General features: G+C 37.1%; 14 protein-coding genes across 27 annotated transcripts in view; 6 read left to right on the top strand and 8 right to left on the bottom strand.

Moving 5' to 3' along the window:
• The window catches only part of LOC135795791 (extracellular sulfatase SULF-1 homolog), a 13804-nt gene extending 2889 nt beyond the window's left edge, over positions 1 to 10915 (bottom strand). Inside the window, exons 1-6 of one of the 2 annotated variants that reach the window (XM_065307575.1) lie at positions 10420 to 10915; positions 4678 to 4829; positions 2345 to 2514; positions 1256 to 1505; positions 413 to 1180; positions 1 to 345 (exon numbers count right to left, since the gene is read on the bottom strand). The exon at positions 1 to 345 is cut by the window's left edge and continues 982 nt beyond it. In XM_065307575.1, the coding sequence (XP_065163647.1) occupies positions 1 to 345; positions 413 to 1180; positions 1256 to 1505; positions 2345 to 2514; positions 4678 to 4829; positions 10420 to 10864 (2130 nt within the window). In that variant the 5' untranslated portion in view covers positions 10865 to 10915. The remainder of the gene's footprint in view (positions 346 to 412; positions 1181 to 1255; positions 1506 to 2344; positions 2515 to 4677; positions 4830 to 10419) is intronic. The other variant, XM_065307576.1, reaches the window with a different exon arrangement.
• Positions 10916 to 17910: 6995 nt separating this feature from the next.
• Positions 17911 to 21017, bottom strand: SP555 (SPRY domain-containing SOCS box protein SP555). Its single transcript, XM_065308656.1, has 2 exons — positions 20876 to 21017; positions 17911 to 19682 (listed from the first exon to the last, which is right to left on the bottom strand). The coding sequence occupies exon 2, from the start codon at positions 19586 to 19588 to the stop codon at positions 18872 to 18874; it is 717 nt and encodes a 238-aa protein (XP_065164728.1). The 5' UTR covers positions 19589 to 19682; positions 20876 to 21017; the 3' UTR covers positions 17911 to 18871.
• LOC135796574 (uncharacterized) lies at positions 19994 to 22726 on the top strand. 3 transcript variants are annotated; one of them, XM_065308654.1, is made up of 2 exons: positions 19994 to 20274; positions 21702 to 22726. In XM_065308654.1, the coding sequence occupies exon 2, from the start codon at positions 21726 to 21728 to the stop codon at positions 22668 to 22670; it is 945 nt and encodes a 314-aa protein (XP_065164726.1). In that variant the 5' UTR covers positions 19994 to 20274; positions 21702 to 21725; the 3' UTR covers positions 22671 to 22726. The 3 variants fall into 3 exon arrangements, with proteins under 3 accessions (XP_065164726.1, XP_065164727.1, XP_065164725.1); XM_065308655.1 differs by lacking the exon at positions 19994 to 20274 and adding an exon at positions 20962 to 21056; XM_065308653.1 differs by lacking the exon at positions 19994 to 20274 and adding an exon at positions 21440 to 21457.
• A 1-nt stretch (position 22727) lies between these two features.
• On the bottom strand, positions 22728 to 24281 carry LOC135796573 (uncharacterized). Its single transcript, XM_065308652.1, has 2 exons — positions 23988 to 24281; positions 22728 to 23910 (listed from the first exon to the last, which is right to left on the bottom strand). The coding sequence occupies exons 1-2, from the start codon at positions 24144 to 24146 to the stop codon at positions 22900 to 22902; spliced, it is 1170 nt and encodes a 389-aa protein (XP_065164724.1). The 5' UTR covers positions 24147 to 24281; the 3' UTR covers positions 22728 to 22899.
• A 1648-nt stretch (positions 24282 to 25929) lies between these two features.
• LOC135796577 (uncharacterized) lies at positions 25930 to 27161 on the top strand. The gene is made up of 3 exons (XM_065308657.1): positions 25930 to 26119; positions 26183 to 26343; positions 26597 to 27161. Exons 1-3 carry the CDS (start codon positions 25987 to 25989, stop codon positions 26957 to 26959), a joined length of 657 nt encoding a protein of 218 aa, XP_065164729.1. The 5' UTR covers positions 25930 to 25986; the 3' UTR covers positions 26960 to 27161.
• Positions 27162 to 28579: 1418 nt separating this feature from the next.
• On the bottom strand, positions 28580 to 29307 carry LOC135796578 (peptidyl-prolyl cis-trans isomerase NIMA-interacting 4). Its single transcript, XM_065308658.1, has 2 exons — positions 29145 to 29307; positions 28580 to 29031 (listed from the first exon to the last, which is right to left on the bottom strand). Exons 1-2 carry the CDS (start codon positions 29209 to 29211, stop codon positions 28718 to 28720), a joined length of 381 nt encoding a protein of 126 aa, XP_065164730.1. The 5' UTR covers positions 29212 to 29307; the 3' UTR covers positions 28580 to 28717.
• Positions 29308 to 29551: 244 nt separating this feature from the next.
• On the top strand, positions 29552 to 36152 carry Rok (Rho kinase). 5 transcript variants are annotated; one of them, XM_065308650.1, is made up of 9 exons: positions 29552 to 29701; positions 30172 to 30442; positions 30502 to 31296; positions 31360 to 32493; positions 32566 to 32589; positions 32660 to 34028; positions 34094 to 34386; positions 34439 to 34658; positions 34916 to 36152. In XM_065308650.1, exons 2-9 carry the CDS (start codon positions 30232 to 30234, stop codon positions 34941 to 34943), a joined length of 4074 nt encoding a protein of 1357 aa, XP_065164722.1. In that variant the 5' UTR covers positions 29552 to 29701; positions 30172 to 30231; the 3' UTR covers positions 34944 to 36152. The 5 variants fall into 5 exon arrangements, with proteins under 5 accessions (XP_065164722.1, XP_065164716.1, XP_065164721.1 ...); XM_065308644.1 differs by having other exon boundaries at positions 29553 to 29701; positions 35084 to 36152; XM_065308647.1 differs by lacking the exon at positions 29552 to 29701 and adding an exon at positions 29947 to 30082 and having other exon boundaries at positions 35084 to 36152.
• Positions 35694 to 48414, bottom strand: qua (villin like protein quail). The gene is given in 9 exon segments (XM_065308651.1): positions 35694 to 36803; positions 36870 to 37397; positions 37474 to 37654; positions 37719 to 37907; positions 37909 to 38193; positions 38259 to 38534; positions 42567 to 42983; positions 43062 to 43280; positions 48285 to 48414. Coding segments are annotated over 9 exon segments (2526 nt in total). The 5' UTR covers positions 48312 to 48414; the 3' UTR covers positions 35694 to 36399.
• Positions 48415 to 50909: 2495 nt separating this feature from the next.
• On the top strand, positions 50910 to 52587 carry LOC135796669 (rhodopsin-like). The gene is made up of 5 exons (XM_065308787.1): positions 50910 to 51387; positions 51445 to 51658; positions 51717 to 51864; positions 51923 to 52200; positions 52258 to 52587. Exons 1-5 carry the CDS (start codon positions 51018 to 51020, stop codon positions 52388 to 52390), a joined length of 1143 nt encoding a protein of 380 aa, XP_065164859.1. The 5' UTR covers positions 50910 to 51017; the 3' UTR covers positions 52391 to 52587.
• A 79-nt stretch (positions 52588 to 52666) lies between these two features.
• LOC135796670 (uncharacterized) lies at positions 52667 to 68485 on the bottom strand. Its single transcript, XM_065308788.1, has 3 exons — positions 68239 to 68485; positions 63310 to 63718; positions 52667 to 54436 (listed from the first exon to the last, which is right to left on the bottom strand). Exons 2-3 carry the CDS (start codon positions 63551 to 63553, stop codon positions 53139 to 53141), a joined length of 1542 nt encoding a protein of 513 aa, XP_065164860.1. The 5' UTR covers positions 63554 to 63718; positions 68239 to 68485; the 3' UTR covers positions 52667 to 53138.
• A 25696-nt stretch (positions 68486 to 94181) lies between these two features.
• Positions 94182 to 95146, bottom strand: RpL35A (ribosomal protein L35A). Of its 2 annotated transcripts, none has more exons than XM_065307986.1 (3): positions 95076 to 95146; positions 94443 to 94864; positions 94182 to 94260 (listed from the first exon to the last, which is right to left on the bottom strand). In XM_065307986.1, exons 2-3 carry the CDS (start codon positions 94860 to 94862, stop codon positions 94237 to 94239), a joined length of 444 nt encoding a protein of 147 aa, XP_065164058.1. In that variant the 5' UTR covers positions 94863 to 94864; positions 95076 to 95146; the 3' UTR covers positions 94182 to 94236. The 2 variants fall into 2 exon arrangements, with proteins under 2 accessions (XP_065164058.1, XP_065164059.1); XM_065307987.1 differs by having other exon boundaries at positions 95072 to 95141.
• Positions 95147 to 95395: 249 nt separating this feature from the next.
• Positions 95396 to 100338, top strand: LOC135795737 (uncharacterized). 3 transcript variants are annotated; one of them, XM_065307512.1, is made up of 6 exons: positions 95396 to 95551; positions 95779 to 95949; positions 96011 to 96454; positions 96500 to 96912; positions 96986 to 97045; positions 99823 to 100338. In XM_065307512.1, exons 2-6 carry the CDS (start codon positions 95783 to 95785, stop codon positions 99825 to 99827), a joined length of 1089 nt encoding a protein of 362 aa, XP_065163584.1. In that variant the 5' UTR covers positions 95396 to 95551; positions 95779 to 95782; the 3' UTR covers positions 99828 to 100338. The 3 variants fall into 3 exon arrangements, with proteins under 3 accessions (XP_065163584.1, XP_065163583.1, XP_065163582.1); XM_065307511.1 differs by lacking the exon at positions 99823 to 100338 and adding an exon at positions 97633 to 98118; XM_065307510.1 differs by lacking the exon at positions 99823 to 100338 and having other exon boundaries at positions 96986 to 98118.
• Positions 100339 to 101393: 1055 nt separating this feature from the next.
• On the top strand, positions 101394 to 135120 carry LOC135795732 (extracellular sulfatase SULF-1 homolog). 3 transcript variants are annotated; one of them, XM_065307503.1, is made up of 10 exons: positions 101394 to 101616; positions 121270 to 121771; positions 127356 to 127507; positions 129678 to 129847; positions 130688 to 130937; positions 131013 to 131780; positions 131848 to 133195; positions 133268 to 133465; positions 133661 to 133733; positions 133867 to 135120. In XM_065307503.1, exons 2-10 carry the CDS (start codon positions 121327 to 121329, stop codon positions 133958 to 133960), a joined length of 3498 nt encoding a protein of 1165 aa, XP_065163575.1. In that variant the 5' UTR covers positions 101394 to 101616; positions 121270 to 121326; the 3' UTR covers positions 133961 to 135120. The 3 variants fall into 3 exon arrangements, with proteins under 3 accessions (XP_065163575.1, XP_065163577.1, XP_065163576.1); XM_065307504.1 differs by lacking the exon at positions 101394 to 101616 and adding an exon at positions 114728 to 114746; XM_065307505.1 differs by lacking the exon at positions 133661 to 133733.
• A 3802-nt stretch (positions 135121 to 138922) lies between these two features.
• On the bottom strand, positions 138923 to 141983 carry LOC135795570 (xaa-Pro dipeptidase-like). Of its 2 annotated transcripts, none has more exons than XR_010549091.1 (3): positions 141949 to 141983; positions 139240 to 139391; positions 138923 to 139175 (listed from the first exon to the last, which is right to left on the bottom strand). XR_010549091.1 is itself a non-coding variant. In XM_065307285.1 (3 exons), exons 1-3 carry the CDS (start codon positions 141965 to 141967, stop codon positions 139124 to 139126), a joined length of 237 nt encoding a protein of 78 aa, XP_065163357.1. In that variant the 5' UTR covers positions 141968 to 141983; the 3' UTR covers positions 138923 to 139123. The 2 variants fall into 2 exon arrangements, 1 of the variants encoding a protein (XP_065163357.1); XM_065307285.1 differs by having other exon boundaries at positions 141935 to 141983.
• Between the last annotated feature and the right edge of the window lie 1089 nt (positions 141984 to 143072).

The following is a 143072-nucleotide window of genomic DNA, read 5'->3' as shown; positions in this document are numbered from 1 at the left end:
CTTGCGATCGTGGAAGATCACCGTCGAGCAATTCATGTGCCCGTCCGGCATAAGCTCGCATCCGGGGATAGTTTCGGAGATCTTGTTAGTGTCCAAGTTGATTTTTATCGATTGCTCCTCAGGCAGGGAGGCATTGACGGCCTCCAGGCCACTGAGCTTCGACTGGATGTTCTCCATCACGTTTTCCACGTGACTGAGCGTATCTCGTTTGTCACGGTGCGTCAGCCGATGAATCTTGAACTCGTCGAGCATACCGAATAAGATTTCCTCTAGCTCAGGTGCCTCTACATCACGCTTGTTCCGCATTCGTAGAGCACCACTTCGCTTTCCTTGCGTACCAAAACTCTGCGAAAATAAAAACCAAAAAAGATGTCAAATAGATTTGATTGATGATTTAATTCTTATAACTCACCGGCATTGTTCTGTAGACAATCCCCATTTTAGTAAGACACGCGCATTTCTTCGAAACACCCGATTGCAATTTGCATTTGTGTTTCCGCCACCGGCCATGCTCCAATTGACAATACCACTTCTGCCCCATCTTGCATGGCTGCTGCCAATTCTGCTGGATGCATTCTATTTCCAAACGCTGCGACTTTGGCATCGACGGAAGCCTGGGGACAGGCAGCAGTTGATTGTCCAATTGCTGCGCCTCCTCCTGCTCGCTCCCATCCTCATTTGCATCCAGCGCATCGTCGTCATCTTCGTTATCCAGCTCCGCATCGCTTTCGCCCGAAGTGCGATCCGCGTCGGGATCGTAAATATCCTTCGGCGTCGTGGCTGCGTTCGCCGTGCTGGAACTGGCACTCATTGCGGGAGAATAACCGCCCGGAGTTTCCGTCGTAAAAAGCTCAGTGCCGCGCGGCACGCTCGTGGACGCATTCATCATATTCGCCGCGAACGAATACTTGTGCGCCGAGTCGTGGACTTCGCGCCGGCCCGAGCTTTCAATGAGGAACGTGTCGGCCCATTTGACTCGTTTGCGCTTCGTGTTCAGGAAAAGCGGAAGCACCGAGCGTCCGTCCATGTGCGCCGGCTGTTCAACGCCGGCAATGTCCAAAAACGTCGGCGCTAGATCTATGTTCAGCACAATGTCGTCGACAACAGAGCCAGCTTCCACACCGGGACCCCGTACCAGGAACGGCACACGGACGTCGAATTCAAAAGGAAAACTTTTCCCCTATAAAAAGTCACATTCCAGCAAAGTTTTTGCCAACCGCATAAATTTTGATACAGTAAAATGTAGTTTACTCACTTTAATCAGACCGAATTGCCCTAGATGGTATCCATGGTCCGACGTGTAAACGATGTAAGTGTTGCGCAATTCCCCGAGCACATCCAGCTCCTGAACGACGCGCTGGACGGCCGCATCGACAGATTGCAGCGTTTGCAGTCGCTTGGTCATTAGCAAATCGGTGAACTCCCTGTGTATCGGCTTCATCTTGTTCGTCACCTGAAGTATCCATTGTTTATCCAGATTTGGCGCATAGTCGTATGACGGCGTGCTGGAGCAGGGAACAAATAACCGCCATTAGCGACACGCAACAATGCCAACAATAAGAATCATCAAAGTCCGCACCGAAACACAATCGTTGATTGTTGTTGCGAATCCGCAGGAATGCCACAGTTTACGATGTGACACTTAACATAATTTAAACGAGTACGATTGTGGCATACAATTTATTTGTATGGGGTTGACTGAATTCGGCTTAATTCCAGCTAAATTTGTATTTCATTAGGGACTTTACGAGGCGAGGCGTGAGTAAAATACAGCGCGCGATCGAACACGGATGCGAAAAGTTTGCAAAAAAGCAAAGTTTATATAATGTGTCTAACGAAAAACATTTGCAGCCTTCTTTTGCTCGCGTTTTTTCGGCCGCTGATGCGCGACTTTTTGCGTGGGGAAGCAAAGTCCGTGGTATTTTATTTTAAAAGCTTTTTCCGATAATAGACTCCAGCGGGGTGAGGAAAAATCGAAAAACTCGTGTGAAAGCCTTTCAGGAAGTAAATACAACGTACAAGGGTTGAATATTTAACAAATATGCTTTTCGGAATTTCAATAGAGTTAAAATATCAACAAAATTTCAAAACTGGCGCCTCCACCAAAAATTTTATGTAATCTGTAATAGGAAGGTCGTTTACCGACAAAGTATAGCTATTAAAAGAAAATAACTGCGTCTAGACACGACTTAAATTCCTATAGATTGCGTTTTTATCATCATCGTATACTTGTTATTGTTGTCAAATTCATTTGAGATAAAAACCAACAGGAAGCATTGTAATCGACAAACAAAAAACGTAAAAAACAGAAGGAAAGAAAAGTTACTGCAATCTTTCAACTTACTGATGCGTGGTGACGTTAAAGAAGAGATGCGAATATTGTGGCGCTGAATCTTCCGGTCCGTGTGGCGCTGGGAAAGACATTGTCAACATGACTGGTTTGTTCACATTGTTTTTTTTCGATTGTCGAAGAAAGGCGATCGAGTCGTTCGCAATAAGATCCGTATAGTAATCCTGCAAACAAAAACGATTTTTATTTTAAAATCAAATATTCGCCGGCGGAAATAAGCGAGAATATTTAATATCCTGAAATTGAATTAATCTAAATATAGCACGAAGAAAATCGAAATCAATCCGGCGTACAAAGTTAAAATAGTCGCGCTTATCATTAAATTAGATCTTCGATGTGCCACATCTCAAACTGTGTGTAAATCGAAAGGGTTGAAGAGGAGGAAAAGGTGCGAGCGCAACCTGCGAAATTTTATTTCAATTAGCGTGCGCCGCCGTCATTCAAGCGAATGTGCAAGCAAAGAGCGATAATGCGCGGATCCGCAGAGTACCAAGCACCGACTTCCGACGCTCGAATAGTTCCAATGTTAATTAACTTCTATTTTAAGGATTCATTAACCATTAGAGCTCAAAGCGCGCACACAATGCATAAAATGCTATAATTACAAGCGGGCCTCTCTATCATCTACTAGTAGATTCGAGCGCAGCATCGCGTACTCTTAGATTTTTGCAGGTTGGTGCACTTAAACGTGGTTTTGCTGGAGGTTGTGGGATAAAGGAAAGGCAAGAAAATGAAAATTTCAAACCGCAGCCCCGACGGGCCGGTATCGTTAAGTTTTTACGATCGTTCGCTCGCAATTACGCGAGCGTACACATTACCCGTCTCTTATAGCTGATAATTATATTATGTTTTTAATTATGCAATACGACCTACGGGTTTTATTTACGAATCGCGCTGGCCTCGCAATTTCGCGCTAAATAATAAACGATTGCGAGTTTATTGAAATTCCTCGACGTCAAAGAAGATGCGCTCTGCACGGTTACTTCTTGCAATTGCAGGGAATTGCAACTAAATGAAATAGTCTTCTGGTTTCGACGAAATAAGAAATTAGTCACTGCCACTCATGACAGATGCTTAGAAATTGCAGTTCACACTACGAGGTGTTTAGTAAACTAAATAAACTTTTTTTTTCACATCTATTAATCAAGCAAATTCCTCGTAATTCTATTAAAATGACAGTTAAAGTGTTGCAAGACATTAAAGTGGACATTAAACTGAGTGAAGTTTAACGCTTAATTGTGTACGCGATTTCGTCATTTGCACAAATTGATAATACGCATTAAACTTTATTAAAACGAATGTGCATCGCATCGCTAGTGGTTAACCAATGAAAATGGATGTCGAGTGAACTTAAACGTGGACAATTAAACGAAACGGCCAGCCACATGCGCCCGGACGTCGAAAGTTTAATCGCCGCCATCAACCCCGGTTTGAGATATGACCATGACGCGCCAGGGGGCGCTCGCGAATGCAAAACAATTAGTTTTGACGCAACACGCAATTTTCCACCTTCCTTCCGCTGAAATTCCCGACTCGAAATAGTTGAAGATGAAGGAAGTTTCGTGTCCAGCAGCAATTAACGCCGCGACACTTCTCAGGTGCGCACAGATACCAATACGAAACGACATCCGGTTGTCTCAACCCCGTGATATAAGGTGGTCACTTATCAACGTAACTAGTGACAATATGAGACGACTAACGACGCGCAGCAATGCGAGGCAAGACGTCTCGCTTAAAAATCAATGGTTAATGTCATGCATACCAAGAAGACACACGTTCCCAGGAAGAAAATAATGAAACCGTGAGGTCATCCTTCAAACCGAGGAGTGGAGTGTTAAGGTGATAAAAATCCTGTCGTGACTTACCAACTCTATCTATATTTCATTGCTAAATCTCAATCGCGTGAACAGAAAACATTAAACATTTTTCTATTTTCGTTAATTTAACATGACAAAACATTCGAGGAAAATTAATCTTCATTTTTAAGGTATTTCAGACATTTCGCGATGCAGATTTATATATTTTGAGAATAAACGCTGATGATACACTCCTTTAAACCTTTGGCAAAAGTTAAAGGTGAGCCTCTTCAGCTATAAATTCAACGTACGTAATAAATGTAATAATCTCGTAATGGACGAAGAACATGCATGGCAATATATTTATATACCGAGTCATTGCCATTATTGCCATTAGAGTGTAATAATTTTGATGATGATAATGACTAGAATATAACATGGGTAGCTATCAAGCAGGAAGAAGTTAAAATTAACAAACGCATTAAAAAAGTGTGTGTATTGGGTTGCATAAGGTTAATAAACGTTGCCTACCTTGCTGTACTCGGCGCCGTGTTTGATCTTCTTGCCGTTCATGTTGATCGAATAATTGTAGTACTTCGAGTTCATGATCAGCCCGCCCCATTCTCGCCAACCAGGCGGGATGTACGAACCGTTGTATTTGTTCAAGTATTTACCAAAAAAGCCTGCAACAAAACAATCACTTTAAATTTACAACCACAAAAAATATACTATGTGTGTTAATAAAGTTGCCTATAGATTAAATGGACTTTCTTTTATTTTATACTTATTGTAAATAATTAGTTGTCGAATCGGATAAAATCGCCGAAAGTATGTTCTCACGAGTGAATATCAAAGTCCGTTACAGTTCTCACACTCGGGACCGAGAAGGACGTCGCCGGCCGGACTCGTTTTGCATCTTTTTATAATACATTGTTGCTATACGAGTTGCGTGCGCATTTGTTGTTCGTTTTGTTCGGCGCGTTTGCGGTCCGCTTTTGATTACAGAAAAAAAGTCGCGCATATATCAGATGTTATTCGGAGAGTATGTTCGCATTATGTGCACATGCTCTTCGAGTGGAGGAATGTTAAATGGATTATGCTCCAATGATCTGCGCGACGACGCACATAATTCGCGATCGTTGGTCCTCGACTGCGAGAGGGCCATGAACAGCATCATGATCGGTCGTATATTACATAGTTATGATTAGTGCGATCGTTATAAATAAATACGCGTCTCTTCACTCGGGGATTGCAAATTGTTGAGAGGTTTTCAATTTGTTAAATGGGCGCAAAATGCACAATGCGCATGCGCAAGAAATGACAAGTGCATAATAATCATAATACACTTAAAACAGAGTGTTGAACTGTTGGAAATGATTCAGAGCGTATTACTTGGTATTTTAATGATGTAACATTAATTTTCACACTTAAGAAATGTTAGGGAGGCTTTTGCAGTATCAATAAATACAAATTAAACAAAATGTTCTTGTGGAGCAGGCAATTAGGCAAATGCTCACATCATCTTTCGCCTGCGCCTGCCAGTTACATGGCGATTTACATGCGCGTAGGTGTCGCACGAGACAACCGACGACGATTTCCTCTGTGGCCCACGTTCGCTTCTTTTTGACTTTCATTAAATTACACAAACGAACGCGATCTATTAGCGCGAGCCGACGCGATGTCTAGCGGCGCGCAGACGCTATTCAACATAATTTGAATAATGACGCGCCGAGCCATGCGTGGCGAGAGCATTTTATTGGCTTTTTATTGTTAATAATTAGAGAAAAAAGCAGATAACAATGGGAGTTATTGTTACACATGTGATGGATATGGGTATGGCCAGTGCGGACAACACTACCAACGCAAACAAAACGAAAACACTGTGGTATTATTTCATACCTATGATAAATTATGCTAAACGATGTTTGCCAGGAAATGAATTGCAATGTGAGCTTGATTACTCAACAAGAAGAGCCATTAAAGACTAAACTGCAAATACACATTCGGAATTTCATCACGTACATCGAAAAACAAACAAAAAATAACCAAAATTGGGAATTTACGCTGGTTGGTATTTGTTTACTCTTTGTTAATTATTCTTGTAAAAATGCCGGTAAATATTGCTTGAAGTCTAAATATGAATTCCGCGTCGCTCAGTTGTATTCACTTGTGTTATGTTTAAATGATTTTGTTGTAACGCAACGTGCACCCCAACAAATTAGCTGAAAAATCGTGCTTAAGTTATAGAAATTTGCATTGCAATTTGTAGAGATGTTGGGATCATAATTACAACAATATTTCAAATGTTAACATCAATGTCATGTCTTTGAAAAAATATTCTAGCTCATAATTGCTTGAAATGAAAATATTTTCCGTTGTTACCCAAAGGAAATTGATGTAAATCAACAAAATGATAGAAATTTCGCCGTTATATGAAGTTTTATAATGTTAAAACAGATATCTTCTTATTTTGCTTTTATTTCTTTGAATTATTCGCGACGCAAAACACGAAAATATTATGCTTCGAGAAATAACAGTAGTGCATGATTTCATAACAAAACCGCCTTCAACACGCGCGTATAATTTGCCGCTGCTACTAGAGAGTTTTTTCCATGCATTATTATTGCCAGAGTCCAAGCATCTCGGAATCTGTGCGTTCATTTATTTATGTTTCTTGCTCGCGAGGAGATTACCCACGCGATGGCCACTCGCCGCCAGTAACTCATCTACTCTTATTATATATTTTTTAATGCCCAAATCAAAATAACTATCTGTTGATGTGATGCGATTCTTTTTCGAGTATGATTATTATTCTAACATTACCAGCGTATGACTATGTATGGCTGCGGATTGTCGTTTGTGCGCAAATTGCAGATGCGAATGAGTCAGCCGAGACATACAAGAATCCGAAATGTTATTATATCGTGAGGATAATGGGTTAATTGCAATTCAGCCGCGAGGCGTTTCTTGCCGCAAAAAGCACTACTTGAACTTGAAAAACGCGGACACGTGATGAAAAAATTATCGTATTAAGGCTGGAAACAAAAGCAAACAAATGGTTTGATTTCTAAGAAACTAAGACTATATTAATATTAGTATTATGACAACAATTAACGATGTGATCACAGTTTTTTTGTCAGGAACCCGGACATTTAAAATATGTGACCTACTTGAATTTTTGTTTTAGTGCACATGTTCAGGGACATAATTGTTTATAATTATTTTGCCATGATTGGAATAAAACAGCCTTTATAACAGACGAAAGTTCAACATGTCTTATGTTCAAATAACGCATAATAAATGAGAAATACGCTTTCGTACCTCTCAAAAATTCAACGGAGAAATCAACGTATGTAAGCGCAACGCAATGTTTAATGTTAATGCAAATGCGAGTTCAAAAGGACAATAACTGCACGTATCGAGCAGAACAATATAATTTACGAAAACGTGCATACTTGTTACTGAATACTGTAAAGTTGCCGTTGCATATTGTACAACTAACTAAACGTGATTTTGAAATAGAAAAATTGCAAAAGTTTGTTAGCGTTTTTGAGCAGTTCTAAGCCCTTAAGAGGAATGAAAATATATTATAAGGAAGCACAACTTCTCCTTAACATGTTACTAAAATGATTCTAAAGATTGGACAGCTTAAACAAAAGATACAGGGTGTTTTCTGCAGTATGTTAAGGAAATTTTCTTAAAAAATATTTAAATATTAAAAACTTTGGTTACATTTTTGAGACTGTTCTGAGTTATTAATTAAAGTGTATTGCACAGCAAATGAAAGAACAACTCTTCTCCTATAAGATGTTGAAGAGATAGTTAAGAAGAGACGCTTCAATCTCAAGATACAGAGTGTTCTTTACCGCGTGTTTTGGTGAAATACTTAAAGTGAGAGGCATAGAAAACAAGTAGAAAACTATAAAATTTTGAATACTAAGTTAAAATTTAGACTTCCAGACGGGATATACAGGATGTTTCCAAATAATTTGTCACTAGAATTATGTGAAAATATGAAATCTAATACTGTTTCCTTATCGCGAAAGTAACATAAGTGCTTTTCTGTATAAATAATTGAAATTCGAGTGCATTGAAAAGATTTATTATTTGCGTGATTGACAGCTTAATAAAATTCCGATCGCCGTCCACACACAGCGTCCACACTTTAATTTCATTTTCCAAGAACAACTTGACGTTTCTTTTATTACCATCCTCATTTGCGTTCTCAGCCGCACTGCCGCTGCCATTCTCGGTACATTTGAGTTTTAATTAAAACTTTTCAAGGAAAAAGTATCAACTTACAGGTATAGGCCTCAACCACGTGCGCGGCACTCGTGCCATACTTCAACTACTACACAATGAAAATAAGTTAAAACATGTAAAATAGAATTTAATAACATGCGATGCTTCTTGTTGCATCCGCCGCGCTGCCTACAACAAAAAGAAGAGAGCGGTAGGTTGAGTAGGTTGAGAACGAGGATGCACACGACGACGACGACGACGACGTTGTCGTGATTATTTATGCCGATTTTCATTGCGCCATAAACGCGACGTTTATAAATGTTTAATAACGTCGCGCTTTGTTGCATAACGACGCATAAATCTATGCTAACTATTCGAGAGGTTTTAAGGTGAATCGTAAAGTTTTCTCGTAGTGAACGCAAGGTAGCAGCAAGTCTGCTAACAAAAGGTTGGGATGTTCGGAAGTAGGTGTATGAGCAATGGTGAATTATAGTCAAATCTACGAGTATGTGTACAAAGGAGGCGTACTTGAAAATGAATTTAGGCGATGCACCTGCTTGCTACACATGAAGAGAAACAAAAACGTTATTTATTACAATGCATTTCCTTTCTAGAAAAATACAATGTAATAAAATAATCATAATAATTTAGTTTTAGTTAATTTTCTGAAAAAATCTCCTCCCAGTGACTAAAACCCGTGATTAATGTACTTTAGTCACGTCTATGTGTAAAGTACCACTTTTTATGTCTCAAAACCATGAAAAAACTAGCGATTTGATGATAAAAGTAGGAAAAAATATTTTTTTAAACCAAAATACTAAATTTAGTTTAAAATTAAAAATATTACCATCGTAAAACTATGCAATTGAGTAAAGTGCAGGTGAAAATTTCGACTAAAAGTGCCCTGAACGTCGCTGAGTGTATCATTATGGATTTGAAGATACGCACGAAACACGGGAAACCTTTCTGAGCCGCAGCCGGAAAACTGGGTTGAATTGAGCACCACTAGGCGACGTCCTAAATAAGCCAACTATCTGCCCACTCGCGACACAAAGAAAACAAGCATAACAAGCATAATTCAAACGAGCAACGAGCATACTCGTAAAAATGAATTTTAATTCTCTCGCATTCATTGCGTAAACAAATTTGGGCACCGTGATAATCCCGAGACCAAGTATGGTCTTGGTCATATACCATATTCGTAATTAAGCGAGAACCATTAAAGGAAATCCAACTAAATTACTAGTCAATTAAAACTCTTAAAACTCCACTAAGCAGTTCACTCCTAAAATGTGTCAGTTCAATCAGTGTTGGCGTATAGAAATACTCATAGAAATCTCCGCTGTTGTTGTTGTTGATTTTAATTATCCAGGTACCGTTGGCAACACCAACTCTAGCTAATGAATGAATCGAGTTTTCGGCTTAAACTGTCGTCTCTGGCTCGAGTTTCACTCATTCATTTGTCCACTCAAGCGTACGTTCATTCATCTATTTGTTTCTCCATTCAACACGCGTCGACATTAATATGAAGCATGATAATGATAGCGTAGGTGGGCGAGTGAAGAACACAAGCAAAAAGATGAAGAAGATGAATGCGGCCATGTGGGCTGTGTGTGATTCCACGGTTTTTACGATTGTGGGCTTCACACTCCCGAAGTGCTCCAGCATCATCTTCACATCAAAAAACATCAAACCACGCAGAACGCACGCAAATAAACACACAAGACGCCGGAGTTAAAAAGTTACGATTCTATTCCAGTGCCAGTGAAGAAAACATCGAGATCGTCGCTTGATTAAGGCAAGAACTAAAGGTGCAGGAATTTCGGATGCGTGTAAAAGTCTCGGGAGGTGTTTGTTACGTCGAAAACGTTCAATTACAGATGGTACTTTACGCGCTTTTTCCCTTCAGCGAGTTAACGAGGTTTTAATCGACATAGGCGCGTAGAGAAATTCACTTTGAAGTGAATCTATTTGTTTTTATAGACGTGTTTAAAAATACTAGTTTAGGGTTATGTTTTACTTGCTACTCACCAGTTCTATATCCAGCGTTGGATAAATACGTAGCAAAGGAACGTGTTTCGTGGGTTGCCTGCCAGTTGGTACTCGAGCAGTTGTCATTGTTGGTGAAAACCTGATGATTATGCACGTACATCCCGGTTAGAAGAGAAGACCTCGACGGGCAACACATCGGTGTTGTAACATACGCATGTCGAAATTCAGCGCCATGCGCCCTAATCGACTTCAAAGTCTTAGGCATGAAATTCAACGATCCCAACTCAACATCTTGATCATCAGTTAAAATCAAAACAATGTTGGGTTTGTTGCGTGATTGATACTGTTGGTTGGGTTGCAGCTTCGGTCGACTGCGCGTCCTCTGGTGAGCACTGCTGGCACTATCATTCCAACAGTTTATGTTTATCACGCAAAACGTTAACAACGCCAATGCGTACAGCAACTTTACACAATTTTGATACATTGTTTATTAAAATATTTAAAGTATGCTTAGTTTAAAAGTGGAATCATCCTGTTGAAAACCTGTAACAATAAAATATATTGTTAGAATAAACGTAGGTAATTCATTAAATTTTATTAGACTTAATAAAAGCACAAATAGGTGCGCATATGTAACAATATTAGTAACAAATAGAATAAATAATAAGCGAGTTGAATATTTATCGCGATCATTTCGATGTAAAGCGGGCTGTTTGGTCCAGAATTGCACAATACGCGCGTGTAAATTTAATAAACACTATTTGCAGGGACGCTGTGCGCCGGGGTTGAGAATGCGCCGTCAACTTTACGGCCGCGTGTCGCATTAAATTGGATTTGCTATAAATAGCGATCGAAATAAAAATAGAAATAAATACGCATATTTCGCACACCGCGCGCTCAAAATGCAAATTGTTGTTGTACGTTTGCACTCATGTCGCGCGCTTTTCGTTAGTTTTCAAAACATTCAATCAGAACCGCACTTAATATCACACATTAAAAAAATTTAATAAAATTTTAAATATTTTTTTCTATTTCTACTTTGAAATCGCCGGTTTTGAAGCCCAAAAATGCAACTTTAAATACGGCCTGCCAAGGCCGTGACTAAAGTACTTTATTCACTTGATATTATTAAATCCGTCCCTGTATAAATTATTTATTCCACCCATTAACTACGTAATATGTTTATGAAAAAAACTAGATGAAAATTTATACGAAATTGAAATTAAATGCATAAATTAGCGCAATGTCATTATTGATAACGCTCCTTGGCTTCGCCTGCAATTAGACGCCGAGTGGTAATTATTATCGGCTGCAGAAATGTTATTACGATGTTAATGATGCGTTGTGCAGTGCACTTTCGCACTTAACTCGCACTCGTGATTCTAATATTGTAATTATCAGATTCGTAAAAGATTAGATCGCGAGCAAATCGAAGTTTTCTTTATCTCACAAAATGACAACAAAAAACTGATTGGTGTCCAACGAAATATATTTATTATAAGTCAGGCAAATGACTATAATCTCCGTGAACGGCTGTATTTAAATATATTCCTAATTTGAATAAATTAGCACGTTTATTGCGTTTATAATGAAACCATTCGACTTCCTCATTGATGTCATTATCATCTCCTGAGCAAATATTTTCGTTAGGTATTTTTAATTATTTGATAATATATATGCAACCAATATAACAAATCTAAAATTAAATGACATCCTGGTTGCCTACATTAAATATTTTTTATTTCCAGGTTCTTTAACGTAGTAATAATCAATTAAAACAATTAGCGTCGATGATATCAATAAAGAAGACACGCGGAATGCGAAGTTAAATGGTAAATACTCGCGCGATAAAAGCGATAAGCGCATGGAATGACAATCACGTAAATTTCCGTGCGCACAATCACAGCAATTGCATATGTATCGCGAAGAATTGCTTTTCGCTGGCAGCGATTTCAATTGCACGCCGATCGCATTATTTAAAACGAGATTAAATTACCGAGCTCATTATGCACGCTCGGCTTGACGACTCTTGCCGTGCATTTCAACGATTGAAATGAGACGATAATGCGCACTAATACCAACTAATGCATGCACATAAACTCTAATCTCGCCTAGTGTGTTAAATATCAAATTGTAAACTCTACAAATGTCGAATCCATTTCAAAATATACAAAATGATAGCTGGAAGTTTAAAAATAACAACGATTGCTAATGAGTTTGGAATGTCTATGATTAATATTGCTATTTTTAATGAATTTATAATTTATGCTAATGTATATCAACACAGATCATAAAATATGAATCGTTTCGTTATTTGAAATTAATTTCGAACTGACTGTAGAAATAAATAGCCAGTGTATGCAACACGTGCATGCACTTTGCATGATCCAACATTATTATACATCCCTACTAATATAATAAATGCGAAAGTCCTGATGTTTGTTACACCTCTCATGCAAGAACTACTTAACCGATCATCATGAAAATTTGTACACATACTCTTAGTGGTTCCCTGGTTATAGGCTACTTTATTTAATAAAAAATTATTTTTAAAATAAAATAAAGAAATTGTTTAGCCAATAATACCTCTGCATCTGGCTATTTGACTACTTTTTTAACGCTAATCTAGCATTCCTGCAATGAAGCTCAAACCTAAGTACTATAGTGTACCATCATTACACCAGCTTATCACACTGTATTACTGACAGCTACGTCAACATCAACCAAATTGACTACACTCATGGAGATCAGCTGCAATACAGGAGCCGCTGCCAACGTCCCTTCTTCCATCATGCCTATCATTGCATCCTTCCATCCCCCATTACTCGCGGCAATTCTCGCACTCCGGACGCGACTACAATTCGCTCCCTCAACCAAGTGGCAAGTTTACCAGCACGTTAGGCACACGTATAAATGATGGCCATAAAGGAGTGCACCTCAAGGTGGGAGGCCAACGTACCCATTTCTGTATATTCGCTAACCACTGATATATTTGCAGTGCAAACGTGCTGCGCATTAATTAACCACAACTTAAACAATTTAGACTGATTTCCAAAAGAAGAAAAAACAAAAATGTACTTTTTTTACTATTTTAAAACAGAAAAAGTGAGTAAAGTACTTTAGTCACGGGTTTTAGTCATGGGGTGACTAAAGTGACGCTTGCTACGCTCGCACTTAATCAATCTCGTGACAAAAGCCAACTTTTAGTTACTTGATGCTTAAAATACAATTTGACCTTTTTTGCAACAAGTTACAGATAAAATAATTTACGACTCTTTGTGATTAATAACACTTAGAATATTATTATCTTGTCAAACAACCCATAAATCTTCCGCAATGCAATTTGTCACACAAATTGTAATTTAAAATGGCGATTTATTGAACGATAAAACACGCGTCGGTCTGGCTGGCGCTCAAAATCGACCAATTGATGTAAACATTAAACTTTACGCCGATAGGAAAGTTCAAGGTCATCTAATGTAATGTCACTGCGTATGACTTCCATCTAATAATAGCGGCACTGCTTGAATTTATAGAAACACACAGATCTATGAAATCGCCAATAGTATTCTATTTAAGTAGAGCAAAACAACTGTAGCCGAAACTGTAGCCAAAATATTATTGCGGAAACCGTCCGAAACTGCAATGTGTTGTTGATTATGCTGGAAGTGATTAAATCTGTTTACGTTTCGTGTATTTTCGCACAAGTTACGAAATATTTCGCTAGTTTGCGATGAAATTCTTAAACCGCGAGTTGATTTTTTACGTGTTCCAAAAATGTCACACAGTTTACAACAATAATCAATCAAAAATGTGTTTTAATTGCGAAACTTTTGGTTGCAATGAAGAAAAAAAACGTGGTGAAAACAAGCATTATGTAACTGTAAAACAGACAGGAAACGTATGATTAGTTAATCGATTGATTAATTCATTAATTAATTGAATAACGCCGAGATAACGCCAAACGCCATGCGCGCTAATTGGACGCCGTCGACGGCGAGCTCTCCGTGCCCGATGACAACGGCGAAGGCGCGAAACCGAACGAAAATAACTTAATTGACATTTCGACACGTTAGCAACCGACTTGTTTTTCCAACAAAATTCTAAACAAACTAAAAGTCCGCGCGCTGACGTGCAAAAAGTTTAAAAAGTCAAACTTCTAATCTGTATTTGATGCGAAAAGTTTGCGAACTTTTCGGTTTAAGAATCATCGATTAAAGAATACTAAACATTCGCGCGCACCTCGTAAAATCCCTACTAATATTATAAATGCGAAAGTCCTGATGTTTGTTACACTTTCACGCAAAAACTACTTAACCGATCATCATGAATATTTGTACACATATTCTTAGTGGTTCCCGAATGGTTATAGACTACTTTTTATTTAATAAAAAAAATTATTTTTAAAATAAAATAAAGAAATTGTTTAGCCAATAATACCTCTGCATCTGGCTATTTGACTACTTTAACGCCATCTAGCATTCCAGCAATGAAGCTCAAACCTAAGTACTATAGTACCATCACACTGTATTATCACACTGTATTACCGACAGCTACGTCAACATCAAATCCAATTGACTACACTATGGAGACTGTACACTATACTTCCATAGACTATACTTTCAGCCATTTTAAACTTCCCGCCATTCTACTTCATTGTTACTTCTTCTGTGACTACAGACACGTACGGAAGCCGTGGGTTAAAGCTAGTACGTAAAATATGCCGAAATGATGTACTACTCATACATAATTATGTTTAGTGATTGCATCAGGCCGTCAGACGGCTGATGAGAACGAAAACGCATTAATATTATTTTCCCACATTTTCAAAGATTTATCATGTTTAAATAGCGTGAAAAGTTGTGCGTGAGTGACAAGTGACAGATCTATTCAGAGACGAGTGCCAAGCCGACAAAACCCACCGGCGTGCATTTCACTTTTGAGACACCGACCGCAGCCGCCCCGCCGACCGACAACACAACAAAATTACGTGCGGACGAAAATGCGTATTAACTGAACACAACAAGAACACGACCGGCGACACGAGAAGTGGACACGCTACTCGCGTGCACTCGACTCTCGGACATGTTACATCCGCAAAAAACAAAAGCGCGCCCGAGAAGAACGTCAAAGGAATCCGGCTAACCAGCAAACAAACTTGCTTTTTCTTTGCAAGAGTTTGGCGCAACTTTTTGGCGAGGAGCTTTTTCGTAAAGTAAATGTGGGGACATAAAATAGGTGGACAAGTCGTAATTACATTCACTTCAGAATTCAAAATATTCAAATGTCACTCCTTGGAATCAAGATGAATGAAAATGAATAAACGTCTGGAATGTGACGGGTGAAAAGGTACATTGATCCCTGTACTTAAGGGTGAACATTTTCTAAAGATTTATGCTATATTAAGCCTCAAGTGGCTAAAGGGGAGTTTTAGTCACGAGATTGATTAATAGTGAGCATAGTCACGTAGTCATGCAGTCACCCCATGACTAAAATCCATGACTAAAGTACTTTAGTCACAAATACGCAGGCGCAAGCAACACGCCGTGACTAAAACACGTGATTAAAGTACTTTAGTCACAATTTTTGCATTCCATGTGTAAAGCACCACTTTTTCTGCCACAAAACCGTAGAAAAACTAACATCTTAAAAGTGGAAGTAGAAAAATTAAATGATTAAATAATCCTAGTAGTACAATTTTTTTAATATATACATGCCTGCGATTGAAAACAGGAACGTTTGCAAGAAGTGGATTGAAAAACCGATCACCAATGCACACCATCAACAACGTCATACGCAATAAACAGAAATAAAACAAATTAAAATGTAACAAAATACTAAAGAATAAGTAAATGATAAATGTAACGCTAGAAAATAAAAAATAAGAGTGCGTTATCAGCAGTGCCGAATGGGTGTTGGAATGTTAAAATCAAAACAAAACATGGCGTCTCTTTGCCTTAGCAGTGCTGCACAATTGGCACTCTACTGCCGCGAAGTAACCGATTGAAACATGTGAAAGCAAACAAACAGCTGACAACTTCGCCGCATATACCTCGCGGAGGTGAAACTGCGGTCACCCATACCTCATCGATTGCACAATAAAATTACGTCCAGATAATTTCCCAGTGGGCGCATTGCAAGTACATGATTTGATTTATGATGATGCAAGCTTGGTGGTTACAGAACGTAGAAACGACGTTTGAATAGCGGCCATAATACAAAGAAGACGCGTCTAACGCCGTATAAAACAATGCAGCGATGCAAATGTACGAATTACAGATTTAATAAAAAGGCGCAAATGAAAATAATGCAAAACTTTACTTATGAGTGCCTCGAGGAATATTTTTCACATGGTGGAACGCTTTTTTACTGATTTAATAAATTGTGGCAATATTGTGGCAGGTGTAACTGCAGAATATTGACGCGCGCACTGAATGATGATGCTGAGCGTGCGTTGCGCGTTAACTTGTTCCGCTGCGCCGCTTCCTGCGCCGGACTTTGCGCACAAAAGTTCGGCGTTGAGGTGATGTTGATAAACCCGAAACAAAACATGCAAATAACGCACGAGATTCTATATTACTTTAAGATCGCATATTGCATGACATGATTGCATTCGAAGATCACTTGGAATGTTAAGGAGTAGTGTGAGTTGTTATTTTTATTCTGCTGCGCCCAGAAACAGGCAAAAGAAATGAAATTGAATGTTTATTTTGATTTACTTGAAAAATATTAAACGTAAACGTATCAAGTATGTTACTTTAATTGTAGTATTAAATAATTATTTAATTTATATAGCATTCTTAGAAATTATTATCGCAACTATCCTAAAATGGCTAAAGTTTGAAAATAAAATATTGACACTCAGAACTTTGTGTGGTGTACTCAGCAATTCTTTGCAAGAACAACACTAAACATTTTAGTTATATCCACGTATACTGAATTAAATATAATAGGAAATAAAAAACATTCGCAATACCATTTACACACGGACACAGGTGCTCATCACTCACACAAACAAACAAAAATTTAATGCAAATAACAGCACTATAAGCGCCATCAGTATTTATTTACGAAACATATTATGCAGCGCCTCATAAAGCTATTTACTCACAACCATTAATTTGTTTGGGTGTGGTAGAAAGAAGTTACACCTGTGGCAGTGCGGTTACCTGCACTTAAACCGTGTTCGTGTGAAGCGCGCACAATTCACACGTGCACGGAATAAATCACAAAATACAAATGCAACACCCGTATGGAATAAATGGCCGATTTTGTTTAATAACTCAACAATTCACTGCTGGAGGACGCCAGGATGAATTTATAGGAATTAATTCTCTGATTAAAATAAATTGTTATTGAACTAAATACAAAACTATTACTGCTTAAAGTTGCTACCGACGTTTTGTAAATATGAAAACATTAATTAATTATAAAAATGCGCCAAAGTATTCAAATTAGCAATTAATTGCAAGAAAAAAGAAACACCTGTAGTTATTTAACAAAGATTTTGTTAAATGAGAACCACCAGCATTTATAAAATAAACCATTTATTACAGCACAGAAAGTTACATTAATTATGACTAAAATCAAACTCCATTGTGATTCGAAATAAACTTCCACATACAAATCCTGGTATGCGAAACTCTATTTCATCCAATTTCATTATCATCTCATATTGCACAAAATGGCCAATTGAAAAACGCTAGAAAACAAATCTAATAAATAATGCCTTACGTTATACAATAGAATAATAAATAAGAATCACAAAACAGTTATTTCGCTAGTATATAATCCTTAATTTATAAATGAATTACGCTAGTTTAGTTTTATTTACATATTTGGTAACTACCACCGTGTCGCATCGTTCGCGCAATAAAATTGTACTAGAAACGCTGCTAAGACAATAAATAATTCATCGCTTGTGAAACGATTGTCGAAATTATTGTTTATACAAATATGGCACCTGGATTAAATCCACGGTCGATTAATTACTTACAAGAATCAATACAATTTATACCTAGAAATTATATTTACACGTTTGGTTTATGTTTTATTTACATTGAAATCCATTCTACCTGACAATGTAGAATGAAATGACTTAGATTATGACTAGACGCTTAAAATTTAATTCGACTATTCGTTCCTCGGCCTTCCATTACGAAATTTTCTTTGTAACATTTAATGTTTAAACCCACACGCGTTTGAGCTTAAATTACAATATATATTTGTTTGGGCACAGGTGCTTTTCGTTTTGTTCAACAACATGCCTTACATGTAGTATGTAGAGCGGTAAAGAATAAAATCGCCTCGTTTCGCAAAACGTAGAAAAGTATAAAATGACTAGACGTTATCAACTTACGTACGTAAATGTATAGGTAATCAGTCGGATTGAATAAATTCCAGTTCACGCTTGCAAACGAGCAACAAATAAAACATGACGCAGAGTGCTTAACATTCAATCAATCAAATCGCCACCATCACAACTGTGTGCTCACAAATTGAAATTATGATTGAACTCCTTGAACGGGAAAGATGCTTCGCCCAGATACGCTTTGATCCGCGTGGGGACCAGCAGTTTATCTAAGTCCCTCTTAGATGCAACCCGTTTTACAATCACTGCACGACACCTGTCTTGTAGGTTGACAAAGTCACGCTTCATGGTGTCCAGCGTCATTTCCGTTTTCGCCGCTGTCGAGCATACAATCGGGTAGAGATTCTCTTTAATGTCATTGAGACCTCTGAATGCTACACCTAGACTTTTACCATCTTTGTAATACGTGAGCGTGCCGGCAATGCCGTCGTACAAGATGCCTATAGTCGTAGCCTCATTCTCCCGAAAGGGTTTTGTATAATGGTACCACCGGCCGCCATGCCACAGCAGGCCTTTATGCGACAAACCCCAGCCGTTGTTATCCTCACCAAGCAAATTGGTAAAAGCATCGGCGTGTAAACGTGCCTTTTTGGTACCAATACCAAACATCATGCTCGTGCCGAAAATGCGCTGGCTTAACTGCAATTCCCAGAAATAGCGGCCATTGTTAAGCACGCGTGTCCCACGAACGCCGGCGGTACCACTGCTCCAGTTCGGATGAAAATGCGCGACGTTGGAGGTCTTGCCGAAGATTTTCACCTCGGGGCTGCGTTCGTACCGTGACCATGCCCACATATCATCACAGCCATGGCGGAACGGCCGTGGGTCCACCTCCATTTCTGAGAATTGCTGTTCCGACTGCTATGCCTGCGATGGCTCCTGCCATGTTTCTTCTGAGTTTGCTTCAGAAGATGAAGAAGATTCGACATTCCTAAAAAAATAATCAAAGGTTAAATTTTTGCTGTGATTCTTGTTGTATTATACTGTGTGTATCGATTTTTGCATTGTCTCATTCTCAAGTTTCCTGGATACAATTACGCAACGCGTAGACAATGGGAGCGTGTAAATTTTTTAACATGTCTGCAAGTCGTTTCTGTGGGTGACCAGAATACGAAACACCCCTATCCGGATATTGCATTCGCCCGGCGAGCAAGCATGAGTCAGTCGGTCGGCGTGCTCGCAGCAGAAAACCACCGACGATCGATAAGAATTTTCGGCGCTGAGCGGTGTCGCGTTTGACCAAGCCGACACACATTACTTCCTACAAGCCTGGCAACTTCCTCTACACGTATAGCAATATGGCGGTGTGTTAATGAATCAATTGAAAAGCGCTGTTTGTTTACAAGGACTGAATTAATTGCTTGTTTATCGATCGCCGGGCACCAAAAATAGAATCCCACTCAATATTTTATTAATTTAAACAACATTCTACTTTATTTTTCACCCCGTGAAAATGATGCATAACTCTTCTCCCTTTGAAATCGGGAACGACTTGTTTATACATCTATGACGCTGAATATGACGTGAGTTTGATGTCTTGAACGCACCCCATTGTATCCATCCCTGCGAGAACGCAAGAAGGGTCGCTTTTTTGTTGCCGCGTTCTTGTAGTGTACACACACACACACACACCCTCCTCCCTTTTAAAAATCCCGGCCCCGCAGCGAGTATCCCTTTAATTACGCACGATAAATGCGAGTGTCTACTTAGCGTGCGGTGCCACACGCACACAACTTGCGAGTTCCCTAACATAAAACAATATGACTCAATGTTTGAGACTTTCGGGGCCCTTGCGCAGCTAAAAATCGAAATCCTCACGGGAGTCTGCAGCAGCCGATGAGTATACTACAGTTTTACCTTTTTTTTTTAAACATAGAATTAAAAATCGTGTTGTACGAGTAGTTTAATTCCAGGTAGAGAGATTTAGATAAGGTGTGTAAATATCAGATTGTTGAAGTATTGATTACTCAAGATAACAGCACGGTACTAACAGGTTCATTTCATAACACTTGAATGTATGTATGATATTTTATCCAGTTGATTATTAATGAATCAAATATGTTGCGATTTTTGATTTTTATGCGTAATACCCTATAATGTCTATTATCTAAGTGTTGTACTCACCTTGCTATGTGAAACTCTCCAGAAACACTTTTATTCGTAGCGGAGGATGCCTCGACGGTAGTCATTTTGGTCTTCGGTGTGTTGTCTTCGCGTGAGGTGCGTTTTTTTGTCGTGTAAATTGGCTCGCGGCGAGCAGAAAGTTGAAGGTATTGAAGAGAGATACGGCGCGTGGGTGAATTGGGTGAGTGCACTATCGTGACTGACGTCGCGGCGGCCGCGGCGGAGCGCCATGCGCGCGCCGGGCATCCAGCGTGCGCCGATAAGTGACGTAAATATCATGTGGAATTATCCCTTGCGCATTGCTCCGCTGATAGCGCGCATCGCGGCCGAGGGTTGCCAAGCGCCGCGCCTGCCCGTGGGGTGGAAAAACTTCCCTTACGATACGCACATGTGCGCCGGGGCCGTGCCGAGGTCGATGAACTGCTCTGCGTGCAAGGGGTTTTCCCTTTTCCCTCTGTGGACACACTCACACCGACACTGCATGTCTTATCATTATCATCTATGAAGAAATTTACATTTTAATAAAAATTTTTGCGTTTGATATTGGAGTTTAATAAAAAGCAATTCGAATTTTAAAAAATGGTAAAAAAATGGTGGACACTTACAAAAATTGATTGTTTTCAGTAAATTTCTTTAAAAAAACTACAAAACAAGTCGTTAACCATTCATATTAATAAAAGAAATTTGTTTTCTTAATTATTATATAAACTTATTCCGATTATTAAATATTGAGACATAAATTTTGAATTTTTGAAATTTTTTTTAAGTGGCGCCTCCACCAAACATTACCATAACCTCACATCTACATTCAATTGTATTTCTTAAGTGTTCTAGGTCTTTTTTCCCAATAATGACTGCAAATACCACTGAAGAACCAGACACATCTCATCACATTCAACAAAATCTCTGCACAAACCGCCCACTTTATCGCCAAGGCAAAAAACTAACAGCTGTAAAAGTCTACACTGTAACATCAGAATCGCAACACTTGTACATCTATGGTGTACCAAAAATAAACCTTCGAAATGAATTGAAATCTCTCTGCACAAAATATGGACAACTAAATACAATCCATGTTGTGGAAAATGTGGAAACAGAAGCATTTACTGAATGTTACCATGTTTCATACCAAAGAATCCAGTCAGCAAGAATAGCAAAGAAGTTATTGGATAACAAATCATTCTATGGTGGAGTATTGCATGTTTGTTACACACCTGAACATGAAACCATCCAAGAATTAAAATATAAATTAGAGCAGAGGAATTATGATGTACTTAAAAGACTGCATGGAGAACACATTCCAAGACCTAGCTTTAAAGAAGTCACACAAAGTTTAAGTGGAACTGGATCTTCTAAAGAAGTTAATAGGAAAAGAAAAAGACCAGCTGTGGAAATCACTGAAGAAAGAATGGCTGGTGTGGATCCAATGGTTGCATGGATGAATGTTCCAAAAGAACTGGATCCAAGGATAAAAACAGTTGAGTCTAACAATGCACAGCCAAATAAACATTATAAACTTGACACAGAGAGTACAAATGAGAGTGATGTTAAAAAAGTAAGAATAGCCATCAAAACAAGACAAGTTTATGGACCTCAATTACCAACAGATATAATATTAAACCAGGGAGATGATTTTGATGATACAACTGAGAAAAATGAAAGTTGTAAAACATTCACAGATGGTAATAGAGTGTTAGTACCCACACAAGTTGTATTATCAAAGGAATTTATTCATCAGGATAAGAAAATGAAGAAACAAAATAGAATTGTGTTTCGAAAGACATTCAAAGATTGAACGTAGGCAACCCACAATACACAAAATAATAACCAATTATTTTTACATGACACAAAGTTTAAATTAAATGTCTTCCAAGAACATTTCCTTGTCATTAAAATTTATTACAGAATTATTAACAAATATTCTAGTCAAGTCCCGCGTATTAAGCACTAAACAATAAATTACAATTAACTAGTAATATTAGAAGGAAAAAACGCACACAAAACATGTGAAAGTCAATATAAATTTAAATAATTAGAGTATTATCGCTATCCCATTGAGCGCGTCGTGTTTTACGCGCATCAAGCATATTCCGCGGCGGAGTATTTTCACACTCTGCTTTATTCTTACTACTAAAAACGGGGATTTTACTTACTGCATAATCCGCGCGACGCGGTTTATCACTAACGCGAAGTTTCGGCTTGTTTTTGGCAAATACCTTGGCGTCATTTGTTGCGTTGTTACCGTTTCTGGTACCTAGAGGTGTTCGGTTGGAAGCCGTCTTTGCCTGTAATGCAGCATGTTTATTGACAGGAGGTGTACTTATGATGTGTTCCTCTTCAGTGTAAATCAGATGATTGACTTTCTTTTCAAATTCTTGTACTGTTGCAGTGATAGGTTCAGATTCCACTTCAATTTGTATCTTTTTAGGTGTTGCATTGATTATTTCAGGTGCTGCTGCTTCCTGAACTGTGGAAATTGTATCTTTTTGTGTAATTAATCCATCATCATCCACAATATCGGTTTTTATTGTGTCTAGAACGTTGTCATCATCTGATTTATCATTCTGTACTGGTGTAGATGTAATTGGTTCAATTTCTGGTTCAACACTCTCCAGAAATTTCGCTTTAAGTTCAGCTTTACTGGGAGAAACACTTTTGATTTGATTTTGACTTGGAGATGATTTACTCATAATAACAGCATCTAAATCAGTCTCTACATAGTCCAGGTTGGTCTCAAGCAATCCAACAAATGATTTTCGCCTGTTTTCATCGGGTTTTCTGTGAATTGGGCTACTTTCAAGTAGTTTTGGTGGAATTTGACTTGGCATATCACTGATGACTTTTTTGATGTTTTGCAAGTTTCTTATTTGTACTCTTTTAAGCAAGTCTATTGTATCATCTACAGCAGTGATGGGTGTTCTTGTGAAAGCACATGTTGGAGATCTTGGATCCTCTAGGTTTTTGATTAACACTGGAGAATTTATGTTGAATGTGTCACATGTGTTTGCTTCTGGTGTAAGTGGACTTGCAGAAGTCTACATATACAATATTAAATGTAAATTAAATCTATATAATGCATAATAATATTAATATAGGATAAGAATACACTTACAATTGGTGTACGAAGGATGCTGCAGCTCGGTGACCGCGGATCAACAAGTTCCTCAACGGTTTTTTTGACTTTCGGGGTTAAAATCGGCGTTGTGGGCACACTACCAGCCGTTACATCTTCTTTATCCTCTTGAGCCACTTTACTTCCGGTGATACCCATCGTAGAATTAGTGTTTCACGTTTATTAATGCCAACGAAGTGTTTCATGGACAGCTGAAACGATGTGTGTTGATAAATGCGCGCAGCTGAATCTGTTTGAGAAAATAACCGTCGTTTTTGGTTCTTCTCTTCAATACAAGAAAATTGTAGAGGGCGCTACTTAAATTTCACGGCAAGCTGCAACCATATTTGAAATCAACAAAGAAAGCGACTAAAATTGAATTTTAAGTTTATAAACCTGTATTAATAGTCTCCAAAGGGTGTTTTGAAACAATAGCTAATGTTATTACAAAGAGTAATAACTGTTTATGGTAATTTAGTACTAAAAACAAACAATAGAAAGTTCGGCGGGCGCAAAATGACAAAACATGACATTTTGGAAAATAACCGCGAAGAAAACCAACCAGAAAATGTTAATTAAAATTTCATGGCTGTGGTCACACACACAAAAGAAAATCAATTATTTGCGTGAGTATAACATTGTCTTCAACCAACATATTAATAATTTAAATTGTAGGTTGGAGTTTAAACATTTTAAACATAATTATTCACAACAACCTAGTAATTACTTTTTTACACTGTAATAATCTACAAATTTGGAATAAAACACGTGTTAACAAGAAGTTATTGACGAGGAGGCGTAACAAATCTCGTCAAATGCGTCATAAACACTTGAAACAAAAGCAAAGCATGGATACCAATGACGTCAATTCAGTCAAGACGTACAACTCATTAAAGTTACTCTACAATCGCACCACGTAATTATAATTAAGCCGCGTGCGAAGCGTTTAATCAGGAACAGGTTGCAAATGTCGTAACCAGTGATGTCATGTGATTGAAGCTAGGATTCACGCCGACAGAAGCGGAACTGAAAACGTCTCTTCGCAACTCTTGAATGAATAAATATTGACTTTGAATTTGCAAACAACGTTTGTGGCACACACGTCGATGACAGTAAAAATTATCACTCTTGTGGCATAATTGTTACACAACTCTCTCTTTTCCATCAGTATTTACTCAATTCATACTTTTTAGCAGGTGCCTTTACTTGAAAATGTTGTCTAAACCAAAATGGCGGCAAAAATGCGAAATTATTTTACATTCGAAGAGATTTCACCGAATCAGGTAGCCGAGACACGCAAATCTATTGTAAAAGTAGTCTTCGATGTACGATATTTGCCTTTATGTATTGATTCAGGTACCGTTGGGTCACTTTGACCGTAAATGGATTTTGTAATGAAGGTACCCGTGGGCCACGTACGCCAGGCCGCACCACGAAGACGCGACAAGGTCAAAGAAAGTGGTTTTGTTTACAATAACACACAATACTCACTTTACAACTCTGTCTCCGGCATTCAGCCGACGTAGTAAAAAAGCGCACTCGTGATATGGTAAACTAAATTCATTCCATTGAGAGAAAGTGACACAGAAATTCGCGATGGGCGCGCGGTTTTTTTCCGATGACAAATTTCGGGTGTACCTGCAACAACTCTGGTAATGGTGTTAATTTATGCTCGTTAACAATCGATCAAATTTGGCGATCGGTTTTCGCCGAAATACTAATCGTTGGAATAGATGTGTATTGTCGTGCAGTTTATGCTTTTTTAATTATCCACAAACAGCTTTCACTCATTCGGGCGGGTGTGCGCCAGCCGTGCGCCGACCGAGAATCATTAGAGTTCAAGGTGAGATTACCCATACCTATCCCCCGATGTGCGTGCCGTAATTGCCGGCGAAGACGCACACGGGCCCCACCTTCGTATAAATACCTGATGGTCCTCTTCGGGTAGTCCATAGTCGCTGCGACCTCTCGAGCGAGCACCACACAATCGACTTCAGCAATGAAAAGCTTCCTCTTCGTTGTTGCCGCCCTCGTTGGCATTGCCTCAGCGCAGTTCCCCGGAGGTAGGATTCTGGAACCGCCGGTACCTGCTCTGTGTGCTCAGAGGCAGATTCACGAACGCACCCCTGATGGTAAGTCTTCATAAAAATCAAAACATAAATAAAAATTAATCAAAAATATTTTTTATTAAAAAGGCAAAGGATATCTCTTCAGCTGGAGAGAACCAGCCCTCAAGGGTGTGGAAGAAGATTGGTTAGGTGGTCGTAACTACTGCCGTCAGCGTTGCATGGACCTCGTCTCCCTGGAGACTTCCCCCGAGAACGAATGGATAAAGCAGAGGATTGTCAACGAAAATGTAAGTTGAAAATACAACTAGGCACGTCTATTGTGTGCGTGCGCATCGCGATGCACTTAACATTTACCACGTTCCAAGCTAGCTACGTGATAAATTGTCGATACCAAGAAACCGAAGAAAGTTCAAACCTTTAAAGAGCGCGTGTTACCTACATTCAAAACTTTCGCAACCGCGTACAACTTTTGCACGTATATATCACCATACGCCATCTTGTTTTCACTTCTTATCCAAAACATTCATGTTATTGTTACAGGTGAAATACATTTGGACTTCGGGCCGTCTCTGTGACTTCAAGGGTTGTGACCGTCCGGATCTCCAGCCGCTGGCTGTCAACGGATGGTTCTGGACTGCTGTTTTGCAGAAACTGGCACCGACTACCAACCGCCAACAGAATGACTGGTCCGAAAATGGCGGCATTGGTAAACCACAGCCGGATAACCGTGAAGCCCAACAAGGTGGAGCCACTGAAAACTGCCTGGCTGTATTGAATCAATTCTACAAGGATGGTGTTAACTGGCATGACGTTGCCTGCCATCATCGCAAGCCCTTCGTCTGCGAAGAGAATGAAGATCTGTTGAAATACGTCCGCTATACTAACCCCGAGCTGCGTGTTTAAAAGCATTTGAATTTTTATTTTTCTACCAAATTTAGACGACAAACGAGACGACTTCTTCTAAAAACTGCAATGTAATTCCTAGAACCAAAACCGATAAGTCGACTGATATACTCGTACACGTAAAATATTATTTATTGTAGTTTTACATGCGTTGAATGAAAGCAGCTAATATCTTGTACAAATAAATAACAATTAATGAAGATCTCGTTGGTATTTTGTTTCGCAATGTAATTTGTATGCATGATTGAAGTTATCCGAAGAATCCACTAATGAACACGATGATTGTTTGCGCTTTGTTTGCAATATTCATGTTTTTCAAACATTGTATGTGTCGTGAAGAGGAGACGCTTTTCCATGTCAAGGTTAATCAAATGTTGCGTAAATTCGAATTGAAGATTATCATAGATTAATCGGTCAGCAAAGCAAAGATCAGTGCAGAAAAAGCCATGGCAAATTGTCGGATGTTTAATGGAGATTTTATTTAAATTGCTAATGACTGAGATTATAACGGAATAAACACACTGAAAAAACACATCAAATTGCCGCGACAAATTTGTTTAACGAGCTAGACAATTAAAAATGACCTTTCCAGGATAAATATCACTTAGATTTACACCGAAAACAAAAATTAAAGAAAGTAGATTTGATTTATTCATAATATTAATGAATAACTCACAAAAACTTGAAAATTAACGAAAAAGTTGAAGTAATTTGAATGAGTTATGTGTGTTTTAACATTAATTGATGAGAAAAAAGTGGACGATGCGATGTCTCGACCGGAAACTCAAAATCTGAATTAATTAACCATTCACAAGACATGCCGGTCAGATCGGGCAGATATCGCCGGATAAAATGCAAAGCACACATCATCCCACAACTTTTACAAGTCCTAAATGTGAGCGTATCTGCTTACCAGATCTTAAGCCTCATTAAGCCGCTGCGGAATTAATAATTTATTTTAAGTTAACAAGCTGATGTTTTGTGGGTGGATGCGTTATATAAAATAAAAATTAAAACCGACATGAAATCTTTTTTCTTTCGGCTTGTGTGTCTTATATTAACACATATTCATCATCAAATGCACCTCTGGGCTATTAAGTTTAGTTGTTTGAGTTTACTACGTTGAAGAATTGTTTAATTCGTCTGTTTTGACAGGTTTTGTTATGCGTTTTTGTTTTCTACGCTGTCGGCGGCTTTGTAACTGTAACAATCTGTAATTGGAAATATTTCTTAATCACTTAATGGTTTTTTGAAGTAAAAAGTTTAAAATATAAGAATACAAACCACTTTTGGTTAATTTATGCGCTCTGTAGAGTGCTGTATATGTGATTAATTTGTTTTTGAGTTAGTCGTGCACGATGAGTGCAAAAACTTGAAAACAATAAAAAGAGTGTCGTGTAGAAGCGCAACGCGTAAGTTGCTTGGCATTTTCCGCGTTAATGCTCTGTAATGAAACCGCTTCGGCACGCCGAACAACTTAATTAAGATTTTCAAGTTAATTAGGACAACAATACCGGCGCGATAAAAATGATCATTTTCGGCTTTCACTTTAGTGAAAATCCGCACGCATATACATCGTAACACGTTTTAGTTGTAAAACAACAAAAAATACGCAAGAAATTGAATTTATCAGTAAGCTATTGAGGATATTTGCATGTTTTATTAAAAAAGACCAAAAATAGTCTTTTAATAAAAATATCTCTGAAAAAAAATTTCCAAATGTCGACAATTGGTGTATGAGTGGTTGCCTATAGTTGTTCACTTCTTCCCTTCAACCATAATAATGTGATATCCAAACTTAGTTTTAACAGGTGGGTCAGTATAAACAGGATTTCCTAATGAAGAAATTGGCAGCGCAAAAGCAGCATCTTGAAATGGCCCGACCATAGAGCCCCTGATCATCCAACCCAGATCACCACCTGATCTAGCTTTGTCTTCACTATATGTGGCAGCAACTTCATTGAACTTCTGGCCAGCTTTGAGTTTTTCAAGTGCTTCCAAACATTTGCTCTGCTTCTCACACAAGATATGCCGTACTTTTACTGAGTTACCGCCTTTTTTCTCTTTGCCACCTGAGGAGATCATAACAATAAAATCATCCTGATTGAGATGTAATGGTTGTAATTATTGTCTTAATTGTTATTGAAAGTTGATTAGGAAAGTTGACCTTATATGACAAGATTACCTTTGTCGCCATCCTCGTTTTTGCCGCCTTTCGCTGCTGGCTTTGCTGCGCCCTTTTTCGGTGGCATTATTATAATTTAAATTATTATTTAGAAAATGTTTAGAAATCTTATATGCTTTGGAGGTTATTCGGCGGTGTTTTTATTCAAATCTGTGGTGTTGGTGGCCTACATCCAGAGCAAAATTTGAACTTTTTAATATAATATATAAAATGTTGTTGTTTCAAACAAAAATTAAACTATATCATAATATATTTAAATTATAATTATTATAATACAATAATATATTAGATTATATTATTATTTGCTGGTGTTTGATAGTTTAAAACAATTTATAAATTTACGTCGAGTGTGTAGCAGCTTTTCGACGCGTGCGCACTCCAGTGTACTCGCACAGTAACTTCTTTCATGAGTCAAGTAAAATGGCTGCTGCTGCTATAAGTAAATAATTTTTTTCATCAATTTTCGGCGTGTTCTAATGCAAAATGGAGCCAATTTAATGTTCGGTTGTTATATGATTTACACATCTTTTGTTCTATGTTAAACGTGGCATGTAGGGGTAAGTATTACACACGCAATTCGCGTCGCAAACAAGTTCTTTATACTCGAAAAGTTCACTTACCTGTGTGTTATCATTTGACAGATACTCGCTTTTCCAACGAGTTAATTCAATTTCCACTGATTATACACAATAGCCGCAATTTGCGATAGTTGCACACTATCAGCCACCATACAATTCACAAATTAAACTTTGTATTATGATTTACCAAGATTTTTTTGCGGATATTTATTGATAATAGATGATAAATAATAATCACTGATTTCAAGTGTGGATTTTTGCTTGCTTTCGTTTTATAGCTGTATTAATAACACTTGCAGTGTAATTTTAGGCTCTGGTGTGGAAGGATGTTGTGATTCATCCAAGTTATTGAGTGATTTTGTAAATATTTACATAGGTTACATTCATTTGCATAAATTACTTCATGCGTTGTAAACTGGAGAGTGCTGATTAGTGTATTTTGTTTCCAGGAATATCTACCACACACTCTGATTTAGTTATAATTAGGCAAGAATTTATTTGTCTACCCAATGTACAACAATCATTCTAAGTCTGATAAGATGGAGAAGATAATGGATGAGGATAGGAGGCGAAGGCTCAGAGCACTCGAGGAAAAAATACAGGATCCAAGGAGTATTGGGAATATAGACTCATTGCTGGATACTGTGCAGGCTCTCTACACAGATTGTGATCATCCCAGTATAAGGAAACTTAAAAATATTGATGTTTACACTAATAGATGTAAGTTTTTCACACAAAAATCTTATTTTATGCTTCTATAATAAATCCTATCATTGCAGATGATAAATTTGCATCGGATATAATAAATTTACGCATGAAAACCGATGACTACGAGCATATCAAAGTAATCGGCCGCGGTGCTTTCGGTAAAGTGCAGCTTGTGCGTCACAAAAGTACACGAAAAGTGTATGCGATGAAGCGTCTAAGCAAAGCAGATTTAATCAAACGCTCAGACTCTGCATTCTTTTGGGAGGAGCGTCATATCATGGCACACGCACGCTCCGAGTGGATTGTCCAGCTGCACTTCGCTTTCCAGGACGCCAAGAACCTCTACATGGTGATGGATTACATGCCGGGCGGTGATATCGTTAATTTAATGTCCAACTATGAAATTCCCGAAAAGTGGGCCAAGTTTTATACCATGGAGGTGGTGCTGGCGTTGGATATCATCCACACGATGGGTTTCGTTCATCGTGATGTCAAACCGGATAATATGCTGCTGGATAAATACGGGCATTTGAAGTTGGCTGATTTTGGTACGTGTATGCGTATGGATGATGATGGTTTGGTGCGGTCGACGAATGTCGTCGGCACGCCGGATTATATCTCGCCCGAAGTGCTGCAAAGTCACGGCAAGGGGATTTATGGCAGGGAATGCGACTGGTGGTCGGTTGGCATTTTTGTTTATGAAATGCTTGTTGGCGAAACGCCATTCTACGCCGATAGTTTACTGGGGACTTACAATAAAATTATGTATCACGAAAACAACTTAACGTTTCCGCCCGAGGTGGAGATATCCAAGGATGCGAAGTCGTTGATTCAGGGACTGCTCTGCGCCAGCACGAAACGTTTAGGTAACGTGCGTCATCGCATTCGCTTTATTTATGTAATGTAATTTTTTCTTGGATGTTTTCCAGGTCGAAATAATGTGGACGAAATCAAAAATCATCCATTTTTCATCAACGATCAGTGGACATTTGAAAATCTTCGAGATTCTGTGCCGCCTGTCGTGCCTGAGTTGACCGGGGATGATGATACGAGTAATTTTGATGATTATGAAAAGGATGAATCGCCTGAGGAGATTTTTACGATTCCCAATACGTTTATTGGTAATCATCTTCCGTTTATCGGGTTTACTTACGCTTCCGATTATCAACTTTTATCGGCAACGATTGCGAAGACAGATAGTGTCGATAGCAATCATGTTACAAATGATACAAACGCTCAAGTGCAGAAACTAGAGGCACAATTAGAAGAAGAACGCCAAAATATTCAATTCCTTGAAGAGAAGCACCATATACTTATTGCTCAAATAGACAATCTGGCACAGCGAGAGTCGGAAATTCGCGAGAGCGAAGCAGCGCGTTATGAAAAAGAGCTCAAAATGCTTGAGCACGCCCGAAAAGAAATGATGCGCAAGGCTGAAAACGAAGGCGAGTTAAGGAAAAAGACCGAGAAATTACTCTCGGATTTTAAAAAGCGTTTTGAAGACGAGCAAAATAAAAGACTGCGCGAAATGAACAACAGTCAGGCACACAACGATAAGATGAACACACTAGAGAAACAAATCACAGAGTTTCAGGATAAGTTGAAAGCAGAGACGGAGAATTGTCAGCGATTGAGGAAGCAGGCGTCCGAGTTGACAATGGCGAAGAGTACTTCCGAGCAACTAGCGAGCGAGTATCAAACGATGATGCAGAATATGCAAGTGCAACGCGATAACATGAAGACAGAGCTTGTGATGCTGCAGGGGCAGCTCACACAAGAGAAAAACAATCGGTCTATGGCCAGTAATCAGCAGGCAGTGTTGGAGAACAAGGTGCAGAGCTTAAATGCGGAAATTGAGAGGATTCGATCACGGGAGAATGGCGTCACTGTTGATAACATGCAACTTAATGAGAAGATTTCGTTCATGGAGAAAGAATGTGCCACACTCAAGCTGGAGCTGAAATCTTTACAAAATAGATATCAGCATGAAGTCAAGGCTCATGAGGAGACTACGAAGAGTAAGATGATGAACAAGGAGGAGGCGAATCTTGAAGTTGTCAAAGGTTTGTATAATTTTCTACAAAATTTATTAAAATGCTTGAATTTATGTTGAAATGATTGATTTTCATGCATAGTACTCGTGGAAAAAATCAATCTGGGTAAAATAATCATATATTTAATGTTTTTTTTGCTTAAATATTTGATTAAACTGTATCTTTTTATATTTAGCGCTGCAAACAAAGTTGAACGAAGAAAAATGCGCCCGCCAGCAAGCCGATTTGAATTCTCAGGAAAAAGAACGTCAAATCTCAATGTTATCAGTGGATTACAGGCAGATTCAGCAACGCCTGCAGAAATTGGAAGGCGAATATCGCCAGGAAGTCGAAAAGGTGAAAGCTCTCCACAGTCTAGTCGAGCAGGAACAAACGAAGAAGTCAACCATGCAAGCTGAACTCGGCTCAGCTTTATCCGGCATCGCTGAATTGAAAACGAAAGAGTCTCAGGTGCTGAAAGAAAACGCGCATCTTCAAGAGACCAAGAAGGCTGTTGAAGAAGAACTCTACAAAGTAAAACGTGAATGGTCCATTGAACAATTCCAAATTAAAGAATTGCAGGATAATTTGGAAACGGAACAATATTTCTCCACCTTGTACAAGACCCAAACGAATGAGCTTAAAGAAGAATTGGAAGAAAAGATACGTCAAGGTAAAGAGTATGAAGAAGAGCGCGCTTCGTTAAAGATGCAATGTCAACTTGCGATTGCACGTGCTGATTCCGAAACATTGGCGCGTTCCATTGCTGAAGAGACCGTGGCTGATTTGGAGAAGGAAAAGACGATGAAGGAATTAGAACAGAAAGATCTTCAAGCGAAGCATCGCAGTGATATGAATGCCAAGGAAGTTTTGATCAATACAACGAAAGATCGCGAGCAGGAACTGAAGAAAATCAACGAACAAATTCTCAAGGATAAGGAGGATCTCTCTAGGAGAGTTGTGGCATTACAGGAAGAGATGAAATTGATGGATCACAGCGAGGAGATGGAGAAATTAAAGGCGAAGTTGAACACGGAGCATATTCTTAAACAACAGGCTGTTAATAAATTGCATGAGATCATGAACAGGAAAGACTTTAGTAATAAGGATACCAAGACCAAGACAAAGGTGTCCAGTGCAGATCTCCGACGCAAAGAGAAAGACCTCAAGAAACTGCAGCAGGAAATGGCACAGGAGAAGGATAAATTCAATTCGCAGTACACGTTATTGACCAAACAAATTCAAGAGGTGACGCTGAGTCTTTCCGAGGAGACAGCGGCCCGGTTAAGGCTGCAGATGGAAGTTGACAGTAAGGATTCGGAGATTGAGATTCTCCAGTTGAAGCTGCAGACGTTCAACAGCGAGACAGCGTCGCTAAGCTCAGCGGATGAAGATCTCAATGTGGATTCCATGTTTGAAGGATGGCTCTCAATACCAAATAAGCAGAATATTCGACGACATGGCTGGAAGAAGCAATTTGTGGTTGTCTCTAGCAAGAAAGTGATATTCTACAACTCGGAAAATGACAAACAGAATACAGATCCTGTTATTGTTCTGGATTTATGGTATTTTTTCCCTTTTTTATCAATATTTTAAAAAAATTAATAATTTTTTTTGTTATTTTCAATAGCAAAGTGTTTCACGTACGATCCGTGACACAAGGCGATGTGATTCGTGCGGATTTGAAGGACATACCACGAATATTCCAGCTGCTGTACGCTGGCGAAGGAGAAGCGCGCAAAACCGACGAGCAGGGCAACTCGCTGGACATCAGTTCAATCAAAGGCGATGATAAACCCGGCACCATTGTGCACAAAGGTCACGAATTCTTGCACATTTCTTATCATATGCCTACGACGTGTGAGGTGTGTCCGAAACCCATGTGGCATATGTTCAGGCCGCCACCAGCTTTAGAATGCAGACGTAAGTTATAAAATTCAACTCAATACAATTTATTTTTGTGAGTATTTCATAGGATGCCGAGTGAAAATTCATAAAGATCACATCGATCGCAAGGAAGACGTTGCACCGTGCAAACTGCACTACGATCCTAGTTACGCCAAAGAACTATTACTGTTAGCGCCGTCGGTGGACGAGCAGAAGCACTGGGTGAATCGACTGAGTAAGAAGATCCAGAAATGCGGATACAAAGCCAATAATTCCAATGCCATAGATTCAGCGAAAGTCTCTCCAAGGTAAGACAGCCGCATCTTCCAAAAACCGTATGCTTTTTGTGTGTGTATTATTTTTGATTCTGACGTTGTTGATATCGTGTTTTACAATTTGATTCACTTGGTGTTTATTTTTGCGCTTGAAATATTATTGCATGCTTGTTAATACTTAATTAGATTGGCTTTTGTACTGTTTATTTTGTGTGTGTGTATATTTATGCTTTCCATTATTAAATTATTTGATTATCTAGCTATTATGTACACGGATTTCCTTATTCTAGCTCTAGAAGTACTTCTCTATTGAACTGACGCCAGTATCTTTAGCTTTAGTCACATTTGTCTATGGCATGGGTTTGCTTATTCTTAGTTTTTGATTTTCTGACACTTGCACCAAACGTGAGCGCTTGAATGAATTTCGTAAAGCCGATGGTTGTTTTTGCCGCAAACAGGGAATCAACAAGATTACTAAAGCCATACTTGAACGTTCAGCAACGATCGGCCACATTGCCAGCGAACTCGTCGATGAACAATAAGTGAGGCGACCGGCTTATATATTATATACATGAATTACTTACGGACGGGAGTAATGCTTAAATCTAATTAGGTGATACTTACTTTTCTACTTGAGCTGTGACAAAATTAGAGTTATCACATCATTACACTATGTTTTTTTTGTTTAAATGTGAGGTGAGTGACGATCTGCTCAATTATGCCTTAACTACGGATACTTAACGAATTTGCCTACAAATCAAACGGGGCCTAACGAAAAAATGTTGCTACATGTTTTAATCATAACTTAAGCTAAGTCGGAATTGTTGGTTTATATATCTTCTGGCACCATGTACATAAATGCAATCATTTTTCTATTGAAATCGACTAAAACGCAAGCCAATTCGTCCAGGAACAAGACAGGAATTTACGCTAGACTACAGTATTTCACAATGACGCAGTTCAAATGCATTGTACCTCAAGTAATTGCGAACGATTTATGTTATTCAATTCGATTTTAAGAACGATACATTCCGTTGATAAGATGCGTTTCGAAATTGATTGAACCAATTTGTTGTTAAACGTGTTTATTGTGTACAAATAATATATGTATTTAGAATATCCCGAATTCTAGACGAAAAACGAAAATCAAAATGTTACAAATGCAAGGGAAAGACGACAACAATATCATTATTATACGCCTGCAGCAGTGATCGTGCTGTGTACATTTTATAAACTCGTGCCTTAAGTGATATGATTATTGCGACGTGCGCTGCACATGCGCATGCTCATAATTGTATGTTATTTAATTATTTTTTAAATCTTTTTTTTTTTTGTTGTTAATGATATTTACAAGAAACATGATTGGTCAAATAATGCGCTAATATAAAATTCGCTCTAATTTGTAAACTACTAAAGTATTTATGCAGGTATAAAGTTAATTACGGTTATGATGTACATATTACATACGCTACTACACTACTACACTTCAACAATATGTTAGACGAGTAAATATTTTGTGAATCATCATGTGACACGTGTGTTTTTATACGTCTTAATTCCAACACCTCTTTAGGACATTATGGATATGAAGCTGTATGTTAAGACTTAATTTATGGCTTATGACAATCTAAATGTTGTAGAAACCTTCAAAGAGATGAAAGAGAGGGGGAATAACCCGCAAAAAGTGGTGGGGGTTACAATTTCCTCTCTCTCCTATCTCTTTGGGTCGATTTGGTTCAAAAGAAATCCCTATAATGTAAATTTAATATTTTCCTTAGAATAATCCAACCTTTTTCTTCAATTCCTGCTGTTTCCACCTAGGCAACACTTCGAATTCTTTGTATTGCATCTTAAAAACATACACGAAGTCATCATGAGTCAGGTGAAGTTCTTTTACAAGCGGATCGACTTTAGCTGGGAGTTTATCCGAAGGTCCTTTGAGGACACTAACTGGGTACTTATCGTATTTATCAAAGACACTGTCGCTTGGTGGAGTCATAGTGGTATTTTTAGCACGCCGTGGAGTTCCTCCTTGTATCGTGTGACGAATCTCCTCGAAGGGTTTGTAATCCTTCCAGAATTTATGGTTCCAGTTGGAGAAGAAGCCGGTAAAGGTAGGTAACTCATGGTGTTGTCGAAGAATCACTATTGCTGTGTTTTCATCTTTTCCAGAAGGATCTAAAGGCAAATATTTAGTTAAAAATCAACCATTTTAGTTGTATGTTAATTGAGGTTATGTAATACCTGTTTTTATGTACTCCAAAGCAATATTTTCACAATTCTGCACACTGGTCTTCCCACTCAGTTTACCAATCCATATAAAAATCGTCTCATGCGCGTCCAGAAGCATTATATCTTCAGGTATCAAATCAGATTGCGAGAAATTGAAGATTTCCTCCGCTTTGAATACACCTGTCTTATTGGAACAATGGAATAACCTCACAGGTTTCCTGTATGCATAATCAGTAATAAATTTTGAAGTAGCATACGATGTTTTTCCACCTAATATATCCCAAAACTCTTTGGTTTCTTTTCCTTCCAAGATGATTTCAAAATCTTTACCGGTAAAGTGTTTTGCCATTTCACGCTGGTCACCGGTGGAAACGTTACCGCACCAAATATGATAATGTCTGCCTTTCTTCAGTACGAAACAATAGTTTGAATTTAACGAGCTTGTTTTGTACGGCACCTGCATTGCTTTACTGCTAAACGAGGAAGATCCTTCTACTTGCAAGAGGTAATTTGCTGGATGCTTCATGTTTCTACCACTTTCTAAAAGTATAGTATAGTATTGATGTAGTAAATAAACTTAACGAGATGAGATGCAATGCAATTGTAAACTGCTTACCGTCATAATCCGTACCGCAGCCTTTGTAGATGATCAATTTGCCTTTGAAGAGTTGCAAGAACTGCGCTGGTTCCTTTCCCTGGCGTACGCGAATCTGCACGCCGGTACCCTCGAGCTGCTCGTCCATTTCAATCACCTTCGCCTCGACGCTTTCAATTTCAGCGGCGCTGGCATTCATACCCTGTGAACAAAAAGCACCAATGCCGTTAACAAGACACGTCGTGCCATTGTGTGGATATAATTACGATCCAATAGAAGACGATATTCCTGTTGATGGCGCTTTCGTAGTTGTACCACACGATGTAACAGTCACCGGCGAAGAACTGGCCGTGCTTCTCGCGTGCGATTTCGACCACTTCGTCGTTCATAATGCGCCAGATTCGCATCTGCCCGCTGCCATCGTCGACAAGCTGCGTTTCCGCTGCCAACGAGGGGACGTTCCTCCATAGTCAACGCATCAAACTTGCTTATTGCACGCTTACCGACTGCCACGGTGTTGGTTTTCGGGTTGGAGTCATCCTTCCAGTAATTAAACAGCATCTTGAATTCGAGGCATTCGGAGCCGTCGATTACGCGTGTTACGTTTGTGTTGTTAGGGTATTTCTTCTTTTTGACAAACCCACGGGCATTGCGCATTGCTTCAACGCGTTCTTTGTCACTGGCGCGTCTTCCTACCCATACCCAGATACCATTGGTGCCGTTATCAATAATAAACACATCCTGTGAACGCAGGAAGTCAATAAATTAGGTTAGGTTTTAGGTAGGTAAATTGAGGTTATACTCACATCACAATCTAAATCAGCTTGTACCAAAGGACCTGCTTTGATTTCAGTCACCCTGTACTTCCCATTGTTATCCGAACATCGATATAACTTCAAATGCCCTTTGTGGGACTTGTCGTCATCATTCCCGTCGAAATCCAAAGGCATCACGTGGCGTTTATCCAATGGGAGATATTTTTGCAGTTCACATTTATCCTCATCAGCTAGGGTTTGCTCGTAGCCATCTTCGATGAACGCAATTTTACCAATACCAGTTTCTGTTTTAAGCGTCGTGGCAATCTATTTTAAAAATTTTAAAAGAAATAGTTTAATCCCTACTAATATTATAAAGTAGTGATGTTAGTTACACTTTCACGCAAAAACTACTTAACCGATCATCATGAAAATTTGTACACATATTCTTAGTGGTCCCCGAATGGTTATAGGCTACTTTTTATTTAATAAAAAAAAATATTTTTTAAATAAAATAAAGAAATAGTTTAGCCAATAGCTGCATCTGGCTATTTGACTACTTTAACGCCATCTAGCATTCCAGCAATGAAGCTCAAACCTAAGTACTATAGTACCATCACACTGTATTATCACACTGTATTACCGACAGCTACGTCAACATCAAATCCAATTGACTACACCATGGGAGACTGTACACTACCTCCATAGACTATACTTTCAGCCATTTTAAACCTCCTCGCCATTCTACTCTTCATTGTTACTCTCCAGCAGACGCCATGGAAACAACTTCATTATTTTAGATATTCGCGAGTGAAGCCGCGGTTAAAGCATTATAAAAAATAAATGGAAGTCACCTTAGCACTGTAGCTTCTTACAGATGTCGCCGCACGTCCCAACCAAAATCGTAGTCCGGTTTGAATGCCAAAAAACGTCACCGTTATTAAAATGGCTCCAGGAAATCGACGGAAAGGTTGGGGAATCGGTATCCTGCTGCCTTTAACTTTGGTAATATTTTGTTTTCACACAATTTTTCCCTAGCGAACTCGTAATTGATACGAAAGCGCACACGCTCACTGCGTCACATCGAGCCGTGCTGCGTCGCTTAAATAGAGCTATTCACGTGTCAAATTAATGGCCGGTTTATTATTTAATGTCGCACTATTGACACACGAGGGCGTTGCGCGCACACACGCCGTATCCGCCAGTGCTGCCAACACAACTATGTCATGTTACCATGTCATGATGTCATGTTTACATATTACTAGTATTTAATAGATGTCTCTCAACAATTATGTTAATAATTCAAGACATTAATATAAATCTGTGTATTTATTACGCTTAATCAAATCGGAAATCAAAATAATTCGTTTATATTTTTTGTTTGTTCTTCACTCACTGATATCCGAAAATATATTTTGGTAAGACGTTTCTTTGCGGGTTAGGATTGTTCGCATGGCGGACAAAAAGTCCATTGTTTCCTTGTCAGCGACAGAAGTGCGCTTCCTCGACGGGAGAAAAAAGCAACACGTCTCGCGCGCGCAAACGAAATAGAAAACGGCGAAAAAATAATAGCCCGCCAACGTCATCGTCATCGGCTCGGGATCTATACCTAAAGGTCTGCGGAACGTGGCACGAACGTGCGGGATCGTTTGTCAATGTTCGAGTATTTGTCGCACGTTTTTCACCTTCTTTTTTACGACGCACCTACGATATGGACGCGATGGATGCGCGCGCGATGCGATGTGACGCTCTTTTTGTTCGCGACGATGAAAAAATACCTTTTCCATCAAAAGAAACCGATCAAAGTATAAAAATATAACTTACCGTTTCTTTTGCGTCTTTTTTATTTTTCTGTGGTGGTGGGAATAAATATACAGTGTGTTTTTTTTTAATAAATGTGAAAATTTTAAAGTGCGTGGGTTTCGGTCGGATTCGAGGGGTTTTCTAGACCGGATGTGAGTCGAAAGGGCAACTCGACGCACGCGGTCGTGGCGCTGATTACTTCCTACCGCAGGACCGCGCGCGACATTCGAACCGAAACACGCGCACCCCAAGGATGGAGACAACGAACCACGTCGACCCAAAATTCTATTGTCGCCTGAATTTATGATGCTAATGCTGCAATTTGCCGAAGAACCAAAATCCAACCTTTTGAATATAAAATTTTAAAATATATTTTGATTATCTTCCCAAAACTATTACGAAAACTTTGTCTACTTTGATTAACCTTTGATCCTTTCATCTAATATCAGTTTGTTTAGTTCCAGGTTTACTGGCCACTTTCAACACTCCGAAACCACAAAATTCTATTCCGCATCCATTGATTCTTGTATATGTACTTAGGACTTTAGTCCTTTCCAGCACATGTTGTGTAAACTAGGATTGTACCCGAGAGAGCAACACTTTTTGCGCACGTTTCGATGTTCCGATCGTAATTTCAATAAATAACAAAATGTCCAATGCATTATTTATGTAGAAATTTACCAGAACACTTGACTACAAACTTGACTATGCGAATGTAATACTTTTATCCGACTGTTGCCAGGTAGATAACTTGGAGCCGTGCAAAATTTAAACTTTCTCATCTTTTACTCAGATGCGGAGATACAGCAAGCACCAGGTCTAGGAGAATAATTCCCGACACTTACACACCTTTATTCAGAGCGAAATAATGAAAGAACGAGAGCACTCGAAAGGGCTCAAACCTTCGCAAGGAGAAAATAAAATAAAAACGATCTCGCGCTTCACTCGAGCGGATAGATAAATGAATGAAAAATTTCGCGAAAACTTTTCTAATTATAAAAGACAAAAGGCGCCCGCTTTCGTCCAGACTGCCGCCGGCGTCATATTTCAATCCAGTTCTTCTGTAACCGACTTTTAAGCTGAAATTAACGCTGCGTAACGAGCAATTAAAACACAATTTCCTTGGCTAAATCCTCAACAGATAAATTCAACATCTCTAGAAAATAAAAAAAAAATGTTTAAATAAAAAATATCTAAAAATATTCCAGAATAAAATTTTTTTTTACCAAAATGCAATTAAGTTAAGTTTGTTCAGTATTACTGAATGCATGGTGAATTATGATGAAATATTCTCGTTAGTCGAGTGTCGCCCAAAACCTCGCCCCGGATATGAAAACGTCTAGGCGAGAGAAACCCTTTCTCATGCTAAAGTAGTATCCGTAACCGGAGGGCAAGCAAAAATTCCTGCGTTAATATTATAACCTTTCCTTCAGCGCCTCGCGATCATAAAGCGCCTCCGGCGTGTTCAGCACGCCGTAGTTCATGACTTTATGATCCTCCCACTCGAGTGCAATCCTTCGTTACTCTATGATCCGGGCGCCTACCGTCGAGAGCCGGCGATCAACCAGCCGAAGATGCGAGCAGCGTCAAGATGTGGTAATTAACTTTGATAATCGCGTAATAATGTGCTCGTAAACACTGACATTTTACTTTCGCCTGTAATGGAAAATAAATTTATATATGAAGCACTTTTTATCGCAAAACTTATTTAAATTTGATTTGTTTTAAGAGGTTAGGGACGGATTACTCGTATGTTACTCGTGATAGTTACGGATTTCTTCGTTTCGGATAAAAACGTCGCTAGTGTCGATTTTTACAGTTTCCTACTATTCTACTATTAATACTGAGAAACACATGTCATAAACGAAAGATATTTTAATTACTAATTAGCAAAAGGTAAATTAATGTGACATTCGCAGCAAAGAATATCTTGTTTACTCATTACCGCTTCACATTTCGCTTCCTACGTAAGTATTGACCTAGTTACAGAAATGTCACCGCTTTAAGCTCGACGCTCGGCTTTATCTCCACTTCAATTAATCCCTACTAATATTATAAATGCGAAAGACCTGATGTTTGTTACACTTTCACGCAAAAACTACTTAACGGATCATCATGAAAATTTGAACACATATTCTTAGTGGTCCCCGAATGGTTATAGGCTACTTTTTATTTAATAAAAAATTATTTTTAAATAAAATAAAGAAATTGTTTAGCCAATAGCTGCATCTGGCTATTTGACTACTTTAACGCCATCTAGCATTCCAGCAATGAAGCTCAAACCTAAGTACTATAGTACCATCACACTGTATTATCACACTGTATTACCGACAGCTACGTCAACATCAAATCCAATTGACTACACTATGGAGACTGTACACTATACTTCCATAGACTATACTTTCAGCCATTTTAAACTTCCCGCCATTCTACTTCATTGTTACTTCTTCTGTGACTACAGACGCTTATGGAAACAACTTCATTATTTTAGATATTCGCGAGTGAAGCCGCGGGTTAAAGCTAATATAAAAATAAATGGGAAGTTACTTAAGTCACCTTAGCACTGTGTAGCTTCTCCATAGATGTCGCCGCACGTCCCAACCAAATAAAAATCGTAGTCTCGGTTTGAATGATAAAAACGTCACCGCTATTAAAATGGCTCCAGGAAATCGACGGAAGTTGGGTTAGAATCGGTATCCTGCTGCCTTTAACTTTGTACATTTTTGTTTTCGCCACAATTTCCTTCCCTAGCGAACTCGAAGTGCCTTTCAGGATACGAATACCACTCCGGAAGTAACTTTTGAAACGTGGACTTTCGTTACCCTGCGTCTCTCGATGTTGGATTGCATTCCCGCCGAGGTAACCATCTAATTCTACGGTTTTATAAGCGGCAACTCCACTTTTATCAGCGGTGGAACTCGTGCCCAACCAGAAATGTATGTGGATTTCCGGTGTGGTTTTTACCTCACGACACTGTATATAAAATGTTTTATATTTCGTTTAATAGCCTGTAATAAATTAGTAAAATTAAAGGAAATTATGGTGTTTTACCACGGTGTCGATGTTCGCCGGCGTGCCGGCGAGTGAGGACGCATAAACAATGTACGATTCCGCATCGTAAAACGTGCCGTAATTGTCCTTCGGCAGAGCGATCACATTCATGTTCTCGATGCGCCACACGAAGAAGCCGGTGCAGTTCTTCTGCAGTTTACGGAACGCCGTCTCCACGCTGCCATTGCCCGCCCCGTTCGCGAAACCATCGATTTCATCCTGAAACCGCAAACAACGCATTAAATTAACAGAGATAATGTTTTAAACGATCATAAAAACAACAATAAACTTCTATTAGTATTCTACAGCTATTCATTAAGCTAATTATGTGAAAAATTAACAAAACATAGTTTTCCGATTGTTTGATTGAGACTATTAATTAAATCAAAACAATAAACATATAAAGATGAATGCATCTCACAAATCTAAACAAAAAAAGTAAAAGTTTTTTTTTTCTAAAGAAATTAATTAATTTGAATGAATATAACTAAATGAAATGAAATTTACGTTGGTGGTTTGTGTACGTACGTAATCCAAGTGTTGAATTTCAAAAACATGCATTTTATCCACGTTTTTTCGATAAAATCACATCAAATTTACACAAATTTACACTTTTTTTTAAATTTATTAATAAGTTTTGATTTTAAATGTTGTTTTGTAGTGTCGATGATATGATACGAATGATGAATGGGACCGAATCGGCTCTGGTGCAGCGTTCCTCACCAAATCCACCGCTCGACTAATGCCAGCGTCGAAGAAGTTAAACGCCGTCGTGCACACGGGGCCGTTACGGGCTCGCGCTCGCCGCGAATGTGTATTAGAAATAATATTCTGCGGAGAAGTGCGGAAAAAGAGTGAGTGACCCGCAACATCGGAACGGCCGGCTTCAGCTTTTCAACATACCAAGTGAGAAAAAACCAACAATTAAACAATTACAGCAAAAACCAACTAATTTTAATCCGCTGTTTAATTTTTATTGTTTTTATTGCAAAATTTACAACAAAAAAAAAACTTATTACATTTTTAAATAATTTATTAGAGCTTTTAGAAGTTTCCTGAACTAATTTTTATTTTTTCTGTTAATATTTTATCATTTTATAAGAAATAAAAATAAAAACAAGCATTTTAAGATGTTTTTTTATGTTTTTAAGATGTTTTTCATGAGTTTCTGAAGTTCTGGCTTCATGGGCGTCATATCAGCGTAATCATCAGTTTAATAACTGTGAAATATTATAATAAACGCGGCCGCATGCTTGGCGGAAAGCGCAAAATTTAAGTACGAGCATTTGCAAAGTGCAAGCAGCGGAAATGTTCATTGTTTTCGATCATGACTTTTATTGTTTATACGCTATTAAGTTTCTATTACAGCCTACATTATCTTACACGGCCGTTAGTGTTTTTTCCTCCTTTTAACCTGCACTGGTCATTATTCCCCGCTTTTATTTCAAGATTATAAACTTTATGATTTTATTCTTTCTTGGGTAATTATAAAATTATAAAATTGAGCGACAGAAAGAATGTACTTGGAGTTGATTAGCAATCAGCGGTGAGTTGACGTGCAATAGATAATCTATATATATATATATATATATATATATATATATATATAAAGGAATTGCTGTTCGTTAGTCTCGCTAAAACTCGAGAACGGCTGAACGGATTTATCTTATCTTGGTCTTGAATTATTCGTGGAGGTCTAGGGAAGGTTTAAAAGGTGAGAAAAATTCGGATAATTGCCGGGAAAATCCTCAAAACAGCTCTTTTCTACGGAATAAAATTTGACATTGAGATTCAATCATAGTTATAGTTAAATAGTTGAATTCGAGATGGCGCGCTGAAGTGCATTATTGACAAAACTTTATATAATTAATTTCTTTAAATTAAAATTGCTAATCTTATTGATAAAATTGACTCTTACTACGAGTATCTCTAGATCAAGAGAGTAAAAACGAATTACATTTTTATTAAACACTGCCGGAATGAAGTCGCCGGCAACAGCTAGTTTAATATAATTCGCATTGCTTGTTTTCGTTTGGCTAGTTGCTCTGACTAACTGTGACTGACTTCCAGCGAGTTGCTGATAATGATGACTTTGCTGTCTTCGTGGGCACGCATGTGAGTTTGCTTCAAATTGAAGCTTTACGTGTGTGGTTGATGAGGATGAGAAGATGGTAGAAATTTAAAAAATTACCACACTAGTCATTAGGAATTATTTATTCAGCGTGGAATTAAAATTTTTAAAATTTTGTTTGTAATTGTGTGAATTTTAATAAAAAAAAAAACAGAAATAGCTTGACCTGATTGAAAAAACGTGCGTAAAACCAAAATTACACCAATTTACCATCGTGTAAAGATCAATCAATAATTTTCTTCCCGCTAGACGTAACGATCAAAGCCTCGATTTCTCAATCTCAGTCGTTTGATCGCCTGATAGTCCGCAATCCAATCCAATCAAACACTCACGGTGTACCTCGCGTAATTGTCAAATTGTCGAGCAAATCGACGCATTGCATGCGCTCGCGTTTTACTCAAGCGCATTCACCAACGTGTTTCCTTGCTGATGAGTTCATGTCGCTAGCCGTTTCCTTCACTTTTTGCTCGCGCGCAGCAATTTTTTGAGCCCATTAAAGAAGCGCCTGCTTTCGTGTTAGCGGCTCGTATTTCCACTGCTTCGCGGCGAAGTCATGTTTCATGTCAAAATAATGAATTGTAAAAAAACACCGTGGATTACCTACATGCCTTTTGCATTATGTGTCGTGTGGCACAGCAATCGACTAATTACGAGTGTATATTGTGTATGTGTGATGTACAGTTATCGACAGTTTAATTATTCATGGTTTAGTAACTCAGTTGAGGATTACTGACCACTCCAATTAGTCCTAATCGAATGATTTCTCACGCACCAGCGAAATATCATGCTTAAGTTTATGGAGTGGAGTAGTATTACCACATGCGCAATAAAATTGTTATTTGTATGTTTGTTACGTTGTAGAACAAAAACCACTCAACGAATTTTGATAAATTTTGGTTTGGAGATAGTTTAGACATAGGAGAATAACATAGACTACTTTTTGTTGCAAAAATTTAACTTAAAAGGTATGAAAAATAGTTTTTAAGTTTGTTCATAAAAAAAATGACGCTGAAGCATGCTACAAGCAATAAAAAAACTAGGTAAAAGCTAGTGAATAATAAAAGTAATATTGTACTTGCATAGAAGTAGTTTCGCTTCATTTCATGTATGACTGGATATGTAAATGTCAATCAACAATGGGAACAAAACACAAAACATATGGAAACTTGAAACTAGTTGAGAATAAATTCTTCGTCTGTTGCTTGATCTAGTTTCGTTAAGTGTCACTTCTCGCCGCGGGGACATTATTCACAACAACAGGCAAATAGAAATTAATAAAGTATTCAGCAAGAAAATTCAGGAAATCGTCATGCACGTCGGCACACTTGACGTGGGACAATAAAGTCAATGCAAATCTAAACCACTACGAGGAAGATGCAATGGACCGAAGACGGAGAATAAGATACGAAATATAAGTGCATAAAGTGTGACAATCTATAGAAAATACAAAAAAAAAAGATTTATTCGAATATTTTTCAACATCTTAAGAGAAATAAATACATACAATCATTTTTTCCGACTTGGAAGACTTTTAAATTATAAGAGGACATTTCCTGTCGCATTCTGTCACAACTATGCACATTAGCAATTTAATTCATTCGTTGATCTTCATATTTACGCATTGAAGTTTACAGTTAGATTGACGATTTGATGTTGCTGTTTGCGCTACAACGACGAAAAGGATAAACACTCATAATGTCGTATAATTTCATAAAGCAAAAGAAAATAAGCATTACTGTTACCATGTTACAATTGCGATAAATTTAAATCGTCGTGAATCAACTGACATTCATTCGCAGCGCAATTAGCATTCCCATCGCAAATTTAAATTTATATTCATAGATTTCTGTTAACTACGATATGTTTGCATGAATGCATAAATTCTTAATTAAGTGTTACTGTGATTAAATTTCATTTGCATACATCATGCAATTTTATTTTGTTTATAATTTATTAGAAAACATCGTTTTTACTTTAACGACTGTGGACTTTTCTTCAATCGTAAACGTCGCATTGTGATCGTCAAGACATTAGCAAAGGCAAAAAGTTTAACTATCTCGCACCTAGCGTTTGTTCCTCGTTTAACAATGGCAAACAGTTCACAGTTTCATACATGAAAACGAAGACAAACGTTTAAATAAATCGCTGAGTGCTTTTAGGTGTTAATGCCTTGGATTTTATGTTTTCCTGTGAATGTTTTGCATTCATATTGTACTTATGTAACTATTATAAGTTTTTTGGCGAATCCAGAACCGCCAAACAATAATACAATGCAATAATGAATATTATTCAACAGGGCCGGATTAATTTTACTATTAGAAACTGTTTAAATGCTTGTTTCACTTCTTGGATTCAATGATTATGCAAGAATTTCGCCTCGCCCGCATCTTTTGATTGTTCTCCCAACATTTCCGACACTTTCCTGATGATTGCATTGTCGTAGTTGTGCAAAACATTCATTTTGCGATTGCTACATAATCTATACCAGCGATATGTCTTCCGGGAACTCCCACTATTTGTGTTAAAAGCCTTATTAACCGCATTCAACTTTTATTATTGTTATTAAACTGCTGTTTAGCCAAATCTGAGCGTAATATTATTCTTGGAACATAAACTGTGCGCAATATAATATTGTACTTATAGGTAAACTAATTTATTTATGTAAATTTTCCATAACGAACGAAATGTTGATTATTTATTATTATTCAAATAAGCGAGTACAGTTTTAATTGATGTTTGCGAGGGCTTTTCGCTTTACTTTATGCACATTCAGTTTTTGTTGGTTTCATAAAGGCGCTCGAGTATGATTAGCGGTAGCCAAGCAGAGCGAGAAACACTCCTTCAAATCTCATATTCATCGTAATTACACAGAGTGTTATGAAAATCCACGACATTTTCAAACAATTAAATCGCGAAAAGAAAATTTACACGGTTTTAACACATCTCTTAGTATACTTGTATTTAAAGATAAGAATGAAGAATATGAATGTACTTTAGTAAGAAGTGAAAGAATAAGGAAGAAAACGCAGTGCTGAGGAGAAAATAACGTAATGTGCGGGTTGGTTGAAGGCGAGGTGAATGAATGCACTTACGGTCCGTGATTTACGCACCTCCTTCATAATTATTATTATAGGTACGTCGTTGAAAGTGTGGATCTCGCCGAGCGCAGTTATTATATCCACAAGAACGCACGCGTTTCTCCCTTTTTTCACAGTATCCGCACTCGTACTCGTATTTAAGTCACAAACGCACACAAAGAAGAAGAAAAAACGCGTTAATGCAGCGATGGTAATTTGTTGGATGTCGTTTGGAAAATGTTGGTGAATTATTGGATGTTCTGCTCGTGCTGCAAGAACACCAACATAGAGAAAGAGAGGCTTTGAAGGTTGCGGCATAGGGCCTGAAATTATTGGCTGGCATGCACGCATGTATCAATTGTTTGTGCGATGGAATCGGGGGCGTATTGTTTCGGTTGGAGTGTCCTACACCTCGTTTCGATGCGCATTGATGTGCGATGGGTTCATGGAGAGTCTGACCGGAAGTGGGTCCATGCTAGCGTGGATCCGCTCGAGGATTTGTTGTGACATAGCTGGTTGGGTAACTGTTGATATTTTGGACACTGCCCATACATGAGTCGTTAAATTTAAACAACATATAAATACATCTTTTCAGTATATAAAAATGTATGAATTTATTTTAGTTTAGTACATGCAGCGACATCTGTTTTTAAAGTATTGAAGTTTTGCATCAATTGTTTATTCTTAAAAATTATTTTCGGCCGAACAACAGGGTCGAACTTTTTTTAATAAAATTATTACCGGTCGAAAGACAGGGTCGAACTTTTTTTAAAAAATATTTTTGTGTCGAAGTTCTAAAGAAAAGTTTTCGTCATAAAAAAGGCAAATCTTTTCTCTTTTTTTATGTACGAAATTAAAAGTTGGAATTTTCAAATTCTGTTTGCGGATTCTGTTAGAGTGGTTCATTCTTATAAATAAATCTTAGTAACTATTTTATTGATCATTTTTAATTTAGGCCCTAAGTTGGATTTTAATAATTTTATTTACTCCGAATTAATTTAACGTATATCTTTTAAACTATTTGTTAAATTAAAAATTTTTACTAAAATAATTTGTCAATAAAGCTGTTTTCTATTATAATCAGCAAAAAAAATTTTACTTTTTCATTTTTTTGATTAGCGTAGATAATTATTAAAATTTTGGTGGAGGCGCCTGGCATTATAATTAGTGCTTGCGATAATGATTAAAAACTAAAAAGGAATTTCCAATTAGCCAATTGAGATAATTTTTTACTGTATATTTCATCCGGTTTACTCTCTAGGCGCATTTAAGTGCAACGTGTACTTCCTGCGACATTTAAATCTCAATTATCTCAGAAACTAATAGAGATAATCAAAAACCGATAACTGTATTGTGTACAGCGTTAAATTCTACATAAGATAAGATTTCGAAATTTGTAAATTTTTGGGTGTGGAAAACAATTTTCCAACGCAATTTTCTCGGAAACTATAAGACTTACAAAAAAACTTTTTGCACTTTTTTCATGTCATAACAAGCGTCTATAAAATGGCAGATTTAGTTTTTTGATTCTAAGAAATCGATGAAAAACCACCTAAAAGTAGTCAAGTGGTTACACTTGATGATTTCTGGACCCAAAAAATTTTTGTCACGCTAGAAGAAAACGGAAAACGCTAATCGATACAGTTTTCCAATGCGATGAAAGATATCCAGTCGGTTTTTTGATAACACCAATATTTCGGAAAAACCGGGTGAAAATAGAAACAGTTCAAATAAAACCCCAACTCAGATTTTCCTCAAACTTTCCAATCTAGTGCAGAATGATGCAAGGAATCCATTTATCCAACTTTTGTTCCGATATCTTAATTAGTTTTCGAGTTATTAACCATTTTCTGTTATTACATAATTGCAGAAAACTGAAATATTTTAAGTGTTATAAAATGTAGAATTTAATCCTGCATACGAATCTGAAAAGCATTTTCTTTTAGTGTTAATTGTTTGGAAGATAATTGCGATAAACTGTTTTTTTCATTTTGTCCAGCAATTCTTACACAAAAAATAAATTATTAAATTTTGTGTTTTTTATTACAGATACTGAAAGAGAACGTGATTATAAACACTTTATTTAAGTAAAATTTTGTTATCAGGCTAATGGTTTACACGGAAATCACAAAATTCAATTAATTAAATTTTAGTAAAACTCTGAAATAAAATTATCAATAGGAGTCATATGGTTGATGTTAGAAGAAAAAATTATTAAGATAAAGTATTCCAAATAATGTTTTATTTAATCTTCTTCAATAAAAATAACAATTATTAATAAACACTTTTTACATTAAAATTCAAGCAAATTTCATTTCAAGGTCTTTGCTCCTCTTAGCGTTCACAGGTGGGACTTGAGTTATTTGGGTTTAAAAGGTTTAAAATAAACATTACAAAATTCTGTATCTATTCTTCTAATTACATTCTGCGTCGATAAGAAATTACGCAAGTATTTACCGCAGATTAATATCCAAAAGAGGACACAAAATCCAATAATCATGTCCTTGACTGAAATCGAATTACCCCAAGAAACCCTTCGTGGTGCCTGCTCCTTCCAAGACGCCCCCAGCTCCAACCGCAACGTCGGTAAGATTACAATTATTAGATTAACTTACACAGGCTATAAAACAACCGCAATATAAAAACCGCACTTGCAGATCGCATTCACAAGCCGCATCTTTGCGTACTTCTTCACTAGGCGATTGATCGTGCACTTCGGAGTGCCTTTCGAGTTCAACAACTGTCAGAATGTCCGTAATGGGTTCACCGAGCTTCGCCGCCTGGACGGCAAACCGCGCCATGTCCGGCAGCTTTGGCGGTAACATGACAGTGGTGGACAAAGTGTCACCCGATATGCTGTACCTGGTCTCGCCTCATTGGTATCAGTTCCCGCCGATGAACCCTCTGTGGCACGCCATTCTGGGATTCGTTATCGGGGTACTGGGCTTCGTCGCGGTCAGCGGCAACGGCATGGTTGTCTACATCTTCTGCAGCACGAAGGGTTTGAGAACACCATCGAATCTGCTGGTGATCAATCTCGCTTTTTCGGACATGTGCATGATGCTGTGTATGTCACCTGCCATGGTAATCAACTGCTACTACGAAACCTGGGTGTTGGGTAAGTAAGATATTACTAATTCTACAACTAATGAATAATATGAGATATTATTGATAGGTCCATTTATGTGTGAGCTATACGCCATGTTGGGATCACTGTTTGGCTGCGGCTCCATTTGGACAATGACTTTCATCGCATTCGATCGTTACAATGTCATCGTAAAGGGATTGAGTGCGAAACCGTTGACGATTAAATCTGCGCTCTTTCGGATTCTTCTCATCTGGCTCTTTGCATGCATCTGGACTCTTGCGCCAATGTTCGGCTGGAATAGGTAACAGAATCAAGTAAATCCCATCTTCTTTCTTATTTTACCCCTCCAAAACTTGCAGGTATGTCCCTGAAGGCAACATGACTGCCTGTGGTACTGATTACTTAAACACCGAATGGTTGAGCAAGAGTTACATCCTGGTATACTCGGTATTCGTCTACTTCCTGCCTCTGTTTGGCATCATCTACTCTTACTGGTTTATTGTGCAGGTAACACTAAGGATACTTTTATTGATATACAGAATGATTAAATGTTTATTTGTTTAAGGCTGTTGCTGCTCATGAGAAAGCAATGCGTGAACAAGCCAAGAAGATGAACGTAGCATCCCTGCGCTCATCGGAGGCGGCTGCCACCAGCGCCGAATGCAAATTGGCCAAGATTGCACTGATGACCATCTCCCTGTGGTTCATGGCATGGACGCCATACTTGGTGACCAACTGGGTGGGCATCTTCCAGACTGTCAACCTTACACCCCTGCAGACCATCTGGTGCTCTGTATTTGCCAAGGCCAATGCTGTTTACAATCCAATTGTCTATGGCATCAGGTAAAACTAAAACAAGTAACATTTAATCAATATAATCTAAATAATTTCATTTTACAGTCATCCAAAATACAGACAGGCTCTGCATAAGAAGTTCCCATCTTTGGCGTGCGCTGGAGCACAAGATGACACTCAGTCCACTGCTTCTGGTGTCACAAATGTGACCGCAGGTGAAGAAAAGGTCAGCGCGTAAGAAGCGCTAATATAAACGACTAGGATTCTTAAAGTACTCATTAAGTTCGTTTTGTTTGGGTTCTACGCGCTTTACTCTGAGTTACATTTAATTTACGACGAAATCTTGTATATAAGGGGTGAACACGTGCTTGCCGAGGGGTCGGACACTATGTAGATTGATTTTTTCTTAAAAATAAAAACAATCCTAGCATGCAATCGAAAGCAATTCAATATTATCCTTTTTGTTACACTATAGACAATACATAACACAATGGCGAAGAAAAATAAAAAGCTGTTGTAGTTTAAAGTAAAATACATGTTTTTGAAAATAAAAAACAAAATACAATAATAACAAATACAATTGTTGCACACATGCGTAACTATAATACAATTAATCCAAGTCAGTCATATTGATAAACCGCTTGAAATCACATCACAAGAATAAAAGTCTATCAATTAGTGTGTATTAATCTAGTACAACTAACATTAGATATAAATCTGCTATTTATACACATACAATACATTACTAGCTAGTTCTATTTGCAGAAACAATGTACAATTTCATCTGTTCGTACATTTGCACTTTTCAATCGTTCACTCAACGAAACAGAATTTTCTTATGAGTATAAATGTAGGTACAATCTATACAACCTATGGATATGTTCACCTCATTGATCTAGTACCATCTACGCACGTTTCTAATAATTTAACAAACTGCACGATTTGAGAAATCTTTGGATTTAATTCGCGTTCTGTAGTTTTCCAGTTTAAACCAGGACTATATTCGCGACAGAACTCGCACAATCGATGACTTCATCGTATCCGCTCTCGTCACTACACGCGCTGCCATTTTCCTCTTCAGATCCATCATCTTCAAACACCTGCTCCGTGTCTGACATACACCGCTTCTTGAATACTTTCAACGAACTGAAATCCGGCTGTGTTTCACCAACGGGAATCAGCGACACCTCATCGTTATCAAGAATCGTGTTGTTGTTGATGTTCGTCTTCATCGGACAATATTTGCTTTCGAAACTCTTCACGCGGTTGAGCACGCAACCGCCGACTTTAAAATCTAATTCAGTCTTTGTCGTGTTTGTGATTTGGCCGCCATTTTGTGGTGTACTCTCATCGCTTTCCTCCGATGTTTCTATAATGGGATTGAAGGCGTTTGATTCGGTTTCCGAGGTGACAGTGCTTGCACTTTCACATCCACTGGATAAAGATCCTTCATCATCGGGTTTTTCAAAGTTTCGCAGCCAACCGTTCATGTTACACGATTCGAGTATTTCATTCGCAAAGGAATCCTCTACCAGTTTATCCAGGATAAGATTCTGTCGATCCACATCGGTCATTTCATCAATATCAACATCCTCATCGACTTCTTCATCTTCATCCACGTAATCATCCTGGGTTATCTCACAAATCGGGTAAATCTTGCTGGAATTATGCAACTGTCTCCTAAGACTATTGCGTTTGTTTAATAAAGCCCGGTCACAGTTGCTGGCAACCCTTGATTTGTTCCTCGAACGCCCTTCAAAGATCTCCTCGGTTTCCTCGAGGTTTTCTTCAATGCTGGTGAGTTTAGGAGCTGATTTCGAACGTTCTAAAGGAGGTCTATAGTTGGTGGATCCTGTAGCTAAGAGTATCTTCCGTCTGGGTATCGTAGGATTCTCATACATGGAGTTGATCAATGAAAGGCGGGCATTTTGTTTGCTGATTTTATCACGCCGGAACTCATTGAGTGCCAGCGTGAGGGAATCCTTGAGTTTCTCTTCGATTTGCCGTGCGACGGAGGCGGAGGGGCAGAGCACAGCGTGACAACGCAACTCGTGCCGTAATCGCCGCCCCTCATGTCGGTACACCCAACAGAAAAGGCGGGGGAAATGTGGTGGTGCTGCGCATGTCGTCAGTCGGTTTGCCCAGTATTCCGTGAGGCCGTGGTCCCTCGTTGTTGCTTTCAAACCGCCCCCGCTTACAGTCAACTGCATGCGTACATCTGGGCGGGAGGACTGGGTGTAGTTACGCCAAAGGGTTGCCAACGGTTTTTCAACGCAACCGTCACCTGAAATTAAACCAATCAGAGATTAATAAATAATCATAAGAAGTATTTCTGATTGCATAGAAAATTAGACGCAATTATGAGTTTCGTAATTATCCGGGCGGAAATAAGCCGTTAATAAGTTTATTAAATCTCGCGGCTTATTGTTCTTATTAACTTGCACTTATGTTTCATTTCGCTCGTGCGCCATAATGGTACCAATCTGCACGCGTCGCCATTTTACTCTCTCGCAAATCTCATTAATACCATTACGAGTAATCGGCATCGGTTATTACAGATAGCGCGCGCGCGTTCGCTAATTATTACACGGAAATTAGCGCCCCAGCTTTTGTTAATGAATAATAATTAATGCGCGCTGGTGTTCGCGCTTTAATTGCCAGTACTAACTCGTGTAAAGCATGGTTTTTAAAATATTTAATTTCCAACATGCACAATGGTCATTAATTGTAATCCATGATGAACTGTTAGGTTTTACTTTGTTACTGAAGCAAAAAACCAATTATATTATTATTCCAGTGCAGTTGTTGGTAACATTGATGTAAATGTGTAAATAAAGTTGCCTACGTTAAAACACCGCACTGAACATTTCCGCGCGGTACCAACAACAATTAATGTTGATGTACAACGTAATAAATAACAAACAGTTACCTCAAATCTAAACAGCTGAAAAGAATGAAATAAATTATTGACGTACGCGCCGCAAGTACAGTAACTGCGGTTTGTTCATGCGCGTCGCTGTCGTCATAATGAATAGCATTAATTAGCATTCGGTAGATCAGGCAATGTCATTCATTTCGTGGGAAATTAATCGTCGTGCGGACACGTGCGCGTATATTAATGTGCCGAGTGTGCACGCCGCCTCGCGCATAAAATACCGCGCTTGCAATTCGTGCGCCGTGCGCAATTAACGAATTCAAATTAGCCGAGCTGAGCATTGAGGAAGTCGTTATCAGTCACGGCCTTTGGTACCACCGCAATAATTTTCAGCGTGCACAGCGCGCATCAGGCAAATTCTCCTTGATAACTGATAAAACTGACCAAACGCGCGCGCATTCCTGCCGGCTATTTTTACGCTGGTTTCTTTTAACTGCTTGATAAGCGAATGTGCTGATAATTTAGTTCCGTTTGAGATTTTTAATGCGTAATATGAGCACGATTGGTGCAAAAAATTGATTGGCAAGGTGAAGAACCAACTAATGATGTCGATATTCTAACAGTACAATGAGCACAGGTGGACGCAGACGATTGTTGAACGCAACAAACGAACTATTAATGAACACAGAGTGAGACTTTATCTTAATTAGTAGTCAAAATAAACAATAATTAGAAAGTTGGAAGCAGCGCCGTCTGGTGGAGCATTTTTAAATCATTAAATGTATAAATGGTTGCCTATATCACACTGATTTCAAAACTCTTTTTTTTCATTAAAATTCCTAGAAATTTTATATTTTTGTATCAAGTATTATGTAAATTTCTAAAACATCCGCGTGTTTCTGTATTCTGCTGGTGGCATTCTTCTAATCTGAACTAAACGGCAAAGTCTTTGCTTTACCTGACTGAGAGCCACGAGAGGTAATTACGGAAATGATTTACTGCCACTGCCTGCAGTTTACTGCCTTCATTATCAAATTATGGCGAACATGCAAATATTTGCTCCTCGTCGCAAGTCGCGAGCGAACGCTAATTGTTCTTGTTAAAAGCCAGGCGTAAAAATCCAGCTAGACTTTTACCTTTTCTGCTGATAACAAGTTAATTACGTAAGAAAGCACATTAAGGCTACACAAATAAACGAATATAAATTCATCTTGTGCACGTATAATTTCATTTGCTAAATAAATTAAAATTTAATTGTTACTGCGCCAAATTGCTAACTGTTTCTAAGTGTTTCAAGGTGTGAACACAACCTTAAAAGTTTTAAACAGTTTTTTGTTTAATTTTTTTATGACTGCAGTGTAGCCTTTGTATAATCACCGCGCGTAATTTTAATTTATTAGATTATACTGAATAAAAAAAAGATGTACGTTTGGAATGTGCCTGAGACATGAAGAACATGAGAAAGTAAGCCACGGCAATGCGCGCAAAAAAAGCAAAAGCGATCAAAACAGTTCACAACGCGCAGAAATAAAAAAAGAACGACATGGCGCGCAAACAGCACGAATCGAATTGCGTGATTTATTGAATTTGTATAAAGAGACAAGTGCTCACTGAATGTTTACAAAAAAAAAACATTTCTATTGAAATTGACTACATTTGCAGCCTGCAGAAAAGGAATTTCACTTTTTTGTAAACATTCAGTAGATGTTTGCGATATTAATAGCTTGGAAACGTTCGACTGGTGCTGAAATGAAAAACGATGCCAATATCTAACTGTAGAATTGTTGGCTGGTTTCTTCAATTCTTCATTACTCCATTCCAATGCGGCTATTTGGCGAGGTGTAGCTGCGAGCGCATTATGATCTTCACCGGAATCGATAATAAGCAATAATAAGCGAGCTGCAAAGCGATTTGTAAAGCGGCATTAGAAATTGAGTTTTACTCCACTCTGCAGCAGCAGCGTGTGAGATAACTTTTCATTTCGAATGCTACCTTGTTTATCGACACACAGGTTGCATCTGTCGAATTACAGGCGCGTCTCGCGGTTGATTATGAAGTTGGCGTTGAAATGCGATTAGATGAAAAATAGAAGCAACTAATGGATGGAATTATGCGGTTAAATGCAGGCAATAGCTCAAGGTGATTCACGATTTTAATTTGCATCCAGATCCGAGCCGATCCGCCTCGCCGCTAAAATGTGGCAACTTAGATAAACGCATCAAGCTTAACTTAAGACACACCGCAGATAATGTTAAATATTATGCAATCGCATGTACAATTCTTTGGAATCTCATCAATCGTGTAGAATTTTTCACTAATTGAATATTAGGCAACCAAATATTCAATTAGATGATAACCTAAGTATTTCAAGGTGTGAACACATCAAACACTCCTATAATTCTTAAGTTAACAAGATGTTTATTTTACTTTATTGTTTAAATAATGTTCAAGTATTGTGTAATAGTTTTATTTACTTTCAGTTACGCTCATCATGTTATTGAAAAATATACTTAGGCAACTAAACGCGCACAAATTAGCTTTTCAGTGAGTAAGTACACATTCAATTACAATTATTGCGAAAAGATTCGAAACGAATGATGAAAAACTCCCACAATTACATTACGTAAGACTGTCGGCAGGTATAATTGCATTTAATTTAATACCAGCTGGACAATATGAACAAATGAACGATAAATCAATCAATAAAATACTAGTCAACATTGTATTTTATTTTATTTACGTTTAAAAATATTTTTTTAACATTCTAAGTATTTATAGTTACATATGTAAATTATACCAGTGGGGAATTTTCATAATATTTCGTGGAAATGTATTTCAGCTTTTAAAATGTCACTTTCGACAATAAACATACGAGACATGAGTTAAAAGTTAAAAGCAACAAATCCGCGAATTTGTTGAACATTTTTCAAAACATTTACACATGACGCCAGACTATTTTTATCGCGTTTGTTGTCCCAGATGCAATATATGCGATATTTGCTCATCCGATTTTATCATTTCGTCCTTGAGCTTCGCATCGTGTGTTGCCTATGTGTTAACCTTTATACCTAGTGTATCAAAAGAATTTTTATTTTGTTTTTTTAATCGCTGCGTTCGTTTGAAAGTGAATTTGTCTTCATTGGGTTACTGACGTCCTGGGATCGTCCTCTCAATAGTTCATACAAAGTTAATGGCGCAAACAATCCAATTTTTCAATATAATGGGCTATTTTTAGGATAATGGCGCGTCCCTAATTTAATAATGTCACGATGGTTGCATGTGAATCAAAGCCAAGGCGAGGAAATGTTCACGTGAGATATAAGCAAATGTTTACTTTTATAGGTTAGGATTCAACATTAACCTATTGATTCTAACCTAAAAATAGAATCTTACGAATTCAAATTTTAATGTGACAAATGACAAATAAAATATGCTAATATCAAATGCTAAAACAAAACATTAAAAATTCGAAAACATAAACATTTAGAGACTTTAAATGTTCAATTCTAATCAAATACACAATTTATGCAAATGGCTTGATTGCACCACGTTTATAAATAAATTTAAGCATAAAATACCGCAATGCAATAAAAGAAATAAATCTCAGCGAATCCTGTCACCGAAAACGTATAGCATTGTCGTTGGGTTAACTGCGCTTACGAAAAACAATGATTTATAAAACAAGGACAAGGCCGATGCGCACAAGGACAATTAAATAATGCGCTCATGTGTGTGCCTCGCGACAACACATTGTTTAACAAAGTTTAATAACACATCTCAGTTGATAAGAATATTAATCGCGATTATTAATCAAAAATTAAGACATTAACATAAATTCTCTGTTGAATTTACATTTACGTCATTGAGTAATATTTACAACATGTTTTGACTCTTTCACATTCGCAAAAGCCTCTGTTTTGCATGATTTAACAAGGCAAGACGCTGTGCTGTGGTTAGCGTCTAATAATTTCGACGTGTTTTTCGTGAGATAAATGTTAGTTGCACCCAAAAATAAATTATAACGCTGTCGTGTGATTTTTACAGTCTTGTTTTTTGCGAGTTGATTATTTTTATGACGCTGTCCAGAGACTCCGGAGGAATTCTGCTTGGATGACCGCCGTGTTCTCATAATGTGCGCACGACAAGCTTTACAACGTCGTTAGATTATTAAATTATTTTCTAGTCGGTGTCTACCGCGTGATTTTCGCAGAAATATGACTGGTTTCACTCACAACAGCAGAAAAACATTTTTCTCGTCGATTTCTTTACTATAATGCAATTAGAAAGTCTTCAGAGGTTAGTGGCTATAAATTATGCTACGCCTAACTTCGTTGAAGGACATTTTGTATTAGAATTGCGATTGGCATTCACCGCCATCTTGAATATTCAGATGTAGCGGTGATTAATGCACTTGTAGGAAGTTATTATGTTTTAATTGTCTGTGATTGCATTCAGGAGTATTCTGCATAACATTCACATGTAATAAAAATTAAATTATAGGTTATGTAAGAGAATTTTGAGGTTAAAAGTTAAAAATATTAAATTTTAACTCTGTAACACTCTGTATATAATGTACAAAGTAGAATTAAAGGCTTCTTAATGAAAATATTCTGTAATTCTGTAAATTATAGGTTATGTAACATAATTTTGAGGTTAAAGGTTAAAAATGTACATTTTTAAGTTAGAAACACCCTGTATATAATGTACAAAGTAGTATTAATGGATTCTTAATGAAAAGATTGAAAAGAAAAAGATGCTTGGGTTTTTTTTGTGTCGATGAGCGCACTGCTCGCGAATGCAACAAGAGCCGGTTAGATATATCACGGCGATTTCATTATGAAAATGTATATTTTATACGGAATCATAAAAAAGATCGCACGTAAGATCGTTCCGCGAGCTGAAAACTGCCGGCTTTTTCTATGATTTATACGCCCGTTGTGCGGTAGGTGCTTGGCTTGGCTGCGTCCGTGTAATAATCGAGAGAAGAAAAGAAAAACGCTGGCCCCGACGCATTATTAAAGCCTGCACTTCTTCATCTCCACGCCACGCCGGTTGCATAATCTTTAAATTCCTCGGTTATTAAACCTGCGCTATTAATGCAATATATTTATGTTTGCGTTGGGAGAAAAAATACTAATGCATTAAAAGTGTTTGAAATCGAACAAATGGTGCGTTTGTCGCGTTGAATTACGGACATGTGTCTTCTAATTGACTTTTAATGTACCTGTTGATTTTTCTAATGAAGCACGAGGTGTGCGCGGTGTATAATGATCGATAAATGCATTCTGACGCACAACGTGTGTGTGGTTCTAGAGTGCCACACATCGGTGACAATAATTAATGATGGCCGGGTCAAACAGACAATTATTAACAAAAATGTCAGGAAAACCACTCAACGGAATTAATGTAAATTAAAGTAAAATTCTTTCTTTAAGTGCACTTATTTATGCGATGCAATTATTGTCGAAATAATTACTATTTCATTTGCATTACTTACGTGTAATTACAAAACAAACCCGAAGGAAATTACAAAATTACATAAAAATTTTAATTTTCAAACAAAATTTTTTGAGAATGCAACCCAAAATACACGTTTTCCTAATATATGTATATAATATCCAGAGGGCGCTGTACTACATTATGCATTTAAAATGCCTACAAATGCCAAACGTAGAAACAGTTGCCTAGAATTCCAACGCAATAAAATATCCAAATGTTAATTGCAATATAATGCCGCATATCGACAAGCAGCAATAATATAATTATGCACATTATGCCTGTAAGTACCTGACAGGTACGTACGTGCGTCGTATGCATTTTATAACATTCATTATTTAACGTGCGGGCCGTAAGGAAGCACGAGAGCAATATAAGCGGCGAAATAAAATGCAACTAATAAAGTGTAAAAGTTGCGAGTTGGTTTGGTATGTGCGCGGCGTACCAACTTTTTCCACGTGCAGATGTCTGAATTATTCGTATATTAGTCAATTATTGCCCGCGTCGAGTGTGTGGCAATGCGGTTTCTTCGCCCGGCGAACGGTGATTAATTTATTAACGCATAAATTAATCCTGCAACGCATGCAGGTTTATGTGTTTATTGACGATTGAATCAGGCTTGCGCAATCAGCATTCATTTATTGGTTTTAAACAGATGCATTTTATTATATTTTATATCTAACTATAGGTTTCATGTATCTTTTTTGTTGCATAAACTTTTAAAGTATTTTTCACACCTTTCAAGTTAAATTTTCGCGATAAAAAGTAGCCTATGTTATTTTCCTAGGTCCAGACTATCTGCATACCAAAATTTATCAAAATTAGTTGAGTGGTTTTTGTGTTACAGCGACACAAACATACATTTTTCATTAATTTCTAGTGAAATCATTAAAATTCACGCGACATCGATTGAATAACAATATAATTCATAGCAAATTTTTACATTTTACATTCTGCAGCATTGTTGTAGCGGGTATTTCCCTGCGGTTGGTTCTTTTAATCGGAATGCACCGGTCATTATGCACCATTGTGGAACGACGCCGAACGGTGAAACTTTACTCGCGCCGCAAGAAAATCGAGCATCGCGGCTTCCACTCGCCGCTCGAGCGTACCGGAGTTATAAGGAAACAATTAACCTAAGTAGAATATTAGAGGAGTGCGGCTACTTAAAATAGTTTTGAAAGCGAAACGCGGCTCGATGTACGCGATGCGCTGCTCGCCAGCGACACATTCACCACGAGCGTCGTTTGGCTTGGTGCGCCGATGAGAGAGAATGCGAATCTACCGCATGGAATCTGCTGGAATGCTACAGAATGTCGAAGAATGCTCGCCGATTTTTCAAAGACGCCAATATCACGTTTGCTAACTCCAGACGGCATCGGCGCATACTCGCCAGAGATTAATTATTATTATATTATCATTTTTTGCGCTTTATTTGGATTCAACTGGTGATGAGCGTGGCTCTAAGGCTCGAAAACAAGATTTGCTCAGTTTCGGGCAGATTCGTTAAACATCAATCAAAAAGTCGACCGAAAACATCTTTAATAAGAAAATATTTTTTCATCTCAAACAAGTTACCAGCCAAAAACATCAGCTAATTATATTTATTTAGCAAACCGACAAAATAATAATGTTTAAAACTAAAATTTTATGATTTTAGTTTGATATTTGTAGAATTTTGTGGATTTTTATTAATTTTTCTGTGTAACAACGAAAAATATTTTAATTTCTATCAGATTATGAGCTAGAATATTTGTTTAAAGACATGACATCGATGGTAACATTTGAAATATTGTTGTAATTATGATCCCAACATCCCTACAAATTGCAATGAAAATTTCTATAACTTAAGCACAATTTTTCAGCTAATTTGTTGGGGTGCACGTTGCGTTACAACAAAATCATTTAAACAAAACACAAGTGAATCCATCTGAGCCACGCGGAATTCATATTTAGACTTCTGGAAATATTTACCGGCATTTTTACTAAAGTAATTCAGTTTATAACCAACTTACAATCCGCAAAAAATCAATAATTGCTAAATTTTTATTCGTGTAATTAACATTTCGAAATATCACTTTCGCAAATCAGTAATTACCGAAATTTTAATTCAATTAAATTTAAATTTTAAGTTTGACATGATTTCGCATTCGATACAAGTCCGAAAATTTTTACGAGATGTTTGATTGCATGTTTGGCGAAATAGACATGAGACACGAGAAGGTCATATCCATCTGAGAAAAACATTACCATTACGCACGGCGTAATGACTTCTCAAATTTGATACTCGAACGTAACGTGGACTGGAATCCATCATCTCATACCATGTGTTTAATTCGACATTAATTATAATTACGCGGCGAGCGCCAAACGAACGACAAACAAAATTCACGAAACGAGTATGTAGTAAAAAGTGTTAATTAGACACTCTTACTCTTAATTGTGATCTAGCAGCACCGAAACCTGCTCGTTGGCAGGCCGTAAACAACCTTGAAGCGGTTGATCTAATCAAATTCAAGATGGCGCGCGCAAAAAGTCTAAATTCTTATGAGACTAGTTTGGAATTGTTGCTGCAACTTATGCAAATTGATTATTTCTTGTGTTTGACTATAAATAATCTATTAACATAAATTTGGTCATCCATATCCGATCACTATGCTAATTTTAAGAATTAATTATGTGTTTGACGCAATTGAGAAATCAATTCGCACTTAAAATTCAGCGCAAGGTTTCGCAAACAAAATATTAAATAACATAGCAAACTTATAAAGATATCTTACAACAGCCCATCCTGTGACTGGGAACTGCCTGGTAGGCAACTTTATATGTCGGGTCCGGTTGACTGATGCTGGCGGTAGCGCAGCGCCGAAGACGTAGTTTATTAAGGAAAGTTTTCAGCGCTCGCCGGCCGCGATCTTTGGCGAATATCCTGCCGGGCATCTCGCTGTTTAGTGCTTCGATGGACGGCACCTTTTTGGGCCGTGGTGGCCGTGATAATATCGCCGCGTCAATGACGTCGTCTTCAGTCATCTCGCACTTGGTTTAAATTCGCGTAAATTATTCGGTATTAGAACTAGCGATTAGATCTGCGCAAACTTTTGCACTTTTATGTGATGAGCGAGTAATTATCGCATGATTGCGAAACACGCGTTAACTTTTACATTAGATGTTGGTGGTGACCTTCAGGAAGATGATCTGGAACAAAATAAAACATTTAAAAATCAGTTTTGATTTATTGTTTTATTTTTTAAATTAATTAATTTTTTGGCAGTTTTTTCAGGGTTTTGAGACATTAAAATGATTAAAATACTTTAGTCACGGGCTTTAGTCACGGGGTGAGTTTGCGCCTGCGCTTGCCTACGGTACGGCACAAGACGTGGAAATTCAGTGGAAGTATAAAAAAATCCCTATAAGCATCACGTGGCTAAAGAATATTAAACGCTGATTGAGTTAAAACTCATTGACTAAAACTCCCTTTAAGCCCCATGATACTTAATATACTATAATAACTTAGTAACTAAATTAAAACTTAGCAAATAATTGATGAGCTATTAATAGACGACCGCATTTTTCAAGTTCAATTTTAATCCATGCGCAAACACTTTTCTTTTTTTTGTTTACTGTGCAAGTACAAACAAGAGAGTTTTAATTGAACTTGCCTTGCTTGCTTTTGCGTCATTGAGTCCTTATCACAACTATTCGATTCCGCAATGAAACAATCAGCAACCTTAACTTAGTTTACTAACTTGTCCAAATGTTTGTCATATCAACACCGACAAGTAATTCTCTAAACATGAAAAACAATCAGGTGTCTGTTGATAATTTACAAACAAACAGAGAAATGCATTCAAGGTGCGCAATGTGTATTATATTATTGTGTGTTATTCTAAAACAAAATGCGTATTTTCATTGTAATGAGCGCGAAGATAATTTCAAAAATTCAATAAGGCATTTTAAAAAATTAAATTGCAGTGAATTCAAAGCCTAACCTTAAATCAGGCTGTAAATTTTATTATTTAACCTCAAAATAATTTTTTGCTAAAACTTCTGAGAAATCACAGAAAATAGCAAAAAGATCGTAAAATCATAAAATAATTAAATTACGACTCTTAATATCATCTAAATCTCAGAGAAAACGCAGATAACCTCAAAAGGATTCCTACAAAACGCCCGAGAAGATTTATCTAATCCTTTGATTCCTTTGAAGTCTGATACTCGACGTTTACACAGATTTCGACATGTAATGTGACGACAATCGTCTGGCGGCATAAATAAATTCATAAAAATTTTTATTTCAACCGAACATACCTAATGTCGTAAACAAATGTATACCTAAATAATAAATCGTAATTTCCACAGTTTTTATCGGCAACCACTTAAAATAGCAGCTACTCGACGTGTCAAACACTCGTCAAAAATGTTAATGACGATCCAACCGGTAAATCAAGTGTAAAAAATAACAATATTTTCACCCAACGTTTGCAGGGTATCCGGCGAAACCTGCAAAGTAAATAGATGTGTACTATTCTGTGTCATGTAAGAATGAAACAAGATTTTACTTGAAACAATTGTGTTTCATCATTGTGTGCTGATTGTATCAATTTTAATTACATTAGAGTAGAGTGAAACAAACGCGGCAATTAATTGCTTGATTGACGAAACTAAAAGCAAAAGTGAATTCAATTAAAAATCTTTGTGAATCTAGATCAAACGTTGTTGTTGGTGCTTTTTTCTCGACAGTTCTCACTTTTTATGGCTTTGGGTATTTGTGGTAACGCAAGTTAATCCTAGAAGAAATAAATTACGAACGTTTAGCAAACCGTGTGGGGATATTGCGTAAAATTTCGACATATTACAATTGCCTCATCCGCCCATTATTTATTTGTAAGTAATTAACAATAATTACGCTTTCTTTACTCAAGAAATCGCTGGTGGAATTTTCATCGTGTGATTAAACTCCCTCTAGTGGGTAAAATATGAATTAATATAAGTTAGGCCGAAGGACCATGTACTATTGTTATATATGCATAATTGTTTAACCTTAGAAATGATGGCTCAAATTTAATTGTGTGATTAAAATAGACATCTAGTGGGCAAATTATGAACTTGTACAAGTTAGGCAACCCAAAATACATATAATATTAGTATAACACTTGGTATAATACCAAATATTCTATCTTCAAAATGCTATGAAAATTTGGTGTGCGAATAAACCTACGCCTCTATTAGATGACAGATTAATATAAGTTAGGCAACCCAAAATACTTTTAATAATATTATTGTAAGACCAAGTATAATACACAAGTATAATGATATACTTTATATAACAGCTAAAATTACAGACATTCCCAATTTATTTTGAGCTCTCTGCGTGCATGCGCCGTATGGAAGCACACACATTAATATTAGTTCCGCTTGCACATGAGTACTGCTAAAACTCTAAATATGGTGAACGAGATGGAGATGCCAGGCTCCTCCACGCATGTTAAATATGGTAGCGTTGATGGAAGATGAAGAGAACTAGCGGATTATATTATTGCGCGCGCTTTAAGTGGCATGTAAAAGATACAGTTGCTTCATAACTGAATGCGCACGTGTTAATCCAGCCGAGGATTGAGTTGAAGATGTCATTTTCGCAACAAAAAAAAAATAGAAAACTAGAATAGCGAAGATTTTAGGTTAGGAGTTATTGTAATTGTTCATGAGTTCATTGAATATTATATTTAAATGTTTGTTGATTGCGGCGGGCACAAATTGTAATCGTTTATGTATTGTGTATGTTTATGTTAATTAAGTTTATCGAACTAATCGACGTACATCGCGAGTTAAGCGAATTAATTGCGCGGCTCAAGGTGACTTTATCGTTTGGAAGTACTTATAATGTTTAAAAATATGCAAAAACACTTAGAATTTTAATAATGGCTAAAAATTACTAAGATAATGGAAATTACAATTAAAAAATACAATTTTTTTTGTTCTGGATAATTTTTTCGACAATAAAAACATAACTATTGATTGTATGCAAATAATTAGAAACTTAAAGAAATAAAACTTAAATTTATAAATACTTTAGTCATGGCTTGGGTCATCCGTATTTAAAGTACCACTTTTTGTGTCCCAAAACCGTGGAAAAAGTGCCGTTTTAAAGGTGGAAGCAAAAAAATTATATTTTCAATTTTTTCTGCAATAAAAAAACGTAACTATAAATATATTGTATGCAAATAACCGGTTTCTAATTAAATATAAACTATTAATTAATAAATGCTAAAAATATGCATATTAATAACAAATTACCAACAAAAAAACTAGTTTTGTGTATCACTCGTACCTGTTGTTTTGTTTTATTTATTATTCCGGTTGTTTTTACTTTTTTTTTACTTAATTTGACTTCCAAGCAAAAAATAATCCAAACCGCATGAAAAAGTAAAAGTTAAGTTAAGTTAATTATGATTTGTTTAAAATTACCCGCACGCAAAATGATATAATATTCAAACATTCAAAACACATTTGCAATCAAACTAAATTTGAATATTAATCAAAAAGTTTCTAATTTTAATTTTAATTTCAATCATAATTTCGAATCAGGAATTTCTTTTGTATTTCTTTTGACCAGTTGCTTTGTTTGTGCATAGACTAAATATTTCAACAAGGTGTGCGATCGGAAGTGATTAGTTATGGCCAGCAACACGTCGTTTACTGTTGTCGAGTGCTAATCAATGTCAGTACGTGGTTAGTAATTAAATCAAATTTTCACGTTTGCCGATCGCGCCGGACAAAAATCGCGAATTCTGCCGATGGCACCAAAAGGGAAGGTCATTGGTCCTCACATTTAAATATCTACAGGGTGTTTAAACATTTTTTACATTTTTTATATCCAAACACTTCTTGCTTGTTAAAATTCTTGTAGTATTAACACGTCCAATAAAAGAAGAGGAAAAGAATGTGGGCACGATTTGCATAATTTAGGCGGTTGCTGTTTCCAACGCAGGACATCGTAAATTTCAAGCTTTTATTTTTATTTTCCACCTTTTCAACTGAGAATGTTGGAATGGAAATAAAAAGACAAGAAATTAAATCGCACGACTTTATTTGGTAAGCTTTCTGGCAATTTCCGAGTGAATGTGAGTCAAAGTGCACTTTTGGAGGTTCGTTTGATGACTCCAATGCGCCCACACCTTTATTTACACAAACGAATACATAATGTTGAATGTTAAAGAGTTTCGAGTGTTATTTCAGCCACAATCACGACAGAAAATGGGAATGAACCCAAACATCCATTAATTATGCGTCTTTTTGTGATAATTACTCCACAAAAACATTTTAAGATGTCAGATGACTGACGCTACAAAAATTTCCTATGGTTTTGTGGTATAAAACCTAAATTAATTATTTTTAACGTCTGGAAAGTTACAGAAAGGTTTTTTAAGTGAATCACAATAACCACAAACAAAAATAATTTATAATAAATATTTTCTCCTAGTAAACCACGTGATTTAATATGTTATACATTTTTCATGTTTGAAGCGTTTAATAAATCCGAAATAATTATTTTCGTGCTCGTTTATTAATCGCGATTTTATCTCGCGGCGAGCAGGTTCGGTCTTCCTTGAACTTCGATTAAAGAGAAAACGTTTTCGGTTTCCAACCTGCTTTTCGAGTACGCAGCCGCCGATTAAACCCAACTATGTGATTATTTTATATTTCGTATAACTTACTTGATCAGAATAGAAGAATTAATCCAATGAAACAATTCACTACAGCACTTATTTTAATTCAAGTCAAAATATACGAGTAACTTGCGTCGGATGGATCGTGTTCGCGCACTTGTAACTTATTAAACAATATGAATTTATTTCGTGTGCGCGTACAACTGCGTTCGCCTTGCGACTGACTCAAGTCGACGCGCGACCGGCTGAGTAACTCACTGAGAGTGCACGCACAGCCGCCGAGTTGTGTGCTGAGTGGCTTCGGCGCGTATGACTTAAGCGCGCTCCCGGCGCACTGCGCGTCGCACAATCGTAATTGTAATTCATATTAACGCAAGTAAACAACGCATGCAGAGACAGAGATAGAGATAGAGACAGACGATGAATTTATATTTAATTTTACGTTTAATCAATTTCTTGTCATTTAATTGTTTTGGTTGCATAACTTTTTAAGGAAAAGTGTATTTTTACTTAAGTCAGTTTAGGTAGTATTAGGATAAAGCGTTATCGCCTTGAATTTCCATAATATAGCAGTAAATAGTCGTAAAAATGAAAAAATTATAACTTCCGAGGAATTAAAAAGATAATAACATAATTAAATGTTTAAAAAATGTCAAAACAAACGTGTCATATAAAATTTAACTACAAAAGTCCCTTTTGTAAATTTTACGCCATCTAGATTGGAATAATCGCACTAAAACACAGTATACAAACTTTCAACCCTTATTTTACCCTTTTTAAATAAAATTTTCTTGAAAAAAAGTTGCCTATGTCCTTCTCCATACCCCAAACTCTCTATAAACAAAAATTCAACAAAATAGACCACGTGGTTCAGCCGTGAAAACAAGTCAAACATACATAAAATCCATCCAACTTAAATTTTTACTCAAAAAAACACATGCATTGTTCATGATCTTAATAAACTTGTTGGTTTTTAATGTATGCAAGCTCTTGTACTCCTATCTCTGTACACGACAACATTCAATCGTATTCCAGTAATATCCTAATTAAGCCCGAGCATGCCATTGTTCTAATGCAGCGAATGCGCGTACGGTGAGCGCCATTTTTCGCGTTTCCTCTCATCCTGCGCTCATTACTATTCGCATTCATAAGATTCGCTAGATGGCGGATGCGCAACAAAGTGCATTATGCGAGATGCGCGCGTTTAATCATCGACGTCTGCGCTTGCCCTGCCTCACCTTGCGCGATATTTATTGTTCACGGAGATGCATTACAGCCGCACAGAGGTCGAAGAATCAAACTCGCATACAAAACATTATACACTATTAATACCAAGTGATACGAAAAGATTCATGGGTCACAGCGCCATCATGCGGAAATTTTAAGAACTAAAACTTGATGTATAAAGGGTTGCGTTTGAAATTCATGAATTCTTGTGATTTTAAACCTAGAGTAGAGTTTACAGTTAGTTTGTGGGGACATAATGTAGACATGCATACAGATGCATCTCGCAGGAGATGCGTCTGCAGTGAACCGACGCGACGCAAACGGAAGAACAAACACGGTGTGCACTAAGCGCTCGTGCTGCGACGAGCGGCGAAGAAATATAGAAAAAGAATGGCAAATATCAAGGATAGAAAGATCATGCTGGTACGTGTCGAGTGGTCGAGTGTCGAAGTGCAGCGGAAAGAATGCGGAATCGAAGAGAACACTTGTTCGGCCTGCTCGCACGTTTAACTCTTTGATTACCTGATTAATTCCGTAATGAGGCAGTGTGTTCGGAGTCAATGTCAGAAGAGAAGGAATTGTGTATGCTTGGTTGCATAATTTTGAATCAATGTCAGAAAATACAAAAATTTGTTTTGTGTATGCTTGGTTGCATATTTTTAATTTGGTTATATTACACAAAGAAACTAGTGACACATCTGGTTGCTTACCTCAGATATTCTAAGAATATAATGACTAATCAATGATTTATTTAACACGCAATTAGAATTAAACTAACTCAAATCATTTTATTATAAAATCGTTTTAATTTGAGTTCGTTAAACTTAGAATTTCGAAATAAATGTCAATATTTCGAATCAAATCAACAAATTTAAGCAAGCCGGAAGGGGAAACGTGAAACTCTTCGTAACAAGCTAAAAATAAACAAAAACATCGTGTTTAATGCATGCAGGAAGCAAAACCACGTTTGGCAATCGACAAATTCGATGGTTTTTGATTAAATTACTCAAAGTTTGCACACAGAACATAAATATTTAATAAATATTGATTATGTCACATGTCACATGACGAAATGCAATTTTACTATTTTACTAACACCAAATATCACCTGCCCAACCTGTTTGCTTTCGGATGTTGCAAGCTTTAAAATTAATATTAATATTTTAAGAATCACATTAATTTTAAATCTTATTGCTTAAATGTTAAACCTAGAAACATTTTACATTCTCGACAGACATGAGACGTGAGGTAAATTAAATTCGATGTACATTTGATTGTTTTCACTGGGTCAGGTGGAATGTAAATATTAAAGGCTGTGAGCTGGATTTATTCGCGAATCTCTACGGTGTGCGTTAAATATTTACACCACCAATTGTTTTGATATGCGCACAACGGTAATTTACACAAATACACTTCGCACCGACGTCGGGCACCTGGTTTCGTGAAATGTTAGACGATAATTAGCTAATGACACATGTAAACATTTCAACAAGTTTCTGATTTTACTTCTTGCACAGCGCGAATGAATTTATTTCATTTATTTTTGTAGTGCTGGAAGTCTAAAGTTAGCTGGGTGATTGTTTGGTTGCATATATTTTTAATGTCATTGCAATTGAGCGATTTAATGATTGGTTGTCTTGCCCTACTAAGTTATAATTCCAGTTGATTTATAAATAAAGTCTCGAACCGAATAAATAGTAATAATCTTAGTGTTTTGAAATGCATGACATTGTTTCGCGGGTGTAATTTTTCCCTCTGACATTAGTGTAGCTAATAATTTATTGTTTTGTTTTTGCATGCATGCATTGGTAAAACAACATGCAGACATAAATTTCTAGGTAAACATTCTATATTTTACGCATTGGTAAATATAGAAGTTGCAACTTGTATTGCTAATTGTTTAATATGTATAATTCAATCAAATGTCATAACCTATTTATTGTATGTGGTGCATTGGGTAAAATTTATGTTCAAATTGGTTAAAAATTACATTTTACGCGGTAATTTTTTAATTTTAAACACAAAACGTGATTAAAGTACTTTAGTCACGGGTTTTAGTCACGGGGTGGAGCTTGCGCATGCGCATTTGCCTACAGAGCAGCACAAGACCATATAAAATGCATAATGAGTAAAATTTTTGCTCAAATTGGTTAAAAATTACATTTTACGCGGTAATTTTTTAAATTTAACCACAAAACGAGATTAAAGTACTTTAGCCACGGGTTTTAGTCACGGGGCGGAGCTTGCGCATGCGCAGTTGCCTACAGAGCAGCACAAAACCATATAAAATGCATAATGAGTAAAATTTTTGCTCAAATTGGTTAAAAATTACATTTTACGCGGTAATTTTTAAATTTAAACATAAAAACGTGATTAAAGTACTTTAGTCACGGGTTTTAGTCACGGGGTGGAGCTTGCGCATGCGCATTTGCATACGGAGCAGCACAAAACCTCTAAAATTGGTAGAAAAAGTAAAATTTTTGCTAAAATTGATTAAAAATTACATTTTACGCGATAATTCTTAATTTCCCGCCATATATTTATCAAAATTCAAGTTTATAAACAAATAATTACCACTTTACAACTTGTAAAATATAAATAAAAACATTTATGCATGTTTAAACAGGAAACAAACAAAATAGTAAACATTTTAGGTTAAATTTTCGCGTTTTAAACATAAACTGAAGCAATTTATCCGCATTGTTAAGTATTTAACGCCAAACTATGCAATAACACAATAAAAGTCGACATAAACATCAACATCGGTAATGTGCGTAGCGCGATTGGTAATTGTTGTTGACTTTGTGTTAAATCGAGCGCATTTCGCATGTCAGCCAACTACGACGCGCTTAGTTTGTTTAACTCTGACGCTTTCATTTCATTTCGTCATTTTCCACGCAAATTTTCACCAGGCGGAATTTTCCCACCGCTTTATGACCCGCTCGCGCGTTTTCTAATTGTATAGCATTCAACGTAATGTAAACATTTCGAAAAGTTCAAAGTTCTACAACAATTACCGATCGAAAGTTGAGTTTTCATTGAAGTTTTGAATTTTTGCTCGAGTGTCAATGTCATGGAAAATAACGAATAACAATTTTAGTAATAGTGGAAATTAAAGCGTTGGAAAGTTGTAACAAAGAAAAAATATACTGCGGCGAATGGCAATTATCGTTAAAATTCAAATAACATTTTTAATTGTAATTATACGAACATACAATTTATGTTGGCCACACACTATTAATAAAATTATATAGAATTGAAGTAAAAACATAAAAAGTTACATTTTCTGCACGTGTAATGTTAATATTAATAAAATTGCGCATTGACAAGATTATTTATTTAATTTTTTATCGAGAAATTAAAAATTATACTTTTTTACTTGAATTTGTATCATAAAACTTAAATATTGCAAAAATATAAAATATATAGGCAATAAAATAGGTTATGTTTCAAGTTTTTGACATTTTAAGTACCTAGGCAACCCAAAATACACATTTTTCATTTTTAACAAAAAATCTTATGAATTGCGTAATTTACGCATCAAAAATAGAAATGATCATTAAACCATCCAAAAGCACGCGATATTACTGGTATTCTTCATAACTAAATGAATTGCTGTTCGTTAGTCTCGCTAAAACTCGAGAACGGCTGAACGGATTTATCTTATCTTGGTCTTGAATTATTCGTGGAGGTCTAAGGAAGGTTTAAAAGGTGCGAAAAATTCGAATAATTGCCGGGAAAATCCTCAAAACAGCTCTTTCCTATAGAATAAAATTTGACATTGAGATTCAATCATAGTTATAGTTAAATAGTTGAATTCGAGATGGCGCGCTGAAGTGCATTATTGACAAAACTTTATATAATTAATTTGTTTAAATTAAAATTGCTAATCTTATTGATAAAATCTTACTACGAGTATGTCTAGAACAAGAGAGTAAAACGAATTACATTTTTATTTGCCGGAACGAAGTCGCGGGCAATAGCTAGTTTTTCATAAAAAATTTAAGAATTGCGTAATTTACGCATCAAAAATAGAAATGATCATTAAACCATCCAAAAGCACGCGATATTACTGGTATTCTTCATAACTAAATACTCTTACACGCATATATATTTCCAAACATCATAATCATAACCATCATGAGCAATTCGTTGCTTAATCACAACTCATTTTCTGAATTCTCGTGCTAAGATTTATGTAATAAAACGCCAAAGAATTAGAAACTCTTCGTTTTCAATTTCATCTACGTCCTAATGAGTTTTACACATCGATTCTAATTTATGTGCATCACTTTATGAACTGATTGAGCTATCATTGCAAATAATAAGTAATAAGTAACAAGCAATTATTGTCTGCGTTAAAACCAAAGCGTCTCTAATCGAGTGAAAGCACAATTAAACAATTTAATGTCATGAATTATGTGAAGAATATGTGTGTAATAAATGTAATTACTAATTATTTCATCAAATTATCGTGTATTCCATGAGAGCTATGAATATGGCACAGAATCAAGTGGAAAGTGGCTTTAATTACAATCGAGATCGAGAGTAGAATTGATTTTTGCACATTATTCAATGTTTCCTTTTGGTTTGCGTTCACCGAGTCGTGAAATCGAAATCCAAAGCAAAACGAAAGTGAACGTACCAAACATTTCTTTTTTTTATTTTAGAATTTGCATCTGAAGTGACAATTATTGCATAAATAATCACAGGCAACTTTCATTACATCGCTGTATGTATAATAAGTTGCCTAGATTTCGGCGTAATTTGTTTTCTTTTATTAATTTCCAGTTAGCTTTCTAACATATAATTTCCCCGTGCTTCATTTCACACCAAATTAACCATTCACATTCACCACTGTGATTTATCTGTGAATACGTGTGTGATTTATCTCGGTTTCTCATTCAGTTTTCACTCGATTGTCAATAAACTGCCACGGCAGCAGCGCATACTGCTCGTAATATAAATTTAATTTCTCTCCGGCCGCATTAACATCACAGATTAATTCCTCGCGGCAATAAAACGATTGCCCACGGCGTTCGTAAGGTGCAATAAAGATTAGCGGACACGTCCCGGGATTGCAACAAAAGCTGCCGGAGTTGCAAGCCGAACAGTTGCGCCCGAAACGGAAAAGATGACAAAAGAAGCTTTCGCGGGACGTGCCATCGTAGAAACCGCAATTTATCGCGCGCGCGAGAAAATTAACAACGTGAAAAATGTGCGGACAAGATGCTTTTTAACAGTTGCGGTAATAAATGCGCGCTGAAATGCTGTTGAAAAGTAAACGGTGAGTCAATATATCGTAAATCTCTCAATTGGAAAGAGAGTTTAGTTTACGTTTGTACATTGAAATGCAAACTAGTGAACATATTCACTGGACAAAATAAAAAATGTTTAAAGTAAGAGCAAAATATTAGTGAAAGTGAAATTCGTCCAAGCGTAAGTTCAACGTTCGGCCGGAAATATTTAAAGTTTTTTTTATGTTGTCATCTCTTTACACAGCGCATACGCGACGTGTACTCGTCGATGATGTGAGATGATAAGAACACATCCTAAACATCGTCATTTCTTTTTTTTTCGTCGTTTTGCGACATATATTTGTGGTAACACAGAAAACAAACGAAAATGAATAGAAAACACAAGTTTTGCAATGCGTGAAAAGTGAGATTTTTACGTTTTGTCACACGTGGGATGTTGTTGATGCCGCCGACGAGTGTTATGCAACTTTTAAACGTTTATCACCTTTACAGGAACGTCATTTACGAAATCACAGCGGAAATGTTCAAAAGAAACCGTGAAATTACTGCTAAATAATTGTTTAAAAATGTTTCATTGTTTTTACCGCAATGTATCATGTTTAAAGAGCGAAAAATATTTAAGGTTATAATTTATGTCAAAATAAAGTCATCTAACGCCATCTAGCGGTAGAAAATTATTTATTTTTATAAAAACAAAATATTATTAATTTTTTTGAAGTTTTGCTTAATTAAATTTGATTAAATCTTATTTAATTAATTTACCGGCGGCTAATAAAAATTACCGCATCTATCTAATATAATTAATTTAAAAAAATTAACGAAAGTTAAAACACTTAAAAACAACTTACACAATAATTACAAAATGGGTGCGTTGGTCGCCAACGGATATCCACCTGCGAATCGGTCGTAATCTGCAACAAAATCAAAATTATCATTAGAATTAAGCCGTTTATTCAGATGGTTATCACAAAACAACGTTAAATCTATGTAAATTAGTAGATATTTGTAAATATTTTCGTGAATTGGGCACTGATAAATTGCGATAGAATTAATTTAATGTTGCGGCCTTGCACTCAAATTTTAAAATGTGTTTCTTTCTGCAGAATTAATAAAAAAAACTGTGTAAATTGAATAAAAGAAATGTTAACTCCTACGTGAATTTATAAAGGTTATAAATTGTGGTAAATCATGTTAGTTTTGATGGCTGCTGTCATATTGAAGTCAAGATTAAGTGAAAGTAACATCCCACGCTAAACTTTTATTAGTTTTATACAATTTAGACAAATTTTTATAAGTTAATACTATAATAACTGCTTAAAGTCATAAAAGTTGAGTTTTAGTTAATAAAAATTTAATTTTAAAAGGTGTAGTTTAAGCACGGATGGTCAAGGCCGTGACTAAAGTACTTTAATACACTATTTCTCACTTTTACACGCTACTACGCAAAATAAAACTTTATGTCGTTTTTTTTTTGCATTTGCGTGTCTAAAATGTTATTTACACACTTGTTCCTAATAAGTATTTATAACCTTAAAAAATAAACTTTGAAGTCTAAAATTGCATTTTAAACATAAAGCTATATTTTAATAAAACATTTTTAAACATTTTAAACCCAAAAACAACAAATTTCACCAAATTTCCACAAATTCCAATCTTAAAATAACAAATCCCTGATATTTTATACCCCTACGTGCCTAAAACAATAATTTTACACGCTCCCTACACAAAACCCAAACAGTTTCATTAGATTATAAAAATTTGCACACAAACTACTCGCATGACCTCTGAATATCCACCGTCTGCCAATGCACCTATTGTTTTAATGCAAGAACACGCAAAACTAAACATTCTAAACACTCCGCACGTGAATAATTTAAAAATGCACCAGGCGTGCCGGCAAGTGTGTGTATAAACTTTCGCGACCGGCAGCAGCCAGCCAGCGAAAACAAAACGGCCATTATCTCTCCGGCGCGCTGCGTTCCTCATTCTCAATTCCAATATGATTACGGCCGGCGCGTCGTGCTGGTACAGCGCGCCGCATTAATGCGTGCTGAAACTATCAACATTATCACGTTCATAAAATTCTACGCCGAGTGTAAGTGTGAGAGTGTGTGAGTACTACGATGACGTTTCGTACACTTCCTGAACCGGCGCGCCGCAAAAGTGGCTTCACTTTTCGCTCGCAATAATACGGTGTAATAACACTGACTGTTAAGGCTACTTAAGTGTTTGTGGTGTTGTGAGTGTGACAAATTCAATTAAAATAAAGGAAAGTTATTTTCATAGAAAGCATAACGAAATTATTATATTTTATGTGTGCAAAAGTGTAAAATATGATTATTAAACTTTCAACCCTAATTTTTTGCCTTTTCACATTAATTATCGCAACAAAAAGTATCTTATGTCCTATTCTAATATATAATCTATAAAATCCTAAAGTTTTATAATTTTCAGTCCAATGGTTTTTGTGTAAAAGAGTAACAAACATACCAATTTGCAATATTTCGCGTTTATAATACAAATAAAGCTTTAAAAATGCATTTTTATTGACAATTACACTAAATTAAGGTTTATTGCACCGTCTGCAATGTTTTTTTAACGAAAATTCATCATTTATTACCCAAATTATTATTATTTTTAAAAAATAAAATTTTAATTGCGAAAAAATTAATTACTGAATAAAAAATTTGCAAATTAAACATTTAAATAATCAAGTCTCATGGCTTGACCTTTTGATGCCCGAATTATAAGCGTACAGTCAATTAATGACTAAGTGAACATGTCGGCAGCGCCGGCGTCGCGATAAGCTTAACATTACTGATTTGATTAATGAAAAATATTACTTATTATCATATTCATTCATTAAAATTAGTTCAATTTAATAGTAATGCAAATAATTACTTGGTAGCATTTATAACCTCAAAAACACGTCATTAATGAGCGATATAAACATTTTATAGCATCCTTGCCATAAATAATTAAAGGTGAAGTTGTTGTACATGCACGCGTTATGATCGTGTTGATTAATTCATCATCGCCCAATTGCACGGCGACCCTTAATGCTCCTCGTGCGAAAACAAACACTTTATTTGCGATAATATTCAAAATAACTTAATATCTATTAATTAAAGTAGTATAGGCAACCATGTATGCATTATTATTCTTTTAAAGCGTCCGCCAGAGGGCAACACTTGGGAATTTTTATGATTTTCAATAAATTTATTTAATTATTGCAAAATCAAGCAATAAATTGCGTGAAACATTTAATCCTTTGCGAAATAAGCTATCATTAAATTCGCACTTGTTTTGCATTTGAAATTCCAGGTAGTAAATCGCCAAATTTGTCTCGACGCGAAAGTCTGCGCATTGCGACATCCAATACCAATTAAAATCCACATTAAACTTTGCAAAATACCGCTCGGCTAGTACACTGAACCACTTAGCAAATACAAAATAAAAACACCAATGTTTGTGCACTCTACATCAACAAACAGTAATTAAACACAAGTATTTCATTTTTCTCACTTTAACATTCCACAAACCACGTTTATAATTACTTACGATTTATTTCTATTAATAAATAATTGAAATACGATTAGTATCGGCGATTGCAATTAAATTTCATCATTTCGCAACGTGTTAATCTAATTTCATTTGCAATTAAACTAATGTTGCGATTTAATTACACCGTAGGCTACTTCTTCTACATATTGCTGGTTGCAATAGGGAGAAATAGGACTTGACCTCCATCGAATGCAAATTGCAGTTTAAATCAACATTTACACATCGATTGTGATCGGTGTTTCACAATTTCACAACACAAAGAACCACACCGTGCAGAAAGGAAGTGAAATTTTATTTTTATTAGAAATTGAGGCTGTCAGCTACAAAAATGTCTTCTAAAGTGTGTTTAGGGTTGCATACATTAAATTTTATGATTTTTATAATGATAAATGACCTTGAAAAGACAAAAATATCAAAAAATATTAATTATACTAATGATTGTTTGTCAGCAGGGTCAATGTCGTTTCCAAATCCAAACTTTGACTGGAAATAATCGTAAAAAACTTATGTTTTGTTAGATTTGGATGTCGCAATGTTTTTGCTCAAGTTCAACGTCTGCGCGACTCCCACGTGCAAAACACAATCGCTGCCGTGACCATAAACTGGCTGCACTCACAGAAATACAATAAACATGAATCGATGCAATGCGAGATGAGCCCGCCGATGCGCAGCGCGCGAACGAGATCACAAAGCATGCGATCTTGCAATTGCAATATCGTCCGCGTGCATAAATACTCTAATGTCTAAACGCTGCGGCTAATGCATCGGCAGGGTATCGACATTAGCCGGAGCATAACTGCATCAGATGCGGTTGAAAAGTCGCAAATAAAGAAACGCGCGCGCGCGAGGTGGATATAGATTCGCGATCGTTAATAACTGAAATTTATATCGGCGAGCGCGGACCGCCGCGGCGCGCTGCTCGGACAAGGTTGAGCGTTTCGAACAATTGATTATTAATGCAATGACCGTATCAACTATATAACTGCGCTTTTTGAATTATTGCTTTATAGAAAATCTCGGGTAATGCATGCAGGAAATTAAAATCGGTACGTGCGCGCTTCGAGACGAGAACAAAGCGCTAAGTTTTTTGCTGAGCGCGCAGAAAAAACGCAGATTTATCTTCGAATTCGTAATCATCGGGTTGAATGAGGAAGTGAAATGCATTCAACAGAGTAGAAATTAATTAAGCTAATAAAATCTACGCATAAATTATATTCACGGACAAACTAAAATCGAAAAAAATTAAAAATGAAGTTTTAACTGTCAAAAAACGAACATAACCTATTTTTTCAGCTCGTAAAAGTTGTGTTTTTGCTTAGTATTTCAATAACAATAGGAATGTTTTAAAAAAACAAAGTATTATATTGATTAGTTCGCAAGTTTTTGAAAAAAATGCAATTTTTTGGCCATTTAATACAAAATAAACATGAATTTTGTCAAAAATAAACACATAACCTATTTTTTCGACTAGAAAAACCTGTTTTTGCTTAGTATTTCAATAACAATAGAAATATTTTAAAAATCAAAGTAATATATCAATTATTTCGGCAGTTTTTGCAAAAAAATCAATTTTTTGGCCATTTAATACAAAATAAACGTGAATTTTGTCAAAAAAATGCACATAACCTATTTTTTGGACTAGAAAAAGCTGTTTTTTACTTTGTATTTAAAAAACAACAAAAATATCCTAAAAACCCAAGTATTATATTGATTAATTGGCCAGTTTTCCCAAAAAATGCAATTTTTACCAATTAAATACAAAATAAACGTGAATTTTGCTCATAACCTCACTTTTACACTATTTCCCCCTTGATTTCTAGCAGATACAAATTTATAATTTGCATGCTCGGTGAATTATCGCTAAATCGTGCGCCTAAACGCGCGTTAACGCACCACAATGTCATTCATTGCATTGCACGCTGCTTTAACTCGGATTATGCACGCGCGCTATTATTAATGCTCCGGCGACGTTTCCGTATTCCTCCGCTCGTCCAATTCTAATTCCTATTCCTTATTATTATTGACTTTTCATGAACTTGGCGACTTGGCGGGCAATTCAGACGCGTAATTACCCATTTAGCTTAATACTCGTACGTTTTTTGCTTTCTGACATGATTGACTGCAATTTTGTGCAATTTTTTGCGGTCGGAACTTGTTTCCATGCAATTTGATTCGAACTACAACATAAAACTTTACCTATAACCTTTATGTTAAGTATTGAGTGTCTGAAGGAGAATTTTTGTCTTTAGATTGATTTAGAGTAGGCGGAAGGTCCACCCCGTGACTAAAACCCGTGACTAAAGTATTTTAGTCACTTTTATCACCTTTTGTGCCTAAAAACTGTGTAAAAACTGACGTTTTACAGATGGAAGTACAAAAAAATATTTATTTTTCTCGCAGCGTGTAAATTAGTGTAAATTAAAGCATCGGTTTATACTAGAAATTATTTAACACTTATTTAATCATAGGTGTGAAAAATATTAGTAAAAGATGACTAACAAAATGATTATAACGTAATTACATTCAAAGGAAACGTAATATCAGATTTTTCGTGGTAAATTTTGACCGCAATGAACTAAATTACTTTTTCACACTTCTTTACGTTCGGAAATTTACAGAAATGACAGAAACTAAATTTATACAAACTGTGTATCGTTCCAATATAACTTTTTAGATGCTTTATAAATAGAAGAGAAAATTTCCAGTTAATTACTTCATCTAATTTATTTAATTCGTCGCATCTATTGTCCTTGATTGACGCCTGATTAATTACACACGAAATAAAACTAGCCAGCGCGCATAATTAAATCGTCATTAATTGCGCTCGCCAAATTACTATCGCCAGGAATTTTCTATTTCCTTGTATTATTGACTTTTCATGAGGAAAGCGGCGACTTGGCGGGCAATTCAGACATAATTGCACCGGTGGCAATACTCGTACGTTTTTGCTTTTGTCATGATTTACGCGATTTTTTTGTGCGGTACGCACAGTCGGAGCGACATGCAATTTGATTCACATTAAAACACAAACTTTTACCTGCCAACCTTTATATTAAGTAAACAGGAGTTTTATCACGAGATAATATTGATGTAGAGTGAGCGTTAGCTCCACCCCGTGACTAAAACCCGTGACTAAAGTATTTTAGTCACTTTTATCACCTTTTGTGCCTAAAAACTGTGTAAAAACTGACGTTTTACAGATGGAAGTACAAAAAAATATTTATTTTTCTCGCAGCGTGTAAATTAGTGTAAATTAAAGCATCGGTTTATACTAGAATTTATTTAACACTTATTTAAGCATAGGTGTGAAAAATATTAGTAATACATGACTAACAAAATGATTATAACGTAATATAACGTAATTATATTCAAAGGAAACGTAATATCAGATTTTTCGTGGTAAATTTTGACCGCAATGAACTAAATTACTTTTTCACACTTCTTTACATTCGGAAATTTACAGAAACTTACAGAAACTAAATTTATACAAACTGTTTATCGTTCCAATGTAACTTTTTAGTTGCTTTATAAATAGAAGAGAAAATTTCCAGTTAATTACTTCATCTAATTTATTTACTTCGTCGCATCTATTGTCCTTGATTGACGCCTGATTAATTACACACGAAATAAAAACTGGCCAGCGCGCATAATTAAATCGTCATTAATTGCGCTCGCCAAATTACTATCGCCAGGAATATCCATCTATCGTAATTTCCCAATAATTATAATTGTTTGCAATTACATTGTTTTTAATTTTGTAACTAAAAAGTAATGGTGATGATCAAGGTGATTGAGGCTAAATGACAATAAAAATCGCGAACAAAATAAACAAAAGCATTGTTCTTGTGCCTAGCGCCCTGAAATTGTGAACGCGTTAAATCTCGAATTGTAATTCGCCATTATTTCATCGTTTAAAACGCTTTTACGCCTGCTCGTCGACGGCGTTTAATTCATTTGTTTGTGCGTCGGCCGTTTGTCTTCATCAATTTATTGTTGTTCGCATTTTCTCCACGCTAATGTCATAAATGTTTCAACTCGCGCGCCGGTGCTGAAACCATTGTTTCAGAGCGCGGCGCGCGCGGCCGAAAGAGGAAATTTTAGAAAGTTTCGAAACGATTTTGACCTTAGGCGCACGGATGGATCTTCATCTTGGCTGGCATGGCGTGATTTAGTTTTTGAAAAATGTGCACTTTGTCGGCGCTTTTGGTGGAAATCTTCACCCAAATGGGAATTGTGTACAGCCTTGTTGGAAGTGTTGTTGTTGAGAACACTTCCTCTTGTTTAAAGTTGTGGGAGACAAAAACGTCATTTAACGCGAGAATCAGACTAAACATGCAAGAGGACAGTCTTTAGGAATATTATTCCTGTAAATGCATAGAATGTAACGGTTTTTGTATGTTTGTGACGCATTCCCGCCAAAACCACTCAACGAATTTTGATAAATTTTGGTACAGAGATATTTTGGACCTAGGAGAATAACATGCATGAAATAAAATTGTTTTTATTTAATAAAATCTATGTTTAAATCAAATTTTAATTAATTTCTTTCGAAAAAATGCATATTTTTAAGTTTTAAATAAAATTGTGCATAAAGCGTGAATAAAAATTTTAATAATCTCGTTATAATAAATTAATTTTAATTGCCATTGTTTATTTCATCTGCTTGTAAACAGTTTCTTACTGAATTAAATCAAATCATAATTTTAAACAAGCATTTAACTCGCCAGAAAACATAATTCTCACAAATAATCTCTGATTTTTTGCGCGGATTTGGAATATTCCCATGCACACAAACATCTGCTTATTGTTTATACGATGCGGCGCACACGTGGTTAGTGTTAATTTTATTTCCATATTAAAACGAAAGCAATACTTGTCATTTCGCGTTTTGTGGCGATTCTAAATTACATGCTTTATGATGTTTTCGCCACGGGTTTTATTTTATTATTTTGTTGATACTTATGATGATAGAATTCAATTATCGTCATTATGGAAAGCTAATTGCGTTTTAAATACGCGGTTATTTTAATTGAATTTAATTTAATTACAAAAATGCGCGAAAACATTGTTTTTGCGATTGATCATATTTTCACGCGTCTGAATAAAAATATATTTTTATAAAAATCTATTTATTTCGTTTCCTTTCAATTTCTGTTTCTAAATTTAAACGTACATTAACTAATCCAATAAACAACGCCAGGAAAATCCGCAAAAAATACTACAATTCATTCAACACTTTATTTTTAGTGTATTTATTTATTTCTTAAATTTATTTTATTGGGCTTTTAACGAGAGACACATTAAAATGCATTAAGTGCAGGATTTTGCACTTACGCGAAAATATCCGGTGGTTCTTGCATCGTCATAGCGTCGCAGTTTGAGCCAACAAACATTTTTATCGATGCTTAATGTTTAATGCTCATTAACTTTAATAACACGCGGAAGGAATCCACTAGATAATCGTGTTGTGTCTTGGCTTCTTGTTCCTCGTAGACCAACAGACAATTTCTATAACTGGTTTGCAATACGAGCACGACCAATTAAGATTGAGATATTTTGCGCTTCCATAGACTATACTTTCAGCCATTTTAAACTTCCCGCCATTCTACTTCATTGTTACTTCTTCTGTGACTACAGACGCGTACGGAAGCAACTTCATTATTTTAGATATTCGCGAGCGAACCCGCGGCTTAAAGCTAGTTTCCAATATTACCTATATTACAAATTAAACTAAAAAAACAATAATTTCACCTGATTATAACCTAAAAAGCAAAATTTTGATTCCTAACCTCCTTTTTTATTGAAAAATATAAATACCAAAAATAGTCAATCATCTTCCAGTGTGATCATTCGTGTTGCCGTTCCGCATAATCCCATTTAATCATATCACCTATCGTCCGCAAGTATTAATTACCCGATCGCGGCAGCCATTACCGCGCCTAATTGCAGATTTATATGCAAATTGCCGTCTAATCGCACGCATAACGAGACGTTTCGCGTCCGCGCATTTTTATCGCCGAAACGTTCACCTCCTCAGCATCGATAACGACGCGCATATCTCGTTATAACTTATAACCCGCCACTTTAATAAGTATGCGCTGCATGCGCGAAATTCGCAAAGTCGAATTAATTCTGTCGGCGATAATTATTAGAAAGTGCGCGCGCCGTCTCCGGTTCACTGAATTAATAATACGAGACTTTTCATTTATTTACTCGTATTCCTGGTTAGTTGCGGTTTTTTATTTATATTTATACATAATCTATGAATTCGAATCGTTTTTGCAATTAGGTGTACGTAATGGAATTAAATGATACGTTGTCGTGTTTGTTATGATGTGTTAGGCCACCAACATTACTTTTTATGTTTATTTTATTACTTCTTTCAGTTTATCCACGGTTTTGAGACACAAAAAGTGGTAATTTAAACACGAACAGTAAAAATCATGATTAAAGTACTTTAGTCACGGGTTTTAGTCACAGGCGGACTTTGCGCATGCGCAGAAGCCATATAAAACACCACAAGTCGTCTGCTCATAGTGCTATGTTTGTTATGTTATGATGTGTTAGTCTACCAACATCACATTTTTATATTTATTTTTATTATTTTTACCCGCAAAACAAATAAATCAAACCGAAATAAATAAAATTCGTATTTTACGAGTGTCAGTAACTAGTTCAAGCTTTAAAAGCATAAATGAAGTGTAAAATTAAAAACATTACTTAAGTCATGTGTATGAATTTTATTTCATTTCACAGGTATTTATTTCGGATGTTTCACGCTGCATTGTTACAATATGACTCAATAGTATATAAAGTGTGCGAATTGTTGCAATAATTTTTATTATTCCTGTAAATAATTGCGATATATTACATCAGATGGCGTTGCAATCATTTTCTTAACCTTAAAAACACTAAAATGTAATTTTGTCAACCTGTAGAAGTGAAGATATTTAAAAATCGAATGCCAATATACACACATGACGCTAATGCAAATAAATAACATGCTATTCGCACGTTTGTGCGTTTTGTAATCGGATAACAGTACACCGGCAATAATCAATACTCTATGTCGCAATAACTTTAACATATGCAACAAGATTATTATAAAACCGATCGAAAATATCGCAAACAAAATGAAAAACTAAAGATAACCTCGAAATTCAAGCGAGTTATGCAACCCAATGAACACTCGTGACACTGATGATGGTGATTATCAATGACGATGAAAATATGCACATTTCACGCGTGTACACGTAATTCTCAAAATGGCGGTACATATTTACTCGCAACGCGCTGTACCTAGGTACGCAACGCGTTTCGCAATGTTTAATACTCAAACGTCGCCGGAGAGAAATATGCGGATGAAAGTAAAGTGTGCATTGACATTCTAACATGCATGTTAGGTCCGTTAAGATAACAAACAACAAGTTTACATGGATTTATGATAAAAATTATTCGAAATTTTTATCGCGTTATGTTTTGTTTCGTGTAATCAATGCACAATGCACACAAGAAGAAAAAACTTTATAAGAATTACACACAATAAAGTAACAAGCACGAAGAACTGTAAATGAAGACGTGTGCATGCCGTACGATTTTATTATTTGTTTGAGCATTGTGCAATAAACGTAATCCATACCTGAGTGCTCAAGCAGGTACAGTGTGTCTATTGTCTTTCTTGGTATTTGTGAATAAAATCGCACAGCGACTTTCAATGTCAATCAGAATTATAATTCACATTCCATAATCACAAAAGCTTTTTTCCCTCTTTGAAAAAAACATCTTTTTCTTTTAAAGTGTGTCTGACATACAGAGATGCATCACACAATAGTTGTGAAAGATTCACATAGATGGCGTTACTGTTGAGATGTATGCAGGTTTATGTGGAATGCGTTGATGCGGGCCTGTCGCGACCTATAACCTAAAAAGCAAAATTTTGAATCCTAACCTCTTAAATTTTTTATTGAAAAATATAAATACCAAAAATAGTCAATCATCTTCCAATGTGATCATTCGTGTTGCCGTTCCGCATAATCCCATTTAATCATATCACCTATCGTCCGCAAGTATTAATTACCCGATCGCGGCAGCCATTACTTCGCCTAATTGCAGATTTATATGCAAATTGCCGTCTAATCGCACGCATAACGAGACGTTTCGCGTCCGCGCATTTTTATCGCCGAAACGTTCACCTCCTCAGCATCGATAACGACGCGCATATCTCGTTATAACTTATAACCCGCCACTTTAATAAGTATGCGCTGCATGCGCGAAATTCGCCAAGTCGAATTAATTCTGTCGGCGATAATTATTAGAAAGTGCGCGCGCCGTCTCCGGTTCACTGAATTAATAATACGAGACTTTTCATTTATTTACTCGTATTCCTTGTTAGTTGCGGTTTTTTATTTTATTATTTATGCATAATCTATGATTTCAAATCGTTTTTGCCATTTAGCTGTACGTAATGGAATTAAATGATACGTTGTCGTGTTTGTTATGATGAGTTAGGCAACTCACAACACTTTTTATGTTTATTTTTCTATTTCCACGTTTTTTGACACAAAAAGTGGTAATTTAAACAAAAACGGCCAAAATCATGATTAAAGTACTTTAGTCACGGGTTTTAGTCACGGGAGGAGCTAGCGCCTGCGCACAAGACGCCATGCATCGTCAGTCAAACAAATCAAAGCATGCGCTGTGTCTACCAACATTACATTTTTACGTTTATTTTTATTATTTTTACCCGCAAAACAAATAAATCAAACCGAAATAAATAAAATACAAATTTTACGAGTGTCAGTAACTAGTTCAACCAGTACGACTATAAATGAAGTGTAAAATTAAAAACATTACTTAAGTCATGTGTATGAATTTGATTTCATTTCACAGGTATTTATTTCGGATGTTTCACGCTGCATTGTTACAATATGACTCAATAGTATATAAAGTGTGCGAATTGTTGCAATAATTTTAATTATTCCTGTAAATAATTGCGATATGTTACATCAGATGGCGTTGCAATCATTTTCTTAACCTTAAAAACACTCAAATGTAATTTTGTCAACCTGTAGAAGTGAAGATATTTAAAAATCGAATGCCAATATACACACATGACGCTAATGCAAATAAATAACACGCTATTCGCACGTTTGTGCGTTTTGTAATCGGATAACAGTACACCGGCAATAATCAATACTCTATGTCGCAATAACTTTAACGTATGCAATGAGATTATTATAAAACCGATCGAAAATATCTCAACAAGATGAAAAACCTAAGATAACCTCGAAATTGTAAACATGTGAGTTATGCAACCCAATGAACACTCGTGATATTGATGATGGTGATTATCAACGAAGATGCTATAATGCACATTTCACGCGTGTAATTCTCAAAATGGCGGTACATATTTACTCGCAACGCGCTGTACCTAGGTACGCAACGCATTTCGCAATGTTTAATACTCAAACGTCGCCGGAGAGAAATATGCGGATGAAAGTAAAGTGTGCATTGACATTCTAACATGCATGTTAAGTCCGTTAAGATAACAAACAACAAGTTTACATGGATTTATGATAAAAATTATTCGAAATTTTATTTATCGCGTTATGTTTTGTTTCGTGTAATCAATGCACAATGCACACAAGAAGAAAAAAAACTTTATAAGAATTACACACAATAAAGTAACAAGCACGAAGAACTGTAAATGAAGACGTGTGCATGCCGTACGATTTTATTATTTGTTTGAGCATTGTGCAATAAACGTAATCCATACCTGAGTGCTCAAGCAGGTACAGTGTGTCTATTGTCTTTCTTGGTATTTGTGAATAAAATCGCACAGCGACTTTCAATGTCAATCAGAATTATAATTCACATTCCATAATCACAAAAGCTTTTTTTTCCCTCTTTGAAAAAAACATCTTTTTCTTTTAAAGTGTGTCTGACATACAGAGATGCATCACACAATAGTTGTGAAAGATTCACATAGATGGCGTTACTGTTGAGATGTATGCAGGTTTATGTGGAATGCGTTGATGCGGGCCTGTCGCGACCACCAGAATGAACGGAAACGAGGAAAGAAAATTCAAATTAGCTTTTTATTGAAATATTTATTGAAATTCAGGTTTGTTCTAGACTATTAAATTTTATAATTGAGTGTTTCGTGTATAATGGGTTGCCTATAGTAAAAATTGACTTATGATTTGACTTGACGTTATTAAAAACCGAACATAAAGTCAAAACATGCGAATTTTTTATACAAAAACGGAAAATATTAGTTTTTGGCGAATTTACAAATAAAAAAACATTCTATTTTACAAGTTAGTGTCAATTTTCTCTTTGAAAAAAAAATCTTTTTATTTTAAAGTATGTCTGACGTCCAGATACGAATCATACGATAGTTGTGAAAGATTCAAATAGATGGCGCTACTATTCAGGTGTATACGGGTTATCTGATTCGGAATGCGTTGATGCGGGCCTGTCGCGACCACCAGAATGAACGGAAACGAGGAAAGAACGCGCAAGGTAGTAACACAAATAACAGTAACTGCACGCCGCGGTCGGCGGCGCAAAGTAGGACTCGAATGTAATTATTAAAGAACCGCCGCGTCGCTGTTGTTCTGCCAGTCTTAATATCCTCGCGCGATGCTTGTTTATCGGCGACGTTAATGCCGATTGGGTATGCAACCAACATAACCAACCGTAATCCCATTGGAGAAGCGCAAAGTGAAAGATGTCCAAATTCGCGCAGCCCGCGAGGTCACCAACAAGAAAGCAGCAAGCAAGCGTCTCTCACACGTTGAGAGGCTATAACAAGGCGCAAAATCGGCGAACGGTTTCAAAGTATGTACGAGTAGCAGTGTCTTAAGTGGCCAATCCGGCCAATAAAATGGAATTCGACGGAAGAGCGCTGAGAGGCGCGATGAATACAACCGTTATGATTTTTGATCGTCTACTGATTTTATTAGCTACGAATTTCGACAGATCAACATTTGCCAAACAAAACGGTTAATCAATTGAATTAAATTTTTGAAAAATTGTTGCGTTGGGGATTTTGAGGTAACGCAGCGCCGGATGTAAGCATTTAAAGTATATTACAACATACAGGATGACAACTTCCCTTTTCGCGTTAGCATTAGCATTAAAATACTACAAAACAAAAGAAACCACGTTAGATGCAGCTTTATACACAAATGTTTTTTATATAAGTACAAGACTTTCCTTTTGCGTGTAATTGCTTTATTATTATTTAGCTATCTTTGCATTTGTCAATGGAACCAAGAATGGCGTCGAAAGAATGGAAGAAATTGTTTCGTAACTTCTACTTCCGTTGCTCGTTACACTGAGTTTTTTTTACGTCTGTGCTATTTTTTTTTATTATTATTTAATGTCTGCAACAAGTTTAAATTTTTTTTTATCAAAAAATACATTTTTAGATGTATGTTCGTTTTTTGATAACGTCAAGTCAAAGCATAGGTCAATTTTTACTATAGGCAACCCATGATACACAAAATATAATTTTCTTTACAACTTAAACGTTTATAATTATTAACATTAATATCTTAACACTAAAAAACAGAACACATTTTGTTACATAATGTAACACCGCGTGCGGATGTAAACATTTCTTGCGAACCTGCGCAGAAAAACGCGTCGTAAATTAAAAGAGACGAGACGTAACCGAAACTTTCGTAAAAAGATGACAATAATTACTCTAACACATTAGAAATAAATATGTAGGTAATTAAAATTGTGGTTTTTGGCTAGTCGGGTGGCAAAAAATGTCATCACATCATCAGAATGAGTTAATTAATGCATATAAAACGCAAACATTTACTATTAATCGTTTGTTGATATAACGTCGCAATAGTACGACGTTTAATTACGAACATAACAATTTTTTCTCAATTGTAATTTCAAATTAGCTTTTTATTGAAATATTTATTGAAATTCAGGTTTGTTCTAGACTATTAAATTTTTATTGGAGTGTTTCATGTATAATGGGTTGCCTATATTAAAAATTGTCCAATGATTTGACTTGACGTTATTAAAAACCGAACATACAGTCTAAAAATGCGAACTTTTTATACAAAAACGGAAAAAATAGTTTTTGACGAAGTAAAAACTAAAAAAAATACAAGTTAGTGTCAATTAGACACGACATGATGATTTACACGTATTTTACACGTACGTAGACATTGCGTACACAATCGTCGATAATTTATCAAAACTACCGCACGTTTTGCGTTTTGAAATTCATGCCGCGTCGAAAAATATGTAGCAATCTATCAAAACCTACTAATTCGTACTTTTTACGCGGTAAAATTGTCTGGATATCGCATTACACACAATTAATGTTACACAACATTCAACTTATCAAAACTTAAAAATTCATATGTGTCCGTTAGAATTCAGAGGTGTATTTTTTATTTCTAAACATAGCAATCATAAATTATCGAGTTTGCAAAATAAAACGTAAAACTTGTCCGACTGGATTTAGACGATGATTAAAATTCAATTTTTCTTGAATATATGTTTCATTTTCATTTATTCTTAGCCGGAAGTCTTGTAAACACCTTTTTTCATGTATTGAAGAGCGTAACAAACCAGGAATGTAAATTTTTCCGAATATACTCTACGAGTAATAGCGGCCCGGCGAACGTTTAAGTGTTATTAGGAAGAAATTTGCCAAGTGTTTCAATGCGCCATTCATCGCCATCGCTTTCCATTGCAGCCAACTGTCGGTCAGCCTGCAACCAGCATGACTCCGGCGTGGAGGTTAGGTGTCGCTATTATGCACCACGCAGGTGAGTGACGTGGATTATAATTTCGTCCGATATTCAATTATGCTTTATTCTTGCACGCTGCACGAATGCGAGCATTTATCAACGTCGCACCGCATGCTTATTAGAAGTAAAGTTTAGTTTAAGTTTAAGTCAGCAGAAAGTGTTTCTAAGTTACAGAAGCTGACGGAAAAGAAACTTTGATTGGATGAGCTCACGTGTTTTTATGTTTTGCATAATTTGTTAATGAAAATAATTTTTATTGCGTCAACTTTGTAGTCAGCAATTAAAAACTATTAAATTATACGTGGAATTACAAAAACAAACTAAAAATAGCAAATTGTTAAGTAGGTGTAAAGAGTAAGTAAATTTAACTTAAGTGTGTTGCTTCTGCGCAGTAGATATTACCGGTATTTTTATTTAAAAAAACCGGTATTTTACAAAAAAAAATAAAAAATAAAAAAAAACAGTTGATTAGGTATTTGATATAAAATACCGGTATACCGAAATACCGGTATTGCAGAATACCGGTATTTGACTTAACCTTATTTCACCTTATTTTCACCTTATTCACCTTATTTTCACAAAAATACCGATATACCTAAAAATACCGGTATACCGAAATACCGGTATTGCAGAATACCGGTATTTGACTTTTATTTCACCTTATTTTCACCTTATTCACCTTATTTTCACAAAAATACCGGTATACCTAAAAATACCGGTATACAAAAAAACGGTATTAAACTTCCAAAAACCTTTTTTTCACAAAATTGAACCCAAAAGTGATTGCAAACATCTTCTCACACTACTTCTAATAAAACCCAGAAACAAACACATCACCTGTGAGAAACTAATCAATAAATAATAAAACTTGCACCGTTATTTGTCACAGTTTCGTCTTCGCCGACAGTATATCAAGCCGCCGACAAGTTTTTACACTTTAGCTCCCACTGCAGTGAAAACTAGTCACATACAAGGATTAATTTCTCCACTTGTGTCTTATTTACGACTGCATGAGTAATACAAATATCCGTCGATGTTGTACGCGCTGAGCCTACATACATAACATGACTACGTAATGAATTAAAGTGGAGTTCAACATTCTTGCAGCTTCTTCATCATTGAGAAACAAGCATCAATGATGCACAATGGACGCGCATGCGCCGCATATAAACGACCATTATTACAACGCGAATACGAACGGAAATCCGTTTACGGAACATGGGGTCAACTGCTTACACGGATTTAATTATTATTTTAGTCCAATGACTTAGTTACGCGCAAGTGAATTGAATGCATTTGTAATGAAGGCGTGCGAAAATCTTGTTCATACTTAACCTGAAAATATGCAGATGGCGCGCGTGTATCGTCCATGTTTTAATCACCGGAGGCCTGAATTCCAACCTCACACGACGCCGTCGAACGCTTTCTTCATTGCACTCTGCGTTTTAATTTTATATTCCATAGCAACGCTGTGAATGCCCTTCGGCGATCGGAATTTATTGTCCTAATTTCTACTGCGCATAATCGGTTATGGAAATGCTTCAATGAAACGGACTTTTTGCACTGTGTGGTTTCTTCGTTCATGCTCGACTGCATCGTGTTTCGAGTTGTTTTGTTTGTTACCAGGGCAACCGTGTGGTTACCATGGTGACACCCACGACGACAATCAAACAAGTAAAAAAACACAAAACATCGATGTTCGTGTGTGTGGTGTGGTGAATCAACCTGAATATTTTGTTTTATTGCTAGATTTAAGCGCATATGACTTAATCTCACCAAATTCCAGCCGAAAATCCAGTTGAACTGGTTTTGTTTCTCGATTCGTGTGTGGATGTTGTAATGCGTGCGTCGTTAAAGGTATGCAACTTTATATACACTCAATTCGAAGATGATGTTTTGTTTTTTGTTATATCGAGTTAAATATCGAGTTAAGAGTTGAGTTCACTTTGACCAGGTATGACCGACAAGAGAGCATGCGACATTCTCTTTCACGTTGACTTACAAGTAAGTCGCTTTACTATAGCGACTGCGCTGACTATATTAGTGCAGAGCAAGCTTATGCGTCATCGAAACGTTATCATCACCTCTTGAGTGTGGTAAACTCAACGCGTTACTAATTAGGAATTGTTGTTGTCGCTTGTACTAACCTCGATATCCTTTGTTGCAGCTAGCCGTCCCTATCTGAAGTATATCCGGTACCCACAACACAATTTCAACCGTTTTTCTTCACTTGTTTCACTCAAGTCAGGCAGCGTTATGGTTTATCAATGCACTTGTAAACACTCACACTTTTCACACGTTTGGGTTTGTTGATTGAGTTGAGTTCGTTTGGTGGGTTGATAATAATTCGGTCATACGTCGGTCATCGGAAGCGCGAAGAAACGGCGACGCACGCAGGCGAAGAACGCGGCGGACAAGTGAACGGCGCTCGGCGGTAAGCGACACCCAAGCGCAGTCATACCAATCCCTCCTATGTTAGACAGAAACGAAGAATGAGCGCCGCTTGCGCACCGTCCGAAGAACGGCAGGTAGAGGTCTGCACTGTACAGGTGGGTATTCTTGTATGCATTATTCATTCATGCGGTGCGAGAAATTTCGGATACAAGTGTAAAGGTACCAGGAATGACACTAGAAAGTTGTCGCCATTTGTAAAAACTTTTAAATTCGGAAATTTGCGATAACTGAAGATTAAACTATGATTTATTGTTTAATTCTTTAGCAAATTGATCGTTTTCAAGGTTTTATGTTTGAATTTATTTATTTAAGAGGAAATATGTTGAAAAACATTAAATTTTTGAACAATTTTGCTTTTGAATCGAAAATTTGCAGTCAATATTTTCAGTTTTGAACAGAAAACTCTAAATTTGATGGTGAATTAAAGTTTTATGCTTGTACGGTAGTTAATACTATTATCTTTTCACGACTTCTCTATTTTATTTAATGTTGTAATAAGAATTTAAACATTGTGATGTTCTAAGGTAGGCAACCCAATATACACCATTTACTACTGCGGCAATTTGTACATTTCTTCAATATCTTAGAAAACCATCTGTTTAACCACGATTAAATACTAATACTAGAAATGATAAATTTTATTTAATATCTGGATGTTAACAGGTTGTAAATGCACTTGATTTCAAGGAAACAAATACTCTTTTTAATGATTTTTCTTATATTTTTATAATTACAATCATAAAAAGTTACTTAGTTTAAATCCTTGAAGGGTACAACATCTGGAACAAACAAAACACAAATTATAGTCTTGCACACACAAAATAAACTAATAATTCGTGAATAAAACGAATGATCTCAGTAAAATTCTATCCACACATTAGATAATTCAGGTTTCAAATGTCAAAAACATCATTGTAATATTTAGAAAATTGAGCAGTTTTCAAGCAATTTGTACACTTACAATGCGAATACGATGTCCCATAGCCTTAGCAGGAAGGTTCTTCTTGAACTTGGCTCTAACATTGCCACTAACACCATGTGGCCTGGTGACTTTGCCCCAAATCGCGCGCACTTTGGATTTCACAGATTTGGGTTTTCCGGGCACACAGGTCTTGTTCTTGGCCTTGTATACATAGACACAGCGCTTGCCAACGTAGAACCAGCTGTCTTGTTTGTTTGCTGTGCCTTCAATCTTCAGCAAGGCAGTGTTTTCATGTTGGTTGCGCAGACCACGCTTGTAACCCGTGAAGATGGCTTTAGCGTAAAGACGTCCGTGCCGCTTGAATGGGCGCTTCTTCACACCGGTTTTGTCACCGGCGGCAGCTGGTGCAGCCGCTGCGGCTTTCGTCTTCTTCTCCGCTTTGGGTTTCGTATCAGCCATCGCTAAAACAAATGACAGCACACGTTAGCACATAACCTTTTTATCACAACAACTTTTATATCGGCAATCATCACACAGCGCACTAATGTCTTGAGGGATTTAATTGCAGCACTTGATGTGGAAACTATTTTAGTTCTTGTTTTCGTGGATATTTTTGTAATTTTCTTTAATTCCAAGCTATATTTTGTAAAATTTTGAGAGCGCCGTACCTACCGGATGTGTTTCTTGTACGAAAAGGAATACGGTTCGCTGTACGGTATACCAGGTGGCTCTCGCAGCGCCACTGCTACACTAGTGACGGATTTAAATTTCCACTTTATAAATGGATATAAATGGACATATTTCACATTACATATCAGTATAAACTATAAAACTAGATCGTTTCTATAATTTTCTTTAATTTATATTAATTTATTTGTGTCTGAATGTTATTTTTATACTTATTTACTAAGTTTAATTTTTATGTGGCGTCGTTCAGAACTATATCTGCGTCGTGGAGGTTCGGTTTGTGCCGTCAAACACTCATGCGCACAGCGAGTTTCCCAAGTGCTACAGTCGAGTAACGCCATAACGAAAGGCCATTTTGACGCTTCCCCTTGTTTGTGGTGTTTCTTCTTCGCCGTGTGGTTGGAAAATACTGTGCAAAACCCTGTTAATTGTGTGTAGTGAAAGCAAAACATAAAACCGAGGTAAGTCAAACATTTGCATGATATCGCTAGAAGAATTGCGCTGATTTTCTGGCTGTTTTCGTGCGCAAAATAACGGACGTCAATAACCTAGCGTCGGTGTTTTGCGGCATTTGGGCGCCATTGTCACGTTTGGCTATTAACGCAACGCATTATGAAATAGCAAAGTTTGTTTTGCTTCTTTCCACTCTGAGTATTCACGATAATAATACAGATTTGTAAACATTCAGAACGATGTCGGAAAATACCACCACGGTGCAGACCACCGGTCCACAGCAGAATAATTCATCGGCGCCGCAAAGCCGTCCTTCACAAGGTCCAACAAACGGCTCTTCTGGCTTCAGGGGTCGAGGAGGACCACGAGGCAACCGTGGCGCTGGTGGTGGCTTCATGCGAGGACGGTAAGAAATCAATCTTTATTTAAACCCAAAACATTGTTTTCAACTTGATAATGTTATTAAGTGGGGGACTGGGTGGTCCACGAGGGGGTCCAATGATGCGTGGTCGCGGTGGAATGCGTGGTGGACCACGCGGAGCACCGCGAGGTCGCTTTAACCCCGGTGGCGTACCTCCACCTCTAGATATGGGCGATAATATGATGGGAGATAACGGTGGCATGCGTGGACCTCCAGGAGGTGGCTACCGCGGTTCAGGCCGTGGTGGTCCGGGTGGTTTCCGCGGGAGGGGAATGCCCCGTGGTCGCGGTGGCCCCGGTGGTGACCGCAGCAATCGCATGGGTGGCGGTGATCGTATGCCACGCGGCGGCGGCAATCGTCCATTCACTCCACGGGGTGGCAGAGGTATGGGTGGTTTAGGGGTGCAGAAACGCGGCCAGCCACCAATGCAAGGCCCTGGCCCTAAACGCGGTCGCTTCGAGAACGGTTCTTCCAACGGTTACAGCCAGAAGTAAGTCTTTATTTTATCACCAACAGATGCTTACCTTGTTCAAAGCAATTCGTATTCCAATTCATACAGCCAGCGCCCACAATACGGAGGTAACTCTGGTGGTGGACCCGCCAATAACCAAGGTGGTGGTGGCGGTGGCTACGGTGGTCAGAGTCAACCGTACAACCCACCTACCTACCAGCAAAACCAATCCTACGGTAACAACCAACCACCACAAAGCAACTACGGCGCTGGTGGCGGTGGTGGTTATGGTGCACAGCCAAACAGCTATGACACCAGCTACCAAAACACTGGTTATGGTCAGGGTAATAATGCCGGTTACGGCGCGCCTGAAGAGCAATACCAGTCGAGCGGGTATGGTAATGTTCCGGCGCAGAACGATGGCGGTTATCAAGGGGGCTACAACAACCAAGGTGGCTACGACAACAGGGGAGGCGGCGGTTATGGATCCGGTTATGGTAATAAACAATTTCATTCCTTTAAAAAAGAAACAGATTCTAATGAATTGCATTTATATTTAATCATCAATAGACGCAAACAACTACAGTCAACCACAAAGCGGCGGCGGCGGATATGGCAAACAGGACTATGGTAAGTGGTAACTTTTAAGTCCTTGCCGCAGAGTTCTTACCTATGTCGCTGACGCGTTAAGATTTATTTTTATTTCTTTGACGTAATTCTTATTACTCTAGAGCAGTCAAGTGTTCACTAGTTTAAAGAGATCATATAATACAAGTTTCTTATTTAGACGTTGCAGTCGTGAGGCGCGCAACGCCGAGTATATTGAAGTTGAATATGAATTCAATACAAACGCAAGGGAGAAGAGATTTTGTTAATAATGATTCACAAACACTAAGATCTGTCGATACATAGTGTTATTTTAATGACGTTGTAACAAACCTATCATACTAAGCACGATTACAGCCTGTTTTTCGTTAGTAATCAACTCATTACGAGAATCTAAGTTTAAAAAACATAATGATGACATATTGATTATTGCACCAATCGCCACCGATTTCTTTTGTTTGTTGCCTTGAATTTCTTTTGGAAGAAAACGTGTCTTTTATTTTTGATAAAAAAAAGAAGTACCGTTCCGTAGATGAAACATATTAAACTGATAACCAAGTGTATATATGTTGTGTATATTTAATACAATTGTGTTTTCTTTGTTTCTTAAGCATATTGAATCATACGTTCAGAGCCGTATCAGAACACACAGACATTGAACGAACAACGCAATGCATTGGAAGCTAAAAATGCCATCTAACACTAAACAAACAATAATCTCATCTATCTGACTTTGTGTCCTTCACAAATTAATTTTTAAAAAACGCATAATTAATCGTCTCGAGATATCTATCTATCTGAAATGATGAGCGAATTTACACTCTCTGATAAGTTCTAACAATCGACGGCATGCGCAGAGATATTTTATTTAAAAAAACAAAGTGGCAAAAGTAATTGAATTAGTTTTTAGGAATAAGTTTTCATGATTGGAGCAAATTTTTGATATAGAACTGATGAACCTGTATATTTTTACGTTCGACAGCCGGAACGCGCATTCTTAATTTACGTGAATATAATTATTTATAAATTATGCTGCTAATATACAATACAAACTATTATATTGAAGAGAATAAAGTATTATGTACTTACCGACCGAATGAATGAGAACTGATTATTGACACACCTTCAATACCTCTGGAAATTATCGAATAAGAACTTGTGATATATTTATGCAACAAAACAATGAATGCAATTGCGAAATTATGCTAAGGAACAAGATCATGTGAAGAGACAAACAACAATTTTATTATATTTGATTATCCTTCATTCCAACTTATTATTTCTACCTGTAAAGTTGATGAAACTTTGAATGTTTGAAAACATATTGACAGACAGGTGACTTTTTGTTAAACCTTTTAATTTTGATTGCTGGAATAACAAATGCGTAAGTATGAAGTACGTACATAAATCGTAGAGCGTGTAACGAAGACGATTAATCTATGCATTGATAAAAACAATTTTTAAGAGAGTTTCAGGATTCAAAAATGTGTGTTGGATTTGCCAGAAATTGCAACAAACCTTCATATATATATACGCAACTAAATTAGTATAACTATAAACAAATCTTTATTTAAATAAGAGAATCATTAGTCGTAAACTTAAAATTCTTAAAAATCTCAATCATCTGCACTTGCTTTTTACATGAATTTTCTCCTCTTTCAAATCTTTATTGATCGAAATTCTAATCGGATATACAATATGAATGTTGAAATTCATGCGTAAGTATTTTCTTAGCTGCAAACGCACTAGAAACGTTGTCATAACTACATACTGCCATCATTAATATTAATGAAACACAATTTTTCAACAATTTCAGGACTGTGTAATGCTCTCGTTTCATTGCTGACACGTAATTAAGATTTCGTTCAATCGAAAGAAATTGAGTTGCAGCACACGCACGCAGCGAGGAATCGCATGGATCATATTTGCCATGTTTACGACCCAAGACAAGTCGACAAATTGATACAAAAACAAAGCAACGCCATTTTCGTAACATTGCGTTTTGTGTGTATAAACGCACATTAATTATGCCCAAAAATCATGAAATACGCACACGACTGTTATGTTAATAATTAAAAGTCATGTGATATTTCACGCTGCCGTGCATTTTGCAACCGCATTGAGATGTTTAGCCCCCCGAAGCGCTGACAAAACAACCGCAATCGTCCATTTATGCGATTTATTGTGCGTTGCAAACAACGCAATTTGCTACAAGTAATTCGTGCAAAATGCATACGCTCCCAATTTAAGTCTCAGTCTCACAATCACGTGTGCGAAACCATAGGTAAAGTATCGCCTCCAATTTAAATCTTAATTTTAATAACTTTTTATTGTTACTATATTTCTCCATAGACTTATATAAGTGGAAATGAAATGAACGATGTACAAAAACACAATGTGTCAATTGCATGTTCATGTACAATAAATGAAACAAACGTTGTTTTGAGGCAACATGAAGATATATTTTCCATAGACATAAACATTCGATTGTATAAGCAACATAATTAGCGTTTCAACCAGGACGCAGTCTGAATTTCCAGTCACAATTACAAAGCGAAATCTGCGTGCCTTAAAAATAATTTTTTAATTGCACAATTACAAAGTTCTATACGCTAATTAAATCGAAACGGAAACAATTTGATTCTTTGGACAACCGAATTCTTTTACGAGCTAGGCTCTTAATGTTACACAAATATTAGAAACGACGATTGATTTTTAATTTGATCAACACTAATTAAGTGTTTGTTAGCTGTGTTGTAAGCGCTGTGGTGTATGTAATTAATTTGTTGTTTTCGGTTCAGGTTGAAACACGGATCACGGCGCGCGCAGATCGTCCCATGGCTACTTGTCGAATTGTTGCAACAAACAATGGACGATTAGTAATGCGAGATTCTGGGAAGATGCAAGATGCGAACGGCGTTGGGAAATCGGTAAAGTATATCTTTGTGTCTCCGCTTCTCCGCCGAGATGCTGATGTCTAATTTAATGAGGGCGTAATTATTGTTGACGAATTGCATTCATCAATATTGATGCATCGTTCTCGGTAAGCATCGACTTGGGAGATCTCCAGGTAAAACTGCAGTGTGCTTTTTTTTGTTCCTTTATTCAAGCAGGTATCGCATTCCGATCTCTCAGTGTGTCCAGTTTTCTAAATGAATGAATGGGTGAATGAAATAGCGTGCGAACACGATGTGAAAATGAAAGTTTTGCTTTTCATGTGTGAACTATGCGTGACGAATTTTCTAATTTCTTTTTAAAGGACACAGGAAACAACTATATAAAAATATCAGCAGTGAATAAATGAACATCCAATTCAAGCTGCGGTTTTGATTTATTGTAATTAATTCGTTCTCGTATGACCTGACCTAGCGCACGCACTCATCCATCATATTTTCGAACCTTCCTTATTTCAGCGCGGAGTTTCACATCCGTAATCGGAGAGTTAGAAACTCCGGCAACAGATGAGATGCATTCCGCTGCTGCTGTTTGGTCGCTAGTTGTAAGTCGAAATAATTGATAGATTGCGTTTTAATGGCACGGCTTCTGCGAATGGCAATAAATTTCAATATGAAATCGTCTTTCAAGTCCAATGCGTGGCGGGCCTGATGTGTTCCACTTCATCATCGTCGTCGTAGGTGACGTTTTTACTGAAGGCGCTGATATTATTAATACGCATTTAATAAAATAATGCGTTTTCGCGTGGGAGGTGCAAGATTTAGTGCAAAGTACACAAGTGCCCCGATGGCACATGCAGGAATTGTTGTGTATCATAGTTTCAGCGCGTAATTGTCTTAATCTTGATGTGTCGCGCGCGCGCGCTGTGTCGTAAACGCAGCAAAGATTTATTCGTCGTTTTGGTTAATCTAGTTCTCGAAATCGCCTTCATCCGGGCAGCGATCGTGCTCCAAACGGGATGCATGGCACTTTTAATGTGCTTCGTCTAGGCTTTGTTAAGTTTTAGTCAAATTTATTTACTACCCACGTGTTTCTGCTATTTATAGAAATCTGTAATTAAATTTTGAGACTAAGAAAGTGAAGTTGGTTAATATTTAGGGAAAAATACTTCGTCTAGAAGAAATTTAGGCAAAATAATTGTGGAAAACAGATCAAAACTTAATTTTACGTAATTTTATAGCAAATTCCTGAAATTTCAACATTGCAACTCGATATTTTATTGTTTTTACATCTAAAAAACATAAAATTCACCACGTCGAAACTTTTGTGTGTAGTATGCATTGTCCGATGCATTTTTAGGGTGTTTGGCGTGTGTTCGTCTCTGCGAACAATAATCCCCCTGCCCATGCCCGGTTTTCGTCTCGAGTTGGGTAAACTCCGCGCGGCGCGCGCTCTCGTCGAGTCAGTTCGTGCGCGCCAGTCAACGCGGCCGGGCGTCCGTGTCTCTTCGTGCACACTCCGCGAACAACCGCGTGCGCGCCCGCTCGACTCGATTCTAGTCCACGCTGCCTGAGTTTTATCTCGCCGGCTAGTCTATTTCACCCACAATACTACTTCTTCTTAAAAAGACAATCATCGTGAGAGTGAATTGGAAAGACAATTTTGTGTGCGTATATCCCGGAAAACCTACAATAGTCAAGGTAGGCAAACACTTGCATATTTTGTTTTTTCTCGTGTATTTGATGCACTCGAAACTTGAGTGGATGTCTTATCGTGTTTGTGTGGAATTTGTGACGCCGTGCGCTGGTGTTTGTTTCTTTCTGTTGATTGTTTACATGGAATATTTGAAGGATATCTGATTTTTGATAACTGGTGTTGTGTTAGATTAAAGTGTACTTTTGGTTTTCTTAAACGCGCAAAATATTTGACGGTTTATTTTGTGTGCAGGGTTGCCTAGATTTAACGACTTAACTTCGTGTAACAGCGAAATTTTTACAATTTGGTTGGTTTATATTAATTTCCTCTGTGTAATGACGAAAAATATTTATATTTCAAGCAATTATGAGTTAGAATATTTTTTAAAGATATGACATCGGTGGTAATATTTGAAATATTGTTGTAATTATGATCTCAACATCCCTACAAATTGCAATGCAAATTTCTATAACTTAAGCACGATTTTTCAGCTAATTTGTTGGGGTGCACGTTGCATTACTACAAAATTATTTAAACATAACACAAGGGAATACAACTGAGCGACGCGGAATTCTTATTTAGACTTCAGGAAATATTTACCGGCATTTTTACAAGAATAATTGAGTTTATAGCAGCTTACAAAAGATTCGATAGATGTCACTACTCGTAAAATTTCAATATTTGTTATTATTTTGAATTTCGCGATAATGTGAAGGAGCTACACTTTATTTTTGTGCAATATTTTGGGAGATACGTAAAGACCGCCACGCAGTATTGACGTAAATAGTTTTTTTCTTCTAAAATTTAAATTACGGTAATGTCATCGCTGATTTTTATTTACTGAGAAAATATTTCATTAAATCAACATTGAAAAAACCTACAATTTATGCACAATCATCTAAAAACATCGACGTTATTTAATCAACTTTTTTCTTTCCTGCCCGAAGTTGAAATTTGTACCTGCGTTGTAGTTTAACATCGCATTCGCAATATTTGTATGCCTATAATACGGCATACATAGTTGCTGATGATTGAACGTGATTCGCTTGCATATGCAAACACTCGATTCTTAAGAATTGCAAACATTGTCCGTTTTACGCTGAATGGTCACGCTCGTTCTGACACTCGTCGCACTTGCGATCCGGGCGTGTAAATATCTTGTCAGTGGTCATAATTTACCATCGCGCATATACTATCGCTATCTTTAAATCCTTTAATAAACAATAAATGCTCGTGTGCGTTTATGTCGTCGCGCGCTCTGGAGTTGTGGGCTGCGGCATTAATAAGTCATATTTTTACGAGCGCGCATTTTCTATTTTATTTTTCATGACTTATGCATTAGTGATTCGCGGCGAATCAAAATTTCACATAAAACACCATTTTGCTTTTGTCCACTCTGGGGGTCAAGAGTGGTAAGATTAAATCGTGCAGCGGTATCGGAAGCGAAGAAGGAGAAGCCCCCGTATGATATTAATTAATGCGTGAATTATAGTCGGCGATATTTCAATGAAAGCGGCCGGACGCTGCGACACCGGCTTTGCCGCTATAAATTCCCTCTTTGCGTGTCGTTTTTGACTTTCGGATGTTGCACTCGCTTTTATACATGCGGTATGTAGTTACAAAGCTTAGAATTCCAGCGAAAACTCCCTGGAAGCCATATTATTCATTTTCACGTTACTATTCAATGAATACAAGGAAAAAATGCTTAAAATTACTTTTTTCTCGGGAAAATCGGAACAGATTTAAGTTACTCGTAACTTAACCCCATGACTTCCTTCGAACAGCTTGCCCCGCACCGCCGAACGCAACAAACGTTTAAGTCTGCTCTCGAGTTTGATCATTTGCAATTATAATGCGTGCGCCCCGCATCCATAGTCATCCCACAATGTTTGCATTCCTGCATTCGAAATCCCCGGCGACACTCGGCGTTGCTCTACGTTTACTTTACCCCCTAACTCGTTGAAATTTCACTCAAATAACATTTTCTCCGCAATTTAACTCGCCGCATTCGAAGCCAACTCGACTTACAACTAAATCTTCTTCTTTAGCATCTGCTCGGCTTCTATACAACACATTGATCGAATAAAATTATTTAGAAATTTAATTTTAACGCAAAAAAGACACAAAAATAATGTTTTTTTGGAAAATTTAAAATATCTCTGAAAATATTAAACGTAAAATTTTACAAAATATATTATTTGATAGATAAATTAATTGTGCATCTTTCTGCGTTGAAAATTGTGTAATTTTCTGTAAATTTAATACAGAAAATCAATTTTGAATGTCGTAAGTATTTTGCTCCTCGAAACCGGCTCTCAATATTGCGATACAAGTAATAAACAAGTTGTTCTAATTAGTAATAAATAATAATTCACTATAAATATTAATAAGTGCAGGCTGGGCTTATCTTCTTCTCCTCGAGAGTGAAGCATCTTTTAATCAGGAAACGTCGCGCGTCCTAACGCTTCTTAATTTCACTGCGTGGCATTCGATGCGTGTCGGCATTCTTTCCGGATGAAATACCAAATTGTTTTATTAATTTCATTCGATAAGTACGTAGCATTTTTCATCTCGAATTCATTCCATTCTCAATCTTCGATATATCATGTAATGAATTAATTATAATTACTTCTGAGCGATATATCCGCTTATGGAAAACAAGTATTCGTATTTATTTCTTATTAAATGTCAAAGCCGACATGTTTAATTTTAGTTTTTCGCTTTTTTTAAATTTTTTTGCTGTATCATCATGGCGTATGCAACATAACCTGCAGGCATTGTGGGGCAGTTGATGGCGATCCGGCGTCAATGTTGTTACACGCACTCATGAATAGTTTATCGGGTGGTATATTCTTTTCGGCCGCGCCACCCGACAAGCATCTTGGCTCGACCTCGCGGCGGCCGCGGTCTGAAGTCGCCGTCTGCATTCCGTGCGTCTTTCCTCCAGCGTCGTTCGTCTGGATCGCTTAAAAACGCTTTAAAAACGATATTAAACGCCTCGAATTTGAATACAACTTGAACTTACCGCGGCGATACTCGCACGGGAACATTTTATGTCCTTTTGTGTGCGCCACTATCTTAAAAGCTATAAAAACATGGTTTAGAAAGTCGAGTGTGGTTAGATCTGCTTTTGCTGAAGGTTAGGTTGCCTATAGTACACAAATCAGTTTCGGTTTACGTCGTGCCCCGTTACTTTCATTTTGTGTGCGCCGCGTTTGGGTGTTTTATTCATCCTTCATCCACTCGTGTACATTCTGCAACATCAAGCACCCGCCGATGCCTATCTGCGCGCCGCATGCTTGCGATGCACTTTGGCTTCTTACCTCTTCGACGCGCGCTTCTGACTTGCTTTCCAGTCGGGCCGATATCGACATATCCCATACGCGCGGCAGGTTATGGGCTCGTAATATTCTGTGCCCGGCACCACCCGAGCAGATTGAATATTTTATATGGTCGGACGGGCCCGCACCAGTCAGCTGGAATCGAGGAATCCGCCCTTGACGACCTCCGGAGACCTCGGCGTTGCGTACAAGCATAATGGGATTGCCACGATTGCATAATGATGAATGCGTGTAATAATATTTGGGTTTGGCGTCGGAAATGTTTGGCATCTGCGAAACTTTTCCGCCGATATTAGAAATTAGTTTCTCTCCCCATGTGTATTATATTTATAACCGAAGGGGACCTTTCTAGCAGTTATAGAAATTGCATAAATCACAATTTATTGTTTGCATTTGAGACTGATTTCCCTCCAAACTGTCAAAATGAAATCCCTGACAAAAGTGTGGTTATAATAGCTTAAAATAGCGATTAAGATTATTCTCGGTAGCTCTAAATCCTTCTAGTTAATTATGATGACTGTTTTCATTGATTTTCAGAGATTTATTAGACATTTAGTGCTCGTGCAGAGTTTAGCGGCGTTTAATTGAACGTGCGTTAAAACACAGACGGATTTTATCATTTGTAAGTTATTGCCGTCAACGTCGGTCGGAAAAGTTTTCGTCTTGCCAGCGCAGAATATCAATAAGACATTAGTGCGGTCGTTACATAACCGCGGCGGTAATAAATTAAACAATTAAAGAAGCTTTAACTAGGACAAATCTGCGCGGCTTATAATGCAGACTGCGCGCGCGGGAAGCTCGTAACTTACTTAGGTACAAACACAGCGCGTCTTAGGAACTTGTTATGCCTTTCCAATAAAGTTGCATCAAAGTTTTGTTCGCCTAGTTTACTGCGTGTACGGCAAGACAAGAATGTTGTCCGCAAGGGACCTGCTTGTTTTTCATCAGCTGCGAATTATATGAAACAATAAACTGTCTTGTTAACCGTTAACGCATTGTTTAAGCACTTGTTGCGAAATTAATTGTTGGGCACGTGATTTATGCCTGCGTGTTAAAAGATACAGTATTATAACTTCAAAATTATGTTTTTTATTGTTAGAAAATGATTTTTTTTACTTTTTCCTTAAATGCGCGACTTTTCCACGGTTTTGAGGCATAAAAAGTGTACTTTATACACGGTCGTGACTAAAGTACTTTAGTCACGGGTTTTAGCCACGGGCTTGATAAATCTCGTGGCAAAAACTCTCTCTTAACAACTTAATATTTAATTTCTATCAAAGAAAAACAGAATTTTTTGTTGTTTTTCATTCTAGGAATGTAAAATGAATAACTGGTTGCCTATGCAAACAAAAAACATTGCCTACGAGTACATAGAAAGTTCGATAACTCTAACTCTAAGATAAAAACCTAGTAGTAAATTCCAATTGATCTCTGGAATGTTCGCCTTTTGTTTTCGAAGATTTGATTAATTTATACGCGACGTCAGGGGATCGATAATAGACGTCTTTGTTGGCTGTGCTGTCTCGCCGCGCGTTTTCCCCACATCTTAAATATACACACATAATGATATTTTTTCTCTCATCATCCCGTGGGCGCGCGTGCTTCTTCATTAATAAACGAGCGCCGGTCGTCTGGTCGCGCGTCTCGTCTCTTGGTTTCTATTTCTGTGATTCCAATTTCGTTCATTTCGCATCTCGTGCGCCACAATCGGGAAACCTCCGTCAGAGAGATTCTACGATTAGATAAAATATTTACGCGGCGTTTAGGCGCTCTGTCCTGCGTCGTGCTCTTTCTGGTCACGACTGCATCAACTCGCAACATCTGCGAAATGAGAATAACTACAGTTAGGTGGAGATACGGGTTGTTCTTGAAAGGCTGCGCGTCGTTAATCATCGCAAATCTCTCAAAAACGCTAAACATCATGTTACTGATATATTTAGAAAACCTAACCTCACTTTTTAGGTGTTTGACGATTGGTCTATACAAGATGGCGTCGACTGTTTGATTTTTTTAAATTTTTTTGGGTGTGAAGTGTCTTGCATTGACCTAGAGCGAGTTTCACATGCCAGGTCTCCTCTTCTTCAATGACTGCGGACGACGTGAATGAGTTTTAACTGTCGTGTAGCCGCCTGAACATACAAGCACTCCGGCTTCGCTTTTTCATGCTTCTCCGCGTCGCGGGTCTTTATGCATAAGCACCGGACCGCTTTCATGTAACCAGCCGCACACACACACACACCAGCAGCACACCTTGTTGTGCCTGTTTGAGTTTGAGTATTGAAGAGGAATGCGCCCGCTCGCTTTTTTCAATTCCGCCAGGTAAAAGGGCGCCAGCTTGACCACAGCGCTGTTGGAAGATGCCGGGGCATAGGGAGCATGAGACACCTGAGACGTCGGGCCGCGTCGGCTGTCTTGTTACAAGAAAGAAAGTCTTGATCAGCGCGCTTTTTACCACGCCTGGGTGCTAACACCACGACCTGCCTTTACATCTCCACACATATACACACACACAGTCGTATTATCATCGTGTTGCAAGCGAGCGTGCATTTTTCACACAATTACAAAGCACGAAATTACACGAATTATCTTACACGTTGGATAATTACGCGCGATTACAATTTGTACCTACTCGTTTCAACTCGTGAAATTGATGCTCTTATTATTGGTTTATCTGAACGCTTCGCAGCAAGTGCAGACAATTTTACCGCAGGTGAAATAAGCATATTAAATCGGAATAGTCGGTTAAATATTATTTGGAGAAATAATTGAAAAATGTTTTTTTATTATGGTGAAAATAATTAATTTAAAAATAATTTTTGGTAGTTGGTTGTTTTTAAGTCGTGAAAATTGCAATTTTCTTCAATTTATCTAATGGAAAATAAAGGTGCATCCCATAGCGCATAAATTAAATCGATGACAGCGAAATTTAACGACGCTGGAGCATAAAATTATTACGACTTTACGATGCCATCTGCGCCGAAATGCGCAATGTTGAAATTTCAATTTCAATGACATGACACCACGCTGACGAACATCTTTTCGTTCGGCGCCCGGAGTTTTGAATAATTGCTCGTTCGGCAAGCAGTGTCGTAAAGTTGTGCCAGTGCGGGCCAACTATTAAAATCGCGCTATTTAACCATCCGGAATGCGACTATATTCGAATCTCAAACTTATGCAAAACTTAAATTCTCATCTAATTTTAATGCAAACTTTTACTTTGTTATTCTTTGGAGTAACAAGTGAATTTGTGTTGTTTCGGTTGTTTTGAGATCAAATTGCGATGTGCGCGTACTTGTGGGTATTTTTAGCGCGCCGGTGAACCGAAATACATTTCGGTGTATTCCCGACATTGGCAAGAATAACGCGCGCCGCACATCATGTTGCACCTTCCCAAATGTATCCGGGACTCAACTAGCCGTGTTAAGTGGTTTATGCGCGAGTTCAGCGCAGCTGATTTTGCGACCCATCGACGCGGAATATCAATTTAACGCCTGCAAATTGCAATGGCGCTTTATGCGCGCACATAAAAGTGTCGTGTGTGGCGGGCCAAAATACGAACAACACGCATCACCAAGATTCGAGAATAAACAGCACACAAAGACAATTTTTAAAAAAACAAATTTTTTAAATTTAAAAGTTTAAATTGATTTTTTTTTTAGATTAACTTCAATGATGATGATTTTTATTAAATACTAGCTGTTGCCCGCGACTTCGTTCCGGCAGTATTTAATAAAAATGTAATTCGTTTTTACTCTATTGTTCTAGACATACTCGTAGTGAGAGTCAATTCTATCAATAAGATTACTTCACTTCAGCGCGCCATCTCGAATTCAACTATTTAACTATAACTATGATTGAATCTCAATGTCAAATTTTATTCTATAGAAAAGAGCTGTTTTGAAGATTTTCCCGGCAATTATTCGAATTTTTCTCACCTTTTATACCTTCCCTAGACCTCCACGAATAATTCAAGACCAAGATAAGATAAATCCGTTCAGCCGTTCTCGAGTTTTAGCGAGACTAACGAACAGCAATTCATTTTTATATATACTGCTTTAACCATTAACGAGCAATCATTATTGTGATTTTTAAATGCACGCAATTAAAAAGGCCAAGAGTGATTTGCGCTCCGCTTGAGATAATTGCCGCTTAGGCGACATTAGAGTTTTAATTACTAGCGCGACAAATAAATCGCGATTGGTTGCGCGTCGGGGCGCCGGCGAGGATTTCTAATACACAATGCGATCTTTTCTGCAGCGCGCATCGACGACGACATAAATAAGCAAATCGAGCGCGCGCCCAGCAACAAGAGAACAAGAAGCACGCGGCCGCGGAGCTTTAATACCAGAGTACCAACGCTGAAAGCCATTGGGACAGCATAATACACTTTTCGATTTAAATATAGAATTTATTCGTTTCTTGAACGGACGTGCGTATGTTGAACATGCATTATTTATATTCGCAAAGGGTTAGGATTACTTTAGGATCTTCCATGAGTTGTGTATGTATTTGGTGCAAAATGTATCAGTTTTTGCGCGAGCTTCATTCCGTGGCTAAAGTCCGTGACTAAAGTACTTTAGTCACGATTTTGGTCGTCCGTGTTTAAAGTATCACTTTTAAATGAACAATTTTTTAAAAAATATTAAAATTAATTCTTAATAATTTTTATTTTTTATTTAATTCGTAAATTATGTGCTGGCTGCTGTTTGGCAATTTATTACCTTATTGAAAAATTACTACCCGCCTGATACGACGGCGGGTATGTTGTGCACGGTCGATGTACACAGAAAAGTACTCACAATATGTGTACGACATGCAAAGCCAAAGGGGGTTCTTGTAGTCATACTCGAATGTCTAGCCAGTATCTTTTCTGTGTACTTTTATCAATATACAGTTTAATTGAAAAAATTTTGCAAAAAAAAAAACAAAAAATATAATTTACCTACACATGTTTTTCATTTTTTTAAATTTTATTTTGCGTACGGTTATAGATACTATACACTTATCCAAGGACAAGAAGTTAATTAGACCGCTAAATCTTATCTTAGCGTATTTTCAAATTAATTACGCGTATCGAGCAACGTTCGACTCCACCTCTGCCGCTTTGCATGCGTGCGCGGCGCGCACTTTTATTTATTCTCCATCGGTCGGTTGCGTTCATAAACTCGTAAACTCTCAAACTTTATGGATAGATTGGAAATTCCTCGCCGCTTCTTTTTCGCACATAAATTGCGGTGCGCGGCGGCGCGTTGCTCTTTAAAATATTGCGCTCACAAGGCGCAGAAAAACGCGCGCGCGCTTGAGATAAAATGTCTCTGTTTGCGAGCGCGCCGGTTTGATTTCCACACAAGGCTCCGCGCCGCCGCCGCTTATGGTCGCGAGCGGGTAATCTTTTAACCCGCCGATTTTGTGCGCAGCGCATTTTTTCGTGTCTTTCTAAACGCGGTGTGTGATACTCTTCTTAGAAGCATGCGATGTGATGCGCTAGCGACGAATTTTATTTTTGCATCGAATTCTTGCGTCTTTATACGGTTTTCCACATAACTTACACACAAGAAGGAAATTCCTATATACGGGGTGTTTTCAATTAGCACTTAAGTAGATATGAAGTACTTAGTTGCTTGGAAATAGTTGAGTTTAGTGTCGATAAGATTGCATTTCGTCTAAAAGCGGAAAATGCAACCGATATGGAAATGGAACGCTGGTAAGCAATGGAAAACAGGTGCACCAGCTGCGCACGCTCCAATCCATCATTGCGAGCGACACGTCGCGAATGCACTTCGCATTTTACGGCTTGCTCCAGCCAATTACTTAAGGACTTGCAAAGTTAAATTCACTTAAACTTAAGTAGTCTTTATTTTTGTTTGTTTTTTATTAAATGCTTGTAAAAATTACACAATTAATAGCGTGTTGTATTGTAGATGGTTGTCATTGTCGCATGTTGCGATGCGATCGGATAAAATTTAAATAAATCAGCGGGTTTCGAAAGGTTTCGCCCGCGACGCCAGCCAATCGTTTGATCTCGGCGCGTCTGCGGTGCATTTCTGCGTGGTGCGTTCGCGTTTTCTCACCGTTTTCCAGCAGCGGCGGTGCAGATAGGCGCGCGGACGATAAATTATCGATTTATACGTATTTAGTCGGCTCGCATCGGACTGAATAATAAATAATCTCTGACCTGGGCATGCGAAAGCCTTCGTCGTGCACATTTCAATCCCCGCGACCTGTTTGAAGCGCTTGAAGCTTTGGAATTGCCTCTCCATATCGAGGTTTAGACTTAGACATTATACAAATTGTTTTGTTTTAAAAAATTCTTTAAACGACAAAAAATATTTTCATTTTTAGCAATTACTAGCTGTTGCCCGCGACTTCGTTCCGGCAGTGTTTAATAAAAATGTAATTCGTTTTTACTCTCTTGTTCTAGACATACTCGTAGTAAGAGTCAATTCTATCAATAAGATTAGCAATTTTTATTTAAAGAAATTAATTATATAAAGTTTTGTCAATAATGCACTTCAGCGCGCCATCTCGAATTCAACTATTTAACTATAACTATGATTGAATCTCAATGTCAAATTTTATTCTATAGAAAAGAGCTGTTTTGAGGATTTTCCCGGCAATTATTCGAATTTTTCTCAACTTTTAAACCTTCCCTAGACCTCCACGAATAATTCAAGACCAAGATAAGATAAATCCGTTCAGGCGTTCTCGAGTTTTAGCGATACTAACGAACAGCAATTCATTTTTATATATATAGCGTAATTTATGTACATGTAATTAGCATTTATAGCAATCCATGATAACACTAGTGTCCTGCACGACACCGTGCGCGCAATTTCTTCGACGCAGGAGCGCGGGACGATGCGCCACGCGCTGCTCCTGCCGTTCGCGCCGCTTGTCTACTGCGCCTCTATCCGTTTCTAGCAGGCCACAGCAGGCTGCGTGCTGCTCGCCGCAATCAGTCAGTGTACGTACGCGGCTCGCAGCGCACGTCCGTCGTTCGTGTCGATTCTTCATAATACGCACAGCGTTGCGGACGCGTTCTCATCACAATCTCAAATCGAAAACACAAAAAATAAAAACAAAACAAACGAATCTTGAAATCTAAAAATTATATAAATGTGCGTGATTCACATGAATCACATGTTCGGACTATGAAAGCATGGCGGTGCTAAACACTTGAATATATAGTTGAATACGTAGATAAATAAAATTTGGTGTGAATATAGCCAGTGATTGTTGAATGTTGTTGTCTGTAACCAGTCGTCTTCTATGTGTGCATAAACACGTTTCGCGATAAGATAAAAGCTAAAGATTTAAAACGTTGAAGTTGTGTAGTTGTGAGAAACTTTTGGAAGAAACTTGTTAGAATGCAGCACCATCCCGGCTCGTGGTACCTGCCGTGGGGGGTGCCCCTGCAGAAGATGGTCGCCGTGCCCATTCATCATCCCGGAGGACCTTTGCATCTCCAACCGCCAGCTGTTCATGTACAGCCGATGCTTGCTGGTCTGCCGGCCCCGCTTGCAACTTTGCGCACATTTGTTGCTCAGCCAACCATGCGACAACCACAAAGAAAGGTATAAGATAAAATTTAATTAAATAAAAAGAATATTTTTCGATATTCATAATATTAAAATTAAATTGGCTGAATTTTTACGATGCTATTCCGAGAATGTTTATTAAATCCTTACATGCGTTGCATGTTTTAAAAATACGTAATAATAGTTGATATATTAAGCGGCTTTACTCGGGCGGGCGCAGAGCAGAGGGAAGAACTTCATCGTCATCGCGCCCTTATTTGGGTTTTATACTCGGTTTGCTTTACTACGTGCCGCCGCCGCAGCGCGTCTTTATTAATCGCTCTCCGCCAGCCCCCGCATGCTTTGCATCCAATTTGGGGCAGGCTTCGGTTGTTTAGTTGATGGCACCCGCCGCCATCTCATTCTTCTTTCGCAAGATGTTCCGTTTGCCCCTCGTAAAATGACGCCGAAGGTGTGCGATGAAAATTTTCGACGTTTTTCGCTATAAACTTCGCGGAATGCAGGAAACTGTAAATGAGCGAAATTGGCAAAGGATATAACACGTAAATAAGGGTTGCAATGTGCATTGTAACATAAAAAACGAAGTAACACGAAGAATTTGCAGTGAATAATCAAATATTTATGCGCGTTTAGTTTTATACAATTTGTTTTTATTTTACTTGAGTCGCATGGTGTCATTATACTTACATGTCGGTAATTGTGGCTGGGGACATTAAAGGAAGACACGAGGACGATTCTCTCTACAAATTGCTTTATAATGATTATTGCGGTGAAACAGGTCGAGGAAAACGTCATCTACAAATATGTGTAATTGTAATTATATTTTCCTGCATCACAAGAACTTTAAAACCGTGTTTCTCGTATTTAAAAGAACGCCTGATTGATCATTGATTGACTGGATGTTTATTTATCTGGTCGGTATGCTCTCGTTTGCTTCCAATTGGAAATGTAAAGGCGTCAGCACGCTTTTCAGTGATTCAAAATTTAACGCTACTATTTTAAGGCATCCATTCATCAAATTACATTTTAATTTCCACGCTGAAGTTGTTCCTTAAATATTATGTAAATATATAAGTTGAGGGGAGTTAAAATTGTGACAAATTGATGCGTTTAATGTGGTGCATGGCTTTCATCCTCAGAGGTGATTAATTTCCTAATTAGGTAGCCGCTTAGCGTCATCAGGCAATTATCGTCGCAAGTTGTACGAATTTAAGAGGCGTTCAACTTCGCCCGGAAGATGTGCAAGCTATAAAGATGTCACGGCGTGGAGAAACTAAAACTTTACTAAAACTTCATTAAGTAGACGATTTTTTAAGTATAGATTAAAAATTGGTGCAAAATTCTTTGAAACTTGACAGTAAATTGATAAATTTTAAGATTTTGGATTTTTTGTTAACTTTTAGCTCATTTATTGTCTTCAAAGTCTTGGGAAAAATTTTTTTTCATTGTCTAAAAATACAAACACAAAACCTCTTCAGCTGATTAATAATCTCTGTCCAAGATTAGCCGCGCGCAACTGTTGCTCGATGACGCTTTTAAGATTTACTATTCGGTGTGTGCTCATGTGTTCATTATGTCGTGTCTCGAGGCGAACAAACGGACAGAGGAACAGCCGCATCCTATTCTGTTTCACCTCCGCATATTTAGAGTCTAAATTTACACCTCGATTTACTTTTCCGAGCAGCAGCTCCACTCCCAGTGTCTGACTCTCTGACATCACTTGGGCGATGCGTGGTGGAAATCTCGACTCGCTTGACAAAAGAATTAAAACGTGCCGCGCAACACACCGAAATAGTTGGCAGACATGCACCTTCAAAAACCCTACGAAATGCTCTCAAATATTCAGATGCATGCGCGGACTATTATAACTGATGTGTGTTCCTCTCTTGCGAGTCTAGTATTTTATGCTAATAGAAATAGAAAGAGTCAAACGAAACATTCTCGCGTGCGCGCAGCCACACGCATGGATGGGTGGTTAGTGTCTATTATTATTTTTAGAATTACATGTGTTCTGATGCTGTGTGGAGGCAAAGCATTAAGTTTTACGGTTTCGGCGAGTTTTGTCGAGATTTATGATAATGCCAAGCGGAAAAAATGGCTAATTTCTGTTTGTTTATAAAGTACTGTAGTCACAGAAGAAGTAACAATGAAGTAGAATGGCGGGAAGTTTAAAATGGCTGAAAGTATAGTCTATGGAAGTATAGTGTACAGTCTCCATAGTGTTGTCAATTGGATTTGATGTTGACGTAGCTGTCGGTAATACAGTGTGATAATACAGTGTGATGGTACTATAGTACTTAGGTTTGAGCTTCATTGCTGGAATGCTAGATGGCGTTAATGTAGTCAAATAGCCAGATGCAGAGGTATTATTGGCTAAACAATTTCTTTATTTTATTTAAAAATAATTTTTTATTAAATAAAAGTAGCCTATAACCATTCGGGGACCACTAAGAATATGTGTACAAATTTTCATGATGATCGGTTAAGTAGTTTTGCGTGAAAGTGTAACAAACATCAGGACTTTCGCATTTATAATATTAGTAGGGATTTAACGGAAAATTGCATTGCGCATCGTTAAGTCACATTAAAACACGTTGAAAAACATAAAAATTCAATTATCCGATCAATTTGTTTTAGTATCGGTCTGAAAGTGATTTATTCAGGTATATTTAGGGAATTAGCACACGATAATTACGTTTGCACACTTGAGCGCCCGCTAAGCCATTGACATTACGTTATGGCGTCACTAAATCAACTTACTTAAGTAAAGTCTCTTTCGGTATTACTTACGCTTTAGTTTAAATTATAATTAAACTAAACTGCATTGTGTAAGCATAAGTAAGTTGTAAGTTTGCGTAAAGTCTATGTCTCTTCTAACATACGACTAAGTAGACTTAAGCGTGGCGCGCTGTCGTAATTACAAGTGACTTAAAAGTTCAAACGGAAAACGGCAGGTAAATATTGGTGATATTGCCAATATTTCACTGCGAGTGCACTCACGTCGCCGGCCATAAATCACCGCTCGTATCATAAATCAAAATGCACCAAACATTGAATAAGGACAAGGTTTTAAGTGCTTATAATGTTTTAAGCTCTTTTCATCTTGTACTTGTAGTTTAATTGTTATAAATTTCGTCTTGTATTAATGCGGTTCTGTTTTGCGCGCAATCCAATTGCGTCACTTGACGAAACACGATCTGAATTTGCCGGTAACAATCCGAAACTCAAACTCAAACTCAATTTCGGGGACGTGTGGGAAATCACATTAGCATAACCAGCACCATCTGGTGATGAATAGTTTAGAACAAGTCGTGTTCGGGTTAAATGTTTGAGCTGACTGCGATGATAAATGACGTGATATTTATTATTAACACGATTTTTTTATAATGGTTTTGGATTTGGGTTCTTTGTGAGGCGTGTGTATCAATTTCATATTTATGCGGTGCATTTGGTGCATTTTTCATTTTTGTTTCGTGTGTGCATCACATGCGATACGCCCGCCCGGGATCGATAAATTATAAATTGTCGTGTCCACATTAGTCGACGCTTTTTCGCTCCGAAAAATGGCAAAAATGTGACCGATATACATAGAGATAATCTACTCAACGTAATAATGAGTAAAATGACTTGAATTCGCTTGTTGTTCTTTGATAACGCTGGAAATTGAATATTTTTATTTTAAATATTAAAAAATGCATGCACGGAATTATTCCGCGTGTTTCAGTTACACAATGCGCACATGAATGCATACAAATATATTTTATTTTAGATAAATATGTTTTGATTTGCGATTGTTTACATACCAAGTGTATACGATAAAAAAAATTAAATTATTTTTATTTTTTGCATAAAATCGTAACATGCAGCAAATTAAAGTGAAAATTAAAATTGAAATATTTGTTACCTGTGAATATAATCGAATAAATCTTGGTATAAATGATGAATGTCCATCCGCGTATCCATGTCGCGCGAATAATAATTTCGTGACATTGATCGAGTTAGTCCAAAATTAAACAGTCACAATAAATGAAACGAATGTCACAGCATTTTATTGTCGCGCAGTTTAATAGTTTTTGAAACATGTTGTCCGCACGGGGGTGAATTCAATTCGATTGATTAGTTGCATATTGATTCGGAAATGAAAAGGTATAAACATATAATTGATCTTGAACTACATATATGCATACATAAGTGAATTAAGTGGCAAGATGTGAAAAACCATCTGCAATACACTTCAGACGTCAGCCAGGAATAATTGAAACTTTTGTTTCGAATTAACGTATTAAATATTCAAGGTTTTCTGGTCGGAAAAAAATATAATTCAGAAACAAAGGGTTTTATTTGATGTTTTATGCTTTGTTAGTAATATGCGAGAACATGTGTAATGCATATTCTAATAAGTCGTAAACGTATAAATATTTTCTGCATCGATGCAATACGATCACGTAAAACATCGATTCTATTACGATTTTAGCGTTGTTGAAACGCCAAAATAACCCGTAACGTGTTTCCCTGAAAACCAAAACCACAACAATTTGATTTAAGCTTTTATTGGCAGTAAAAATATGCATTCTTAGTTGATTTGCAAAAATTACGCCGGGAATTGCATGAATAAAACCGTCGGAAAAACAAATACATTTTTAATTCGATTGCTGACAGATAATTGCTTGTTTTCGAGACTTCATGAACGAGATAATAACGCGAATGATCAAGAAGCACAACAGTTATGGCCGCTTTAATCGACTGTAAACGACAATTAGACGGAGAATTATTCGATGATGCAATAAATGTCGAATTTATAGTTTCGTAGAAAATTAGAGAATATAATCCGAAAATAGAATTGTGACAAGTGCGCGACTTGAAAGAGACAAACACTTCAAACAAAATCACGCGAAATAAAAAACGCTGGGTTTAACATCAATTTGTTTATTATTTATCCTTGACTACAACAAAATAGATCAAAGGAATAGAAGTTGAGCTAAATACAATTTCAGCGTTTCAAACGCGTTTGTTTTCTGACGTTTAACCTGAATAGAAATTTAAAAATTTGCTACGAAATAAAATTAATTTTCAAGGTTGTCATAAATTGCGTAATTTTTTATCAGAAAGGTTAATTAATTACAATTTATTAGTAAATTGCATTGTGGACTCAATTCTACTGGTGTCATTGATGTGGTTTTTTGGCCAAGGTTAGACTAATGCACTCATATTCACATTTTTTGAATACGTGAACATTAAAACTAGATTTTGTCAATACATAAACTCGAGGTTTCTAGTTTTTGCCCGATCGACATTTCAAAGTACAAATAACAACCAGTTTGGTATTTTTTGTCGGTGATTTTATTCATGCTTGGTTGAGAATAAAACGAAATAATCGCATGGCGTCAGATGTGACTCTTTAAATCTTGTCTTGTCCGTAATAAGAATGAGCGCATTAAGTCAGGTTGGGCCTGGCAATGCGTGCATAAAATATGCGTGAATTCGGCAATTTATTTTCGGTCTGCTGACCTTATAAACGAAACGCAACGCAGACGACGATTATGCAACGACGGCTCGGCCGAGTTTTACTTGGATTTCGCTTGTGTCGCGGGATGATCTCTACGCGAAAACGAAAACGCGTTTTGCGACTTTGTGACATACTTGCGACGATTTTCTTTTTTGCATGCAGCCAGACTTGATGCATGAATGATGACAGACTTATTACTTAAATTTATAGGAAAAAAAAACATGTCCTAATTTATTGCACTTCATTTTTTTTTCTATTGAGAACTGACCATGCTTAGTTAAATGTTAATCGTTTTTTCTCATCACACACACACATTCGGATTAACGAACTTCGTCTCGTTTCGATTGCGTTGCGTTTTCGGCTGGTGAAAGTGAATTTTTAGGTTAGTGTGCAACAATTTCGTGTGTATTACGTATACATCAATGAACTATGATTATAATATAAACAAATTTTACATTCGAGACAATATACAGGATATTTTTTAAATATTTATTGATAAAACAAACTTTGAATAAAGTACATGAATCGTTTTGTTTAATTTTCCGCAGCCGAATGTAAACATAAATATTTAATTTTTACATGCTACTTTATTATAGACAGAGAAAAAACGTAAGTAATGCAAGGCGGTTGTGCAGAGTCGTAAAACAAAGCAAAAAATAAACGCGAATGGAGTAATAACGCGTTTAATGCTGTAAAGACGTTCGAAAGAACATCAAGGCGAACACAAAAACACATACGAAATGTAAAAAAGAAAGGAAGAGTCAGTGTCGAATTAAATCCGAGACCGAGACCGAGACGTAACCGCGCATAACACACGTTGCTTCATTTTTTTTTGAGTCCAAATACACAACATACGTGTATGTATAAAAATAAAAACAGTTGTTTCAATTTTATATCATAACTTTTCCTCTGAGGACTTTAAATAGTTTATTTTAATACAATACGAGGAAAAAATTGTTTTATTCTAATCTTATTGTTTGTTGGTAATCTTGGAACGGATGGACGGATGTGAAAAGTTTAGATTATGTTTATTTTATGTTTTCCGTTGAACTGCACGAGTTTTATTCAAAAAAAAGTACGCCAAACTTTCTTATGTTGAATACACATAAAAAAGACGAGAAAGTAATGAACAGTTTCAACAAGTCTCGATTTTCGTGTGTTGTAGTCAATTAAAAAACGTAACATTATGGTTTTGAGAATGCTAGATGGCGTTAAAGTAGTCAAATAGCCAGATGCAGAGGTATTATTGGCTAAACAATTTCTTTATTTTATTTTAAAAATAATTTTTTTTATTAAATAAAAAGTAGCCTATAACCATTCGGGAACCACTAAGAGTATGTGTACAAATTTTCATGATGATCGGTTAAGTAGTTCTTGCATGAAAGTGTAACAAACATCAGGACTTTCGCATTTATTATATTAGTAGGGATGTATAATAATGTTGGATCATGCAAAGTGCATGCACGTGTTGCATACACTGGCTATTTATTTCTACAGTCAGTTCGAAATTAATTTCAAATATCGAAGCGATTAATATTTTATGATCTGTGTTGATATACATTAGCATAAATTATAAATTCATTAAAAATAGCAATATTAATCATAGACATTCCATACTCATTAGCAATCGTTGTTATTTTTAAACTTGTAGCTATCATTTTGTATATTTTGAAATGGATTCGACATTTGTAGAGTTTACAATTTGATATTTAACACACTAGGTGAGATTAGAGTTTATGTGCATGCATTAGTTGGTATTAGTGCGCATTATCGTCTCATTTCAATCGTTGAAATGCACGGCAAGAGTCGTCAAGCCGAGCGTGCATAATGAGCTCGGTAATTTAATCTCGTTTTAAATAATGCGATCGGCGTGCAATTGAAATCGCTGCCAGCGAAAAGCAATTCTTCGCGATACATATGCAGTGGCTGTGATTGTGCGCACGGCAATTTACGTGATTGTCATTCCATGCGCTTATCGCTTTTATCGCGCGAGTATTTACCATTTAACTTCGCATTCCGCGTGTCTTCTTTATTGATATCATCGACGCTAATTGTTCTAATTGATTATTACTACGTAAAAAAACATTTAATGCAGGCAACCAGGATGTCATTTAATTTTAGATTTGTTATATTGGTTGCATATATATCTTGAAATAATTAAAAATATTTAACGAAAATATTTGCTCAGGAGATGATAATGACATCAATGAGGAAGTCGAATGGTTTCATTATAAACGCAATAAACGTGCTAATTTATTCAAATTAGGAATATATTTAAATACAGCCGTTCATGGAGATTATAGTCATTTGCCTGACTTATAATAAATATATTTCGTTGGACACCAATCAGTTTTTTGTTGTCATTTTGTGAGAAAAAGAAAACTTCGATTTACTCGCGATCTAATCTTTTACCAATCTGATAATTACAATATTATAATCACGAGTGCGAGTTAAGTGCGAAAGTGCACTGCACAACGCATCATTAACATCGTAATAACATTTCTGCAGCCGATAATAATAACCACTCGGCGTCTAATTGCAGGCGAAGCGAAGGAGCGTTATCAATAATGACATTGCGCTAATTTATGCATTTAATTTCAATTTCGTATAAATTTTCATCTAGTTTTTTTCATGAACATATTACGTAGTTAAGGGGTGGAATAAATAATTTATACAGGGACGGCTTTAATTATATAAAGTGTATAAAGTACTTTAGTCACGACTTTGGCCATCTGTATTTAAAGTACTACTTTTTGTGCATCAAAATCAGCGATTTATAGATGAAAATAGAAAAAATTATTTAAAATTTTACTAAATTTTTTAATGTGTGATATTTAGTGCGGATCTGATTGAATGTTTGAAAACTAACGAAAAGCGCGCGACATGAGTGCAAACGTACAACAACAATTTGCATTTTGAGCGCGCGGTGTGCGAAATATGCGCATTTATTTCTATTTTTATTTCGATCGCTATTTATAGCAAATCCAATTTAATGCGACACGCGGCCGTAAAGTCGACGGCGCATTCTCAACCCCAGCGCACAGCGTCCCTGCAAATAGTGTTTATTAAATTTACACGCGCGTATTGTGCGACTCTGGACCAAACAGCTCGCTTTACATCGAAATGATCGCGATAAATATTCAACTCGCTTATTATTTATTCTATTTGTTACTAATATTGTTACACATGCGCACCTATTTGTGATTTTATTAAGTCTAATAAAATTTAATGAATTACCTGCGTTTATTCTAACAATATATTTTATTGTTACAGGTTTTCAACAGGATGATTCCACTTTTAAACTAAGCACTAGAAATATTTTAATAAACAATGTATCAAAATTGTGTAAAGTTGCTGTACGCATTGGCGTTGTTAACGTTGTGCGTGATAAACATAAACTGTTGGAATGATAGTGCCAGCAGTGCTCACCAGAGGACGCGCAGTCGGCCGAAACTGCAACCCAACCAACAGTATCAGTCACGCAACAAACCCAACATTGTTTTGATTTTAACTGATGATCAGGATGTGGAGCTGGGATCGTTGAATTTCATGCCTAAGACTTTGAAGTCGATCAGGGCGCATGGCGCTGAATTTCGGCATGCGTATGTGACAACACCGATGTGTTGCCCGTCGAGGTCTTCTCTGCTAACCGGGATGTACGTGCATAATCATCAGGTTTTCACCAACAATGACAACTGCTCGAGTACCAACTGGCAGGCAACCCACGAAACACGTTCCTTTGCTACGTATTTATCCAACGCTGGATATAGAACTGGTGAGTAGCAAGTAAAACATAACCCTAAACTAGTATTTTTAAACACGTCTATAAAAACAAATAGATTCACTTCAAAGTGAATTCCTCTACGCGCTTGTGTCGATTAAAACCTCGTTAACTCGCTGAAGGGAAAAAGCGCGTAAAGTACCATCTGTAATTGAACGTTTTCGACGTAACAAACACTTTTACACGCATCCGAAATTCCTGCGGTTCTTGCCTTAATCAAGCGTCGATCTCGATGTTTTCTTCACCGGCACTGGAATAGAATCGTAACTTTTTAACTCCGGCGTCTTGTGTGTTTATTTGCGTGCGTTCTGCGTGGTTTGATGTTTTTTGATGTGAAGATGATGCTGGAGCACTTCGGGAGTGTGAAGCCCACAATCGTAAAAACCGTGGAATCACACACAGCCCACATGGCTGCATTCATCTTCTTCATCTTTTTGCTTGTGTTCTTCACTCGCCCACCTACGCTATCATTATCATGCTTCATATTAATGTCGACGCGTGTTGAATGGAGAAACAAATAGATGAATGAACGTACGCTTGAGTGGACAAATGAATGAATGAAACTCGAGCCAGAGACGAAAGTTTAAGCCGAAAACTCGATTCATTCATTAGCTTGAGTTGAAGTTGGTGTTGCCAACGGTACCTGGATAATTAAAATCAACAACAACAACAGCGGAGATTTCTATGAGTATTTCTATACGCCAACAGTGATTGAACTGACACATTTTAGGAGTGAACTACTTAGTGGAGTTTTAAGAGTTTTAATTGACTAGTAATTTAGTTGGACTTCCTTTAATGGTTCTCGCTTAATTACTAATATGGTATATGACCAAGACCATACTTGGTCTCCGGATTATCACGGTGCCCAAATTTGTTTACGCAATGAATGCGAGAGAATTAAAATTCATTTTTACGAGTATGCTCGTTGCTCGTTTGAATTATGCTTGTTATGCTTGTTTTCTTTGTGTCGCGAGTGGGCAGATAGTTGGCTTATTTAGGACGTCGCCTAGTGGTGCTCAATTCAACCCAGTTTTCCGGCTGCGGCTCAGAAAGGTTTCCCATGTTTCGTGCGTATCTTCAAATCCATAATGATACACTCAACGACGTTCAAGGTACTTTTAGTCGGAATTTTCACCTGCACTTTACTCAATTGCATAGTTTTACGTTGGTAATATTTTTAATTTTAAACAAAATTTAGTATTTTGGTTTAAAAAATATTTTTTTTTACTTTTATCGCTAGTTTTTTCATGGTTTTGAGACATAAAAAGTGGTACTTTACACACAGACGTGACTAAAGTACATTAATCACGGGTTTTAGTCACGGGGAGGAGATTTTTTAAAGAAAATTAACTAAAACTAAATTATTATGATTATTTTATTACATTGTATTTTTCCCGAAAGGAAATGCATTGTAATAAATTAAGTTTTTGTTTTTCTTCATGTGTAGCAAGCAGGTGCATCGCCTAAATTAATTTTCAAGTACGCCTCCTTTGTACACATACGCGTAGATTTGACTATAATTCACCATTGCTCATACACCTACTTCCGAACATCCCAACCTTTTGTTAGCAGACTTGCTGCTACCTTGCGTTCACTACGAGAAAACTTTACGATTCACCTTAAAACCTCTCGAATAGTTAGCATAGATTTATGCGTCGTTATGCAACAAAGCGCGACGTTATTAAACATTTATAAACGTCGCGTTTATGGCGCAATGAAAATCGGCATAAATAATCACGACAACGTCGTCGTCGTCGTCGTCGTGTGCATCCTCGTTCTCAACCTACTCAACCTACCGCTCTCTTCTTTTTGTTGTAGGCAGCGCGGCGGATGCAACAAGAAGCATCGCATGTTATTAAATTCTATTTTACATGTTTTAACTTATTTTCATTGTGTAGTAGTTGAAGTATGGCACGAGTGCCGCGCACGTGGTTCAGGCCTATACCTGTAAGTTGATACTTTTTCCTTGAAAAGTTTTAATCAAAACTCAAATGTACCGAGAATGGCAGCGGCAGTGCGGCTGAGAACGCAAATGAGGATGGTAATAAAAGAAACGTCAAGTTGTTCTTGGAAAATGAAATTAAAGTGTGGACGCTGTGTGTGGACGGCGATCGGAATTTTATTAAGCTGTCAATCACGCAAATAATAAATCTTTTCAATGCACTCGAATTTCAATTATTTATACAGAAAAGCACTTATGTTACTTTCGCGGTAAGTAAACAGTATTAGATTTCATATTTTCACATAATTCTAGTGACAAATTATTTGGAAACATCCTGTATATCCCGTCTGGAAGTCTAAATTTTAACTTAGTATTCAAAATTTTATAGTTTTCTACTTGTTTTCTATGCCTCTCACTTTAAGTATTTCACCAAAACACGCGGTAAAGAACACTCTGTATCTTGAGATTGAAGCGTCTCTTCTTAACTATCTCTTCAACATCTTATAGGAGAAGAGTTGTTCTTTCATTTGCTGTGCAATACACTTTAAAAAATAACCTAGAACAGTCCCCAAAATGTAACCAAACTTTTTAATATTTAAATCTTTTTTAAGAAAATGTCATTAACATGCTGCGGAAAACACTCTGTATCTTTTGATTAAGTTGTCCAATCTTTAATTTTTTTTAATAATCTATTAAGGGAAAGTTGTGCTTTTGTATGATATATTTTTCATTTTTCTGAAGAGCTTAGAACTACTCGAAAAATGCTATCAAACTTTGACAATTTTTTCCATTTCAAAATCACGTTTTGTTAGTTGTACAACATGGAACAGCAACTTTTACAGTATTCAGTAACAAGTATGCACGTTTTCGTAAATTATATTGTTCTGCTCGATGCGTGCAGTTATTGTCCTTTTGAACTCGCATTTGCATTAACATTAAACATTGCGTTGCGCTTACATACGTTGATTTCTCCGTTGAATTTTTGAGAGGTACGAAAGCGTATTTCTCATTTATTATGCGATATTTGAACATAAGACGTGTTGAACTTTCCTCTGTTATAAAGACTGTTTTATTCCAATCATGGTAAAATAATTATAAACAATTATGTCCCTGAACATGTGCACTGAAACAAAAATTCAAGTAGGTCACATAATTTAAATGTCCGGGTTTCTGACAAAAAAAAACTGTGATTACATCGTTAATTGTTGTCATAATACTAATATTTCTTTGGTTTTAGTTTCTTAGAAATCTGAATACTAGTCAAACCATTTGTTTGCTTTTGTTTCCAGCCTTAATACGATAATTTTTCATCACGTGCCCGCGTTTTCAAGTTCAAGTAGTGCTTTTTGCGGCAAGAAACGCCTCGCGGCTGAATTGCAATTAACCCATTATCCTCACGATATAATAACATTTCGGATTCTTGTACTCGATGTCTCGGCTGACTCATTCGCATCTGCAATTTGCGCACAAACGACAATCCGCAGCCATACATAGTCATACGCTGGTAATGTTAGAATAATAATCATACTCGAAAAAGAATCGCATCACATCAACAGATAGTTATTTTGATTTGGGCATTAAAAAATATATAATAAGAGTAGATGAGTTACTGGCGGCGAGTGGCCATCGCGTGGGTAATCTCCTCGCGAGCAAGAAACATAAATAAATGAACGCACAGATTCCGAGATGCTTGGACTCTGGCAATAATAATGCATGGAAAAAACTCTCTAGTAGCAGCGGCAAATTATACGCGCGTGTTGAAGGCGGTTTTGTTATGAAATCATGCACTACTGTTATTTCTCGAAGCATAATATTTTCGTGTTTTGCGTCGCGAATAATTCAAAGAAATAAAAGCAAAATGAGAAGATATAGGTTTTAACATTATAAAACTTCATATAACGGCGAAATTTCTATCACTTTGTTGATTTATATTAATTTTCTCTGTGTAACGACAGAGAAATATTTTTATTTCTCACAGATTATGACCTAGAATTTTTTTTAAAGACATGACATCGATGGTAACATTTGAAATATTGTTGGAATTATGATCCCAACATCACTACAAATTGCAATGCAAATTTCTGTAACTTAAGCACGATTTTTCAGCTAATTTGTTGGGGTACACGTTGCGTTACAACAAAATCATTTAAGCAATACACAAGTGAATACAACTGAGCGACGCGGAATTCATATTTAGACTTCAAGAAATATTTACCGGCATTTTTACAAGAATAATTAACAAAGAGTAAACAAATACCAACCAGCGTAAATTCCCAATTTTGGTTATTTTTTGTTTGTTTTTCGATGTAACGTGGTGTATTTGCAGTTTGGTATTTAATGGCTCTTCTCGTTGAGTAATCAAGCTCACATTGCAATTCATTTCCTGGCAAACATCGTTTAGCATAATTTATCATAGGTATGAAATAATACCACAGTGTTTTCGTTTCGTTTGCGTTGGTAGTGTTGTCCGCACTGGCCATACCCAAATCCATCACATGTGTAACAATAACTCCCATTGTTATCTGCTTTTTTCTCTAATTATTAACAATAAAAAGCCAATAAAATGCTCTCGCCACGCATGGCTCGGCGCGTCATTATTCAAATTATGTTGAATAGCGTCTGCGCGCCGCTAGACATCGCGTCGGCTCGCGCTAATAGATCGCGTTCGTTTGTGTAATTTAATGAAAGTCAAAAAGAAGCGAACGTGGGCCACAGAGGAAATCGTCGTCGGATGTCTCGTGCGACACCTACGCGCATGTAAATCGCCATGTAACTGGCAGCGCAGGCGAAAGATGATGTGAGCATTTGCCTAATTGCCTGCTCCACAAGAACATTTTATTTAATTTGTATTTATTGATACTGCAAAAACTTCCCCGACATTTCTTAAGTGTGAAAATTAATATTACATCATTAAAATACCAAGTAATACGCTCTGAATCATTCCCAACAGTTCAACACTCTGTTTTAAGTGTATTATGATTATTATGCACTTGTCATTTCTTGCGCATGCGCATTGTGCACTTTGCGCCCATTTAAACAAATTGAAAACCTCTCAACAATTTGCAATCTACGAGTGAAGAGAAGCGTATTTATTTATAACGATCGCACTAATCATAACTATGTAATATACGACCGATCATGATGCTGTTCATGGTCCTCTCGCAGTCGAGGACCAACGATCGCGAATTATGTGCGTCGTCGCGCAGATCATTGGAGCATAATCCATTTAACATTCCTCCACTCGAAGAGCATGTGCACATAATGCGAACATACTCTCCGAATAACATCTGATATATGCGCGACTTTTTTTCTGTAATCAAAAGCGGACCGCAAACGCGCCGAACAAAACGAACAACAAATGCGCACGCAACTCGTATAGCAACAATGTATTATAAAAAGATGCAAAACGAGTCCGGCCGGCGACGTCCTTCTCGGTCCCGAGTGTGAGAACTGTAACGGACTTTGATATTCACTCGTGAGAACATACTTTCGGCGATTTTATCCGATTCGACAACTAATTATTTACAATAAACATAAAATAAGAGAAAGTCCATTTAATCTATAGGCAACTTTATTAACATACATATTACATTTTCAGTTGTAGGTATATTTAAAGTGGTGATTGTTTTGTTGCAGGTTTTTTTGGTAAATACTTAAACAAATACAACGGTTCATACATCCCGCCTGGTTGGCGAGAATGGGGCGGGCTGATCATGAACTCGAAGTACTACAATTATTCGATCAACATGAACGGCAAGAAGATCAAACACGGCGCCGAGTACACTAAGGTAGGCAACGTTTATTAACCTTATGCAACCCAATACACACACTTTTTTAATGCGTTTGTTAATTTTAACTTCTTCCTGCTTGATAGCTACCCATGTTATATTCTAGTCATTATCATCATCAAAATTATTACACTCTAATGGCAATAATGGCAATGACTCGGTATATAAATATATTGCCATGCATGTTCTTCGTCCATTACGAGATTATTACATTTATTACGTACGTTGAATTTATAGCTGAAGAGGCTCACCTTTAACTTTTGCCAAAGGTTTAAAGGAGTGTATCATCAACCTTACCTGCGTTGATTCTCAAAATATATAAATCTGCATCGCGAAATGTCTGAAATACCTTAAAAATTAAGATTAATTTTCCTCGAATGTTTTGTCATGTTAAATTAACGAAAATAGAAAAATGTTTAATGTTTTCTGTTCACGCGATTGAGATTTAGCAATGAAATATAGATAGAGTTGGTAAGTCACGACAGGATTTTTATCACCTTAACACTCCACTCCTCGGTTTGAAGGATGACCTCACGGTTTCATTATTTTCTTCCTGGGAACGTGTGTCTTCTTGGTATGCATGACATTAACCATTGATTTTTAAAGCGACGTCTTGCCTCGCATTGCTGCGCGTCGTTAGTCGTCTCATATTGTCACTAGTTACGTTGATAAGTGACCACCTTATATCACGGGGTTGAGACAACCGGATGTCGTTTCGTATTGGTATCTGTGCGCACCTGAGAAGTGTCGCGGCGTTAATTGCTGCTGGACACGAAACTTCCTTCATCTTCAACTATTTCGCGTCGGGAATTTTAGTCGGAAGGAAGGTGGAAAATTGCGTGTTGCGTCAAAACTAATTGTTTTGCATTCGAGCGCCCCCTGGTGCGTCATGGTCATATCTCAAACCGGGGTTGATGGCGGCGATTAAACTTTCGACGTCCGGGCGCATGTGGCTGGGCGTTTCGTTTAATTGTCCACGTTTAAGTTCACTCAACATCCATTTTCATTGGTTAACCACTAGCGATGCGATGCACATTCGTTTTAATAAAGTTTAATGCGTATTATCAATTTGTGCAAATGACGAAATCGCGTACACAATTAAGCGTTAAACTTCACTCAGTTTAATGTCCACTTTAATGCGTTGCAACACTTTAACTGTCATTTTAATAGAATTACGAGGAATTTACTTGATTAATAATGTGAAAAACTCAAGTTTATTTTGTTTACTAAACACCTCGTAGTGTGAACTGCAATTTCTAAGCATCTGCCATGAGTGGCAGTGACTAATTTCTTATTTCGTCGAAACTAGAAGACTATTTCATTTAGTTGCAATTCCCTGCAATTGCAAGAAGTAACCGTGCAGAGCGCATCTTCTTTGACGTCGAGGAATTTCAATAAACTCGCAATCGTTTATTATTTAGCGCGAAATTGCGAGGCCAGCGCGATTCGTAAATAAAACCCGTAGGTCGTATTGCATAATTAATAACATAATATAATTATCAGCTATAAGAGACGGGTAATGTGTACGCTCGCGTAATTGCGAGCGAACGATCGTAAAAACTTAACGATACCGGCCCGTCGGGGCTGCGGTTTGAAATTTTCATTTTCTTGCCTTTCCTTTATCCCACAACCTCCAGCAAAACCACGTTTAAGTGCACCAACCTGCAAAAATCTAAGAGTACGCGATGCTGCGCTCGAATCTACTAGTAGATGATAGAGAGGCCCGCTTGTAATTATAGCATTTTATGCATTGTGTGCGCGCTTTGAGCTCTAATGGTTAATGAATCCTTAAAATAGAAGTTAATTAACATTGGAACTATTCGAGCGTCGGAAGTCGGTGCTTGGTACTCTGCGGATCCGCGCATTATCGCTCTTTGCTTGCACATTCGCTTGAATGACGGCGGCGCACGCTAATTGAAATAAAATTTCGCAGGTTGCGCTCGCACCTTTTCCTCCTCTTCTCAACCCTTTCAATTTACACACAGTTTGAGATGTGGCACATCGAAGATCTAATTTAATGATAAGCGCGACTATTTTAACTTTGCACGCCGGATTGATTTCGATTTTCTTCGTGCTATATTTAGATTAATTCAATTTCAGGATATTAAATATTCGCTTATTTCCGGCGGCGAATATTTGATTTTAAAATAAAAATCGTTTTTGTTTGCAGGATTACTATACGGATCTTATTGCGAACGACTCGATCGCCTTTCTTCGACAATCGAAAAAAAACAATGTGAACAAACCAGTCATGTTGACAATGTCTTTCCCAGCGCCACACGGACCGGAAGATTCAGCGCCACAATATTCGCATCTCTTCTTTAACGTCACCACGCATCAGTAAGTTGAAAGATTGCAGTAACTTTTCTTTCTTTCTGTTTTTTACGTTTTTTGTTTGTCGATTACAATGCTTCCTGTTGGTTTTTATCTCAAATGAATTTGACAACAATAACAATCATACTATGATGATAAAAACGCAATCTATAAGAATTTAAGTCGTGTCTAGACGCAGTTATTTTCTTTTAATAGCTATACTTTTTCGGTAAACGACCTTCCTATTATAGATTACATAAAATTTTTGGTGGAGGCGCCAGTTTCAAATTTTTGTTGATAATTTTACTTTATTGAAATTCCGAAAAGCATATTTGTTAAATATTCAACCCTTGTACGTTATATTTACTTCCTGAAAGGCTTTCACACGAGTTTTTCGATTTTTCCTCACGCCGCTGGAGTCTATTATCGGAAAAAGCTTTTAAAATAAAATACCACGGACTTTGCTTCCCCACGCAAAAAGTCGCGCATCAGCGGCCGAAAAAACGCGAGCAAAAGAAGGCTGCAAATGTTTTTCGTTAGAGACATTATATAAACTTTGCTTTTTTTGCAAACTTTTCGCATCCGTGTTCGATCGCGCGCTGTACTTTACTCACGCCTCGCCTCGTAAAGTCCCTAATGAAATACAAATTTAGCTGGAATTAAGCCGAATTCAGTCAACCCCATACAAATAAATTGTATGCCACAATCGTACTCGTTTAAATTATGTTAAGTGTCACATCGTAAACTGTGGCATTCCTACGGATTCGCAACAACAATCATCGATTGTGTTTCGGTGCGGACTTTGATGATTCTTATTGTTGGCATTGTTGCGTGTCGCTAATGGCGGTTATTTGTTCTCTGCTCCAGCACGCCGTCATACGACTATGCGCCAAATCTGGATAAACAATGGATACTTCAGGTGACGAACAAGATGAAGCCGATACACAGGGAGTTCACCGATTTGCTAATGACCAAGCGATTGCAAACGCTGCAATCTGTCGATGCGGCCGTCCAGCGCGTCGTTCAAGAGCTGGATGTGCTCGGGGAATTGCGCAACACTTACATCGTTTACACGTCGGACCATGGATACCATCTAGGGCAATTCGGTCTGATTAAAGTGAGTAAACTACATTTTACTGTATCAAAATTTATGCGGTTGGCAAAAACTTTGCTGGAATGTGACTTTTTATAGGGGAAAAGTTTTCCTTTTGAATTCGACGTCCGTGTGCCGTTCCTGGTACGGGGTCCCGGTGTGGAAGCTGGCTCTGTTGTCGACGACATTGTGCTGAACATAGATCTAGCGCCGACGTTTTTGGACATTGCCGGCGTTGAACAGCCGGCGCACATGGACGGACGCTCGGTGCTTCCGCTTTTCCTGAACACGAAGCGCAAACGAGTCAAATGGGCCGACACGTTCCTCATTGAAAGCTCGGGCCGGCGCGAAGTCCACGACTCGGCGCACAAGTATTCGTTCGCGGCGAATATGATGAATGCGTCCACGAGCGTGCCGCGCGGCACTGAGCTTTTTACGACGGAAACTCCGGGCGGTTATTCTCCCGCAATGAGTGCCAGTTCCAGCACGGCGAACGCAGCCACGACGCCGAAGGATATTTACGATCCCGACGCGGATCGCACTTCGGGCGAAAGCGATGCGGAGCTGGATAACGAAGATGACGACGATGCGCTGGATGCAAATGAGGATGGGAGCGAGCAGGAGGAGGCGCAGCAATTGGACAATCAACTGCTGCCTGTCCCCAGGCTTCCGTCGATGCCAAAGTCGCAGCGTTTGGAAATAGAATGCATCCAGCAGAATTGGCAGCAGCCATGCAAGATGGGGCAGAAGTGGTATTGTCAATTGGAGCATGGCCGGTGGCGGAAACACAAATGCAAATTGCAATCGGGTGTTTCGAAGAAATGCGCGTGTCTTACTAAAATGGGGATTGTCTACAGAACAATGCCGGTGAGTTATAAGAATTAAATCATCAATCAAATCTATTTGACATCTTTTTTGGTTTTTATTTTCGCAGAGTTTTGGTACGCAAGGAAAGCGAAGTGGTGCTCTACGAATGCGGAACAAGCGTGATGTAGAGGCACCTGAGCTAGAGGAAATCTTATTCGGTATGCTCGACGAGTTCAAGATTCATCGGCTGACGCACCGTGACAAACGAGATACGCTCAGTCACGTGGAAAACGTGATGGAGAACATCCAGTCGAAGCTCAGTGGCCTGGAGGCCGTCAATGCCTCCCTGCCTGAGGAGCAATCGATAAAAATCAACTTGGACACTAACAAGATCTCCGAAACTATCCCCGGATGCGAGCTTATGCCGGACGGGCACATGAATTGCTCGACAGTGATCTTCCACGATCGCAAGTCCTGGCGCAAGTCGCGGGAACGCGTCGACAACGAAATACAAAAGTACAAACAACTACTGGAGAATCTGAAAGAAATTCGGCGCCATTTGAAACACACGAAGCCGATCACGGAAACGGATGAGTTGGGAAACACTACCGATCATACTGATTTGGTCACCGTGAACAATAACCTGCAGGTCGGACATTTTGATTCCCGTTTGGTTAATATTCCCGAGTATTCCACCGTCAAGTTTGACATTTTTGATGTGGGACAACGGAAACGTAAGAAGCATCCAGAGGCGGGTGAACAGCTACATCATAAAAAGCGTAAGAATCACCACTTGCTGCCAAATGCGACCAACGAATCAAGGCTTCCTACGTCCCATCATAATCATAGGCATCGACATCGCCTGCCACCTGCAAACACAACGCCATTTTCTACAACTGTTACCAGCACAACCAACGTCGTACAATCTTCAACATTCGATGATGATTACTTTAATTCATCAACTTCAACTGCTTCACAATCAGTCACACCATCTGCAAATCGTGATAACGAAGACAATTCAGCTACTTCTAGTACTACTGAAAGCCAGCCTATTGTCCCTGAAGTACTTACTACGACCACAAGCACAAGAAGACCACTAACGACCACTAGCCAACCAGAGGAGGACGATTACTGCTTGTGCGCCCCGGAAGATCAAGAAGAAGTTGAAAAAGATGATAGAGAAGTTGCGCGAGAAGCTCGCAGGCGACAGAAAGAGGAACGCATGAAAAAGAAGGCGCGGAAAATGCGCAAGAAAGCCCAGCTTGAGAAAGAATGTCTCACGGAGAAGATTCATTGTTTCCGGCATGACAACGACCATTGGCGCACGGCACCGCTGTGGACTTCCGGGCCTTTTTGCTTCTGCATGAACGCCAACAACAACACGTACAATTGCGTACGGACAATCAACGCCACGCATAATTTACTTTATTGTGAATTTGTCACTGGTTTCAAGACATTTTATAATTTAAGAATTGGTAAGACATAAATTTCTAAATCTTAAATCATATATGACTTAAAGTTAACATCCGCATATTATCAACTTGTAGATCCTTTCGAATTGACGAATCGTTTCGAGCAGTTACGTCCTGAAGAAAAGAGTTATCTGCATGATCAACTGATGGAACTGATGGCCTGCAAAGGAAGAAGTTGTACTGTTGGTTCGTTTCCGCAAAGATACAAAGTGAATGGCATGGCGCCATTTTTACCACAACCTCAACGAAGGCGTAAAGTTGAAGATTTTAATGGTAGGCACTTGAAGTAAAACAATATTGTGTATATCCTTGGGCGTATAATTGCTTTAGCCTCTAGTTGTCTGCTTGCATCCATTAATATTCTCATTGTATCTACGTACATAACATTTTCATTTCGTATTTAACACCTTGATCATTCTCATCTTGTGGAAATACTAACTCATTGTAATTTTTGTGTGTGTAAATTAGCGGCGAGAACTCTGCCATTGTCCACTCACAGGTCCTATAATGATCGTCACAGTAGACTAATTAAGATACCAAAGTGAGTATTGTTTAGGTCAATCATCAACCAGTTTTATTTTAAGTGTTTTTTAGTTGTATGTATCATAGGTGTTGGTATATTTAATTGTACGTATTTATTTGTATGAATAATTATAAAAGAATTATGATTGCAGATCCTGGCGTCGCAGACAATCGCGACCCTCGTGGCGCGATCGCAGAAAACGCGACCAGCTACTTAATGGCACAAACGGTGCGGCGCAATGGTAATCGATTCATCGCAAGAACTTAACGTTGCCATCGAGACGACAACGACTGACACGACTGAACAAAAGCAATTTATTTGTGATTCTACAATTGAGGAAGTTATGATTATGTTCATATCAATGTTCATAGAGTTCTTTTTTTGTTGAGGTGTACTAGCTAGGCACTAGTATTCGAACATATGAGATTACTGAATTCAATGAGTACGTTTTGGAAGTGTACAAATATCTATATGCAACAATGCTCTGAATTAAACAAATGTACTCGTAAAATGCTTCAAGCTTTAAGTGTTTTCTACAAGTGCAGTCAGCATGGAGGTCTAAACATTTGAATTCTCTGTATTTGTAGTGGTTATTTTGTTTTAAAATTCATATCTCAAGAAATGCTTCAGTGATAAACTTTGAAGCGTTTTGACTTGATCTCCAAGTTAACAATGTTGGTATTAATTACAATTAATTGCCCCACAAACAATAATCTTTTATTGTAACGCATTGATCATCCGGAGTACATACAGTTAATGTGATATTGTCTTGTAGTAGACGAACGTAGAATGCAATTGTGTTATCAGACACAATTGAATGGTCAAATGAATTATAATTATTCTAATTATTTTCTACTAATTTATCTTAATGTACAATTACGTATACATATAATGACTATTATGTCGATATAATTTATTTACGAACTACGAGCATCCTAAACTATAATCTTCAAATAAACATCTCTATGTTATAAGCTAGTATTATATTCCAACAAAGTTATGTCAATCAATAGTCGTGCTGTTTATAGATGTAAAGGATGTATATACTAATGGAATAGTTGGTGGTGCGATAAAATTAAGGAATCAAAAGAGGCTACACATGTTAGGGTACTTGATGATGAACTTGTGACAATGGCAAAAACATCAGATTGTGAACCAAAGAGAGTTTATTGTAAGATAATCAATTTAACATGTTAAGAACAGATTGTAATCGATGCGTAACGACTAGCGGTAGACATGTTTAGTAATCATTAAACGCAAATACCCATAAATCAAGATGCAATGACTAAAGTATTAATTGTATGATAAGGACAGTATACTGGTGCAGAATTATAGTGCCGTTTTCGACGCTTTTATTGGCTGCTTCTGACAAATATTATATTAAATAAACCTGCTGTAAACGAAACATGCAATGATATTACTTAATTCCCAATATCAAAAACCTATATCTCTACTTAGTTTGTTTCTGTATACTTTTAATAATATATATTGCTGGGTACTATCTGCATAATTCATAGATGTCACTAGCATGAACTAAAAATCATAAAATAGAATTGTATTGTTTATTTCTATATTTATCGGCAAACGTGAAAATTCAACACGAGAATTGTGTTTGTTTTGCACACAATATACACTTTCTTATCGCATTCCGGTGTATCGCCGTTGCCATCCCCTCACGCCGCACGTTGCCGCATCTTAGTTTCGTTTTTATCGCAGGTAACGTGCTAAATGCAATTCGCGCGCAAGGTCGCGTGCCGTCAACGCGCATTGCTTTTACTTTCTTATCATAAACTGTTGTTCGTTGCTTGTGGCCAGTTTCGTGCCGGTCTCTGTTGGGTCCAGACGTATACGACTGTAGCATTGTTATTGTCAGTGTGTATTGCATAAAAGGGTGACTTTTCACCCGATTTCGTGAAATGTTTGTATTTTTTCGGGATTACACGCGACCTCGGCGGTTCAGTAACTTCAGCGCGACGCCTAAAGATGCGGAATTATTAGGATTACCCATCCTACTGGCGTAAGTATCTTTTAACTTTTACATTGATTGAGTTACAGACAGTTTGTTTTTATTTTAATTTTTATATTCTGCGTTTGTGTATAAACAACTTTTTTGTGTTGCGTTGCAATCTCTTCATGCAGCATATTTTAGTTCAGTTTTGATGGCATGTATTGTGCATCGACGCGCCGGCTTTGCGCATCTCTTGCTTTCTTATCATAAACTGTCGTATCGTTGTTGTTGTTATATTTTGCACGACTTTTATAGTTTGTTCGAATTTGCATATATTTAGTACTGTCGCAAGTGGCTGTATAGTTTCTATGTGCATATGTGACAATACCTGGGGTATGTTCTTCAGTTGACTTTAATATGTAGCATGGATGGATTTGTTGTTGTTTGTTGCAAATTGTGCGCGATTTATTGCGGCGTGCGCGCAATATTACCGCGTGTTGGCGTGTGCCGCCTCTGATGCGCGATGTGTTCAGCGCAGTTTTGTGCCGATCGTTCGTTGGGTTGAACTTGTTTTTGCGGCTGTTATCTTGTGTTTTGAGTTTGTAATTAGGTAAATCGTGTTTATTTGATTGTATTTCATTATTACTGACGTGTTTATTGTTTTATTGGAAGATAATCGGGAATCGAATATACAAAACCGTTAATTTTCTGTGCGTTTTTTGTGCGTATTGCTTGATGACCGCGTGCTATCAACTTGTTTACACTGCACGGTCGCGAGATACAGGCAGCATGAAGCCCTCTTGCAATGCTTGTTGTGATATTATTTCGTTTAATTGCGGTAGATCTGTCGTGGTGTTCGGTATTTTGTTGGGGACAATGTTCTGCGTGGAAACCGAAAAAGAACGGTAAACGGTGCATAATTTCTATATTTATCGTTTCCGTGCAGTTAAATCGACTTTGCTTACGCCGGGTTAGAACGATATCTTGTCTTGTTATGGCTGCGAACATGCTTATCTCATCTTGTCTAGTATCCCTCTACTTAAATGTGATTTAATTTTAAATTCTCAGTTGGGTTGTATTTGATTGTGTGAATTTTTCACCCTTTCTCGTGAAATGTTTGTATTTTCTCGGGTTTACGCGCGATCAAGGCGGCTCACTAACTTCAGCGTGGTGTTTAGAGATGCTGAATGAAATTCTCCATCGGGTGGTATTTGTTAGCGGTAGAAGTGACTCGATTCAGGGCACCTTACGAGTATAGCGGTAAAAGTGACTCGTGTTCAGGGCACCGTAGGAACCCACAAAAATTCGCATTAAAGGGTGAATTTTTCACTCGTACTCGTGAAATGTTTGTATTTTTTCGGGTTTACATTGACCCCCAAAATTGCATTTTTATGTTCGAAGGCTTGATTTTTATGGTTTTTGAGTTTTGCATCTGAGTCTGATGGCATCAGTTTGTAAGTGTTAATTTCTTTATCATTTTCTAATTAACTCTTGTGAATATTTCACAAATTAACTGCATTTTTGTGTTCGAAAGACTAATTTTGCTTGTTTTTAGAGATTTTTTGCACTTAGTCTGACATCGTAGAAGGACCAATCTTGCATCAGATTGTAAGTATTTAATTTCTTTATCATTTCTTTGGTATCCTCACAAATTGACTAAAATTGCATTTATGTTCTGGACTGATTTTTATAGTTTTAAGTTTTGTGGTCTGATAGCTGGTAGAAGGGCTCATTCTTGCGTTTGTAGTATTTAATTTCTTTATCATTTACCTAAATAACTTTTGTAATTATCTCACAAATTGACCCCAAAATTGCATTTTTATGTTTCGAAGGCTTGATTTTTGCGGTTTAGGGATTTTGCATCAGGTCTGGTGTCGTGAAAGAACCATTCATCAGTTTGTAAGTATTTAATTTCTTTGTATTTCCTATTAACTCTTGTGATAAATTTCACAAATTAACATAAATTACATTTTTGTATTCGAAAGACTATTTTTGCTTGTTTTTAGGAGTTTACCTGAGTTTGACATCATTAGAAGCACATGTTCTTTGCATTAGTTGTAAGTATTTAATTTCTTTATGTTTCCACAATTCACTCTTGTGATTATCTCGCAAATTAACCATAAATTGCATTTTTGTGTTCAACAGACTAATTTTGCTTGTTTTGGGATTTTGCACCTGAGTCTGACATCGTAGAAGGGACATTCTTGCATCAGATTAAATTTCATTATCTTGTGCTTATGTGATTATTACTGTCTAAATGTATGCTTGTGTGTTTCTTTAATAAAGAATATTTTAAGTTTCTAATTATAATTATTTCTCTTATTTCTACCCGATCACTTATTTAACGATTCCTTAAAACCATTTATTTTGAAAAGTTACGTACTAGTGCCATCTATCGATTAGAAACAACCAAAAAGTTTTGAGCTTCGGTCCGTCACGCACAGAGGCAGCACAGCTTCTGGTGCCGCGAGCTTTATCAATCTCTCTTTCTGCGATCTAATATTCCATCTTTTATTTTGTCGACTTTGGAGGCAAAATGACACAAAAATTGGACTCAAGCAGTCGAAACTCAGTTTTGGTATTCGGATCGCAGAAAATTTGAAAGAGCGGTAAATAGTAATGGCGGGAAAAAGTATTGTTTAAAAATCTATTCAACATATTCGGTTTTCAAATTCTGAAGGGATCGACAACAAAAGACTAGAAAATTAAGAACTACATAATTTGATCAACAGAAAAATTCTACTACAAAAGGTGGCATCATTATTGAAAATCATCAAAAATAGCTTCAAAAAGAATTTTTTTTAAAAGAAAAGTTTTGTTATAAAAGAGCAAAGATATACTTTTATGATGAAAATTAAAATTAGAGGTGGCGTTAACTTTACCTATGTCCACTTTCTGCGTTCAATACGACAGACAGATGAGCAGCAACATTTCAGCAAGTTTTTCACCGACAAATTTTGTCAGGAAATCCGTGAAATTGGTGACAAAATTCTTTTGAATAATGGGATCACTTATGAAGTTGAGGAGGCAAAATCTCCAGCAATCTTGAATAGCGGGCGTAGTTTAGTTACTCGTGGATAGATGACACTACTGATACCGTTTTTAAATAAATATTGATACAATATAAAATTGATTTTGAACTATTTTCCATATCTAGCAGTGACATTTCCATTAAAGTTTAAGGGATTTATGAATTAATTAAAGGAGTAACGGTGTTGCGAGTTATGTTCCCCGTTTGGAACAAATAAAACAATCAAAATTTATAGTTAAAAATATAAAACAACAATTTTATTGAAACATGACACACCACAAATTCAATTTCTCAATATATACAGCGTTTTTAACAATACAAGCAAGAAAATAGAATAATAATATGCAATTATATAATATTCTTTTTATAACTTTTAACAAAATAAACAAAAATTATATCAATAACAGCTTCAAAATGTTGTAAATTCATTCAATCGTATTTGGAATCATCGCCGGCAATCCAATCTTTAATTTCTTGGGCACTATAAAACAGAATGAATAACAGATTGGTAAAATATAAAATATTATTTCCAAAATATAACATACGTTCTTGGAACTTCAGTCCAGTTGACACATCCATCTTCAGTAATCAATAAATTATCCTCAAAACGCACTCCACCAGAACTACGGAATCTCTCCAGTTGGTCCTTATTGATAAACTTGGCTATCTCAGGATTAGCCAATGCTTCATCCAACAACTGGAAAATATTTATGAAAATGAAATATACATATACATAAATTAGTGTTATGCTAAAAAAACTACAATATCAAGCGCAACGAGTACTAGTGCATATACACACAACTATCAATATAACTCGCTTTACGGAATTTTCTAGCAATAACTTTCAATACAGGGAGATAAAGGATTTAATTCTGCATCTAGCAAAATTATTTCGAACTAATTGTGATACCGCGTTCGCGTGTTATGCTAAAAAAACGACAATTCCTAGCACAACGAGTGCAAGTGCGTATACACACAACTGACAATATAACTCGCGTTACGGAATTTTCTAGCAATAACTTTTAATACAGGGAGATAAAGAATTATATTCTGCATCTAGCAAAATTATTTCGAACTAATTGTGATACCGCGTTCGCGTGTTATGCTAAAAAAACGACAATTCCTAGCACAACGAGTACAAGTGCGTATACACACAACTATCAATATAACTCGCGTTACGGAATTTTCTAGCAATATTTTTCAATACCGGGAGATAAAGGATTTAATTCTGCATCTAGCAAAATTATTTCTAACTAATTGTGATACCGCGTTCGCGTGTTATGCTAAAAAAACGACAATTCCTAGCACAACGAGTGCAAGTGCGTATACACACAACTGACAATATAACTCGCGTTACGGAATTTTCTAGCAATAACTTTTAATACAGGGAGATAAAGAATTATATTCTGCATCTAGCAAAATTATTTCGAACTAATTGTGATACCGCGTTCGCGTGTTATGCTAAAAAAACGACAATTCCTAGCACAACGAGTACAAGTGCGTATACACACAACTATCAATATAACTCGCGTTACGGAATTTTCTAGCAATATTTTTCAATACCGGGAGATAAAGGATTTAATTCTGCATCTAGCAAAATTATTTCGAACTAATTGTGATACCGCGTTCGCGTGTTATGCTAAAAAACTACAATTCCTAGCACAACGAGTTCTAGTGGGTATGCACACAACTGACAATATAACTCGCGTTACGCAATTTTCTAGCAATATTTTTCAATACAGGGAGATAAAGGATTTAATTCTGCATCTAGCAAAATTATTTCGAACTAATTGTGATACCGCGTTCGCGTGTTATGCTAAAAAAAACTACAATTCCTAGCACAACGAATACTAGTGCGTATACACACAACTATCAATATAACTCGCGTTACGAAATTTTCTAGCAATAACTTTTAATACAGGGAGATGAAGAATTAAATTTTGCATCTAGTAAAATTGTTTCAAACTAATTATGACACCGCGTTCCCGTATTATAACAATATAACCACAATTCCAAGCGCAACAAGTACTAGTGCGTATATACACAACATTCAATATAAGTCGCGTTACGGAATTTTCTAGTAATATACTTAAATACAGAGAGATGCAGAATTAAATTCTGCATCTTACAAAATTATTTCAAACTAATTATGACACCGCGTTCCCGTGTTATAACAATATAACCACAATTCCTAGCGCAACGAGTACAAGTGCGTATACACACAACATTCAAAATAACTCGCGGAACGGAATTTTCTAGTATTATATTTAAATACTGGGAGACGCACAATTAAATTCTGCATCTTACAAAATTTTTTCAAACTATTTGTGACACCGCGTGCGCGTGTTATAACAAAAAAACTACAATTCCTAGCGCAAGGGGTGACAAAAATCACCCTTTCATTCAAATTTTTGGCGGGTTCCTACGGTGCCCTGAACACGAGTCACTTTTACCGCTAGCCTCGTAAGGTGCCCTGAATCGAATCACTTCTACCGCTCACAAATACCACCCGGCGGAGATTTTAATTCTGCATTTTTTGACGCCCCGCTAAAGTTACTAGGTCGCAGAGTTCGCATAGAATAACGAAAATATACAAAAATGTACCTAATACTGACAATCAGAAGTATCAAACATACATACATACTGTACATATTCTAAGTACATAAAAATATGATGAGACTTACCAGGAGTGCAAATCTTAAGAATGAGAATCGTAGAACAAGTATTGAAGCCAAGTAGGAAACATATCAGAGAATGGATTTGTATTAAAACCAGAATTGTTCGCAAGAATCGACACTACAAAACTCGAAATTTGGAAAATGGTTGAACTGTACTGAAGTGAAATTCCCGATCAAGTAAAATTGCGGTAAGAACAAATCAAAATAATTCAATGAAATATTTAATCTAAAGAATAGAAATACTAACGCCGATAAATAAGTAGAAGTCAAACAATTATCGTGTGCAAGTTGTAGGGTACGGAATAAATATATTTTTATCTGTTTTATTTTCATGCACCAACAGGCCTAGCATCTCACATCAGTCGGGAGAGCAAACCGAAAAGAAATGTCAATAAATTCGCATATCAGGGGCATTCCAGTGTAAACATTAAACATCGGTAAGAATAAGCATTTACCAGGCGGGCAATGTATTAAATTCATATTAATTCAAACCGGAATGACAATTACAATGACGCGAAACTGAACTATGCCCATGAAATGAAGAATTTAATTATAATCTCACCCATGAACTCTCACCCTGTGTATTGTAACTCATGGAACGTCACTGGCCCCTTCGGTATTTCTTCTCAATTACTATAATAAATAAATAAAAGTTAAACACGTTGGTATAAAATGCAAAATAAAAGAATGTTAAAAAAATCGTTCCATTCCACACGGCGAACGAGATAAGAACACACTAGTTGTAAACAAACACCGATAAGCGTCAATAGTCAGAAGATTGAACACAATGCTAGCTGGCAATATCGGCACAAGTAAGAAAGGCTTAGATTTTAATTTGAATTTAATAAAAGATGCACACGTTTATATGAATTTACTATATTAATTAGGTTTTAAGACCGTATTGTTTGCAACGGAGCTGAGATATCAAGGGCGGCCATGAAGCGCTTGAAAGGCGAACACTACGGCGAACGCGACGTTATAATGGATACCGACAGACGCTTAGAATGAAAACTAAACCAATTACATTTATCATTAACTTTAATGAAGTCCAATGTTATTTACGCAAGGGCAGAATAAAAATAAATAGTACTCCACCAATTGGAAGATAGCCGACGGCACTTCACAACAGGTAAAACAACATAGCCGCGATACAATTTACGCTAAATAATAAATAACAATACTAAAGTTGTACTAAAGTCAAGTTACAATTAATTAGTCAATTGATGATTGAATATAATTCGAATTGGAAAGTAGAAGTCCGGATAAACAATACGAGTCGCGCAAAATACGTCTGGATCAACCAACGACCGGCACAAAACTGGCCGCAAGCTGCATAAGTAACGACGAGGCAGTTTATGATAAGAAAACAAGAGGTGCGCAAAGCCGGCGGGTCGATCGCACGCGACCTTGTGCGTCAGTTGCAATAGATGCGCAAACTCGGCGGCGCGTCGATGGAACGCGACCTTATGCGCGAATTGCATTTGGCAGTTTACCTGTGATCAAAACTAAACTAAGATGCAGCAACATGCGGCGTGAGGTGCTGGCAACGGACGACACACGGCAATGCGATACAGGTATGTATATGTGCCCACCAAACACAATGCTTTACTTTACAATTTTCAGTCCATGCTACGTTCATATGTTATACAGTAGTTTCGAAATTCTAGGATTTATTAAAGATAATAAAAAAATACAATTCG

Source organism: Atheta coriaria, unplaced genomic scaffold, assembly GCF_025399875.1.
Source record: "Atheta coriaria isolate IRGN ID8LTWV9N9 unplaced genomic scaffold, Caltech_Dcor_3.1 hic_scaffold_7_pilon, whole genome shotgun sequence".
Taxonomy (NCBI): Eukaryota; Metazoa; Arthropoda; class Insecta; order Coleoptera; family Staphylinidae; genus Dalotia; species Dalotia coriaria.
Note: the sequence above shows the minus strand (reverse complement) of the source record. Positions and strands in the feature narration are given on the sequence as shown.

Excerpts from the sequence above, each read along its gene's own strand:
- SP555 (XM_065308656.1), bottom strand. The coding sequence starts at position 19,588 with ATGGAGGTGGACCCACGGCCGTTCCGCCATGGCTGTGATGATATGTGG.
- LOC135796573 (XM_065308652.1), bottom strand. The coding sequence starts at position 24,146 with ATGGGTATCACCGGAAGTAAAGTGGCTCAAGAGGATAAAGAAGATGTA. Across the intron at positions 23,911-23,987 it reads GCATCCTTCGTACACCAATT|ACTTCTGCAAGTCCACTTAC; the intron begins GTAAGTGTATTC and ends TTGTATATGTAG.
- LOC135796577 (XM_065308657.1), top strand. The coding sequence starts at position 25,987 with ATGAAAAGCTTCCTCTTCGTTGTTGCCGCCCTCGTTGGCATTGCCTCA. Across the intron at positions 26,120-26,182 it reads TCACGAACGCACCCCTGATG|GCAAAGGATATCTCTTCAGC; the intron begins GTAAGTCTTCAT and ends TTTATTAAAAAG. Across the intron at positions 26,344-26,596 it reads AGAGGATTGTCAACGAAAAT|GTGAAATACATTTGGACTTC; the intron begins GTAAGTTGAAAA and ends TTATTGTTACAG.
- LOC135796578 (XM_065308658.1), bottom strand. The coding sequence starts at position 29,211 with ATGCCACCGAAAAAGGGCGCAGCAAAGCCAGCAGCGAAAGGCGGCAAA. Across the intron at positions 29,032-29,144 it reads AAACGAGGATGGCGACAAAG|GTGGCAAAGAGAAAAAAGGC; the intron begins GTAATCTTGTCA and ends TGATCTCCTCAG.
- Rok (XM_065308644.1), top strand. The coding sequence starts at position 30,232 with ATGTACAACAATCATTCTAAGTCTGATAAGATGGAGAAGATAATGGAT. Across the intron at positions 31,297-31,359 it reads CGCCAGCACGAAACGTTTAG|GTCGAAATAATGTGGACGAA; the intron begins GTAACGTGCGTC and ends GATGTTTTCCAG. Across the intron at positions 34,387-34,438 it reads ACCAGCTTTAGAATGCAGAC|GATGCCGAGTGAAAATTCAT; the intron begins GTAAGTTATAAA and ends AGTATTTCATAG.
- LOC135796669 (XM_065308787.1), top strand. The coding sequence starts at position 51,018 with ATGTCCGTAATGGGTTCACCGAGCTTCGCCGCCTGGACGGCAAACCGC. Across the intron at positions 51,388-51,444 it reads CTACGAAACCTGGGTGTTGG|GTCCATTTATGTGTGAGCTA; the intron begins GTAAGTAAGATA and ends TATTATTGATAG. Across the intron at positions 52,201-52,257 it reads CCAATTGTCTATGGCATCAG|TCATCCAAAATACAGACAGG; the intron begins GTAAAACTAAAA and ends TTCATTTTACAG.
- LOC135796670 (XM_065308788.1), bottom strand. The coding sequence starts at position 63,553 with ATGACTGAAGACGACGTCATTGACGCGGCGATATTATCACGGCCACCA. Across the intron at positions 54,437-63,309 it reads AGTTCCCAGTCACAGGATGG|GTGACGGTTGCGTTGAAAAA; the intron begins GCTGTTGTAAGA and ends GTTTAATTTCAG.
- RpL35A (XM_065307986.1), bottom strand. The coding sequence starts at position 94,862 with ATGGCTGATACGAAACCCAAAGCGGAGAAGAAGACGAAAGCCGCAGCG. Across the intron at positions 94,261-94,442 it reads TGGGACATCGTATTCGCATT|ATGTTGTACCCTTCAAGGAT; the intron begins GTAAGTGTACAA and ends TGTTTGTTCCAG.
- LOC135795737 (XM_065307510.1), top strand. The coding sequence starts at position 95,783 with ATGTCGGAAAATACCACCACGGTGCAGACCACCGGTCCACAGCAGAAT. Across the intron at positions 95,950-96,010 it reads GGTGGCTTCATGCGAGGACG|TGGGGGACTGGGTGGTCCAC; the intron begins GTAAGAAATCAA and ends AATGTTATTAAG. Across the intron at positions 96,913-96,985 it reads CGGTTATGGATCCGGTTATG|ACGCAAACAACTACAGTCAA; the intron begins GTAATAAACAAT and ends AATCATCAATAG.
- LOC135795732 (XM_065307503.1), top strand. The coding sequence starts at position 121,327 with ATGTATCAAAATTGTGTAAAGTTGCTGTACGCATTGGCGTTGTTAACG. Across the intron at positions 133,466-133,660 it reads TAAAGTTGAAGATTTTAATG|CGGCGAGAACTCTGCCATTG; the intron begins GTAGGCACTTGA and ends TGTGTAAATTAG. Across the intron at positions 133,734-133,866 it reads AGACTAATTAAGATACCAAA|ATCCTGGCGTCGCAGACAAT; the intron begins GTGAGTATTGTT and ends TTATGATTGCAG.
- LOC135795570 (XM_065307285.1), bottom strand. The coding sequence starts at position 141,967 with ATGAGTTACAATACACAGGGTGAGAGTTCATGG. Across the intron at positions 139,392-141,934 it reads CACAGGGTGAGAGTTCATGG|TTGTTGGATGAAGCATTGGC; the intron begins GTGAGATTATAA and ends AATATTTTCCAG. Across the intron at positions 139,176-139,239 it reads TGGACTGAAGTTCCAAGAAC|TGCCCAAGAAATTAAAGATT; the intron begins GTATGTTATATT and ends TCTGTTTTATAG.